The sequence below is a fragment of the Melanostigma gelatinosum genome (assembly GCF_949748355.1).
Source record: "Melanostigma gelatinosum genome assembly, chromosome: 18".
NCBI lineage: Eukaryota > Metazoa > Chordata > Actinopteri > Perciformes > Zoarcidae > Melanostigma > Melanostigma gelatinosum.
This window is the reverse complement of record NC_136651.1, coordinates 16,104,535-16,246,931: the sequence shown is the minus strand read 5'-3', so window position 1 is coordinate 16,246,931 and position 142,397 is coordinate 16,104,535. Positions and strand designations below refer to the sequence as shown.

At 43.4% G+C, this 142,397-nt stretch overlaps 6 protein-coding genes and 1 long non-coding RNA gene across 11 annotated transcripts; 4 read left to right on the top strand and 3 right to left on the bottom strand.

Moving 5' to 3' along the window:
* Nucleotides 1–4,691: 4,691 nt before the first annotated feature.
* On the top strand, nucleotides 4,692–8,719 carry LOC306792040 (glutamine synthetase-like; the record flags this gene model as incomplete). Its single annotated transcript, XM_079289027.1, has 6 exons — nucleotides 4,692–4,860; nucleotides 5,087–5,248; nucleotides 5,345–5,491; nucleotides 6,284–6,411; nucleotides 6,530–6,729; nucleotides 8,226–8,719. The coding sequence occupies 6 exons, from the start codon at nucleotides 4,692–4,694 to the stop codon at nucleotides 8,533–8,535; spliced, it is 1,116 nt and encodes a 371-aa protein (XP_079145153.1). The 3' UTR covers nucleotides 8,536–8,719.
* A 2,836-nt stretch (nucleotides 8,720–11,555) lies between these two features.
* On the top strand, nucleotides 11,556–44,635 carry arrdc1b (arrestin domain containing 1b). The gene is made up of 8 exons (XM_079289015.1): nucleotides 11,556–11,695; nucleotides 30,139–30,249; nucleotides 34,840–34,890; nucleotides 38,762–38,916; nucleotides 39,271–39,453; nucleotides 39,845–40,021; nucleotides 40,509–40,983; nucleotides 41,969–44,635. The coding sequence occupies exons 1-8, from the start codon at nucleotides 11,578–11,580 to the stop codon at nucleotides 42,031–42,033; spliced, it is 1,335 nt and encodes a 444-aa protein (XP_079145141.1). The 5' UTR covers nucleotides 11,556–11,577; the 3' UTR covers nucleotides 42,034–44,635.
* A 9,971-nt stretch (nucleotides 44,636–54,606) lies between these two features.
* On the top strand, nucleotides 54,607–59,821 carry slc31a2 (solute carrier family 31 member 2). Of its 3 annotated transcripts, none has more exons than XM_079289623.1 (4): nucleotides 54,607–54,751; nucleotides 56,669–56,735; nucleotides 57,503–57,731; nucleotides 58,301–59,821. In XM_079289623.1, the coding sequence occupies exons 1-4, from the start codon at nucleotides 54,743–54,745 to the stop codon at nucleotides 58,464–58,466; spliced, it is 471 nt and encodes a 156-aa protein (XP_079145749.1). In that variant the 5' UTR covers nucleotides 54,607–54,742; the 3' UTR covers nucleotides 58,467–59,821. The 3 variants fall into 3 exon arrangements, with proteins under 3 accessions (XP_079145749.1, XP_079145751.1, XP_079145750.1); XM_079289625.1 differs by having other exon boundaries at nucleotides 57,503–57,742; XM_079289624.1 differs by having other exon boundaries at nucleotides 54,607–54,755.
* Nucleotides 59,822–59,828: 7 nt separating this feature from the next.
* Nucleotides 59,829–86,369, bottom strand: niban2a (niban apoptosis regulator 2a). 2 transcript variants are annotated; one of them, XM_079289622.1, is made up of 14 exons: nucleotides 86,138–86,369; nucleotides 80,011–80,141; nucleotides 78,622–78,750; nucleotides 78,404–78,509; nucleotides 77,888–78,055; nucleotides 69,037–69,152; nucleotides 66,542–66,646; nucleotides 66,279–66,441; nucleotides 64,803–64,942; nucleotides 64,239–64,394; nucleotides 63,846–63,959; nucleotides 63,543–63,650; nucleotides 62,876–62,987; nucleotides 59,829–62,203 (listed from the first exon to the last, which is right to left on the bottom strand). In XM_079289622.1, the coding sequence occupies exons 1-14, from the start codon at nucleotides 86,190–86,192 to the stop codon at nucleotides 61,296–61,298; spliced, it is 2,511 nt and encodes an 836-aa protein (XP_079145748.1). In that variant the 5' UTR covers nucleotides 86,193–86,369; the 3' UTR covers nucleotides 59,829–61,295. The 2 variants fall into 2 exon arrangements, with proteins under 2 accessions (XP_079145748.1, XP_079145747.1); XM_079289621.1 differs by having other exon boundaries at nucleotides 59,831–62,203; nucleotides 64,755–64,942.
* Nucleotides 86,370–87,708: 1,339 nt separating this feature from the next.
* Nucleotides 87,709–128,281, top strand: stxbp1a (syntaxin binding protein 1a). Of its 2 annotated transcripts, XM_079289731.1 has the most exons (20): nucleotides 87,709–87,816; nucleotides 98,523–98,572; nucleotides 99,206–99,287; nucleotides 99,375–99,451; nucleotides 100,087–100,165; nucleotides 100,476–100,579; nucleotides 116,607–116,755; nucleotides 117,012–117,096; nucleotides 117,323–117,453; nucleotides 117,599–117,706; nucleotides 117,839–117,902; nucleotides 119,100–119,165; nucleotides 119,240–119,320; nucleotides 119,563–119,701; nucleotides 119,960–120,069; nucleotides 120,311–120,412; nucleotides 120,725–120,810; nucleotides 122,368–122,522; nucleotides 123,626–123,783; nucleotides 126,541–128,281. In XM_079289731.1, the coding sequence occupies exons 1-19, from the start codon at nucleotides 87,780–87,782 to the stop codon at nucleotides 123,733–123,735; spliced, it is 1,815 nt and encodes a 604-aa protein (XP_079145857.1). In that variant the 5' UTR covers nucleotides 87,709–87,779; the 3' UTR covers nucleotides 123,736–123,783; nucleotides 126,541–128,281. The 2 variants fall into 2 exon arrangements, with proteins under 2 accessions (XP_079145857.1, XP_079145858.1); XM_079289732.1 differs by lacking the exon at nucleotides 123,626–123,783.
* LOC306792530 lies at nucleotides 106,918–108,395 on the bottom strand. The gene is made up of 3 exons (XR_013772822.1): nucleotides 108,236–108,395; nucleotides 107,409–107,507; nucleotides 106,918–107,252 (listed from the first exon to the last, which is right to left on the bottom strand). It is a non-coding gene; the product is annotated as an uncharacterized lncRNA (long non-coding RNA).
* A 172-nt stretch (nucleotides 128,282–128,453) lies between the features above and the next one.
* akna (AT-hook transcription factor) lies at nucleotides 128,454–141,804 on the bottom strand. The gene is made up of 22 exons (XM_079289067.1): nucleotides 141,703–141,804; nucleotides 140,366–141,140; nucleotides 139,928–140,231; nucleotides 138,388–138,462; nucleotides 136,808–136,964; nucleotides 136,565–136,665; nucleotides 135,868–135,921; nucleotides 135,648–135,790; nucleotides 135,384–135,546; nucleotides 134,707–134,870; nucleotides 134,339–134,494; nucleotides 133,931–134,165; nucleotides 133,343–133,449; nucleotides 132,885–133,141; nucleotides 132,600–132,750; nucleotides 131,917–132,069; nucleotides 131,638–131,777; nucleotides 131,314–131,439; nucleotides 130,723–130,827; nucleotides 130,457–130,546; nucleotides 130,132–130,255; nucleotides 128,454–129,678 (listed from the first exon to the last, which is right to left on the bottom strand). Exons 2-22 carry the CDS (start codon nucleotides 141,103–141,105, stop codon nucleotides 129,456–129,458), a joined length of 3,768 nt encoding a protein of 1,255 aa, XP_079145193.1. The 5' UTR covers nucleotides 141,106–141,140; nucleotides 141,703–141,804; the 3' UTR covers nucleotides 128,454–129,455.
* Between the last annotated feature and the right edge of the window lie 593 nt (nucleotides 141,805–142,397).

The following is a 142,397-nucleotide window of genomic DNA, read 5'->3' as shown; positions in this document are numbered from 1 at the left end:
ACGAGCAGCTGGACCTCTGCTGCGCTCAAGGTGAGATGTGGGTGCGTGTACATGTGTGCGCGCACGCACGTGTGGCTGCGATTTAGATTTGGTTTTAATGAGAAGTAGAACATCTGGAAGTAGTTGATATGTTTTCATAAGTATGGAGGCACTGCTGAGGTCTTGATAGCTCTGTTAGGATTAGCTGAAAAACTGACACTGATTTAATAATACATGAATGTTTGGCGTGGTGTCACCAGATACCAATCCCAACAATCCCTTCCTTACTGAAAAACACATTAAAAAAATCCCAACAATAAATGTTTAATGTCATGTAACAAACCAAATTCCTCAAATAGGTCACTCTTACTGTTAGCTGTAACAGAACTTTGTCTAAATAAGACAGTCGTTTGAGCATTGAGGTTCATTCTTGATCTGATCACAAAGCTGTGATGAAAAGCTCAATACTCAAGGATCACTTACTCGTTTTTCTTCCAGTGCTTTCGACCGTATCTCATGTCTTAATGGGACTTTCTGGGTGTCGTCATCATATATGATCACCTGTTATCATGTGACCAAACTCACATGATGATGAGTACACCTGAGCAAGTTCTACTTGTTCCAGGAAAAACAAAAACAGTAAGTGAACCTTGAGTTTAGAATATTTTGTCCAAGAACTGAAATACTCAATTAGCAATTCCATTAAATATAATAAATTCCATTTAAATCAGGCGACGTCTGTTCGAAAGGAAAGTTAACGAGATCTGACTCAGCCTTTGGCTAAGTTTCTAGTTAATCAACTTTTAGCACTCCAAATGTTTTAAGGTTTAATACTCCATACATTTTAGTAATTTTTATTGAACAATCCATCAAACAATTTTTGGTTGTGGGAATTTTCTGGCTCCTTTACGCTCCTTTACGTTCCCAACACCGTCAATTATGAGACATTTGCTTTGATCTTTAATCACCTGTACCTCCTCCTCAGCGCCCAGGTGTGTCAGGGAGCATGGAGTACAAGCAACCAGTCTGTCAGGCCCGACAGAGGAGGGAGGGACCTGAGGAAGAGTGGCCGCATCGTGAGGAAAGTCTGATCAACAGAGGATCCAGACAAGGACGCTTGTTGGAGAGTAACCTGAATGGTGTTGAAGAAAATCATCATATAACTGTGAATTGAACTCGAATTGAACTGAACGCATCTGGACTCACACGTAAACAGTTACATAACGTGTTATTCTGGTTCTCGTCGCCCGGTTGACCCCGGAAGGGCAACCGGTTTTGACCGCATACGCTACACATTTAATGCATTGTGGGAAAGAGTGGCTTTCGTGTAAATTGTTTCCACGACGAGAATAAATGAGCTCATACAAAGGTCTCTGTGATGTGTCGAATGCACCACACCTCACAGGTAGTTTAGCCTGCAGCGAGCGCGTCAACCAGGCGAGTCTGAAGGGAGCAGCACCTCAGGAGCTTACAGCAACACGACTGGGCTTCTTTAACACCAAGGTTACCATCTTAGTTTAGCGTGTTAGCATAACATTGAAATAGCGATGAGCAAAAAACATGGTATGAAATATCAGAGGGTGTCCAGAATGATTACAGTTAATCCTGAAGGGGACGTGTGTTTGTGTGCCAACTTTCTTGGTGAAAAAAAAGGAATACCAATCCATCCAGTAGATTTAGGTATAATTCACAGGCACTGTAGGAAAAAGTCAGAGGATCACCAAAGTGCCATTGCCAACAATAACAATAGTTTGCCACCCTTCCTTGTAGTGCTGGGCGGTTTACCGGTTCAACCGGTACCGGTATATCGGTTTTAATTTCCTGTATGATAAGAATTTTTCACATGGCCGAAACAACTGCTGTCACTCTTCAACAGGCAGCAGCATATATTGTTCGCCGCCATATTGTGCCTGTTGGTTCCTATTGTTGATCAGACCGGAGATGCACCGATAGAGTCTGTGCCCAAGAGAGGAGCTGTGCCGTCGGATTCGAGGCAGTCAACCAGTAACGTTAGCGCGAGTGAAACGGTGACGCCAAAGGGTCAGACATCGCTTGAAGAGGCATTTGCTCGAGGCAGCATATGACAAGAAAAGCAAGCGGTGGAGCGACATTACGAATGCAATAACGACCCATCTATGCAAGGACATGGTCCCGCTACAGACAGTCGAGGAAGACGGGCTCAGAGCAATGATTAAAACAGTGGATTCAAGGTACGTCTTACAGGGCGACAATACTTCAGCCAAACTGCTATCCCAACATTATGCCAACAAACGAGCACACCCTCTAGTAAGCAAAGCCTTTATACATGATGACATTATGTTTTATATTCCATGTACTCCTGACAGGAGAGTAAGCCACTATGAACCAATATAAAAACCCAGTCAAGGAAAAAAAAATACCGTGATATACCGTGAAACCGGCAGAATCATAAAAAATCCCGTGATACACATTGACCATCATACCGCCCAGCACTACTTCCTTGCTGAAAAACACATCTAAAAAAATCAAAACAAATAAGAATAACTTACAAATTTAAAAGTCATGAAACAAACCAAATTCCTCAAATATATCAGTTGTATTGCTGTTAGCTGAACCAAAACATTGTCGAAATAAGATAATCGTTTGAACATTGAGGTTCATTCTTGATAAATTCAATACTCAAGGAGCACACAATCCGTGTCTTTGGCCGGCGCTGTCAACCACTCAAACACACGCCAACACATTGTGTCTCTAGATAGTAACCCCACAAAACGTGCTGCCCACCACCACACAGTCCCATGTGACCGGTCCTGTTTCTGTAGCTGTTGTTGAATTTCCGCCCTCTGATCTCAGGAAAGCTAACCTGACGGAAACTGAACATATGAGCAGCTTCTTGGCCTCTAATTGTGTTCACTGAGCTGCAAGACTCTCAGCTCAGCAAACAGCAGTCAGACACTATCAGCAGATGTCCTCTCTGGAGCAGGTGGGTGTTCATTATTTATCATGGGAGTTTGTGTCCGCCTCAGCTATACCTGTGCAATGATTTGTCTGATTTGTTTGTTTGTTGTACTATATAGAGGGCAGAGTGGGTTCATTAATATGTTTTGCACGTGCTGACGATACACAGTGTGGATTAATTTTATCACTTGGGTAGTTTGTTTTTTTTCTCCACAGAAGAGAGGAAGTAAGGTTTCCGTTTTGCTTGAAGTCAAATGCATCAAGGATCTGATTTGGTCTAATGGAAACATGTTGCATGTAATGAAAATAAAAAATCAGACGCATGCAAACGCATGCAAACACACACCTAGTGTAGTGTCATATTACACAAAGGGCACGTGAGCCTGCGTCATCATATCATCATATTTGCAGTGCAGTTAAATACCGTAAGCAGGTTTAGGCACAGCACACAAACCGAGTTGTCTTGAAATTCTCCCTCGACTACAACCTCAGTCACCTGTTGCACAGTAAGTCTAAATATTTGTCTGTGTGTGTTGTATTTAATATGCTTTGTTGAACATCGTTGTCTAATCTGATGAATACAACTCTCATTATTTTAAGTTCATTCATCAAATATCCAGCTTTTGGTTATTCTCTGTGATACAACTGTATACTTTAGAAGTATACAGTTAAATATGGTAATGTTTTTGTGTTAACAAAAATAGGAAGGATTAAAAAGAACACAAGTTATCTGAATTGTTTTTCCAAATATGTGGAACCTTAAAAAAGCATAATGTTAAAATATGATTTGATTTGATTCTTTATCCGCAACTAGATCAGTTATTAAATATGTTGTTCACACATTTTGTAAGATAAAATGAAATCACTCATGATTGATAAGGTGTAAATGGGAACTCCACAGTTGTGTGTTGATTTGTTCTTTTCAGTAAATAGTACAGTAGTAGTGTAATATGTTTGAACTACTCTCCCATTACTGACACCGAGTCAAATTTAATTCCCACATGTTCTGTGCAACTATAACACTATAACACTGTAACACTATAAAACGCAGATCGGCAGAGATCTTTTCCAGACGTGGTTTGTGTGCGAGTAATTGCAGAATTGCGGCAGTGTATGGTTGATTGCGTGCAGCGTAATGTCTCAGGGAGACATCGATTATTGTTTCAATGTATGTTTTAAATCTCCTTTACTTTTTACGACTGAATTTTATTTCTTACACTGTTTCTTTAATTGTTTTTAAATCTCCTTTTCTTTTGCCTTATGTTTTGATGCTTTTAATGGTTTTATGTGAAGCACTTTGAATTACCTTGTTGTTGAAATGTGCTATACAAATAAACTTGCCTTGCCTTGCCTTGCAACCAAGTAAAAGCAAAGATGGAGAGAGTCAGAGACCAAATGTAAAATTGTTGCGAACATTTTTTCTACTCTATTCTAATTATACTTACAGTAATTGTGCTTGACAAAGAAATCAGGAGGCAGATTTGGTCGCAGTCAATATTAGTGCGCAGTTGTACGGCTGCTCTCCGTGTTGAATCGGTTGTGAATCAGCTGTCGCTAAGATGTTTCTGTGTTTCGCTTCCTGTGAGTGGAATTGTTTCAAGCCCTCCAGGTCCCAAGCAAACATAAATCAGCTTAGTTGCTCCAGGGTGACAACGCAATGGTGAACCAGTTGTGAAGGAGGGATGGAAGGAAGGAAGGACTAATCCAGAGTATGAATGAATAGATAAACACCAGAGCTGACATGTCACATAATGGTTCTATGTTTAAAGGCGAGCATGGCTTCAGTTTCGCATAGCTCCCAGCTCAACAAGGCCGTGTGGCAGCAGTACATGAACCTGCCGCAGGGAGAGAAGTGCCAGGTCACCTACATCTGGATCGACGGCACCGGTAACGCTCTCCGCAACAAGACCCGAACCCTGGACAGCGAGCCAAAAAGCATAGACGGTAAACGCCCTATTTTTATGGTTTATTACTTTGGTGTGGTTGGCCTATAACTGCATATGTAACTTAACTATATGGAGTCATTGTTCGCCCTTTGATTCTAAACTGCTGAGACTTTTCACATTGAAGATAAAGGAAGTTAGTCTCTGTGACATAGTCAGCGAGCTGAACAGGTTTTACAGCTAAATTATATTTAGAAGAGAGGTTTCGGCTTTATTTGTCTTGGCAGATATTCCCGAGTGGAACTTTGATGGCTCGAGCACGTACCAGGCCGAAGGCTCCAACAGCGACATGTACCTCATCCCAGTCAGCATGTTCAGGGATCCGTTCACCCTCGACCCCAACAAACTGGTCCTCTGTGAGGTCCTCAAATACAACCGCTTACCTGCAGGTACATTTATCACATTTCCGTTAATGTTTTATCGTCGGAATCCTGTTCAGTAAGTTCAATTGTACTTACTGCTCACTCCTGTTCTGATCTGTCTAGAAACGAACCATCGAGCGAGCTGCAGCAAAGTGATGGAGGAGGTCAAAGAGCACTGCATATGGTTTGGCATGGAGCAGGAGTACACGCTGTTCGGAATGGACGGACATCCTTACGGTTGGCCCGTGAATGGATTCCCCGAACCCCAAGGTGAATCAGCCATCATTTTCTCTTCCTTTGTTCCCTTCATTCATAGGGAAAAATTAGGCAGACTTTATAAAGAATCTGCAAGTTGATAGTTGATAGACACACCAAACACTGGCTCTAGAGAGAGCTTTTACTGTGTTTACGTTAACTGAAGGCCACTGTAGATTTCTGACATTGTTGTGAAACTTAAGGAGCCGTAGGTTATGCACGCTGTCTTGGAAAGGGAGGAGTGAGTGGAGGGCTATTCAGTTGGTTGCAATCTGCAAGCACTCCGCTAGATGCCACCAAATCCCACACACTGGCCCTATAATGGAGCAGTGGCCTGATAAGTCAGGGCTGCAGTTACACGTGAAGGCTAAATATTTCAAATATGATAAATCAATTTTGATGTGGATGCTCTTCAGCCCATGATCGTGTTCATACACCATCATACACACGTTCATTGTCCTCACAAATAGATTATTACTCATCAGGTCTGGTGAAGAGCAAGGACAAGTAAATTATGCAGGACGACCCCAAGTTTTCTTTGTTATGTTTTTTACAAACTTGCAACACAAAGCTTCCATTCTAATGTCTTGATTATGATTAATAAGGCATTAGTATTTTTTAGTATTAACCAATAATAAAGCTATTAATTACAACTCATAATATGTCTTATTATAAAGAGCTACAAAAATAACACCTACACAAATTGGGAATGTCAATTAATGACATATATAATGTCTTCTTTTTTTTTACAACAGGTCTGTATTTATTTAGTCTTAACAAGCTTCCCATCATGTCTCCCACTTTAAGGACCCTTCTACTGCGGGGTGGGGGCCGACTGCGCTTATGGACGGGACATTGTGGAGTGCCACTACAAGGCCTGCCTCTATGCAGGGATCAATATCTTTGGCACTAATGCTGAAGTTATGCCATCTCAGGTAAGTGTCACCGTTATTCTGCAGTTGAGCAGTTGCTTTGTATGCCTGTTATTGTTCTCTGTTTATTGTTGTTGGACACAAGTTCTTTATTCTCTGCCTCTACTTCTCCTGACTTCAGTGGGAGTTCCAGGTGGGAACCTGCGAGGGTATTGAGATGGGCGACCAACTGTGGGTGGCGCGCTTCCTGCTGCATCGCGTGAGTGAAGACTTTGGTGTCGTTGCATCACTGGACCCCAAACCTATGAAGGGCAACTGGAACGGTGCCGGTTGCCACACGAACGTCAGCACCAAGCAGATGAGAGAAGCAGGAGGACTGCAGTGAGTAATGTCCTTTGAAAATTGTAATGCGAGTAACTCGTGCATCAGTTAACTTAGTAAAATGGTAACACCAGAAATAAATTAGAATGGAATTACTGTATCCCAACCATTGACATATTAACAACAATCCTCCTCACAAAATCGTCTTATAACTTTAATCCTAGTCTTCCAAAATTGAAGAAATAGAAAGCCCACCGTACATTTACAGTGAACACATTTTTACTTTTGCAGATGGAGGTTTTAAAGGATTTCGATGAATTATTTGAGCACCCTTTTTCAGACCAAAGTTGATCTAGAAAGATCAATGTTTGGGTAAAAAGTGTCACTCATAGTTGCCAAAACATGGCTTTAATTGTGTTTGTATGATCACAAATGAATTAATTCACTGGTTATTTTTTTAAATTTGAAATGGTTCAATAACATACTTTTTTTTGATTTAGTCTTAATCATTCCATAAAATCCTCTTAAAAGTAATTGTAATGTACATGCACTTTACTTTTCGTGTCCTTATTTTGACCATCATCGGTTCTTGCAATTTCATAAACACAAGACGCTCGCCAGCAACATTTTTCTCCAGATTAACATTTGACATTGACACACACATTGATATTTCTCTGCAGTTTCACACGATGGCTTTATTCTTTATATAATTACTGTCTTTAACATTCTTTCAAGACAAAGCTTAGGACGATATCACATTTTTTTACACACTCAAAAAGTCAAACTACTAATGAATTAGAATATAGGCTATGAGTCAAAGTGTTTTCTGTGACTTAAGTAAATTGAGTTTCCATAAAGTCAAAGCTTAACATTTTCACATCAACAATAGATCACATGTATGTGAAAGGTTTCGCTCCTCATGTCAAACCCAAAGTGAACTATCACTGTCAGACTCTACAGTTCCCCTCAGCTGTACGGAGCAACTTTCAGCTCACCGCTTTCGGTTTAATGGAACCCAATTTTACCGTTTTGGTTCAATCTCCTCCCTTTCATTGGCATCGTTTTTTGGTCTCGACAGGCAGCTATTTTTGACGAAAAAGCTTTACAAATCCACTGTATACTCCAACACCAATGGGCAGACAGACAAAGTAAGCAACCTGTGGGTGAACAAAGTGGAGAATTTAGCAGCTAAAGAGCATAATAATTCCTTCAGGAGGCGGAGGAGACCAAACACAGAGCTCAAAGAGAATGACTATTTGACTTACATTCTTCAGGCGCTGACCAAAAACATGACTCCAAGTGAATATCAATGTTGCTTTGATTGTTCTCCCTCGAACAGAGAAAAAAACAGGACTAAGCAGATTGTGCAGGGTTTTATTGACAGGAACAAAATGATGACAAGACACCGCTACAATTTATGTTTGCCACGATTGTGAAAATCCTCAGTCATATCATTCTGCATTTTCATTCCCTTATTGATGCATAAACCTCTCGTCTATGAAGTTCCGACAACAACCTTCCACATCTCAACTGTCCCTTTTTTCCTCCGATGACAGATACATCGAGCAGGCCATCGAGAAGCTGAGCAAAAAACACCCCGAGCACATCCAAGTGTACGACCTGCATGGAGGGAAGGACAACATTAGGCGTCTCACGGGTGCCTTTGAGACCTCCAGCATCAACGACTTCTCTGCCGGAGTGGCCAACCGGGGCGCCAGCATCCGCATCCCCCGCCAGGTGGGCCATGAGAAGAAAGGCTACTTCGAGGACCGTCGGCCTTCAGCAAACTGCGACCCGTACGCCGTGACGAAGGCCATCGCAACCACCTGCCTGCTTGATTCAGACGACGCAGAAGAGAGCAAGTAGAAGAAAGGTGCTCCAGAAATGTAGGATCACACATCTGCCTCTCAGTTCATCCGGGCGTTTTGTATTTACTTTTGTTTCTGTGTCATTTATCTAAGTTTAGATATATTTCCACGTGCACAGACAGCACCGTTAATTTCCGTAGGAATGAGAAATTGAAGAAATATTTTGTACAGCAGCTCTCTCAGAACAGGAAATGACACTTCTTTCTTTTTTTTCTGAGCCAACATGCATATTATGCTGCATTAATGTGAGTCGTCGCTTAAAACTTGTCTCACGAGTGTCAGTGAAATAAAGACACAGTGGTGCTACAAGTGTGTCCGTCTTGTTTGTTTGCAAAAATATCAGGTTAGAAAATAAAGCGTGAGTTCATTTATATAGCACTGTTCTGTTCAAAGCTTTGGCTTTACAAGTCAGCAGTTAACAGCCATAGGACATAATAAACAGTTAAAAGAACACATTCAAGTATAAGATTAAAGGAAGAGTGCATTTGATCAGCAGACAAAAAGCATCTGAGAGCAGTTGCAGTTTGGTCATCATATTCACACTATATATTATTCTGAAAGTGCTTTTAAAGCACCATTTGGGCTGCACACATATAATTACAGTATATATTGATTTTCAGATATTTATTATAAAATATCAAAAGATTTGAGTGTGTCAGTATCACACAGTTACTGTTTCCATCTTGTTATTGCATCTATAAGATAGTTATTTATCTGAATTCCAGCGAAATAACTTCATACAACAAATACACTGTTGCGCTACAGATGTAAATGACTTATGGCAATTGTCCACCAGGTGGAACCACTGGTTTAGTTTCGTCTAACTTTGCCTCACCATAACTACATTTAAACAAATTCACTTTAGGAATAATGAGTGATATGTGGTTTTAATTCAGCAATATACCACAAACATAAACCAAGATTTGAGGCAGAAAAGACAGGATTGAGGCTGTGTCGTCATCACTGGCATGGATGAACCTCCTCCTGATGCTCAGTGCATCTGACATATGGCATAAACATCTTATCCTGTTACCCCCTGACATACGAGCCTCTCGCTTTGAGCCTCGCGGTGGCAAAATGACTCATTATTCAAGCTGCTTTTGCAACGCGGGTAAACAAAAAAAAAGCTAAAAATTCTGTGGACCAGATCAGATGCCAAGGCATACCGGATTTCCATGGATACGGGCAGTAACTTGGCAACCGTGGTGTTTGTCTGTCGTCATGGAAACATGTCTCAGTGCAGTTACACATAAGCAGTCGGGTGACATGATGACACGATAAGAGAAAGCGAGATGAGACAATTAATGTCTCGTGTGTGTTTTTATGTATTTTCTTTTGCCTTCTGCTAAATGCAACATGTTGAACCTCCGTGATGGAAAATGTTTGCACATGTTTGGTCCTTCTCTGTGAGCTCTTCATGCAGCAAAGCCACCATAACTTTCAGCCGCCGATGCTGCACACTCAGACAGGAAGTACAGGCAGGGACAGGATACGCTTTCAGAGACAGGAAGTGTGTGCAGAGATGGGAAGGGTATGAGCCATGGGAAGTTCTGTGAGACATTGTTTAATGCTAATTCATATTCTGTTTTCACCAGTTCGTCTGTTACTTGAAGATGCCAGCATGCATTAGGCTACTGTGTGGTGTTCACGGATATTTTGTCCCACAATGCAACAATGCAAAATGGACATGAGTTAGTACTTTAGTTTGTATCTTGCATGTCTTTGTTCAAAAGAGAAAAGGGTTGATTAGCCTTCTGATCATTAGCTGATGACCTCATAGTTCCTTAGGTAATCAGGTCAGGAATCATTCAGTCAAAGGTTACACGATCAGATTCAGCATGATCAAACATCGGGGAAGTTAACATGATTACATTGTGCACGATCAGAGGAATTTCCCTTACAGTGCTTAGGTGTTGCATATTTAAAAGTCACTTTGTGTGAAATGAAATGACCCCACACAAATATGGGGCCAGGTAGTAGTAGCATAATTTTATTCAGGAAAGCCTTTCTGACCTAAATCACTGTCAGTTATTTATTTTGTGTTTCTGTTCATTCACTGGTTTTTATTTTATTATAGTTTTTTTAATGTTTTAACTATGCTCTTTACTATGTTTTTACTATGTACTGGCTCTGTGGCACTCTGAGATTAAAAAAAAAAAAAATGAAAAGTGCGTTACAAATAAAATACATTATTATTATTATATCGGCAAATAGTACAGAGATGTGTGCAGCAGGTTAATCCAGCCATGGGTACGATACTCATGTGGACTCATGTGGGCTGGAAATGCATCTGTAATGACAGGTCTGTGGAATATACCTAATGAACAACATTTCTTAGAAAGTGTGAAGTAACATTTTGGAACGTGCTGTGCAGAGACTGCACCTGCAGCACGTTAGATATTACAACTTTATAACCAATATTCAAGGATGATGTAAGCTAAGAATATTCATCACCAAGTCAAATTGATGATGATTCTTGATGATATGATTCTTGTCCCCCCCCCCCCCCAAAAAAATTAAATACTGTTTACAAAGTTTGAAAAATATTTTTTATAAAAAGTCAACGCACCTCTTTAGCCTCACCAACATTGTTTGATGGTGATTGGAGCTCTTTGTCGCTTTTTCATGCTCTTTATAAAAAATAGGATAAATAAAAGAGGGAACAGTCACACAAAAAACTAAATCACAAGCCTGCAGAATTAAATTCATTCAGAATATTGACAATTGTCTTTCTTTCTTTCTTTCTTTTGTTGTGTTGATTTTATTCATGATTTAATTTGAGGTCTGCAATAAAATGTTACAAAATAAGATCCTGTCGATTCATGAGAATTTTACCCAAAGTGCTCCTGCAACTGAATTACATAACACTTTCAGTGCATAAACCACAGCGCATCAGTTATCATCCCTCCCATCACTTTCAACGGGCTGCCAACGTGACGTCACTGGTCTCGGGGGGGGGCTCGCGGCAGCAGGTGAGAGCGCAGCATCGCCTCCTCGCTGCTTTCAGAGACGCAGAGCGGCGGAGTAGCGGAGCGGAGCCATGGGAAAGCTTCAAGAATTTGATATCACTTTTGCCAACAACAAGGTGGTTTACGGTCCGGGAGAGTCCATCGGCGGAACTGTGAAAATACGAACGGGCCACTCGCTGCAGTACAAAGGTAAGCTTTCCTTCAACATTGTATCCACACAGAAGGGGGAACAAATGTTGCCAGCGTGTCTTTCATCCACCGCCTGGCTCAGTGAAGCGCGCGGCTAAAGGCTCGATGTAAATAAACTTTTCTTCCGCGAGGCTGAACACGATGAAGCATAGAGGGGCTACATACCAGCCGCGCGGTAGCTTGTCAATGGCTCATTTTTTGTGACCGTGAACGTGTAAGAAGAACAAACTGTTGCGGACATGACGGATGCGTTATTTTATCCACCCGCCACCACATGCCACGAGCAGCCGCCGTGGACTCTGTTGTTGTGCAGTAGCTGGAGCTGCTCGGGAGTTCAAACCTCACATCCTGCTTGATAAAAAATGTTGCTTACATTGTTTCTTTTTTGACCAACCCTTGAATTAGTTGGGGATGTATTTCAGAACCTTTATTTCTTTTAAAGTGTCAGACACTTGTTCTGCTTTATTAAAACGTCTTTCTTCTCATGTTTTACGGTGTGAAAGGACCTTCAAAATGTATATTTGCCAACTTCTCAGACCAACTTGTGGGAGGAGCTGAGAATAAGGGCTCAAGTCGGTGAGCAAGGTGGAGGAACAGCTTTTGGAGTTGCCGCGGAGGTAGGCTACACAAAGAATCCATTGTGTGTCAGCGATCCCTGTTGGGATTATTGTCTGATAATAGAGGCTGCTATCTACTTTAACTAAAGGCTCTTTTTCAAAGGGAGTCTGGCACAGAGGTATGCTAATTCGCAAGGACAGTAAATAAAGAGGGCTCCTGGACAGTGCAATGAAGACTGCAACACATGTGACCGCTCTGGTGTATAAAATAGGAGAACAAAATAAATTTACTCAGCAAAAAAACTGTTTTCTGAACTAAAAATACATTTAATGGGTTACGCTTTTGTTGATTTAAGAAATTAAAAACACAATTTGACCTAAATTCCATATTTTGAACGAAATATCTTGGACAAATGTTGATTTTCTTGTGCGGCTATTCGGCAGCCATGTCCACCTGTATGTGGGCTGGTCAGGTACAGTGAGATTAATTTTCCATCATGCACAGGCCGACCTGAGGCAGATGGCTTACAGCAGAGGTCAGAGCTCCCGCTGAGCTGTGTTACACTGTGAGGTCACGCTGTGAGGTCACACTGCGAGACACCACCTGACACCAGGCGTCGTTTCCCGAGTTAAACGCTGCAGAGGGGGCTGCTGTGCTGGACGCGGGCCGTCCGTCCTTGGAGCGTACAGACGGCAAGGAGAGCTTCTCCGAGTGAAGTGGACAGCTCGATGCAAGTCTTCTTTTTTTTTTAGGATGCTGAAAGGAGCACGTGATGCTGGCTGAGTTCGCACCAGCCACACGGACACGCATAGTGTCTGTTGCATTCACTGGTGGTCGGTACTCCCAGTTTCATTTCTCTGTAATTCTGATTTCACACCACCACGCCTGCAGCACAGTGTGAACAACCACAGTGCGCTTTCAGTGCTCTGACAGATGCTGAGATAAAAATACTGATGCTGAATCCATCACTTCAAAAAAAGTGTTTTCAAATTTGTATGAAGATAAAGTCAAATTAACATAAAAAAAAACCAAAATCAAAACACAATTTAAGAGAAATTGTAGGTTCTCTATTACATTTTTAGAGCAGTAATATGGCAGCAAACAACTATTTGTCACTCTCTCTTGGTGTGTGGTAGAGCTTCTATGTGCTTTGTTCACATAATCAGGCTTGTTAGTGCATGTGATAGTGTTCGGTACCATATCCTGCCTAAATATCTCGACACCGATACTGAAACCAAACCACTGCCAAAACCTAAAAGTCAGGAAATTGAATGGACTAACGCGACATAACATGGAATTCTTTTTTCAATGAATTCAAAATTATAAATGTTAAAAAATATGTACATGGTATGCAGTAATCTGATACCCCCCTATACGTAAGTTTTTTTTTTTAGAGTTGACTTGAAAGGGCACTAAAGCTTTGCCTGTGAAAGTGTGTTTTAAGAGGTGATGTACGAGGCGGTGTTGTTTTTGCCCTCGGTGAGAGTCCTCCACTCACTTTCCTGGGCGAAGGACTTGTTGGGCTGCATCAGGAGCTTTCAGCCTGCCCGTTAATGTGCCATAAATGCAGAGGCTGCATTATGTTCAGTGACATCACCCCTCTCAGCCGCGAGCGCCGATGATTCCATCAGTCAGACGGCTTGAATCATGCTGAAGCAGGGAAATGTGTGAGTGTCTGCTTTGTGCGAGAGTGAGAATTTCCTGTTTTTATGTCTTGAGGAGAGAACGCGGAGAAGTTGCGGGTTTGTTGATGTAAATCCGGTTCCGCATCGAATCCATTTTTTTGCATTTAGTTGGCGACGACGTCTCATTCAGTCAGATCCATCCTGATCCTTCAATCCAGCAGAGTAGTGAATTCTCCTGGTTTGACGGTTTGCTTTGTTGTGATGATTTTGCCCTAAGGTTCCGAATGAAATGAGAATATATTCTGTTGTTCTTATTAAGTATTTAATTCACACAGGAGCATACAAAAACAACCATGTGGTTATTTCGTACAAGCTATTTATTGATTCAATTATCAGAAAACAAGCTATATCGTGATATTTATCTTATTTAAATATGAAATGGCCTATATTGTGATAGAATGGGCCATATGGCCCGGCCCTACCTTCCCATTTCGCTTCCGTTCAGAGGTCTATAGTCCACAACGCAGTCGGATTTAAAAGCGTCTATTTCCTGCCAATATTTTACCAAAGAATAGAGAGCAGCACTTTGTAGGGCAGGGCCGTCTTTAAGGTATCAAAGTGGACTGTAAAGTTTAGCTTTTACATCCTTTGAGTGTGTGTTTGTGTCTGGGCTGATGAGACACACAGTCTACGTTACATAGAAGCTGGCACCATATGAGCTGTATGGGTCCGTTTTTTGTTTGGTGCTTTTATTTACATAGCATTGCGAGTCAGGTGTGTAACCAAGTCGTATGATGCGATAAAGTACAGAGGGATGGTAAACAGATACAAGTTCTCCGAGACGCTGAACTCGCCGCCTCACTGTATTATTGATGATGGAGACCATTAGAAAGCATTTCTATCGATTAGCTTCCTCACAAAGACGGCCGTTAAAGCCGAGTCAGGGACGCATGAATGAAAGTGCGTGAATGATCCACTTATACACATTACTTACTAGTGGTGTCACGGATCACGGACCGATCCGTGATCCGTTCGGATCAGCCCTCACGGTTCGGATCACTTGTGAACCGCGGATCAATCGAGTATTTTTTTTTTTTTTACAGCTTAATCATCATAGTGTGTAATAAAGTTCTACTGCTGCTGTTCCTTTTCAAGTAACAAGTCCCCGAATATCAATGCAGAGTGTCAGTGAACAGATATAAAGCAGTAGTGTGTTCACGTGACCGGAGCAGCTTAGAAGCATTTAACGGTGACGTCATGGCGAGCGGAGGAACGTCAGAAGCCGCGGCGTCATTTCAGTCGCAAGTTTGGGAACATTTTGTCTTCCCTGTAACGTATGATGACGGATGAGGGTGGTGGACGAAACCGTTACGGTATGTCGGCGTTATTTAAAGAGAGACACACGACAACGGCAAAACATCGGCATGTCCACACATATGAAGAGACGCCATCCCGTCTGTCAGCGACGGGGACACTCCGGTGTAGAAAACAACGGATTTCTAAATCTGGTTAAAATGCTTGAGCCACGCTACGAAATCCACTCACGCACCCACTTCAGTGTGAAGCTGTTCCAGACCTCTATGAGAAGGAAAAGACTGTAGAGACTGCTTTCTCCACGGCGGAGTGATTCTTAGTCCGGCGCTGTAGACACGCCCCCTATGTGAGCGTCACACAGACACACACCTGGTTCAGGTGCTGACAGAAGTATCAGAGTGAAGCTCGACAGGCCCAATAATATTCCAGTCACCACAGAAAGGTCGACCCTCTCCCCAGACAATGGAGATACTCTCATCTTTTTGAAAAGAATGTCACAGTAATGGTAAACATTATTGTGTATTTGAATGACCTGACAGGAAGTAAACAGACCCAAGTTGTTGCTGAGCAGTTCAGTTCAGTGTAAACAGTGGAAGCTCACTGGCTGTTTCTTTCTTTCAATATTGATGAAAGGACGAGGATATCAGAATTGAGTATTCTTGAATGTTTTATTTTTATTTATGTATTTCATTTTGTTTCAAATTGGACATCTTCAATATTTTTGTTTTCATGTAAGACTATAGCCCAAAGTTCTTTGCTTAAAGTGTTCTTGAAGTTCTTTAATTAACAAATGGAAAGCAAAGTTATATTTGCCTCCTCCCCTTTTCTTTGTTGATCCGAAAAATGATCCGAACCGTGACTCCTGAACCGTGATCCGAACCGAACCGTGAGGTTTGTGATCCGTGACACCCCTATTACTTACACATGATGTAGGACATGCAGTACAACATAGTTCATACCTCTTATTCTGTTCATATAACATGATTCTGCAGCACGTGGTTTACCATCCATGTAAATACTTTGTCCTAAAAAGCCAGGGTGGCGGGGTGAACGGGTGTATGTATTGCGTCTGACTTTCATGTTGGAAACTATTATTGTCTGTTCAGCCATATCAGCGGCATTGCTCTGTGGATGGCACCACTCCAGACTAAAATATCTTAACTATTGGAGGGATTGCTGAAATTAGATGTGGGACACGCATCCATGGTTCCCAGATGGTGAAGCCGACTGACTTTGGTGATCCTCTGATTTTTGCATCTAGCGCCACCGCGAGGTCGGCATTTGTGGTTTTGAGTGAAATGTCTCGACAACTATTGGACTTCCTGAAATTTGCTCTGCACATTCTTTTCCCCGCTCAGGATGAATTGTGAAATGTTTTTTCTCTACCAGCTAGATTTCCTGCAGTTGATTTTGTGGGGTATTGACAGACAGCAGCAGGGGATCCCTCCGTGTTAATGGTGAGTTGTAGATCTGAGGTTGTGGGCGTAGCCGGCCTGTCTGTTCGGTTTAGTCTCCTCTTGTGTCTTGGCCGGCCTCCCTGCACTTAGCAGCATGTATAGTAACCTGATACACGAGATGCTGCCACTTTGACTCAGTCTCAGCTTGTGCGGACATTTTCTAGGACATGCCTGTACAGTGTAGGGGCTCCAACACTCAAAATACTGAAATGTACAGACCCGGTGGCTGCATACAAGTACGCTTTGGAGCGGCGAATTTAACAGGAAATTAATCACCTCAAGCGAAAGTCCACTAGATCTGACTTCCTGCCCGTCTGTAGTCTCATTTGTTTTTATTTTGAATCTCCGCTGTGCAGACTTATAAATGGCGTCGGGTGTAAACGAGACCTTAAAGGTGTGTAGTTATTTTGTATCTCAGATGACAGTAGTGGAGCCTCGCTAAGCTGTCAGCAAAGCAGAAACACCAACATTCACTGTAACCCAATCATCATCTGTGGTGATACGAACCACCGGCTTTATGTAAACAAGAGTAGACGTCCGCCTCGGCTTCACACGAAACTGGCCACAGGCATGCGTACACACACACACACACGCACACACACACTTACACTTGTGGTTTGTGAATCACATGGTAAGAGTCACGTTTTTTCAAGGTGATACTTTGGTACGTAGTGAGAGAATCACGTACCCATCCTGTTTCTCCCTGTTTCAGTCAAAATGTCACTCGAATGAACAACTTTCGGTGTTCTTCCATGGCTGTGGGTTAAAGCACATTGTTTGTTCCATCCTGGGCAAGTTAGCACCTGTTCACACAGCAGCAATCAGTTCAACAAAGAATCTATTAAGGACAGCTTATCGTGGGACAACCACGGGGTGTGTGATCAATGTTCAGTGGGTGTCGGTAATCTCAGCCTCCGTTACTTTGGGTTTTTGACCATTATTGTTTTTCATATGGCTCTAGCAAGTCCCCCAATTTTTATGTATGTGCAATTCTAAATCACTGGAGCACTTCTGTAACTATCTACAGTGTATTGGTGACACTTCAGGAAAACCAAACCGGATTTAGGAAAGACAGCATTTACTGTTATTACAGTGGTGTCACCTAAATAAAACACCTGATCCTTTGTGTAACTTACAGAACCTGTATCTATACGGGTCTATAATTCTGTTATGTCGATAACGTCCTCATCATCCTCTCACTGTGACTGCTGTTGTTACAGAATGTTAGTCGAGGGAGTGACAGTGGGGATGTTGGGTTGACACAGCAAGAGAAATGTATTCTCAGTTATCAAGCAGTTTGAAGTTGTTTATTGGCCTCTAACACTGTGAGGCAGGAGCATGCACGTGTGTTCAGTGCACGCTCAAGCAGGTTTAGATCGAAACAGACAGACAATAAGAAACAAAAATGAAGGTGTTCAGAGACTGGATTTATGCCGCTTTAGCAGTTCGTTCATCACTGTTTTGGCTCCCTCAAGGAAAAATACTCAAAGAAAACTGAAAGTGACATGAAATAAATCAACGAATCCAGTGTGACCTGGCTCATGAGGACGTCCCTGCTGGCCGGGGCTTCTGTGTGACCATCTAGACTCAGAGGCCTGAGTGTATCGTGACATCACTGCCCCGAGGGCGACTAATGGAGACGTGTCTGCACTGAGACATCCTGAGGACACATCAGCCTTTAAGTAGATGTTAGAGTTAATGGGATGAATAATGTGTCAGAAATCAATTTTTCTACCACTACCTCTACTACTACTACTAATACTACGACAACTGCTACCACAACTAGCACTATGTGCTGCTACTACTGTGGCTATTGGACTACTACTGTTAGTACTACTACTTCTACCACTACTACAACACTACTGGTGCAACCCCTACTGCAAGTGCAACTATTTCTGCCACTACAAGTACTACCGTAATATTACTACGAGTAGTACTACCACTACTCCCACTGCAACTACTACTGCTACTCCTTCTGCTACGAATGCTGGTAGTACTGGTGGTTGTGCCACTAATGATAACACGACTAATAATAGTTCACTAGCTTAGGCCCCCACCTCGGCCGGAGCGAGCCTTCGTTGGTTGTTTGGAGTGTGAGGAATGGTTGATGGAGATTTGGCCTGGTGCGGTTTGGGGGAGGCTTAGCTGAGGATCCACTGCGGCTCCCCGGCCTTGCAGAACCCCCGATCTCCATGGGATAGGAGCACGATGACTATGGGGGGAGATAACCATTAACAAGAGGGAGGGAGGGTGGGGTGCAGAAAACTTGAGTGTGTCTTATTTTAATGTTTTAATGAATGTTCTTAATTGTTTTTAAATCTCCTTTTCTTTTGCCTTATGTTTTGATGTTTTTAATGGTTTTATGTGAAGCACTTTGAATTACCTTGTTGTTGAAATGTGCTATACAAATAAACTTGCCTTGCCTTGTGCCGAGGCTTAGAGTGGGTAGGTATTCATAGGAGCGTGGCCGGAAGTGGGCGAGTGGCTGAGGTGTGGTCCTGCTCCTGAAATTCAGCTAAGTTTTATCTCCAATAATAAGAATAGTACATTTTATTTAAAAACATTTAAATTGGTAATTCAATTCAAAAGGTACATTGAAAACAAAAGAGGCAAAGCATGAAGTCTGTTTGTGTTTATGTTTTAGTTGGTTTGAAAGCCTTCCCCTTTGGCATACTTTGTTGTGTTTTGGGATTAATACTTCTAAATCCGATTCTTGCGGGTAATTGTTTTCTGCCTTGTGTTTTATTAATGTCCTTTGAGACCTGCTAACTATAAAGGTGCATAAATAATCTTGAACTGGAGGGTTTTATTCCCTCTCGACGTTGGAGTCTTTTGTCCAGAGCGTGACATATGATGACTCAGCGTGATCAACGGTGACTCCATTCTCTCTGCTTCCCTTCTGTGTGGGCGGGTGGCATCGATCCCCATGTACAGTACTTCATCAGTGGGAGTACTGCGCCCATAGAAGTGGTGCTGCCTGTCAGCTGGAAGTCTTGGCACCAGCTGCTCCCTCTGCCCCATGGACTTATAGTCCTGTTAATAATAAGCATCCTTTGACCCCATAACCAACCGCGGCTAACCCCACGGCTGGTTATTTAGGTCTATCATAAGAGGATTCTGTCTCATTCCCCCTGATAAGTACAGACACAACCCCCCCCCCTCCCTGCAGATCACTCCCCCTCTTCCTCTTCCTCTCTAAAAGCTGTCCCACTTCCTCTCTTTGTAAAACGAGTTTGCAGAGAGGATGTCACTCTTTGTGTGGAAGTAGAACAAAACAATGATTAGCTCTGCCAAAGAAACTAAAGATAGAAGTGTCAACTGGGAGATAAGAAGTTGCTTCTGCGCTTGTGCTGGTGTGTTGGGAAATGTCACGTGATGTGGTCGTGCTGGCCCACATGCCGAGCGAATAATCTCAATCCAACCGTAACGTAAAGATGCATCGATCAGTATTTTCATACAACTACTCGTCACTCGCTGGCAGATGAACCCTGAAGCCTGTAGCCTTTCTTCTCATAGTTTTTTGGTTTTAAGATGCATTTTTTGTGATTTATCTCTTATTAACAGCAACTTTAGCATCTGTTTTTAGCAAACAGTCTCTCATGAACACACTGTACTACTACCTGCTCAGCACCAAACAGCCGACATATAGCCGCTGAAGAGCCAGATATGTTTCATGCCAGTTGTGGATTATTCTGACCCAAGAGGCCAAACATATATGAGTGCAGCATTTCTAAAAACAAAAAAGAGGTCATGTTAAATACAGCAGAGAAGCAGTATGTGGTATTTACTAAGAGGGCTGGGACGTTTTGGTCGATGTGAAGTGAGACACCACATTGAATGACCCACTGCAGGACACACAGATCAAGTCTTTTGTAGCCCATATTTACAGGTGAACCTGTGTGTGTGTGTGTGTGTGTGTGTGTGTGTGTTTGGTTCAGCTTTTGGGGAGCCATGAGAGGTTTCAATCATCGTTTTTATCTTCTTCCCGCATGCTGCTAATCCTCTATCGACCTCTCCCTCCTCACCTACATTTGTACTCATCCTTTGTCACAGCTGAGAATTATTCCACTGTGGGACACGTGCTTGTGTTTGGCCCATTCACAGAGCTGTAGGGTCGGAAGAAAGTTGGTGATGATTGGAAAGGTTGGTCTGGTTGGAACAAAGGGATGAGCGTCAACAGATCAGCCCCGTCATCTGAACTATGTCAAGGTGCCCTTGAGCAAGGCACATAACCTCCACTGGCTTCAGTGTCCAGCTGTTGTGTGGCCAACAACCACCCACATACATACTGCACATATACTGTATGTATCTATATGTATTATTATTGTCATGTTCAATTCAGCACATTAGTTAGTTCCACAAAGTTTCTGCTTTCTTTTGTTTCTGCTTCCATTTTTCTCGTCAGTCGTGGAACATAGTGTGTGTGTGTGTGTGTGTGTGTGTGTGTGTGTGTGTGTGTGTGTGTGTGTGTGTGTGTGTGTGTGTGTGTGTGTGTGTGTGTGTGTGTGTGTGTGTGTGTGTGTGTGTGTGTGGAAGGCTGGAAGAAGCAGAAGATAATACATTGAATATGTTTGCCTCTTCTTTCTTGTCAGTGTCTTTAGCACTGGCTCATTGGAGACTGTCGCACTAACGTCAGGTCTCATGCAGCTTTGTCTTAAATTTCTCTTGATCTTTTGTTCTTCTTAACCATCCAAATCTGCTCTTATCCAGCTGTGCTGAATGATAAAACCCACTTGATCATTGATATTAGAGTAGATAAACTGTGCACGGCAGCTGGATGCTCAGGATTACATATCACACAAAAGTCCATCTCGTGAGGCTTCAAATAATCCGTTTGCAATCGGTGTCCTGTGAGGAGCTACCGGCTGCTAGGTGTGTGAGGGGCGAAGCGTTCGTTCTTAACAACTATGACGGCTCCTGAAGAAGTTAGGGTGGCTGCTGCCATAGCAACAAAATGAGAACAAATCTTGGATCAGAACAAAAATAAGAGGAAGTTTGCTTCACAACGCTTTCTGGGGCCCATAGTATTCTATAAGCCCCAAACCATCGGCAGCTGTTGTTGTTGAACCTATTACGCCTGTAAACAGGCGGTCCACCATGACACGTGAACATCTCTGTGTCAGCCTTCTCTAAACTTTAGCTCCTGATAATGGTTCATGTGTCCCTACTTGCCACTAATAGCACAACTAGCCGTTCTACACACCCACATCATAAAATCATTTGGGACGAGTGACGGTTACATCCAGAAGGTCTGAAGGTCGCTGTTGGGCGTCCGCTGATACTAAATGACGAATCACACGTTCAAAGCTGATTACTGCAGTTTGCACCAGAGTAAATATCTCTTTACTGCTGTTATGTAGCTGCATACAAAACACAGAGAAGATCAGTGTTTGCAACGAATGTAGCTGGAGTAGTATCAACACATAATGACCATGGATGAGAGAGTTGAATCGCAACGATTCATAGTTGATCTGGTGATCTTAGCTGTCATGATTACGAGTTTTGATTGTTTTTTTGCCAGTTTTCCTACTGATCTCAACATCTTGATCTTAAATCGATGTTTTTAGAGATGCACAGTGATTCAGGACAGGTCATTCATTCCCTCTCTGTGGGATAATGAGAAGAGGGTCATAATGTAGCTGCTAAACGTGTTGTCCTGAAACACTCACTGCAGAGAGAATACAGAGTGTGTGTGTGTCTTCCCCCAATCACGACATCTGTCTGGATTTGATGCTGATGAAATGTGGAAACTTGGTGGCGAGATGGGTAATGTGGGAGCGAGTGTGCAGAGTGCAGATTACACGTCTGCTGGTTGTTTCTGTGATGTAACTTCTGCACGGATAAGCCTCTTTGACATGCATGCAAACATAACCGGGGATTTGTGTGAATGTGTGTGTGTGTGCTGGACATGCAGATGTGTATATGCAAACTAAACTCAAACACACGCAAGCACAAACATCACTAACGGACCGAAATGTGCAAAGTGTTGAAGGTGGAGGAGAGTGCTGGTGGAGACCTGGAGACTGTGAAGCATATGATTGATATCATCAAACTCTTGTGGAACAATCTGCATTAATTTCCTCCACTCATTTATTGAGATCGTTCCTTTAATTTGTCACCAGTCTGCACGTTGTCAAGCTTACAGGTGTGTGATGCAGCAAAGGATGTTGGGTAGCCAAGTAAGCAGAGTTTACGACACATGGTCTGACCAGGGAAACTGAGGTGCATTACAGACAGTCTTTTGATTCATTGTTGATCGGCTGACAAGCTCCTCATTGAAATACGCTCCTGAGAGGAACTGGTGTAATGGGGTTTGCATTGTTAACATTAGTTGCCAGGTTTAACCTGAGCATGCTATAATTTAAACAGACTTCATTCAGACTGCAATAGTTATGTAATATGTAATAATATTAGGGCTAGGAAAATGTATATAATGTTACTGGAGAGGATAGCAGTTGTGTACTTAATTTCCTGAATAGTTGGAAACAGACACTTTACTTATTTCTTTCATTGTTTCAATGTGTATTTTATTTCACTATAAATAACCAGCACACTGCACTCAATTGTCTTTCAGGCCATTGTGATAATAATAATCTGAGAATGACCCATGAATTACCAAATATTTCAAAACTTGAATATTAGCGTTGGACCTATTTAGAGAATGTTTGTGATTGTTTATGACACGGTTAGTGTATATGCCCTTTACATGTCTGTACCCGGATATTCAACCACTGAGACATACGTTTGTTGGGTATTCGGTTTCCCATTTTGGGATTCGGATATTCGTTTTTGTTTTTTCACAGAGGGGTCTGTTGTCAATCGTGTTGTGTCCTCTCTCAACCCATGCCACACTCATTCTGTACGTCTCGTCTTCAACATCCGTTCAAACGCATCACAGTGGCACAACAGTAAGTTACAGAGAACAGCATGGTAACTCTGTCAAATCATGCAGACGTCCGTCTCAAACTGTCTATTGGACCAGATTGAACTCGTCACGCTTCTTCAATCGTCATGCACAAATGCACTAAAGGAACGTTGAGACTCTTGAGTGCAGTTCCTGAATTTGTGTCCCTGTTGCTTCTCAGTTGACGGTTGAAAAGCTGCGATCGAGGGCATGAAGCCGTGCATTCATATCTCTCTTTCGCTCACTGAAGCCTTTCAGCCTGTCGCTGATCACACAGAGCGGTAACTCAGTCAGCACATGTCTGAACGAAACAGCCCAGGCTCTATTCTGCTGCGGGGGGATTCCCTTACAGCCAGGAGTAATAGATCATGAGATCAGGTGGCTGCGTTTGATACGTCTCACTGAGAAGCATTAGAGATGAAAGGGAGATGTTGGAAAAGAGAGAGGGACTAATTGTTCGCAGCGCCTGAAGATTTAATGAAGGCAGTAAAGGTGGCGTCGGATTACTCTGCTGTCAAAGTGAAGGCTTTGAGCTCTGGGGTTTGTGGAAAAGATATTCTAGAATTTTCTTCTTGACAAAAGGTTTTAGAAACATTCAGGGAACAGAGGGTCAGTGGTTCCTGGTGCGTTTTGTTCCCTGTCCTTCACGGCTTTCTCAAAACTCTACCTGAAAACATCCTCTCTGTTTCAGGTCTGACCTCTCTGCGTGTGACTTGCAGAGACATGGCAAAACAAAATAGTCATTCATCGTCGTGCCGTATGATTCTGTTGGACTCTCTCTATGAATACAGCAAGCACAGGCCGGTGTGTCCTTCAACGCTACACGAGCAGCGTCTGACATACACATGCACATGTTTTGTAACCTAAATACAAACATATGAATGCCTTCTTTGCTGAGAGGTACTGTGTGTTTAGGAGCAGCCCGTTTTCATATGTGGACCCCTCACTTATAATTAAACCCGTCAGGCTAATTTATCTGAGTTTTTCCAGCATCATCCATCCAAATGATGTCCAATGCCGACTGAACTGCTGCCTCTCCCTGCAGGTTTTCTACTTTCGACAGGAGCTTCTTTTAGACCGATCCAGTCTTATCACACAGACACAGCTTTGGGAGTTTCCGTACCTCATTATGCTGGAATGTCTACGTGACGTCCGAGGAGCCTTTTGGTGTTATCTGAGGAATGCCGATCAATTCAAGTTATCCAGGCTGGAATCCTCCTGGTCGGGGTTGTTCTCTGGTGTGTTGCGTCTGAGAGGGTTAGGGGGTTTCCTCATTCAGGCTTTGTTCCCTGTAAAGTTCAGACCTTAAACAAACGGAGCCTCCTTTGTGCCATTAGCTAAAGCTGGACTCGGCGTAATCGGTGTAAATAAGGAACTGACGTTATCAGCCCAGCTTCCCTGCAAGCCCCCCCCCCCTCTCGTTGGTGAATCTGACCTAAACATGGGTTAAACTGACAACATACTCATTTTTTGGAGAAAATGTTTTTTTTTGCCAATGATAATTGACCATTGTAAATGTAGGATTACATAAATGTAGGATTAATCGAACCTAAATACTGTTTTTGGTTCCTGACCAAAATGTATCGATTGCAACAAAAGCTGGCATGAATGTCTTTAACATTTATTAAAAGGTTTGTTAACTGGAGCAAAAAATAGTTTATTTATTTTACGAAGTAGCATTTTGGTGTCGGACTCACTCAGTACAACGTCTGCTCCGCTCCTCTGATGCCAACCTCATGTCCCTTCCACTTAGGTCCAAGCACCGGACATGGGGTGACAGAGCCTGCATATCTGCCAAGGTTCAATACTGGGGCCTCTTCTGTTCAACATCTACATGCTTCCACTAGCTCAGATTATGGAAAACAACAAAGTGTGTTATCATAATTATGCAGACGACACACAAATCTACATAACTATGTCACCAGGGGACTATAATCCCATACAAGGGCTGGGTAACTGCATTGAACAAATCAACAACTGGATGTGCCAGAATTTTCTTCAATTAAACAAAGATAAAACAGAAGTAATTGTTTTCGGTACCAAGGACGAACAATTGAAAATCACCGCTCAGCTTCAGTCACTGATGTTAAAACCCACAAACCAAGCCAGAAATCTAGGTGTAGTTATGGATTCAGATCTCAACCTGAACAGCCATATCAAGACAATTACAAAATCAGCCTACTATCACCTGAAGAATATATCAAGGATTAGAGGACTTATGTCTCAAAAGGATTTGGAAAAACTTGTCCACGCATTTATCTTCAGCAGACTGGACTACTGTAACGGTGTGTTTACAGGTCTCTGTAAAAAGTCTGTCAGAAAGCTGCAGCTGATTCAGAACGCTGCAGCTCGAGTCCTCACTAAGACCAGGAGGGTGGATCATATCACCCCAGTTCTAATGTCTTTGCACTGGCTTCCTGTCCAACAAAGAATTTACTTTAAAATCCTGCTGTTGGTTTACAAAGCACTGAATGGTTTAGGGCCAAAATACATCTCTGATCTGCTGCTACCTTATGAACCATCCCGACCCCTCAGGTCGTCTGGGACCGGTCTACTATCTGTTCCCAGAGTCAGAACTAAACATGGAGAAGCAGCGTTCAGTTTTTCTGCTCCACATATCTGGAACAAAGTCCCAGAAAGCTGCAGGTCTGCTGAGACCCTCAGCTCCTTTAAATCAAGATTGAAGACTTTTCTGTTTGCTGCTGCCTTTAATTGAACCACATTCAATTCATATATTAATCAATTTCCTGCATTTCTGCATTTTACTACTGCATTTTATTTCTTACACTGTTTTTTTTAATGTTTTAATGAATGTTCTTAATTGTTTTTAAATCTCCTTTTCTTTTGCCTTATGTTTTGATGCTTTTAATGGTTTTATGTGAAGCACTTTGAATTACCTTGTTGTTGAAATGTGCTATACAAATAAACTTGCCTTGCCTTGCCCCTTCTAACCCACATCACAGACCCATTTGATACAATGTAACACAGCGGTCATGTCTAGGCAGCCAGATCTTGAAACTCCACGGATTCTATCTTCTCTCCTGGATCGCATAGACTGCCCACGCGGTCTAGTTCGTAAAGTCCTAATGAGTAGTAGCACCGGGATCATCTCCGCCTACGGGGCCACTCTCATTGAACCGTGGAGAGGACCTGGACGGACTCCAGCGAGCTGGCAATGAATCCCGGCAGCAGCTGAGTCAGAGATGTGCTGCTGGCTTCCCTCTTACTACCGAGTGTCAGTCTCCCTCAGGCTGTGGTTCAGTCTGTGGAGAGCTGGCTCCTGGCAAGGATTCCTGTGCTGGCAGCAGCACGGTGTGATCCATAGCTACTGGTGTGTGGATGAGTCGGAGCCTGTCGGCTTCACGCAACCAAACAGAATCTCGTAAATTGAGTTTCACTGCACTATTTCTGGACTACTCGAGCTGGGCCTCGTAGATCGCAATTTTAGCATGAATCTGTTAGTGCTAGATTAATCTCCTCAATTTTCACCAAGAAATTCTGTCAGACTTGTTATCTTGCACTTTTTCATCCACCTGTTTTTATGCACATGGTCAATATACATGGCCCATATGTGTGAACACATTTAAAAAAAAGAAAGCACTTCTTATTGACAATGCATTTCACGCTTGGCTGTCCGAGCTTGAAAAGAAAGAAATGTAATATATGGCATCTGCTTTGGTGTCTTCTAGCGTCGATACACCGCCCATGTGTTGGTGCGATTCGCTGTTACAATCCTCCACCCCACCAGTAAGCCCACTATGTAAGGAATAAATACAACAGGCCAGCTAGCCTGATGGTCTAGGTGGCATAGCCTGCTAAATAACCTCAATATCCCTGCTTCGAGTCGTAATTTATTCCTTAAAAAGACATTTTATTCCAAATTCAAAAATACATATTTCTCTCTTACCTGTAGGGCTATTTACCAGTCCAGCGCTGTCACAAGCACGAGCCTCTCTTTGATGCATTGTTATTGTTGCTCTTAAGTCTCAATCCCCTAACATTAGAGGTGGATGGACGTACATGTGTAACTAATGAAGTAATTCTCCCTAAAGTCTCCATAATTGTTTGCCCCTGAGGGACAAAGGGAAAGTCTTCCACGTTCACACAAGAGAAAGAACAGCAGTGATCTATGCCAATGTGAAAAATATCTTGAGGTTAAACTAGAACAAGGCAGAAGACTCGAGTCTAAGTTTCTACTGAAACATGAGGATATATCGTTTCTATGTCTAGATTTGCGCCTCATCAGACACATCATTACTACTCCCGGTCCATCCGGCCCATTATTCAGCCGCAGACAGCCGGTCTATCTGCCAAAGCAGCCCATCTCTTATGACACAACTATTCACTATTCAGCTGCTGCTGGGGATATTAACAGATTACCCCTGCGCTGACCCTTCGTGGGCTGAGCTCTCCTCTTTTCCACAACAGACAGCTGTAAACAATAGCAGTAATGACTCCCTTTCCTGTCGCATTTGTGTACTTTTACACCTCTCCTGTTGCCTCTGTGAAGTGTGAGGACTCCAGAAAGCTCACGGTGTGTGTGGATGTGGAGTATAAAGGCATTATTCTCTAACAAGAATGAGGCAGATGGCTGCAGGAGCAGATTGCAGGGTTTAGTTTATGACCAGATAAATGTGCGTTAGTCGGTTGAAGGGCAACACTCTGTTTTGTGTCGTGTGATTTGGTTCTTGTTTTTACCGGCAGAGGTTCCTCCCTCTTCCACCGAACCGTGCCAAGAGTGGTGCCGGTGTGGAGAGCCCAGCCATCTGCCACTTTGAGCGAGAGTGTGTGTGTGTGTGTTTGTGTGTGTGTGTGTGCGTGTGTGTGTGTGTGTGTGTGTGTGTGTGTGTGTGTGTGTGTGTGTGTGTGTGTGTGTGCGTGTGTGTGTGAGCTGTACAGGATCCTGCGTTGATGTGCGATCATGTGATCGGTCAAACACAGTGGTCTGAGGCATGAGTTTTTAATTAAGGGTTTTTGACTTCACATGTTCTTATCACACCAGGATTTTAGTGACCAAAGCATGTCTGCAGCATTCATTGCCATGAACGTTTGGACGTATATCCATGGTGACCAGAGGATAAAGACTTGATCCCCTGACTTTTCTTCTAGCGCCACCAACAGGTCAAATTTCAATACTTTGCTCGTTGTCCAAATACTTGCAAAAGTAATGACGTTCCCATCAGCCTCAGATGTGCCTTGTGTTTTGGTTTTAGTGCTAAACAAGAAAGGAAAGGAATTCAGACTGTGTTGTTCTGACATTTCGAACAATACTTGGCCATATCTGTCTGGCTGCTTATCAGAATACTGAGATCATACTGAGGCTGGGACTGTTTAATCCTCTGGCTTCTGTCACAATGTGTGTGTGTGTGTGTGTGTGCGTGCGCATTATCAGAGAGATTTTATTTCCTCACAGATAGATCAACAAGAGGGATAGAGAGAGGAGGAGTGATCCACAGAGAGAGAGAGGCTGTGTTACCACCCTGCAGAGCCGGGCCCTCTACTACCAAGCAGGGTTTTGGGTCAGCGAGGTAACTTCAGGGCTCACCGTGGGTTTTCAGTCCCATGGCGGTGATCCACTTCTTATCGGGGTAGATCGCCATGGTAGCTTCCACTGCACACGTAACCTGTGCCGGATCGACTTGTACAAAAGCTCTGCCTACTCATTCAAATAATATTACACAAATACTAAAAACTTCAACCAGGTAAGCCAGGCGAAAACAAATTTGCCAAATGCAAAAAGGACAGCTGGCAAACAAATCACAGACTGTGTGAATGAATAAGCTTACAGCCTAATATCACATCCCCATCGAGAGCACAATGGATCTGACTATCAATGTGTGCATTGCGTATCAAATAAACCTATTTGCATTCGTTCACACATCCATCTGTACTCTCAGTAATCTCGATGTGACCTCTTTATCTCACCTGTTGCCTCATCATCGCCATCGTCAAACGCAGGTCTAGCGTGACTGCGTTTGACGAACAGTCGGTACTGTGATTCATGACCTCTTTAGTTTCCCAACAGCTCCCTGATGAAGTTACTCCTCCTCCATCTGTTGACAGAAACTCCATTCACAGCCCGTTGTGATTATTAACCACAGCAAAATGCACATGACCAGCACCACAGGGCCCATAATGATTAAGTGAGGCGTCCCTCCTTGCGAGTCATTCTCATGCTAATCAGTGTTTATTGTGCTGGTGGTGCCCAAACTGAGTGGGCTTACATGAGACAACCTTCCTCTTTCTGAAGACAATGAATGTGAATGATGATTGTCATGGAAGTTTTTAGGTCACATGCTCAAGAGTGGAAATAACAAAGAATCTGAATCAGAATCAGAACCGTTTATTGCCACGCAAGTTTTCACCTGCAAGGAATTTGTCGTGGCGGAAGGTGCATAACATTCAACAATAAACAAACAAAGCTGTTAAGATCAAGACTTCGACACAGGAAACAGCTTGACAAATGAATCAGAGTGACAATTTCCCAAAAGGGTGTTAACATGAAGCATTTTTGTTGGTCAGACAAAACAAGAGCGGTAAACATTCAGCCAGTAGTTTGACTCCTTTTCTCTCCTCTCTCCACAGCCATCAAGGTGAACTGTCAGGGCTCATGTGGCGTCTCCAACAAAATGAACGACGCCTCTTGGACTCTGGAGGAGCAGTACTTCAACAGCACGTTGTCGGTGGCCGACAAAGGTGATGACAGTGAAAGCATGATGCTTTTATTAGCTTTTTCTGCCGGTTGCCCTCATACAAACGCATAGGCGCATCAATGGTGACCATAATGTTCAGGCTTTACATTTGTTTTATTCGATGATCACACCACGTTTTGCCGATTCCAGGCAGCTGTTGATCTTCATTCATATTTGTGCACACTATGAAGAGACCTGAAGACTATCTGATGTGCACTACAGTGAGTGGAAACCAATGGTTGCGTAGAAGTTCAGTAAAACTGTTCTAAACATTAACTGTCCTCTAACAGCAAAGCACATCACCATCAGCTTACGTCCTATATGTCATAACGACGCTGTATGACGCGACTGAAGCCTCCTGCCTTTTGCCTCATTTTATGGGACGTCTGCTGCAACAGGCTTAATCTCACAAAGGCAGCAGCAGGTTTTTAGCAGCCGCGTAGTGAGGAATTAAAGCCTCAATCAGTCCGAGTAGCAATCCGCTGTAGTCACGCTCCGGCCGTCCTCTCCGCCATGCCGCCTCCCTGAGGTTAGACGTGGTCTCATACATGCACCACAGCGGACGGGTTTCATTTTTCCGGTCCCCGGTCTCTGGGTTCCATCTCGCCCTGAAGCACTGATGCCCGAGAGCTCGCACAACCGTTTGTTGTGGGGGTTGTCTTCCATCTTTTGTATCGGTTGCCGATACCGCCCGCAGCCAGAAGCTGAAATGTGCCATGCATGCATGAAATGTGTTGTACATGCAAATCGCACTGAGGGACTTAATGGCGGTCATTGGAGCGCGTAATACATGCTGGTGGAAACACCAAGAAGCACGCCAGTGTTTAACACTCAGGACTGTGTGCTTCAACATGTGGTATACACCAGACCAGTCTATATATATATATATATATATATATTTCACATATATATATAGACACAACAGCAGGGCTGGAAATCACACCTCAACACTTGTTTTTCATACAGACCTAAATGTGTTCAGGGTATTAAGAGCTGTCCAGTGAAAGCAGGCGGAGTCAGTCTGGTCAGATTTGTTGTCTTGTTATACTTATTCTTTGATCAGAAGTTCCACATTAAAATTGAATTATTTTGCCAGTATTTTGTTTTGGTAAAGCTCTTGAACAGCTGTTTGTTTTTAGACAAGAATTTTGCTTTCTTTAAATAAAAATGAAAAAAACAAAAACCTAATTCATTCCTTTATGTTAGTCAAAGTTAATTATTTTGGTATTGCCACTGAAACTCTGGTATTTTTTCAATGTTGGTCTCTACAATTGTAAAGTGAACCAAACTGCAAAAAAATACTTATTATGTTAGACATTGGGCGGCAAAAACTTTGTAGGAATTCATCTGAGAAATTTTAAAAAATGAAACGGAATAAATACCACCATGTTTAGCACATTTGCAGTATCTTTGAGGACAAACTACATTCTATATTTCAGTACACACATGCACACACAGTGTACACTGTAAAACACCAGGCACACCACACTCCAAACGGAGGAGGACATAAATAATTCATCACACACCCTCCCTCTGCACTCCCCTTTATCTCTGACATTTTTTCCACATCCCATTCTCTTCAGAAAATGGGCCGCTCTGCCCCCAAGGCACATGGGTGACAGAAGACCACCACACACACACACACACACACACTCTTACACAAAGCAAGCGACGCTCACTTTGGCTGACTGATAATGTGGTATGCCACAGATGCTTGGCGGTTGGAGGACTGAAGACCAGTGATGTCAGCGTCCATTCTTCATCCTGTCACTGTTCAATAAGGATCTGAACACTGCTGCAGCGTGTTCCTGGTTACAAACTGACAGCTTTACATTTAGACTATGCTGGACACGTTTCCCTTTATTGCCATGTCATCTTATTCGATTTATGGATGTTGTACTTCGACACCACAAGGCCAAAAATACAAACCAAGGAGAGAAAGTGTATCGAGGGTCGAAGGTCTCTTTTACTCAACTCAATCGCCCATTTAGGATTTCTATCATCGGTCTTCTGTGTTTATTGTAACTATTCTAAGAGAAGTGAGTTATCTACCACAACATTAAGAATTCGGACATCTTAGAAAACTTTCATTTGTTGACATTCAAAGAACGGCACTGTACACGAGTTACATCGTCGTAGCTGTTGGTTCTTTCCCTCTCCGTGATATTTTGAGTTAAATTGAGTTAACAACACAGCATAGTGTTGATAAATATTATGTTTTAGCAAAGTTTTCTTTATGATTTGCATCATTACAAGAGTTGATATCATTTGTAATCTCTTATTTCTGAGACAGAACCTGTAAGTTACTGTCGGTCTTTAAATTCACCTATTTTCATCTGCATTTTAATTTGCATATTTAAAAAAACTGAGCGGAAACAGAGAAAATTCAAAACATTTTTAAATATTGCAAAAAAGTTGTTACGCTTGGCTGAGGTGTAAAGCGATAAAAGCACAATGTGACACAGTGCGATGGGAGCAGATGTGATGTAACCGTCCTCACACAAAAACAGGAAACGAACAGAAATGTCACATTTCCATCCAGGTTTCTACTTTGGTTTTCACCGTTTGAGGCCCGACTGTCACTCTTTTTAATGACGTCATCTTGTTGCGCCCTCCTCTTCTGCAGTGACCTGACTGGAGAGTTGTCGACCACCTACTGCTTATCTTGATGATCCAGCTCCAGATAATCACATAACCACAATGGATGGAAACAAGCATTCGGATTTTCTAGAAATCAGGTTAAAATGTGCGATACATTTGGAGGGAAAACTGGCTGGTAGTAACGCCAATATCAATAACTGTGTTAGAAGCATGTTGTCCTCATGATGGCACCAGATTAAAGGTGATGATTAAAGTCATCACACATCGTCACCCTGTCCGTCCAGTGTACTAGTCTTCTGCTAGAGTAGTTATTAGTGGTGTAGGTAAGATAGATATTAGATTAGATGGATACTCAAACATGGTGAGAAAGCTGTGGTTAAGAACATCTAACAGCTTGCTCTTGAGCCTATCTGCTCCTCCTTTCATGATTTCCTTCGTCTTTTCTGGCCAGTCTTAGCAATGTCTCAACAGTTGAGTATATAAAGTGGCTGCACCTGCACAGCGCTGGTTTTGAGCACAACTGCTTCCTCAAGCAGTAAACATGATGCAAATGAACACACACACACACAGTCTGGGCACTTCCCCTCAGTAAACTGAGGCTAACAGGGGAAAAGCCGAGTTGTGCCCGTCCCTAATGAGATGTTGATGTCTGGAAGAATTGAATTGGTCTGTCAGATCATCTAGAGAATTCATAAGCCGACTCTCTCAAGGTGCTCCCAGTGTGACAGAGATGGAAAGGCTCTTATTGGTGCCTCATGCTCTTCTTATCAATTTAGGTGCGCTTGTGAAATAAAGTATAAAACAGTATGTAGTAGTTAACGCGATACTTAACAGAGTTTGTTGTATTACAAAACACCTCTTCATCCTTCAGAGCACTTCCTGTTTACATCCTCAGAATGACACATGTGCCTCTGAAAACACAGCGAGGTCTGCCTTTGTTTACCCCGTGACGTCTGATAAGATCAGGAGTACAAAGTTCTCGTACTGCTGCACTTCAGCAACTTCTCTTTTTCTTCTGCGCTGCTGCTCTACCCTGATGTGTAAAAATACATTTGTTTTGTTTCTATAGTGTTCATTTTCTCAGCGTGAGATTCTGAAGGCATTCATGACAACATCTATAAAGGAAAAGGCTGGAGACGGTGTTTATTTTTCTTATCGCGAACGAAACTCATGAAAAGATAACCTAGAATGAGCTGATGCCATCGAGCCTGGTCTGTATATCCAGAGCCTGGTACATCTTAATCCTCTGTGCCACAGAGCTCCATTGTTGTCAATGAGCCCCACTGTCACACTAGATGACATGTTCTTTCATCACCATGAACACATACACCTGCTGCTGTAAATACTCACTACATCCCCGGGTGTGTATTATTCCGCAGCTGAAAATAGTCCCCAACAAATTCACAATTTACCCCTGTTTGAGTAACATTTGTGAAAGCTACAGTGCCCCGCTGTTTGGGGAAATACTTTGACCTTCTTCTTCAATGGGAATCAATGGCCTCCTTGGTAGAGATGGAGTAGACAGGATTTTTTGACAATGAGAGAAATCTAGAATTAAACCAGGCTTGTTCTTTAATCCCAGTGATGCTGACCTGCAGAGGTTTCAGCTGAGCAGAAGAATGCACTCGGTCTTGGGTCGATCGCTGCTTTCCCCCACGGTGCCACTCTGCTTATAAATCATTGATTAGCTTTGCTGAGAAGTGCTCCAAGTTTGCCAGCTACACGTGTTGCCGCTTCCTCCGACACCGGCTGATTGGTTTCAGTTGCTAGTTTCGTTCGCTACAGAAGACTCGGCTCAGCTGTCTTTGAACAATGACGCTGCTTTGTCTCAGAAACTCCATCCCTCTGGGAAAGTAGGTGATCCTCACAGGACTCATAATGTATACTGGGGGGTATGGGAAGTCAAAATATACACAATCACACACAGACCCTGATCTGTATTTGCAACCATTCATGTAATTTACATTTAACTGAGAGACTTCCTCTTTTACAGGAACCCTGGCGGCAGGCGAGCACAGTTTCCCCTTCCAGTTTCTCATTCCAGGTGAGTGTGGGATTGACCCAGGTGACCCGTTCCACTTCATTGCTCCACGTCGGAGGCACGCCTTACGGTCTCGTAATAGTTTTCCAGGTCTGCGATAACATCTGATAGCATGGAACTTTTTCCTGTTAGTGTACTTACAACGTGCTCAGCCCTAAGCCCTTTGTCTCCCACACAAAGCAGACGCACACAGATCTGCGATACCGATGCCGTGTGAAGGATCCTTACCGAGTTAATGTTTAAGAGATTTGGGGAGGACCATGCCGATTGTGACGTGACTCAGCGTGATAAATAATCTGTATTCCACATGCCACTTCACATACACGGCTACGTAGAGTTTTTTTCCGAAGGCTGACGAGTAAAATAAATGACATCATACTCACGCACATGACACGGAGATCAGCCGAACATGCTTGGCACCTGCGAGGTTCACACACAGTGCAGTGTCTGTCTGGTATCTTGCACTCTCTCAGGCGTGGGCTGCAGCACGGGGGGGTGGAGATTGGGTTATTTTTAGTTCCCTCTCCTGTTGTGCAGTCACTGTTTAATTGGTCTTCATGCCCCCCCCCCCCCCCCTCTCAGACCCTCTGACTTGAGAGCATCAGCACAGGGCATGTTAACTGTCATGTAGTGATGAGGAGAGACAAACCCACATTATGACATATTTAATAAGATATTGCATAATTTGCATGTTTAAACATACATGTTTAGAGTGCTTGTAATCTGAAATAGAATGCCTTAATGTGAGTAATCAGGTGGGAAAGTTCCGTGGTGATACCTATTAGTTAAACATGTTCACCCTATTCATGTGGGTTGTCTCTCCAGAAGTGGCTCATGGAGAATAAAGTGTCTCGTACGCCCCCTGCTGGTACAGCACAGTCTGATTTGGTCTGTTGTTAAAATAGACTTGCAGCAAATAAAGTCTTTGGGTAGAATGACCTGACTTTTAACACTGGGTTCCAATAGGTGATGGTGATAATGAGTTTTGTATCCTCTTAATGAAATGTTCATGTGTAGATATGAAAACATCTCAGCATCAAAACACAGAATAAACACATACAACCATAGAGAATGATGATGTGCAACATCTAAATAAAGAATGAATGAATGAAGTGTGTTAGTTCATAAAATAAACGCAGTGTCATCTGGTAGAGGTTGCACTATCTTGGAAGGAAAATACTATGTATTGTTGTACAAAAGTATGTCAATAAAGTTGAATGGAATTGAAGAAACATTTAAAAACAAAATCCTCTAAAAATAAAAACTCTATAATCTGTTCCTGATCAGGGTCCACGCCAATGAACGCTGATCAGTTCCTACTCAAAGACAGACACGGAGACCTTGAAGCTTGTTTAAATGTGTGATGAAGCGTGACAGTTAATGGTTCAAAGTTCTTTTCAAATGAAGTAAAAAGTTAATAATACACTTAAGCCCACCGACTCAGCTGTGGCAGGTACAGCAGGTCGTTGATTATCACGTCGTTGATGTTTCACCTTCGAACTCTGTCAGAGAAACACTGGGACCCAGTTTGCTCTCGATGTGTGCTGGGATGGATGTGAGGGTGCTGTGAAGTGGGATAACGGTGCTACATGAATGCAGTCAGTGCGAGAGGTTTGAATCTTCACTGGCCTCACGATTCAGCTGTTCAACGATTCTCGAGGAACCGCTATAAAACAAGCATTTATCTGGAGTCGAGGCATCAGATGGTGTTCTGGTCTGATTCATTTTTTTCAACGAGGGAACAAAGAATTCAAAGAGACGGGGGAAGGCGTAGGCCGAGATAGATTCAGTGCAGAGACACTCAGGGGATAAATAGGGTTGGATGAAATGGTGGATGACCTCATTCCAAAAGGACATGAGATACACGTTGAGGATGAGAAAAATAAACGAGACGAAAAAGTGATACACTTTGATGGAGTGCTAGAACCTTTTATCCTTATCGCGCAAGAATCCTTGTTTTCATACAAATTAACTGAATAAACTAATAACCAGTGAGCAGCTGATGATCACAGCAGAAGACGAGGACAGCCTTAACATGCCCAAACATTCCCTATCTTACTGTTGATTTCTGAAGTTAAACTGTCAACCGTGACACATTTCAAAACACCAACACTGAGCTGGGAATCAGGGAGCACGCTGTGAGACAAAATATGTGTGGATGAAATACGTGCTTTTGAAATCAAATCAAAAGAGTTCCCTCCAAACAGGATTCCTTCTCACGAGCAATGTTTATCAGATGAAACCTTCTCTACTTGATCTGAACACGAAAGTAATTCTTGACTTGGTGATTGGCAGGTTTAAAAGCCAAGCTTTAAACGGGGCTAAATTTGGATGAAGAACCATTTTTAGGTGTCTAGGTTACATATTACACCATTTTACTGACTACAGTTCAACTTGTAACAGGAACGGATGCCATATTGAAATATAGTCACTGACATGCAGTTGAAATGATGTTAACATGGAACTCAGACATCCGAACAAGCGTCTTCAAAGCTCGTTAGCTTTGCCTGTATTTAGTCAAAGCAAGGTATTGGACAAATTGAAATTTGGACTCTGATGATGGCACTGATTGAAAAGTCAAGGGGTCACCAAAGAGATGACAGCACATCCTGAGGGCAACAGTAATATCTGAACCAAATTCCATGGCAATCCATCTTAGAGTTTGACAACCCTCACGGTGGCACCAGAGGAAAATTCAATGGGATTCATCCACTGGGGACCATGAATGACTGTAACCTTTACCACAACTGTGGCCCAGTTTCAACGTAGGTGGCAATTTCTTTTCAAGATCTTTTGACCTGCAAATCAACAAAGTGCTCACTTGGTTCCTTGGTTGTCCAAGTCGTGATGTCAGGGGGGCTGCCTCTTGAAATGAAGTTAGCAAGTTCAACTGCAGCTCAAGGCAAAAAGGCCGATTTCGCAACCCTCAGCCACATTTCAGCAGCCACAGGCAGCCTCAGCCTGGTGCTTCAGTCTGTCCTTTGTCAGTCCGTCCACAGCTCTGTCCTGGCTCCCAAGCTGTCTGAAACAAAACACAACAACAACCCACATCTCCTGCTTGATTCTTATTGACAGCAGCAGCATCAGCAGACTTGTCCCTGGAGCAGCCGCCCGCTTCGCTGACATTAGCATCTGAATGAGGATCAGTGAGAAACGGAACGCTTCAAGATAGTGAGAGGGGCTCAGCTTTTGTTTTGACAACACATAAATCACATTTTTGTAGATGGTGTTTGGCAATGTACAGGCAGATTGTTTGTACGGCTCACACTTCTAGAAGAGCTTTTTTTTTCTTCCTGTCCTCTGGCTCTGAACATCTCTCTCCTGCTGTCTGTCTGGCTGCTTTCTCCCCAGATAGGTTTTTTTATCTGCCTCTCCTTAAATTGCCTTCCCTCCAGCCTTGTGCCTCCCTGTTTCCTGCTCTTCACTGCCCTTTCCTCGAGTCACAAGAACAATCAGTGTCCTTTTATCCACTCTGGACAAATGTGCAGGAATCAGTCTGAAAAGCTCCTTCCCTCTTGTGACAGCTCTGATAGAGGCCTACGTGGATAAGGACACAATTTCAGCTCTGTCCTCCCCCTACTGCTAACTCTAAAAGAAAATCTTTAAAATCTGAAAAATTTGTCTCAATAAAAAAAGAATAGTCTGTACTATGCACATGAAAGTAACTGTAACGACATCTGTCTATGTTAGTAGTGTCTAACAATTTAATTCTGAGCAGCATTTTGTATTTTTACTGGTTATCAAAGATGCAAAATACCTTTTTTCAAACCTTTTGATTGAAAAATCAAACGTATGGGCTTTAGCGGTCCTTTCGCCCCCAAAATATCAGCAACTGTTCTCAGTGTCAAAGTAACGTCTGCAATCCTCTCTTCAGTCGCTGTTCCGACGTCTTTTGAGGGGCCCTTTGGGAAGATTATTTACCGCGTGAGGGCAGCTATCGACACGCCCCGCTTCTCTAAGGACTACAAAGCCCAGAGGCCCTTCTACCTGCTCAACCTGCTCAACCTAAATGAGGTGCCTGCCATTGAAGTAAGTGTTCGCAGCACAAGTGTCCCTACTTTTTGATAATCTCTCTGCTCGTTGTATTGCTGAACAAACCTGAATGCTGCTCTTCTGTTCTTTTTCGAAATAGTTGCAGAAACAGGAGGAGATCAGCGCGTGTCTCGGTCGAGGCTTATTTGATTTGATGGCAGAGCAGGATCTAATTCATTTTCTCCCCAACCTTCCCTCCTTTACTCACTTACCATTCACTCTCTTCCCGACATGACTGTCGGAGTTTCCTGATACTCTGGAACTAAGCCGGGATAGATAATCAGCACAGCATCAGCTAATTTAGGCTTCTTTATCGCCGCACTAACAAACGTTTATCCTGCGACTCCACAGCATCCGAGTTACGCTGTGACCACGAAGAAGTTCAGCTACCTCCTGGTGAAGACGGGGACCCTGATGCTGAAAGCTCGCAGTGACCTGAGGGGTTACATCCCCGGGCAGGTCATCAAGTTAGCCACTGAGATCCACAACAAGTCTGGGAAGGACACAGGGTGTGTGCTGGCCAGTCTCATACAGGTAGATCAGTGAATATTATCAGTAATAATTATGTTTGTTTTTGTACCACCATAACTTCTTGCTGCAGTGAGTCATCTTTGGAAATATTGTCTCGCAAATGCTTTCAGGTGTTAAGCGCAGAACAGGTGCACTGAGTCTGAAAAATGAGAAGCATAATCTGTGTCGCCCTTATTATGAGAACAGCCGCCCCCCCCCCCCGGAATTATCCTTTTTAAGGAATTAATTATCATTCATAGAACTACAACCTCCCTGTGGGAGCGCATGAAATCTCTCTACAATAATAGAGGTTTTCTTACTCCCTTTTGGAAGGAGCCGCTTTTCCTTCCAATAAGCTAGAGGCGGGTGAATCGGTTTGAAGTCACCATCGCATCTTTTTGTGTCCGCGCACCAGAAAGTGACCTACAAGACCAAGCGGCCTGTGTTCGACCTGCGGACCATCGCAGAGGTGGAGGGAGCCGGAGTGAAAGCAGGAAAACATGCAGAGTGGAGAGAGCAGATCATCGTCCCTCCTCTTCCTCAGTCAGCACTGGCCCGCTGCAGCCTCATAGACATTGACTATTTCATTCAGGTCAGTGTGTGTGTGTGTGTGTGTGTGTGTGTGTGTGTGTGTGTGTGTGTGTGTGCGTGTGTTTAGATGTGCATAATATTATTTTAAAAGACTTATCCTCTGAGCTTCCAAAGTTCATTCTCTTCCAAATTTGTGGAGCGTACTTAAAGGGCAACACTGTTTTTTAATGTTTGTTGTTTTTGTGTTCCTGCTGGCGCCTGCACACATTCAGAATATTTTAGATTTCAGAGCTTGTTGTCACTGTAAACACAGCAGCTAGATATACTGTACGTTTTCACCTATTCTGGTGTATTTTATTGCAGCCGGATGAATAATAGCATCGTATACTGTATTATAGGGATATCATAGTAATTATTCTCTTGGATCAGTTGTAAATGTGTACCCAAATTTAACTAATAAATGTAATGAGCCTTAACTATATTGCAGTATAAAGTTCAAATCGCATTTGAGGCCTGTTCTCCTGTCACAAATGCTGTTTGTGTTTCAGGTGTCCCTAAAATCTCCAGACGCCGTCGTGACTCTGCCCATCTACATTGGGAACATCGTCGTGAACTTGTCTCCGTCGAGGCCCGTGCTCTCCCGTCCAGACCGCTGCGGCGCAACCGTCGCAACCGTCGCACCCGGTGCGGCGGGCGTGACTCCCAGTGCTCCACCGGCGGAGGAGGAGGAGCCAGAGGAGGGGATGTGTGCAGGCGGCGTGGCCAGTGAGGAGATTCCCACCAAGAGTCACTCTCAGCAGGATCCCTCAGGTCAGCCGGTCACCATGTCCCCCAGCGCCTTCAGCCACGCACCGGGTGCGGCCCTTCCTCCGGGCCACAGACAGCCCGACGCGTCCGCTCCCCTGTTCTGTGTGTCCACCGGGGCCACCATACCTTTCTTCACCGAGGGAAACGTGACTCCCATCCCCACTTCCTGTTCTCTCATCCTCCCTCCAGAGTACAGCAGCTGGGACTACCCTCATGGTTGGTTCTTCGACACCGGCACACTGACAAACACATATGCACACAGGGACACACAAGATAGCAGTTTGATTTAATGGCCAATTAAATGGTCATGTCACCCCTATCACAGTCAGTGCTTTGAAATGTCTTTTTTATGTTTTCACCTCAGTGAATTCAAGTGATGAATTGTCTGAAGTTCGATCTCTAAAGCCGGTTAAACCTGGCTGGTGTTGAGCCAAGAGTGGCCTCTTGCAGTCGCGTTGTCATATGTCCTTTTTATAGGTAAAGCTGAATGAGACAAACACAAGAACTCTCACAATCACGTGGCCCACATGTCACATATAAACAATCACACACTAACGTTTTATCGCTCAGCCACAAATCCTGCCAAATTCTGTCAGGCAGCTTTCCACTCATGCAGAGGTCCTGACTATTCCCAAACGTTGCCGTTTGAACAGCTCTCACAAGCTTCAACAAGCCCACAAAGTTAGTTTTTGTCTGAAACTGAAACTACAGTTCTGTTGAGCGACAATGCTAACCCCTTAAAACTCAGGGCACCAGCTGTGTATTCGTAATGCTGGAAACACCGTGGTACGGTAAGTGCTCTTGAACGCACCCTCGGGCCAGTTAGTGAAGACAGACACTTTTACATTTCACATGAAAACAAGTGAGGGATGACCGAACACTGCAGGTGCTTCTGAGTTAATTTAATGCGGTTGCTGAAGCATTCACACTTGAAGCTCAAGAGTCCTATAGCATGCAATCTATTCGTTAGATAATAACCACAGAGTAATGCCATGATTATTACAGAAACCCATGTTCACTCTGTCATGTCAAAGCTGGAACGTGTCAAAAGCACATTCAGAATCACATTTCAGATAGACTGATGCACCCTATATGACAAATCCACTGACTTACAGTGATACTTTAGTAGTTACTACAGAGCAGAGGCAGGACTTCAGCTCTATCACCGACTTTATTTTTCTTCTGCCTTTGTGTGTTACAGAGCCCCCACCCACTTACGAGGAAAGCTGCACTAGCGCTGACTCCAGTTTCAACAGTAGACAGTAGAGAAGAAGCAGGTGACGAAGCATCATCGCCCACTCTCGTCTGCATTCGACACTCTCGGCTAATCGAGGCAGAGACACCGCGGGTTACAGAGGATGGACGATAACTCCACCCCGAGAACACCCCAAAGATTGTTTCCTTGTCGTCGAATAAGTAAAAAAAGAAAAAAGGGATCATGTCTTATATTGAGTGGAAGTTTAATTTCTCGTGTCTCATCAGGTAGAGTCAGACCGAACGGGTGAACATCACTGTGCCTAAAAGAAGTATTTTGGATCATCACACAGCATTTCCAATAGTCAGTGATTGGACATGGAGACATGGAGTTAAATCTGTTTTGTTTTTCCAATCCATTTTTGCATCTGTGATGCCTTGAAAATGATTTCGGCCGACTGAAGGCTCATGTTTGACGAGATTCATCGCTGGCCTTTTCTTCTTTTTTTTTTAAGTCTTGTTCCAATTGTGCCCTTGTTATTGTGGTCCACCGCTGTCCTCAGCAGCAGCAGGGCAGAGATGTCTAAAGGAGAACTCATTACCAGAGGCTGTGGTTTGTCTAGTTTAACCAGTTAAAACACCAGTGTGTAGGGTCATCTGTGATTATAGCATCTTAATAATAATACCACTAGAAGAGTCCAGTCTGAATCCGACACATATTGGCTTTAAAGACAAATAGAGTCCCGGCAGCACCTCTCAGTTGTGTAACTTGAAACAGAGGGAGCAGTAAGAACATCAAAAATAACTTACTGTCGTGAGAATTTGTATATTTTCTAGCATTGCTTTTATCGACATGACCACCTGGAATATTTATAAAATAAAAAATGTTTAACTTAAATTTGCCTCAAGACAAGATATTTTATGTTGAGAGAAATGAAACACATAGAGTGCTCTGATCTCTTTTTGGAAAGATTGACTATCTTAGATTAATATATATATATATATATATTTATACATATACATACATACATGCATATCTCTGAACTGCCACCATGTGCTGTTGCCTCATACAGCTGAGAGGTTTCGCTTTGACACCAGTTTTGTATTCAGAGGACGGTTTCTCTGCAGATGAGGCTCATTTCTCCTGCAGCTGGATGTGTTGAAGACTCGGTCTATGTCCGCCCTCTCGTGGCCGTCACTGGTACAAATTTATCTCAAACTCCTCTTGAAAGTGGAGCTTAACATGATCAGCCATGCAAATGCTTCACTGAGTCCCTGCTTCTGTGATGCACCAAGTGAGGTCTGCTGTTTGAATTGTTTGTTGAGCAGAACGGACAAATTGAGGTTTTGAGATGCGTGTTGTGTTGAGATGTGATGCAGGTGTTTAGCGTCACTTTTTCAGTCTGAATGAGATTATACGTTGTGGTTTTTTCCCTCTCTGTTGCCTTCATGTTCTTTTAGTGTTACGTCCGTGAGATGAGAACGCTCTGAAACTTCAGCTGGTGCAGACGATAAACATACATGTGCACAACACAGCACTTTTTAGTATTTGCATGGGTTTCTGACTGTACGTCTTGTGTGTGTGTGTGTGTGTGTGTGTGTAAAACAGAACTTGTTTGGACAAGTTCACCTGAGGTCTGTTTTCCCTCAAACTCAACTATTTCAAATTGATTTGTGACTCAGCGCCTGTGTTAAATTACCGGTCGGAGACATTTTCGTTGCCTGTTACAAGGTCTGGGTGATAATTCCACACTTTTATCTTTCAGTCTGACCTTTAGATCTGATCTCATCATGTTATCACTCCCCTAATGCCTCCTGTCCAAATTAGCTCATCTTAACTCATCAGCCTTTATTTTAACTAACCAAGAGTTTGATCTCATGTCATTCATAAGAGTGGAACAGAGTTTATGTGGATTCTGTTATTTGACCACATTTTTAGTACAATCTCAAAGTCTATCCTGTGAATTCAGAAGACAAAAACATGTCGACTCCTCACCGCAGATCACGGTGCCAAGTGTTTTCCACAATTTGTATTTTATTTTGTGAGACACGTCCGCTCCGAGATTTTCCACAGACAAACTGCTGTTACTGTTGGAAACCTGACAGTCCCCCAAACTACGTTGTGTCCTGGCTCTACATCATTGTGAATGCATGCCTTAAACAATCTGGATTCCCACCACCTCTTTCAGGAGCTCGTGGTGGACTTCTCTTCTTCTCTGTCAGGGATGCGCAGCGCTTCCTTGGTTCTGTCTCCTGTGGACTGTGCTTAGTGCACCTGATGTATACAAATGTAGCTTTTTAAAGCAGCGAGGACACTGGACCTTAAACCTGTTTTTATTCTTGTTTTAGAAAATATGTGCAATTCCTCTCATCTCCTAAGAATGCTGCAGCACCGACTCCCTGAAGTCATTTCACGCTGCCTTTAGCGATCCTGGTTCTGTTTAATTCCTCTCCACCAAAAGGTACGATAGCTTTATGAAGCTCCAATTGTTCTGTGTTTGTTTTTTTCATTCTTTTCCCCTCACATATTGATGAGTGGCGTCTGGTTTTGTATTTTTCTACTTGTTAAACTGTTTACAGGTGCGTATGCAGACACTTGTAGTAGCACCTCAATCAGTAAATGTAATATTTCAGCATACAGTGAAGAATCAGTTGTACTGTACAGGATAACAATAAAGATATACAACGTGTTTTTGTTGCTTATGTCAGCAGAGTCGGCTTTGTTGTTCTGACATAGGAACATGCTTCCAAAACTAATTGTATTTTTATTTTTAAGAAACAGTGAGCATTATTGCACCTTTCAACAACAAGGCAGTTAAAAGTGCAAACATTTATATTTGTTTGGACAAATAACATAAGGACACCGCTGATCTACAGCTACATCTAAGTGTGATCTTTCTTGAAAATATGTGTATAACTGCAGGAATCCTGGTGAAAGGTTCTCAGTTGTTCTAAAAGCGGAACACAAAAAAGCAGTAGAAGCTGTTGCAATGGTGGCTAAAGTCAAAAGGACTCCGGGATGAAGATGTTTGCAGAGGATGAGATGACAGGCAGCTGCCACACAGCATTTTGATTTAAACTGCAGAGATGTATTTCAAATCAATAGATGAGAAATAGAATGATAAAGTGTTTTTGCAGTTTAAATGTAGGACATGAAATTGAAGTTAATAACCGTGTAGCCCTAGAACACAGCAACAGGTTAAGGCCTATGATGTGCTATGCATCTGTCAGGAGGTTGTACTGCTTCAGAACTCGGTAGCAACAGATTGGACAGTCCTTGCAAGATGAGCACTTTTTGTAAACCATCTCTGCCTCTTCAGCCTCATCTTCAGCATCCTCCGGCCCGGCTTCTGTTGTCTTGGTTGTGTACTCCTCAAATACTGATGCCTTCATCCCACTGTCGTGCCAGACGTTTGAGCTCGCTTTGTAACTCGCATAGTCAAATCGTAATTAACACAATGACAGCCACAAAGTCATAAGAACCAGTCACATATATTCATATGACAACAAAGCACATCAATCCAGCAGACCTGCAGCGGATCCACGCATTCCACCAGACAAGAGCACGAGCCATCAAATATTATTCATAAAAACGTTACTGCAGATGTAAAAAAACAAACGCAGTTGTCACTTACCAAATTCTTTGTTGACAAAGAATTTAATCCCAGTACATCGTTTCAGTTCCAGTAAGAAGTCCTCGATTCATGGACGCCGTGACAGTCGAGCCGCCCCTGTATTTCGCCGGTCTACCGCGGCCATTCGCACCTGCGCCGGCCCCGCCCCGACCGTCGCACCGGCACGAGCGCACGCCGCAGACCGCGGTTATGGAGAAAAGTTTTTAAAAGCACCGTAGTGTCCAGCCGTGCTATGGCGTCCTCGGATCGCGAGGAGTATAATGTCAGTTTATACTGTTGATACAGTTTTCACTGATTATTGACTTTCGGTATGAGAGTAAATTGAACGTGTTCTGTGAAGCATATAATTTAGTCGGGGCCGGCGATGTCAGAGACCGGCCCAAACCCCAAACCCAGATTCCTGCCCAATAAAAGTGTACGTACAGGAGACGATCTGCTCAGTACTAATATTTCTTTGTAACGTCTCTGTGTGTGTTTACTGTTTTCCTGCAGACGTCCAGCAGCTGTTGGAAACAGATGCTGATGGAGAGGACTGTGGAGGACCAGAACCAGGCAGGAACTCAGATCCAGATAGACATCAAGGACCAGATTCTGATGAGAAGACTGGAGACTCTTCTGACACTGATGACAGTGGTGATTGGAAGGAGACCAGAGAACCTCAGTCAGGTTTAAATTATGTGAAACCTGATGAAGTCCGTGTCAGTGATTCAAGACGTAGTGCTGGTGGGAAACTATTTACATGCTCTGAGTGTGAGAAAACATTTGGCAAGAGTGGAGATCTGAAGAGACACATGAGAATCCACACAGGAGAGAAACCTTACAGTTGCTCAGTCTGTAAGAACTCTTTTAGCCAGCACTCAACTTTAAAGACACACATGAGAACACACACAGGAGAGAAACCTTACAGCTGCTCAGTCTGTAAGAACTCTTTTAGCCAGAGTTCACATTTACACGGACACATGAGAACACACACAGGAGAGAAACCTTTCAGCTGCTCAGTGTGTGATAAAAGATTTCGGTGCAAGTCAGCTCTGAAGCTACACATAATTACTCATACAAGAGATAACCAGCTTTAGTGCTTCTGTTTGTATACAAAAGGTAATTCTGACACACCACACAACGCGGGGGGGTAAGAACAATTTTCTATAATTTCCACAATAACCTGCGTGTTCTGCAAATAAGGACTATATCAACTGTAAAATAAGACAATATGTTGTGCTGCATCTCTTTGTAGTCATGTTGAGTCTCTGTGATCATTTTGTTTCTCTTTGGACTTGTTTTAGTCTCTTTGTAGTTTTTTTGTGTCTCTTTGTAGTAATATTGTGTCTCTTTGTGGATGTGTTGCCCCTTTTTGTTCTAGTTTTGTGTTTCCTTCTCGGCACTTTGAGTCTCTTTAAATGACATTTTGTCGGTGAAGGCCAGAGGGTTCCCCTGACACTGACAGCGCCTGAACTTGTACATAATTGACGCATTCTTTGATGCGTCCATGATTGTAGCTTTGACAAATGTATGAACATTAACTTTGTGTTTGAAACAAAAATAAAAAAACAAATGTGTGGCCATACGTGCAGAGAAGCAGCTGTCAATGAGGAGCCATGTAGGTGTGACATGCAGGATGTTCATGCTATTCCCCCAGATCTTCCAACCAATTAGAATCTAGTGCAGGCATGGGCAAACTACGGCCGCGGGCCATACGGACAGTTGGGCTTTTTAATCCGGCCAATCGAATATTGGTACAAAATTGTCAAAATTAGAGTAAAGGCCGCATTCATTTTACCTTTTTCCTGCAATACCTGGTGTTTCAGTTGATCCCACTAGATCAGGGGTCGGCAACCTTTTCTACCAAAAGAGCTATTTTGTCCTATTTTTCACCAAATAAAATTTGTCTGGAGCCGCAAAAGCTATTTGATGTCACAGCTTATAAAGTTTTATATATATTTATATTATATGTACAAAAACTATAGTTTTGTTGTATTTATGAAAATATAGAACAAGAATAAAGACAACTCTTGACATTTTATTGCTATTTTACCTGTTCGAACAATATCAAACTCTTATGAAGAGGAGAGTTTGCTGCAGCAGTTGAGAAATCGCTCTTTTTCGCTCATCTCCAGCGTGACACTTCAGCAAATGCTGTGTGCTTGTTCTGGAAGCATTTCGCTAAAAGGGAACTCAATAAAGTATCTTACAGTAGCTTAAAGGCTATAACATGTTTTACCTCAGACAGACTGCCAGTCGCTGCTCTGGCTCAATAGGATGCTGGTATAGTTGGTCCTCTGCCTGCGTGAATCTGTTCAAACCTTTTAATTAAAAAGTGCTGCAACAGTCGCAAATACGCATCTCTGCTGGTGTTAATAGTTTCGTTCCAAACTATTCGCAGGCTCCTGTTAAGTCCATAATAGTGTATAGCCTGTTAGGTATTGAAACACAGCAGAGCTTTGAGCTAAATGCTAACATTAGCATGATTACATGCTCACAATGACAATGCTAAGATGGTGAACTTTAGCAGGTTTAATGTCTGTTTTTAATGACATTTGTTTTGCAGATGTTTGCTTGTAAACCAAACATTTAGACAAAGTGAAAATTTGACCTGAAGATGGTGCTCGAGGAAAAGTCAAGAGATTGCCAAAGTAGTTATGATTCATCCTTCGGGGAATATGAACATCTGTCTTCAATTTCATGACAATCCATTCAAAAATTGTGAAGATATTTCATTTTAAATCGCATACGTCAACCTCATGGTGGTGCTTAAAGGAAAAGTTGGAGGATCGACAAAATTAGTCATTTTTTCATTCATAAAGATTCTGTGGAATATGAACATCTGTACCAAATCTCATGGCAATCCATCCAGTGGTTGCTGAGATATACATAGTCACATGGATGCATTTAATTTGTGTCTCCACAATGAATTTGTCTCCTAATTGACTTTCCATTGGCATTAAAAAAAACAGACAAGTCGTGTCCCTGTAAACCAAACTAATAGATGTCAACATGTGACACTGGGCTGAACAGGATGTGAATTGGTCCTCTATTAGAAGACAACCTTGGTGTTCCCTGTACACACACACACACACACACAGACATGTATTGAAAAATACATCAAAACTTGCGGCCTGATCGGGAATCGTGTGCTATCTATTTTTTAGAGAAATTCGCCCCATAATTAGCTTAGCCATAGTTAGCTCCCATCATTTCCGAAGGCTTCTCAAACAAAGATGTACATGTCCAGCACAGAAATGACGGGAGCCATTTGTGGACTGTCCATCACGAATACAAGATTGAATCCAAGAGTATGAATCTAAAATGCAGAAAAGAGGAAAGCGATATCTCAATCGAACCTCAACGATACTACCGGTAACATTGGCGTGTGTATATATTGCGACGTCTTCGGGCAGTAGAAGCCAGACTGTCAAAATTTCTTGCGAAATTTTCTAGATGCATAAAAGAAGAAAATAATCTTGTGGAGGGGCTCTACCTAACCTTGTCAGCCCTAATGCCTCCTTCTACTATAGGCATTAAGTCCTAGTACAAGTGGATGAGAGGGAACAGATCCGTCTGCCAAAACCAACAGGGGGTACATGATCGGTTACAGGTGCACCAGTGAATGTTAATTTACACGAACTCAGTTGACTGCTCCCAAATCGCATGCTTATGAGCACATACATATTCAATAAGGGTTCTTTTAAGGTCAAAAAGGTACCGAAACGTTTCAAGAGCTGCTCATTCGTGCAGGTATTTAAATATCATTTTTTACAATAAATAAATATATTTTTGAAAATACGGTGTCAAATATGGTGTCATCCCAAATTAAATTATCTTTGCCGTGAACAGAAATTCTAAATTTAGACCATCATGTGACATTAAAGTGTCCACACTGAGCAGAAATAATGACGTGCCTGAAACCTGCATTCTCTCTAGTGTCCATCAGGGGGCGACTCCTCTGGTTGTATGGAAGTCTATGAGAAAATGACTCTACTTCTCTCTTGATTTATTACCTCAGTAAACATTGTAAACATGAGTTTATGGTCTCAATCTCTAGTTTCAAGTCTTCTTCAATACAGCATGATGTTCATTTCGTAAATGATGGTCCATTTAGAGTCAAACAGACCATAAAGCAGGGTATGCTTTAGGGCGGGGCTAGTGTGATTGACCGATCATTACCACTACCAGAGTATACGGCTTCTCTACGTCACTCATCCGCCGTCCAAATTAACTTCCGTTCATTGGTTGCAAAAAAAAGCAGATCAGATGCTAGGAATACACTGGAGAGCTTGGCAGAAACACACAAGACAATCTGTCAGGTACCAAGTGCAAGTGGACTGATGTAATACTGTTGATGATGCAACAGCTGTGATTATCAAGAAATATCAGAAGGGACTTTGTTGAGTTTGAACCGATGAAAATATAAATAAGAGCTTTTTCCCCCCAAAACGAAACTCAAATAAATTTACAAAATATAACAAGGAAGTGATCTGTCAGCTGGGTGAAGAAACAATCAATAACTCAATAGAAGTGAGAGGACAGACTCAGCTAAAGACACAAGCAGCATCTAAAGAGAAGAATGTGTGGAGTTGTTGAACATTACAAATGACTAAAGGCTTCTTATTGTCAGTTTACACCAGCAGGAGTCTCACCTGTGACAGATCCAGGATCAGCACTCTGGACAGCTGCTGTGATAAATAATAGGGATAGTCTGAAACAAACAAAGAAACAAACAGAAATATTCATTCAAATGGTAAATATTCTATGACAACATATTCTAATCTTTAAAGATGCTAACTACACTGGGTACAAGGAGGATGAAGACTCACCAAAAGCACCAGGACAGATCTTCATCATCACTGACTTCAGAGCTGAACACAGTGGGAATTGTTACTGTAAAGCCCAGAACAGAAGAGGATGTCGTAACTCAACTTTACATCTGACTGTTGAAGCAGGTACATAATGTGCGTTCACCTACATGAATCTCTTTACAACAGATTTGACTTGGTGTTGGCAGAAGCCCCTCACACATGTAGGGTGACCATATCCACAACACCAAAAAGGAGGACACCGCGGTATTTCGTGAAGCTGTGAATAATTGCAGAGGACTGTGGCGTGCTCCCCTCTACAATACAACTCTGTGTGATTGCTACATGATGTATGTGTAACAGAATATTACCTGTGATCAGCTGTCGGCCTCAGTGCGTAGATATGACGTAGCCAGCACCCTACACACATGCGTGTCTATTATTCCCCTCATCAATCGTCAGTATTTCCTGAGCAATTCTGTGGCACTATGATTGTGTTCGTTATTGCATCTAAAATATTGTCATCTGTTGCCTAAATCTAGCAGTTCATCCGTTCAGTGGCTTGCTGGGTTTATTAAATACTTGTTCGTGTGGTCAGTGTTTCTGTTAGCGTTGCTTGAACCAAATTACATAGAGGATAAATAATAAAAGGCTTTTTCCTTTCTTTATTATAATTTGGGTGAACTGATCCTTTAACTGCCACAATATATCAGCATGCTACAATACATAATGTGTGAATATTGAGAGGACAGAATACACTTCAAATACAGTCAACATTAGTGTTACATTTACCAAAATGTTTTTTATTCTCATGTGCTCAACAAGAAGCAATGAACATCGCACAAGCAAACACATTGTAATGATAAAATACTGCAGAAGTTAAAAATATTGGGAGCAAATATAAAATAATAAATATATTTGTATAATTGTGTATAATTATTTGTGGCAAGGCAAGTTTATTTGTCCAGCACATTTCAACAACAAGGTAATTCAAAGTGCTTCACATGAAACCATTAAAAGCATCAAAACACAAGGCAAAAGAAAAGGAGATTTCAAAAACAATTAAAAAACAGTGTAAGAAATAAAATACAGTAGTAAAATGCAGAAATGCAGGAAATTGATTAATATATTAATTGAACGTGGTTCAATTAAAGGCAGCAGCAAAAAGAAAGGTCTTCAATCTTGATTTAAATGAGCTGAGGGTCTCAGCAGACCTGCAGCTTTCTGGGACTTTGTTCCAGATATGTGGAGCAGAAAAACTGAACGCTGCTTCTCCATGTTTAGTTCTGACTCTGGGAACAGAAAGTAGACCGGTCCCAGACGACCTGAGGGGTCGGGATGGTTCATAAGGTAGCAGCAGATCAGAGATGTATTTTGGTCCTAAACCATTCAGTGCTTTATAAACCAACAGCAGGATTTTAAAGTCAATTCTTTGTTGGACAGGAAGCCAGTGCAAAGACATCAGAACTGGAGTGATATGATCCACCCTCCTGGTCTTAGTGAGGACTCGAGCTGCAGCGTTCTGAATCAGCTGCAGCTTTCTGACGGATTTTTTACAGAGACCTGTAAACACACCGTTACAGTAGTCCAGTCTGCTGAAGATAAATGCGTGGACAAGTTTTTCCAAATCCTGTTGAGACATAAGTCCTCTAATCCTTGATATATTCTTCAGGTGATAGTAGGCTGATTTTGTAATTGTCTTGATATGGCTGTTCAGGTTGAGATCTGAATCCATAACTACACCTAGATTTCTGGCTTGGTTTGTGGGTTTTAACATCAGTGATTGAAGCTGAGCGGTGATTTTCAATTGTTCGTCCTTGGTACCAAAAACAATTACTTCTGTTTTATCTTTGTTTAATTGAAGAAAATTCTGGCACATCCAGTTGTTGATTTGTTCAATGCAGTTACCCAGCCCTTGTATGGGATTATAGTCCCCTGGTGACATAGTTATGTAGATTTGTGTGTCGTCTGCATAATTATGATAACACACTTTGTTGTTTTCCATAATCTGAGCTAGTGGAAGCATGTAGATGTTGAACAGAAGAGGCCCCAGTATTGAACCTTGGGGAACACCACATGTCATTTTAGTCAGCTCTGATGTGTAATCAGCTACAGACACAAAGTATTCTCGGTCCTTCAAGTAGGATTCAAACCAGTTAAGTGCTGTGCCAGAGAGTCCCACCCAGATTTTTAGTCTTTCTAGGAGTATGGCATGGTCGACCGTGTCGAATGCAGCACTGAGATCTAGTAACACTAAGACTGAACTTCTGCCATTGTCTATGTTTAAGTAGATGTCGTTGAAAACCTTAACAAGAGCAGTTTCAGTGCTGTGGTGCTGTCGAAAGTCTGACTGGAAAACATCAAAGCAGTTATTCACGGCCAAGAAGTCGGTCAGCTGTTGGAAAACCGCTTTTTCAATTATTTTACTTAAAAATGGGAGGTTTGATATTGGCCTATAATTTTTCATTGTTGCGGAGTCTAAACTAGCTTTCTTTAGGAGCGATTTAATAACTGCAGTTTTTAGGGCTTGTGGGAAGACACCTGAGAGAAGGGATGTGTTTACAATTTGTAAAAGATCAGTGGTCATGCAGTTTGAAATATTTTTGAAAAAGTGTGTTGGTAGAATATCCAAGCAGCAGGAGGATGACTTCAGATGTAGTATAATGTCTTCTAGGCTTCTATGGTCGATTGAATGAAATTGTGTCATGATATTTGAATGGATGTTATTCAGAGATCGGGACAACACATATCCTGTGGTTGGTGTGGAGGCACTGACTGCTTGTCTAATTTTCTGAATTTTGTCAGTAAAAAAGGAGGCAAATTGATTGCATGCCCAGGTGGATTGGAGCTCAGCAGCTACCGACACTGGAGGGTTTGTTAGCCTGTCGACGGCAGCAAATAAGGTGCGTGTATTGTTCTTGTTTTTGGTTATGATGTCAGAGAAGAATGACTGCCTTGCATTTCTAAGTTCCAAATTATAATTGCGAAGTCTCTCTTTATAGATGTCACAGTGAACCTGGAGATTAGTTTTTCGCCACCTGCGCTCAGCTTTCCGACTCCAGCTCGTTTCTCTATTTTGACCAGCGTAGCATTTCTCCAAGGAGATCTTTGCTTACCCGAGACAACCTTCACTTTAGTGGGTGCAATGGCATCAATAATATTTTTAACTTTAAAATTGAAGCCATCTACAAGCTCATTGACTGAGAGGCAAGAGAGGGCTGGTGTAGAGGAGAACTTCTGAATAAATAGTTCACTGGTGTTTTCAGAGATGTAACGCTTTGTCACAACCTTGGTTTGGACATTTGTGTGCAAGGAGATTGCACTCTCAAAGAAAACACAGAAATGATCAGAGAGTGCAACATCAGTCACAGCAACCTTGGAAACCTTGTTGCAAGACAGGAATTGAAGCGGCTAGCTGCATACAGGGCCCCGACTTTTCCTGGAGAGAGTCATTGGTGTCATTAGCCTTGCAGCCTGGACCCAGAAGATATCAATTATTTCCTCCATCAGGTAGGGGAGACAGAGGACGGTTGTAGAGCCCTCGGGGAGTGTGAAGAGGTGTGTGTTTGGTTCCAGCAGTGTGGGGACGTTCTAATCTCCCAGGCTCCCTGAAGTACTCATTGAGACTAAGGGCTCTCTGTCAAACGCAACATTACAAAGTACAACAATAAACAATATTGTATGTGAAAGATCTCCCAAATGTAAATATTGTGGATTAAGATTTGCCATACTAATGAGATGTTTTGTTTGTTGACATCATTTTCTGAATTAAAAATATCATTTGTCGTCATCGCTCTCAAGTAACAATCATCCTCCTTCCAGAAACACGGTGTACGGTGCTAGTTTTACAACGAGTAGCCGAAAAGCAACGAATGCTTTCGGCTTCCTCCGTCCATCACGTGATCCAAGTAATTGTGTGGAGTAAACAACGGAAGATTCGATGTGCGCATGCGTAGCATTTCGAGCATCTCTATCGACTAAATCCACAATGTGAGCTAAACATTGGTTATAATGCAAATGTATGGTCAGTTGTACCCGCCCTGCTCGATGTGGACGATACTATTTCAGTTTCCGAGCGACTTTAATCACCGTTTCGACTGTGTAGTAGGTGCTTCGTCCCAAGTCGCTTAAAAACTCAACTACCCGTCAGCCCTCGGGGTTATTGTCAGTCAGGAGGCAGCCTCGGTCCGCTGCACTGACGGAGTAGCTCTGCTACTGTGGGACATTTGAGACATGGCTCGCACTTGACTGCACTTGAGCAGCAACTCTACCCGGGGCGTGGGTCGTCAGCGATGGGAAACCTGCAGTGAATAACCGCTGAAACTGCGGCGTTAGCCTGCGCTCACCGAGTTCACCATGATGTCCGTAAGTGGGTCTTTGTAGTTTGTCACATTTTGAATTGGAGATATTTCTCTACATGATAAAGTGTGTCGTTGAGTCAGTCGTGTGTGTCATGTGGGGACATGTGATGTGGACTCCAGGGAGCAGCCCATAGTAGACCTAGGGGATCATGTTGAATATGTCTAAGTTGTTGGCCCACATGGAGAGTTTGTGAGGAGTTTACGGTAAAGTTATCTGTCACTGCTCGAAAACATCGATGACGCCTTCAGGCTAAGGCTGGCAGTCTGTCCGAAAACACTCTGGTATCACACACAACAACAACCTTAATAACATATCGTGTTGTTTCTACTGCTACTACTACTATTTGATTTGACTCTTTCAGCTGGACATCAAATATTGTGAAACTATAACTTGGCATGATCACATCATCAAGTTATTTACCAGCTGTCATCTCAGCTCTACTGAGTTATGGTTGGAATGACAATTTCATTGAACCGTTTCTATGTCAAGCAAACTTAAAAACTCGCTTTGCAAGTTGGATCGCATTTGCTAGTATTGACATTTGCTAGTAGTGACATGAACAATGAACAACGTGAATGTGGCACATTGGAGACAACAAGTCATGGTGTGATCTTTGGAAAACGCTGCACATGAATGTAAAGTACATGTGGGCCACAGCATGCAAAAAGTATCCGTGCTGTCATTGGAAAAAGTGCACTGAGAGTGTTTTGCAGTAGAAACATTGTCTTCTCTGTGGGCAATCTAGACAAATAGTCTATCTGGTTCTCTCAAGCGGTTTGGAAGATAAGCTCTCAATGATCACTGTGCCTGGCCTATAAAGTCGAATTGGTGACTCAAGTTATCTATATTTGACTTTCTCTCTAATGTTTCTTGCTGCCTCAAACACTTCTGTCCTCTCTCTATGACACTGCTTTGATTCTACATATTCGAATGGCAACCCAAGCGGATTGTTGGAAACATCCATCACAGTTTACAGGCCAACGTCCTGGTCCAATGCGGCATTCTTGCCATATCACTTGTGGTTTTATCTCCACATGAACTCAACAACCTGTCTGACCGACTCACTACTCTTTTTTTCCTGCCCAGTCATATTTAGTTGCAGTAATGACTTCTCAGATCGGCTATTTGTTTGGTTTATGCAAATTTAATCGTACATTCCTTTATTAGTCTATGACATTTTCAACCAGCACTCCAAAACCCCCAGATATACATTCTCGTGTAAAAGTTTAGTCCAGAAAGAGGAAAAACAAGCAGCAAATCCTCACACTGAGGAGCTCAAACCAAATATTAATATTAGCGTGACGACCGATTTGATTTGGGACATGGAGGTTGCAGGTTCCGTGTAGACCTGCATCGGTGTGCAGCTGGTGAGAGACGGTCCTGCTCGGACCGATGGTGAATTAGCAGGGGAGAGGAGGAAAGAGCCCGGCAGGGGCCGTGCATGCAGACTCGCTAACAGACGCACTCACAGAGTGCATTCCTGTTGTCAGTCACAGGTCCACCGGAGCAGAGCAGAACAGAGCAGGCTTCTGTTGGACAGTACATCCTGTAATTGTTGGGCAAGACCTGCTGAATTTGTTCGGAACAGTTTAAATTACATTTTCTTCTCTCATTAGTAAAAGGAATCCCAAAAATGACATGTATAACAGAGGGGGGGGGGGGGGGGGTTGGAGCGAGAGAGAGAGATATTGCAGCAGCAGGAGGAGAGAGGGCTGATCTCAGAGCAGTGCAGTAGCTCTCAGTCTCACATGAGTGGTCTTGGTGTGGAAAGAGGCTGAGGTCAGCAGCTTTGTAACGCCTGGTCCCTGCGTTAATTATGTTTCTCAGAATTGGACCGTTTCTTTTTTAAACGTAATCGTAGCCAGTGAAGCCCACACAGCCTTGTAGAGTCTTTAATATGTTTCTCATGTCTTCCTTCAGATGACCTTTGGGGTGTCGAGCAGCGTGACGCTGCTGTTTGACTGCTGGGATGTGCACGGGCCTGCAGGTAAGATGCAAATGTGAAACAACATCTTCACTGTTGCGCTGTGTCAACAGACATCAGGAGACGTGTGTATTTTGTTTGTATATGCGTGTATTTTGAACAGGAATGTCTGGAAACCTATCGTTCAAAACAATAAGCCTGAAAAGTCCGTAATGATTTTCCTTGAGGAGCGCAGCAGCAGACACCAGCTACAGTGGGTTCAAACGTTGACCTGGTTTCATTGTCAAATATTAACCAGAACATTGATAGAGACTTCAAACCACTGATATATATATATATATATATATATATATATATATATATATATATATATATATATATATATATATATATATATATATATATATATATATATATATATATATATATATATAATATATATATATATATTGTGTGTTCAGTATTAGAACCCGACCAATGGTGGGATTTTGAAATAGACAATATAAATACTTCAGTTAAAAAAAGAAATAATCTAAATTTTTTATTCTAAGCATCTCTCACATGTCGTTATCAAAGGTGCAGTTCCTCAGTTTTTCTTCTTGTTATTTCCGTGTTTGATCTCGATAACGTTTTTAGACCGGTGCGTTGACCCAGTTCCTGCACAAGTTTTGTTCTGTCCTTTTTCCCTCTGACTTTATACAATATGTATAACGCATTGTTTGCAAGATGTATTAAAGAAGGTGTTCTTCTTATTCAACCTGTCCAGGGAGCACATTTACAAAATGTTGAGTTATTCCTTTAAAGTCTAAATTGTGTGTGTTTGTCTCCAGGGATGCTGCTGTCGGTGCTCGTGGTCTTTCTGCTGACGGTCTTCTTCGAGTTGCTCAAGGTGTGGAAGGTGTGGTTGGGGAGTAGCTCTAAGCTGGCTCAGCCCCGGCGTCTGTACGCGGCCCCTCAATCCTTAAGCAGCGACAGCATCCTGGCGCAGGAGAGCAGCCCCTCTGTGTCCTCGCTGACCCCCATGGAGCCGCCCCCTCCCGCTCCGAACACCACAAACCGGTCAGGTCCAAGTAAACATACAAAATCAAACTCATCTCTCTCTTATTGTCTTTCATGGTGGTCGTGGACCTCCGTAGACAGTCGACCTGAAATTGTGTAAAATGCAAAAAGCAGTTCTAATCGTTCTGCTTCCTCGAGTCTGATCCAGTTTGTTTTCTGTGAAATGAAACGTGGAGTTCAGTGAGTGTTTAAGGGTACGTCGTTTGGCTGCACCATTGCAGTCATTCCCGAGCTTCATCATTCCCCTGCTTCCTGTCGTAGCTGTGTGTGTGGTCTGCTTTGTGAGTTTGAGTTTATCTGTGCACCTCCACACACACTGAGCTCCTTATGCCTCACACACGACATGGACGTGAAACTGAACATTGACCTCCTTCTCTGTTCAATGGTTCAAGTTTCGCATCGTCTGTTACAATGATTGAACCCAAAAACAACATGTAGCCTAAATCACTGACTACCAAGACCCATAGCATCTTGAGCTGTCTTACTATTCTACCGAAGTATTTCAGGTAGTGATCCTCTCATACAGCTCTACTTGGTGTAACTCATGTGTTCCTCTCTTCCCTCTGCAGCTGGCTGCTGCATGGTATCCAGGCAGTGCTCCACATGCTGCAGGTGTCTCTGGGCTACATGCTGATGCTGTGCGTCATGTCCTACAACACCTGGATCTTCATCGGTGTCATCGTGGGCTCTCTCCTCGGTTATTTCATCTCATTCCCTCTCCTGGGTCAAATCTGATGGTACGGACCGTTCACAGGATGTTTATTTTCCATTTCTTCCCCCCTGAGTTACATGCTCTGGATACTAAATGGGGAAACTACTTGATTGAGGAGAGGGGGGGGGGCATGAAAGGGGAGTTCCTTGTATGCTAATGAATAAGTTGCACAATACTAACGCACACTACTGTCGCATAGAACTCCTCTAGATGTGCGAACGGAAATGTTGGTGCACAGAATCATTCCGATTGTCCGTCTTCTGTCTCTTTGGTTTGTGACCGTGGGACACTTGTTAAAGGGACTCTATATGATATATAGCAAAAAAACAACTACTTGCTATGTGAATATAGTGAATTGAGCAGAGAAGGAAGTTCCTCTCCCCGCTGTCTGTGTTGTAATCCAATATTCTCTGGGCCGGGCCGGCCTTGCGTGCACGTTAGTGCAGGTGAGCGCCCCCCCCACTGGCTAGCTCATGGCCGCCGTTCTGCATTGCACTCTTACTGCGGTTTATTTATCCTAAAATGCATTGGAGTCGTCCACAGAGGTACAGCCCACATCAGTGATGGGGGTCATACATGGCTCGTGGCATATTACTGTTTTTTGTCTTTTCTTGGTCAACCTTGACAGACTTTTTAAACTACTACAGTGTTTTTACTAACTGGCTGACTAACAATTAAAGGTGTTACGACACTACGGATGATTTTTTAAATGAGATTTTCATGAAGATTGTTCTGCCTTTTGCGGCGTGTGAAACCTTAAAGCAGACTCTCTGTTGGAGCTGAGATTTACAGTCAGACATCATAAGACAGGGCTCAGATGGAGGACGTGAATCATGTGCTAACTTCTCTAATGTGTCATCTTGGTTCATTGACAGTCATTCTCAAACGTGTGTCATATACGATCATGTGGTTCTGTGGCAATCATTGACAAACCACGAGCCTGAGAAGAAAAGGAACCTTGAGGCTTACATCTCGGGTGTTTTCTGTTCAGCTATGAAGGTGACAATGTTCCTCCATTGGAAGTACTGGGTCTTAGGTATGAATCTAAATGCAGCAAAATCAAAATGTGCCTTGGATACAGCGTCAATGGGCAGCGTCACAACAGGACACTTGCCTTTATAACATTGAGAGAAAGAGGAATCGCAACTCTTCTCAGCAATGCACATCAGATTGCAGCTTGCTCTTTTGACTACAGACGGTTGAAAAGTAAAAGTGACGCTGACACTAAAAGATGTAGGAACACTTGTACAGCTTCATAGTTTCCTTTCATTTTCTGGAAAGAAACTGATATGTAACTACAAATTCAATAAAAAAGACACCTGGAAAGAACAATGGCATTTGATACTTTGGTTCTAATAAAAAATGAAGATGTAAAGAAGATGTTTGTACTTTTATTTATTTACATACTTTAATTCCACTTCTGGTCCACTGTACTTTCAGTGTTTCATGTCGATTTGTCCTGGAATAGTTTTCTCCTTTCATTTCCAGTATTTTTTTATTTTTTATTGCTGGAGATGTAGATACAAATACAGTATCCAAAAGCAACACGTATCTCCATGTTTCATATTATCAAAAGAACACAACAGACAGGACAGACCCCCGTCCACCCGAGGAGCATCGTAAAATAACATGTCTCATCCGATACATCCTGTTATTCTTGTGGAGTTTTACCATTTTTGAACCTTGAGATTTACAGTCACCCAACACTATTTCCTTAACGTGAACAATGTCCTCCACAAGATAAGTATCGCTGATACAATCTCTTATATTTTCATTTTAGAACCCAAACAAGGATATAAAAGTCTTGTAAAAGCCACGTCATCCAAACATTAATATTAAAAAAAAACATGACCCAGATTTACAGTTTGAATTCAATTAGAAAAGTTCGGATTCAAATCGGAAGTTGTCACTGTTGCGTTTGATTTAATGTACTTTACCATGAAGTTAAAAACTATCCGTGGGAAATGTGCGCAACAAGTTGACATTACGAATCTCCCTCATAATCAAGCACAGAGAGCTCCGTCTGGTTACAAGTTGCATCAAACTCCTACAAGTTAAAGACTCCTTATTTACTGTATCCTGGTCATCTGCACCCACAAGCAAAGTGACGAGAACCGATGAATTTTGGTTGTTTCGTTGTCGAAAAGATTTTAAAAAACAACCAACTTATCATATCACAGTGGAAGAGCAAATCATTCCTGACAGATTGTACTAAATATCTGGTGTTGAAACATAAAGGCCATTTGCGAATACAGGAAAAGCTTTCAAAGAACAGACAACGTCGGAAAATTACATTTTCAAAAATAGATGCTGGTATTTAAAAAAAATAGCTGTAAAACAAAATCCCCTTCCAACATCTAAAGGCTGATTATAGCACCCCCTGCTGCCCAGGTAGAGGTGGTGATTATTCATTTGATACATCAAGCAAAAAAAAAAAGGTAGGCCTGATTTACAGATGTAACTGATGTAAGCAAACCTTTAGCACAACTTGAAAACATTAATAACTTAGATGTAGTTGTTTAAAGTTTACAAAAAAATGGATTTCCACTTTAACAATCCCCGATCCTTGTGATGGACCTGTCAACATAGCGTAAAGGAGCAGATATGAAAGCCGTGTCAAACCTAAAAAATATGGCAAAACTTTGCATGAAATCCACGAAGCTGCATAGAAAGGAACCAATCACCAAATGAAAAACAAGTCGAGGGGAGGCTGGGAGTGTGCAATATCAACGATACGCTTTGACTTAACCCTTTAAATGCAGTCCGTTGCTTCTCTCCCTTTACATGTGATGCACACTTTTTCTTTTCTCCGAGCCTTCCAATTTTAGAGTTATGTTCGGAGAATTGTCTTCCTACACCAAAACCACTTCCACTTCAACCGGGTCGATTACTTTGTCCTCTCCGTCCAGACCGTTTGTGATTGGCTGAGGCTCAGCTTCATCCAGCCCCACATCGGTCGGTGACTGGAAGCCACTGTCGTTGTGCGAGCTGGAGTCTGAAGCCAGTGGTGGCGCTGGCGACGACTCGTGATCTGATTCTGCCGCGGAGTCCTCGGCAATCCTTTCGCTGTCCTCTTCCTGCACCGCTATCTCGATTTCTTCGATGGTGTTCTTGATGGCTGCTTCGTCCTGATGCTCCTCATCGGCTTCCTGCTTCTTGCTTCTGATCAGCTGCTGGACCATTGTCTGCGTGGACGTCTTGTCTCGCAGAGATTTCCTGGGGACGTGGTCCACCATGGTGGTGACTTGTGTCACATCCTCCTGCACCCCGTCCTCCGAGGTGACGGTGCCCGTGGTCGGCTCCGTCCCGTTGGTCATGTTGCTCTGGCTCTCCTCTGACACGGGAGGCGCCAACTTCACCACTGGATTAATCAGGTCTCTGATTTCAGTCACGCTGTCAGGAGACATGGGTTCCTCAAGCGGGCCTAGGTCCTCCTCATCGTCCTCCTCTACGCCCTCAGACTCCTCGGTATCCTCCTCGGGGATAAGATCCACACCTGGGACCTCCAGGCAGGACTCGAAGGGCAGAGGGACCCCGTCGAGCTGGATCATGGACACCACCTGCCTGCGTCGGCTCCCAGAACCCCCTCCTTCAGATACGCCGCCATCAACGGAGCCCTCCGGCTCTTCGCCCCCAAATTTAGTAGCCCAGTCCACCTGAGGGGTTTCTTCGAGCAGGTGCAGGTTGGGGTCGCTGTTGGTCAGAATGATGCTGTCCCTGTAAAGATTGTGCCTCCTCTGGACGGCTGCCTCCTTCACAGCTGGATAACAAAAGCAAACAAGAAAATCAGTCACTGTGTTCACAAGCAGGTGAGTGTTGGGAAAATTCGAATGACTAATTATTTCTGCGTTTAATGATTAAGGAACATTGTACGTTTACAAAAGCTTATGTCCTCCAATGGTGGTTGTGTGAACCTTCTGTGACACTCGTCTCAGCGGCTGTTTAGTCTATTAAGAAGCACTTGACGGCCGAAAGAACACTTCAAGCTGTTTACCCTAAGTAAGAGATAATAAACCTGAAGAGATGTCGATACTTACGCAGAACTGATTTGCAACCATGACTTCATGATTTCGATAAAGTGACCCTGAGACTGGAACAAATTGTTCAAGCGATGTTCCAGGCCTTGTGATAATTACGCTGTGTGAACGCAAAATGTGTGCGCGTTATCCTTTGCGACGAAGACCTTATTGTAAACAACCCTGTGCCTGTGTGTGTGTGTTTTCAAGTATATCGAAGAGTCAGAACTCTGAGCAGCCTTGATGCATCAACTTGTTTGTGTTTCAACTCTGTTCCTTCTTGCAAGAGTAAATGTCCCGTGATTAATGATTTTTACAATGGCTCGAGGGAATAACAGTGAGATAACTTGATGGAATAACATTTGGAACTATCACTACTGTTGCCATACTATTTCTAAATAGTGTGTGTCCCTCACCCATCATTATGTCCTTGGAGACACACTGCAGTACCACCTCCTCAAACATGTTTTCCACCAGCAGGAAACGGGCGAAGTCTTCGAAGATCAGCTCTTTGAAGCGAGGCAGCTCCTGGTGGGAGGAGGGGGGGGGGGGGGGGGGGGGGGGCAAGGATGAGCTTCCAGCAGCCAATGCATTGCTCAAATACGACCGATTGCATTTCTGATCTTTTCAGTCGGCATGCAACCCTGTGTTACTATGTATTACTATGTGTATATGCACATGTTGCATCCACACTTTGTTTTGTGAGTTTAAAGTTAAAAGAAGTCAGAAGCCGAGTTCTTTATATTTCCTTTGCAGTTGGATTGATTGCATTGGAGAGTGTAATGTCAATTTATGGCAGAAAACACAAAACAAAAAGTCTTGGGACTGCAATTTAGAAAAAAAGAGAGGTTTTAAAGAAGTGCTCAGCTGTTTTTATTTGTTATGGGAATTTCTAATTATGAGCTTCTGGACCTAAATACACATCAAAACAGTGGGGCTGAAATTCAGAGCACAGTGGGAGCACCAGGTGGAAAGAGTCACAATCCCGTCAGGACATAGTGTATACTGTAAAGCATGCAATTTGAAGAGGGTCAAAGCATTAAAAAAGAAGGAGGATTTGAGGCTAGTTTGCATGATACTCACAGGTGAGCAGGATGGCGAGAGCTGCTTCAGCATGTACGGGATGATGATCTGCAGCAGAGCCTCTCTGAAGAACTTCTTGCGCACCGTGCTGCTGTCATGATCGTATTTCTGACCGGGAAAGACAAGAAAAACTAGTCGGTAACATGATAGCCTTTCTAATCGTTGCACTTATCATATTCACATCTTCGTTCAGAGTCCCTCTGGAGATTATTGGAATAGACAACATATCCATGTACTGTAGGAAATTAGAAAAATACGTCCATCTACGATACCACTTCTCTGTTTTTCATTTTCCTGCTTTACCTTGAGAACCCTGTCCTGGCATCGCTGCATGGTCTTGCACATGTCATCTCCTCCCTGGGTCTCCATAGACTGGTTGAGCAGCTGCTCAAATGTGTAAACGGCATTGTCCATTTGCTGTCCAAAACAAAACAAAAAAGAAGTTTTAAGTGAGACAGTAGAATAAGAAACCGATTGATGCTGGTAGTGGCAGTAAACCACAGCTCACTGTCCATCTTCACAAACTGTTGTACTCTTTTTGTCCAGCAGGTGTAAGTAGAGACTTCACCACAAGCAGGACAGGCTGCGTCTTGTCTTACAAGGAATTAGGGAGTGCTTTCAGGCCTGCACACGCTGCGTCGAGGCATTCTGATTCAATGTGTCATATCAGAGAAAACTGCTGCCGTAGCGTCTTACCTCCCTCATGAGGATCTGAGTCCTGCTGACGAACACCGAGGGGTTGGCGACGTCGAACCTCTGCTGCAGCCCCTCCAGGTTGAGGTGCTCCACCTTCTCATAGCTGCTCTGCATCTTCACCGGGTGGAAGGCGAGCATGGACAGCCTCTCCATTTGCTGAGGGGGGCGGGGGGGGGGGGGGGCGGAGATAGGGAGGTGAGAATTATATGAGCGGAACCGAGAAAGAGGTTGAGTTGACTGGTAAAGTCCTTCGAGGGGCGGCTGAGGAGACTCCATGACTACTATGTTTAATGTGAATGAGGGTCATAGTGACAAACCCACAGAGAAGTATTGCAGCTTTAAGCTCCTCAAACCAAAGGACAGAGACAACACCCTCCTTCGACATCACCGTGGTTATCAAACAACTCCTGTATGCTTGTGAAGTCGGGTACTATGAACCGTGTTAACACTTCCTCACAATAATTCATGCACAGAAACAAAAAAGGGAAAGAAATATTTGCAGTCAGCTGAACTCACGTCTCCCAGTACGTCTTTCCCCCCTCCGTTGAGCGAGTTCTTGCTGACCTGCACCAGCTCCCCGAAGAAAACCTCCCTGACCTCGGAGAAACCCCGGCTGGTGGGCTCCATCAGGGCCTCCAGGATGGAGCTGATGTAGGGCTGGACGTTCGTCCGCAGGAGCTGCTCCGCCTTGGCCAACACCAGAGCTGCATGCCAGCAGCGACCCACAGAGGACGGAAGCAAAGATCACGCTCATGGTTAGCTGCTGCAGCTTGTAAACACACTACGGTCAGGAACTCTGCAAATGAGTCGTCCCAATATACAGCGTGTCGAAAGGAGCCAACCAAATGAAAGTCACGGCTTGGATTACCACTCTCAAACCTCTGCGTTCCCCTCGTGTAACGTGAACCAGCAGGACTTTGCTCAGCTGACTCATAGGTTTGAGTCATATTCGTGGGATAAAGTCAGAAAAGTGATGGAATGCAGTTCTGCCGCTTCAGCTCAATAGCAAACGGTACACATGAAAGATATGAGCAGCCTGTGCCAACACAATGGAACAAAGAGCCGACAGGCTCTCCGCTCAAAGGGTGGGTGCTCCGGTGCGGAGTGAGTGACGGAGGGAAATACTTAAGTACAAAGCTTGAGCTGAGAGGAGAAAGTGCAGAGAGAGCAAGAGCAGGAAAATGTCAGATATTTGTGCCAAATGTCGGGAACTTGAGGAGTGTGGCGTTATTCACTGACTAATAATCGCTGAGGCAAGAATCCCCGAACCAGAGAAAACAGCAAACAGTGAAAGTGGACAATGAAACGACCACTTGAGGTCGGGAAGATCATGTTACACGGCACCACGAGCGACGAGTGAACCATGGTGGGCATGTGTAAGTGAGCAAATGTAAGGTGGTGTTCAGTTAACAGTAGATTCAAATATGCAACCAAAAGTTAAACATATCTCTCTGTCAGCGCTTCTTCCTGTCTTTTGTTTAATCCGTCGCTCCTTTACACCACCATTGCTCTAATTGTTTCCCTGGGTCTTATTGTGTTTCATTAATAAATCTATGTTAGACTGGAGTCCTTATATGACTGTACTGTACATAAATATCAATGTTTTAGTTGGTTTTTAACAGTGCACAACGTCCCAGTTTGCATGGTTTTGGATATTTACAGGTAAAACGTAGCGTCTGGGTTACATTTGTCTGAGACTAGCATTTCAATGACGATATATCAATGTGTAGTTAGGACGTGCTTTGAATGCTTTCGGCATGATGGTTATGCAATGTGCACCAATAAACTTTAGAACCACATTTCACCCCTTTAGCCGAATATTGTTCAGCCAAAACACATATAGTTGTGCACCTGTGACAACAGAATATTTATGTCTACCTAATGGTGGAAGCTATTTTCTGACCGCAAACTGCTGGACAATGCAAAAGGTACGTCAGCATCACTGTCTGTGGTGTGTGGCCCGAACATATTCAACATATAGAGCAAGATGCAGCGTGAAACATGATTCATTTTGACTGTAGCATGTAGATCTTTCGTCACCTCGCATCTTGCCGCTGACGTGCTCTTTGGACGCGATGATCTGGTCCATGTCGGTTCGCAGTCTGGCGTCCAGCGGAGCTGTCTGGGCCTCACAGGCTTCGACCAGTGCTTCATACTGGCCGGTGGTCTGAGACAGCACCTGCTTGTACAGCGCATCGGAGATCTGGATGGAGGGAGTAGTTCAAAGACATGAATTGGTTTGGGACTCTCCTGTGTTTGTGCGGCATGTCTGCCGTGCACTGTACAGTGTGCTTGGAACTCACCAGCATCCAATGCCGCTGCCTCTGCTGCATCTTCCCCCTCAGGCGAGGTGCAATAACGCTTCTCAGCTCCGGGTGGAGGGTCTCCATCACCAGATTAGCAAGAATCTGTGCACACCCACACACACACAATATATTTCTGTATTTACACACTTTCAGCAATTCATTTTATATTCTGTGGAGTGTTTTTAATTTCTCAATGAATTAAAATAAAGAAAATTCCTTAGGTTGTAATAAATGTGACTTCAGTGTATTGGAGTGATTTCCACCTAATGGTCCTATTAGTTCATACTGTGAGCTGCAAGGTCAGTCCCGCCTTTTTATCATTTACAACTGTAGTTATTTTGGGCCAACTGGACATTTTCACAATAGAGGTGCTGTCAAAAAAACAACCAATATCCTGCACCCAAAGAAAAACACAAATAAACCTTAAAAAAGAGGAGCCTCTTTCCCTGGTGGTTGCATGGAAACAGTGGGGCGATTGATACACAGCTGGATACGGAGAGGCAGGAAAGTTAGCTGTCGTGGCACTGTCCTCACAACCCACACACACACATGGAGCTAGGCTCACCTCCATGACGTTGTAACGGAACTAAAATAATATTTGGGTATTTGGCTGCTGCCCAGTACTGACCGGCTGAGACAAAAGCAGTGTTTTCCACACAAAAGAACAGCCAAGCTTGACAAACAACGGGTTTATTGTACTGTGTTTGCCTAAAGGCTTGTTTGTCTGGAAACACTACATGAAATACTATTGTTGCATTGGTGGCTGTGACTTGTGTTACCTTGTTCTAATGATGCTTCAATTTAGTCTGTGTCATTTTTAACATCTATCTGGACACCATCAACACAGTAAGGCCATAAAAACTGAGCTTTTGTGAAAAGTATACTTTTTGTTTCCTTTTTATTAGCATCCCTTAATGCCTACACTGGATAGCTTATTGTGACACATTGTATCTGTATCAGCGATACATTTTGTTTTCCAGTCAAAGTTTAGCCTGAAAACAGCACGCTGTAAAATGCTCGACCACGCTACATGTCACAGCAGAGTGAACACAGGTGGAATTGATAGACATTAATGAGGTCCCATTCTATTTAGTGTGTCACAGCCGTTCCAGTGAGCCCACATGCACATGCACAAAACCAGGGCCCTGGCCCACCTAAATGGAACAGGGCCATAATTAATGTTATTTATCACACCAGTGTTTACCCTGCAGTGACATGTCAAAATGGCTGCTGTGAAAAGGGCCTGTTTAACACACTTTTCTTAAAAATGCAGGCTTTTTAAACCACCCACTGGATCCATTTATCTACGGTTGAAAAAGCTGTGCTTTCAAACACATTATGATACCTTCACCGTCGTTAATGTAGCATTTCAGAGCCAACAGCAGGACTCTTTTGTGGAAGGAATCTTTGTGTCAGAGCCTGGTTCATCTGTTGGTTGTTTCACCTGTTGGCCATGAGCAACGCTAGCACCTGGAGTCTTCCTGTCCTCCGCTTGAGACTAAGGCGACTGCGCTTCACAATCGCATCACGAAGGTAAGTGTTGTCCAATGCTACCTGTGTTGTCCTACAGAATGTTGCCACTAAACTGTTTGTAAGTTGGTGCTTGTTGTGTCAGTCATCTGTGAGGCTAATGTGCCTTTTTCACAGCAGACATTTTGACTTGTCAAAGTAGTGTGTGACCCCACAAAACCAGCACCCTGAAACTAAAACGGCAAAATGAAATTCAGCCATTACTTATTCCATAATTTACACCTGTGAGTTTCCTACATGTGATACAAAAGGCTTGTTATCAACTGGCTGTTATGGTGTGATCCCATTGCTGCAAGATGGTCTCTTAATTGTTCTCCCTGTTGTTTTGTGGGTGCACTTTGATGCCTTCATGCTCTGTTTAGTGTGTGAAAGAGACTCATTCAGAGGGGAGACTCCAATCAGCAGTGTGTGTCCATGTGAGCACTGGTATGTTGAGGGGTGGGGTCTTGTTGCTCTGTTTGAAGGTCTTCTGTAGGTGCAGTCTTGTACTTCAGTGTGTTTATAAAGCCGATGGAATGTTTTTTTCCTGAGCTTTATTCATTGAGAGAAGACTTTTCTCTGGAAGGCAGCCCAGCTTATTTTCTCTACCAGTGCATGTCATCCATCATTGTGGCCTCTCAAGAGGTTGAACTACGGCCCTGTACTCGCAGTGACTGTGTCGTAGTTCTTCCTGAATACCTCTTTTAACAGTCTCCTGCAGCACGCTATTTGGGGCATAATATCGTCAGTGCCAATTTTTATCACAGTGCTGTAACCTCTGAAGGATGTAGCCCACTAATAGGGTTTTTTCTGAGACTGTCCTGGAAGTTGGCATCAACCAACAATGTGTACATACTGTGCCAGTGGGGAACAATGGGGAAAGACCTTATGGACCTGTTTATCTTTTTCTTTTGAAAATGCAGACTTTATGGGATCTAACCTCATAGCGGAGACAGAGTTGTATTGTGATCTGAGATCCTGACCTGTGGAGGCGCTCCACACATCATGTCCCAGGTCCCGTAGTGTCCCTTGGCTTGTCTGTGAAGTCTCACTGAGTCGGTGAAGGCTGGCGTCTGAACAGTGCTGTCCTCTGACAGACCTGTTTGGGGCAGAGAAGAGCAGAGGCTTGGTAACAACACAGAGAGAAGACCCCCTCTTTATGAAGAAGATGCCCTTGACTGAGGAATGATTTTAAGATTGGGGGCCGCTTTTTTCTTTTTTTTTTTAAGTGCACGACTTTGTATTAAAGTAAGGTCTCAAAATCCTGTGCAACGACTAAAAGGGTGTTTTCTTGACGTGAGATTAACAAATGCTCGGAAATTTCATTTGTTTCTGGAGATTCCCACACTAACAACCGTTTCCATAACATCTGAGTCATTTCTGTGTGACGGTCTGAGTGTCTCGTTTTTAATCCAGCGGTATATTCTGTAACAGTCGCTGCAGTGCAGGACGTGACGCATGCACGTTCGGCCCCCGCATCGCACACACAGTTGTGTCATCGCCCAAAACGGGAAGATGCCGGGCTTGTTGGACAGATTTCATGTGGTTGCCCCGGGTTACCGCCACACCCAGCTGACTGGACAACAGCAGCGGCTCACAAAGCGCCCGGCAACATGCGTGTGTTTTTAGGAAGTTTGCTTCTATCATGTGGTTGTGTTAAGTGATGACAATACAGCTGCCTCTCTCAAGGCAAAGTTAAACATCCCTCACCAGAGAGTATGAGCAGGTGTGTGTGTGTGTGTGTGTGGAAGAACACATCCCTATAATTACCAGTTTGTTCTTCCTTAAAATAAAAGGGACCAACGCTTCAGTTGTTTTACTCGTGTGGCAACAACAACAGTCAGTCCTGATGGAGACATGTGTAATTAAAGGATTTGTTTTCTGTTTGCCAAACTAGCCCTGATTGAAATGTTGGTTACTGTCATTTATGATCATCAATAATTTAACACACCAACAATAGCAGCAATACTTGTACAATTTCCACTGAAGTAGTTTCCTTATAGCAGTGGTGGATGAAATATTTAGACATCTTACTTAATATATAGCACAAGTACCACAGTGATACCGATTTTTCTAATGAAATGACCAGCCCCAAAACAACCCATTACAGTAACATCAGGCTCATGTTTAGGATGACATGGCAAAAAAAAGTGGTTCTTCAAATATATATATTTTTAAATTGCATAGCCTGTTCGGGACAGTACAGCGTCCACTCTTGCAGATTCTTCTTCAAGTCCAAACAAATGAGGGATAAAAATTCAGTTTCCTAAACGGCACAATGGATGAATAGTTGGTTCACCAACAGAGTGATAATCTGTTTTGTTGTATGTGAAGTCTATTATGCACACGCATTCAATGTGTGTGTCCATCAAGTTGTTTTGTCTGTGCGTCAGTGACTCAGAGGAGGCTGACAAAGACAGGAAGTGACCAAGGAGGGAGAGGGCCAGAGCCAGACAGGAAGCTGTCTCTGCTCCCAGCCCACTAACTTTTTGCTGACTGGCTGTGAAGGCATGTGTGTTTTGGCACGAGGTTCCATGGGAATTCACTGGATAAGGCTGCCACGTTGGCAGGTGACCAGACATCGTCTGGAGGTCAAATGCAGTGAAAAGTGTCTTGAGGGGTTAGGGTTTAAGATCCTTGAACCAAACATTTCATGACTCATAACTGATCATGTGTGCATGTGCATGTCAACAACAGCCACATGACCCTTTTGAAGTGTACTTGACAGTCAACCAACCAGTTTCTCCCCATGAATATAATTGATTTGGATGGATTGACATGGCTGAATTCTGTGTAGTCCACAGCTAACTCACAGACTCCATGGCAAGTAACATTATACTTCCTGTTTACATCCGTCTTACAGAAGTAACAAAGAATAGCAATAGGAATGACAGACCCAACTCCTCCTTTGGTCTCTAACTCTTGATGTTTTGGTGTTTTACTCATGTTAGCTAGCCAGCTGCAACGGTAATAGGAACCTGGTACATGCATACTGAGTAGCCGTGGGTGATGACGGACTGCTGACCTACTGTAGCTCAAAATCAGTATCCTGTTTTTGCGGGCGTGCCTGGAAGTTATGGGAAAGAAGCAAAAACAGACTGAGTAGAGCCCTAAAATAAATAGGAATAGTAAATGCGTATTATTAAGCGCTGTCATACTGTTCACATGGCCTGGCACTGGTCTGTGGCTGGGAGCCACCTTCGGTCTTTGTGTTTACTGTCATTTGAACACTTTCAGGACACAAACTACGGTCAGATCACCAATGTGAAATACCTGAAAAGCAAAGTCTTCTACATTCTTATCTTGTTGCTCACTTTTAGAGAATTTTCTTCTTGGTGCCAGGCCTGTAAACCACTACACATTCTCCATGTCTCAACCAAGCTAGATCAAGGAGCAGATTAGAGTTTCTCTGCTCTGTGTGTGTGTGTACTTTGTATAAATAGAACATGTGGCAGCACTTACCACCGTCTCTTTATGTGAGGCATTTCCCTCCCTGCCTTGCACACCACGCTGTGGTTGGTGGGATCTTGGCAGCAGCTGTGGATGAGTTCCCAGGCCTTCACATCTACAAATGTGTTCGCGTGTTTTCCCGGAGTTAAATGTATTTGACGTTTTTAAAAACTCACTAAGCATTTGACTGTCAAATATTGTCTGAATAGACTTCGGCTTCAGGGCACCTGCCTTCATGAGATCAAAGCAGGTTGTAAACGCTTCATTCGAACCCTCACACTGCTGCGGCTCCCACCCACATGCACGAGTAGCATTTCCCCATATGGTGCAGCCCTATGGAACCAGCCAAACCCACAGTACAATAAATACTCACTGAAATGTACCATCAACCGCAGACATCACAAACACATGACTGATGAATACGTCCTAAAATGCAATTTTAGCAAATCCTTACCTCCAGCAGCAACTGAGAGAATGCTGGACAACCTGTCTTGGTTTATTTAGTATTTTAGTGCTCTAATATATTGTCTGGACGTGACGCCATAGAGTACAAAAATGTCAGCATTTTGAATTGTACAGCATGCCGAAAAGCACACTGCTCTGCGACTAACAAGCCACACACCTGGCTTGAAATGTACTTTTATTGTCCGTTTTGAATGCACGTCTCTTCTTGCGGAGTGGAATTGGTGTGAGGTCTGTGGATCAGAGCAGGGGGCTGGTGGTGGTTTTAGAGGCTGTGGGGGTGGAGACCTGTCTCTGATTGATGGTTCTCTAGTGGCCCAGCAGCAGCTTTGGCGCAGTCTTTGACTGATAATGTGATGCAGCCTCAGCCTGGCTGCTGGACTGCTGCACAAGGGCTAAAGCTAATGATTATTTTGTATGATCAATTCATTTTTTTTTTCATTTTTTTTTTAAATTGATGAATCTTAAAAATTCGACATGTATTGAAAGCCCAAGATGATGTCCTCATTTTGTTTCTTTTGCTTGACCCCCAATTCAAAAGCAAAAACTAAATTATGAAGGATATGAAACCAAAGGGAACAAATCCTCACATTTCAGAAGCTGGAACTAACAAATGTTTGCCAATTTCGATAAAAAGTGCTGTTAAAGCTACTACGAGGAACTTTGGTTCTGTGTTGATTTTGGGCGGTCCCTGTGGACAAAAGCGGTAATGTTTCCCTCCAGAAAGCCCCTCATTTACTGCAGCAGGGTCGGACAGTCTGCCCTGCGCTGTCCTGGTTCTGGTTATCCCGTCCCTCTCTTCCCTGCAGCGGGCCCAGCAACATGGCCTGTGTTGCCAGCAGTGTTGTGGCGGCTCCCAGAGAGGACCGGCGGAGCAGCGAGGCAAAGCTCTGCTCCTGGCTGTAAGGAGCAGACACTTCTGCGAATAATACTGCGATGAAGTCACCTGTTAACTGAGCTCACTATCGGGATGCTTTGCAAATCATCCTGTTAAGACGATGCAAAGCAGCGGCCGCTCATTTTACTGGAGAGCTATTGAGGATAAAACGACAAGAGCTTTAGTGAATTACGAATAGACCTTTAGTGTGTCCATGTTTTATATTTGACTTGTGGTTTTTACTTATCAAACCCAGCTGAATAGTGTCAGTGATCAGCTGAGGAACTGCTTTGCCTAAAGCTTCTGTGCGCCGAGAAGTTTATTCTTCATGTACACTGAAGTATTTTCTTTACCATTACTGACATACTCTGTGAGAATCAGAAGTGGTAAATGCACTGGTCATTTCTCACTTGAATGTATGAAATTTATCACTCCCAGGAAAAGTCTTTTCCGGTTCTGGTTTTCCTCAAAACACAGGTGGGCCTGGGCGTGTCAACACAGGCCAAACGCATGAATGCCAAATCCACACTGACAGCCGCCACGGCGACAGTAAAACAGCAACACGCTCTTCCCTGTTCCTTACAACGTATCCCCGGAGCCCAGCCGCACAGCTGGAATGTACGGCAGGGACTCTGGCGTTCACTGAGCGTGCCCGAACTGGTAGTGTTGGAGAACTAACGGGTGAGCTTGACTGGATACAGACAAGAGGCAGACTTGTGTCAGAACATGTGTGCGCTAATGTTGGTGTTTGCCTTCTTAATTCTATTTGCCCATTGGCTGTGTGGTTAGGGATAAGGCTTTGAACTCATGCAACTCAGTTGGCTTGATAGTTGGCTGAGTGCAAAATCAGGTTGGGCAACTTTGTTCTCGATACGAGATTGTTTGGGCCTCAACTTACAGTGGAAACATTTAGAAAAACTAACTTGCTTGCTTGCGTGCATCTTTCTGTAGGTGCTGAGTGATTTGATGCAGCTCACTTGATTACAAAGATGTGATGACTCATGCTGACAATGACTTGGAGCACTACTGCAGATAATTCAGCCATACATAAGCTTTCATATGAGGAAAGCTGTTGTAGCCTTCGAGCTCAAACTGCATTATACTCGCGTGTACACGCCCACAGGCAGGTACTGTAAAACCACACACTTGTGTGCTTGAAAATTAGGGTCAGCTAAGGTAAAGTCTTTTCTTTGTGCATCGAAACTGCCATGTACTAAAGAAAGTGGATGTCAGCAATATGTTGCCAAAATGTTAGTATGTATTGTTCCCCAAAGTTAAATATAAAATGGCTTTAGTGTGGGTACTATTTACTACAGGTAAATAGGTTAAACAAATGAACTAATGTCACCACAACCCCTCCCCGGTTGATTTTCTGCAGATGAGACATTCTATTTTTTTAGTATTGAGCAAATAGACAAAGTAGTAAAGTAAAGACTTAAATATGTATTTTGGTTGTTTTATTGCCACTAGTTTACATGTGTATGGGAATAAAACAGGCCAACATCTCAGTGCATTACAGTCAATGTTTTTGCCTGTAGTGTCTCGCCTTAGTATCGTTGAAGTAATAACACTAGAAGTACCATATAAAAGGTGTATTCAGGTGCCATTATGTAAAGATGTTAAGTATCGTCTGTTGCAAATGGATTTATTAATCTAATATCTGATTTTTGTATCTTAGATTCAAAGGTTGCTGTAATAGGAATAACTGGCAAGTGAATATAGCCGGTCATCTTCAGCTTTTTAATAATTAAATACTTTATAGATATGGTCTTGAGTTCATAATTTGTATAAGAACCTTCATGAATAAGCTACGCTCGATCTACGATCTCTGTCCTCGCCACCTTTCTCTGCAGCCAGCAAGATCCAAGCAAGCCCAATCACGTTCACAGCAGCAGCCATTTGTTTATCTCCGAATCGCTGTTTTGTATATCTCAACTTCCTCATTCGGATTCTCCCTGTCTCCAGTCTAAATAGAGCACACTGAATGAGAGATCACACACGCCCACAACCACAAAAATGGCCTTGACTCATCTTAAATGAAGGCAGCGAATGTACTCCCTACTTATTGCTGCAAAATTGAAATAGACTTGCTAATTGTTGGAATGCTGTTAAGCATTCCAACTATTGTTATCCTGTTTATTTATTGTTGGAATGCTGTTAAGCATTCCAACTATTGTTATTCTGTTTATTTATTGTTGGAATGCTGTTAAGCATTCCAACTATTGTTATCCTGTTTCTTTATTCAACTTCTTCTATTTCTTCCGTCGCAACGCTTCTCCTCCATTTTTTTAAGCGACAGAAACCGTTCAACTGTTAAAATGTTCAGCTCTTTCACCAGAGGGGTGCTATGACTTTTTTACATTTCTAACCTTTAAACTTTTTGAATTAGTAAGCTTTTTATTTTTTCCAATAGGATCTCTATGGAGAATATTTTCAAATGGCTTCAGGCACACAGGTGTTTGCGATTGAGCCAATTAGTGATGTTGATAAACTCACAGACTCGCAGACACACGTGCACATACACTCCTCTCTCTGTCTCTCTCTCTGTGTCTCTCTAATACAGTCATTCAGGTCTTAGGGATCTTCAGAGGTCTTTCCCCCCTCCTCCACCCCCCCCCCCCACACACATGCCATTTTAAAATAAAAGCCCCACAGAATGAATCCTAACTGAAATGCTTGTGATGAGGCTGTCATTTAATAACCGGTTTGTGTTTATCTAACATTATGATTCTGTCTCCTCTCCCCTTCTCCCCCACACCCCACACCCCATTTCAAAATAAAAGCCCCCAGAGTGTGAATTCTAACTGAACTGCTTGTGATGAAGCCTGTCATTTAATAACCTCTGTTTATGTGTCAAACATGATGATTATGGCTCCTCTCCCCCTCCCTCCCCCACCCAGTCCCATCCTTTCAAAATAAAAGCCTCATGGATTAACTGTATTTAAACGTTTCGCTCAAAATTTGGCTTTTTTGTTGAAATAATGAATGCTCTTACTAATACTGCGACAACTACTACTACTGCTAATATTTCTAGTATTACCACTACTACTACAACTTTTGCTGTTGCTACTATTACTGCTACTGCTACTGCTATTACTGCTACCATAAATATTATTATTACTACCACTACTGCTATTACTACCACTACTATTATTACTGATACCACAACTGCTAATACTGCTATTCCTGCTACTACCAGTACTAATAACCAGTACTAATACGACTACAGCTATTAGTACGACTGCTGATACTACTACTTCTACTACTTCTTCTAATTACAAATACTTCGACAACTTCTACTACTACTGCTACTACAAATATCACTACTGCTACAACTAGTACTTATTCAAATGCTACTCATACTTATACTGCGAAGAATACTTCTACTACTACTACAACAAATATCACTACTGCTGGAATTCTTTTAAACTACAGAAACCATTCGAATATCAAAATGTTCAGCTCTTTCAGGAGAGGGGTGATATAACTTCATATTTGTAATCTTTCAACTTTTTGAATTCAGCTTTTTGCAATTTTTTTTTAAATTGGATGTCTATTTTCAGCAATGTTTTTGAGATTCATTTCAGCATTCCAACGCATTTTCAGCAGGAAATGCATTTTCTAGTTACATTTAATTCTTAATAGTGTGTAATTTGAGTCAACATGCCACAAGGTTTGGAAGCGGGCCACTCATTCCTACCACTTTAGTTTCTTCTACACAAAGCCCAAAGGTGCCATTCGAAGTTGTCTTGCCAAGCCGAGATATGACAACATGAGAATAAAATGGATTGCCTTATGTTTGAACGTGCTCCAGCATGTCTCTGCCGCCTGTGTCTCAACACAATGTCACATGAGTCATGCCATCACAAAAGCAATCCTTAATAGCAGATCAAGAGTAGTTCTCCACCCAGATAAAACAAACACCTATTTTGCAACCAAATGCAAAATGCACCGCAGTATCCTGCAAATACCATCAATGCACGAACAGTAGCCAACATTCAAATAATGATCAAACAAAGAAGGCCGGGTGAACCGACCTGTACACTTTAAAAAGTCTCATGGAAAAGTAGCTCGTCGTTGCAACAACATTCTTCAAGCTTTTGATAAATATGTCGGCTTACGATGCATTTAGCTAGATTTTATTTTTTAGAAATTGTTTAAACGTAGTTTGTCGCAGTTCCCTCTGATATTTTAATTTTTAAATGTTTTTATTTTTTTGGCCAATCGCCCCAATCCTGGAAGTAGCCATTCGTTGGGCCAGCACATCACTACACTGATGACATCAATGGTTAGAGTAGAGTCCGCGTTGCCGTTCTTTCATGATGCTAAAGTCAACAATTCCAATGTAAATGTTTCACAGTGAAAGCCTTTCAGGAAAGAGAAGGGATTAGGGCTATTCAGGACGACGATTACTCCGTCGACTATTGGTTTGATTAATTGGTTATTGGTTGTAAAAACACCCATCACAATTTCTCACAGCCTAAATCCACATCATCAAAAAACAAATGTAAAAACAAATGAAGGAAGAGTTGATTGTGAATTAACAGCTAATCAAAAACCAGTAATCTTCTCACTAAATACGCTAAGTTTAAAACTGGTTCTCTCCTCAGCTGAGTAAATAAAGTCCCTGCAGCAGTACTTGAGTGATTGTCTGTCTTGGCTGTAACATTTGGAGCTCTGATACAACGACATGTCTCACTGTAGCCAAGACTAATAAAATAAAACAAATACCCATCATTCCTGCTGCGTCTCACATTCAACCAGCTCACTCAGAAGGCATGTAAAGGCTTCACACACACACCTACACACACACACACACACACACACCCTCGTCTGAACCACCAACAACGGTAGACAGGCAGAGAGGCACAGAGAGAAAGACATGTACTGTAAGCACTGGTCAACTGAATTTAACAACTTATCTCTTGTGCTCATCGCAGTTCCCCATAAACACTCTGAATCACTGCCAGGGACCCTTTGAAGCCGCGTTACTTCCTTACTTCTCTACACGTGAAGTCGTTGTGCGCTTGTGTCTTTTTTCTTACCATTGTTAGTGTGTCTGACACAGTCTTGCAGCACTGCGTGCCACTTCGTCTGCTCCTTCTCCGTCATCACACAAAAGTAGTGGTGGCGGGCGTACGGGTGCCACAGGATGAGGGGGAACTCGGTCGCACACTTGATGAACGGATTACTGCCCACTTTGGCCTTGATACCTGCAACAGGTCACATGACGGAGCGAGAATGAGGAACTGCAAGATCTAGAGTTCTAGACGACGCTTTGCAGGCAATGAGGAAAATGCAAGCATTGGGGATTAAATGTGTAAAATATTTGGAAAATAAACAATTCCTCGTCATTTTTAATCCAGTTTACTTGAATTCATTAATTTGGAGTTTTTCAAAAATTATACTGATTTAATGCCCAGCTAAAAGAACAACAATGTATGTTCAAGTAAACAGACTATACGATACTATTTATCAACTGTTTCTTGCCATATCTTCTCATGTATATTGTCATATTTAGAGTGTATATATATTCATTATTTTCTTTGTCATTTTCTTACCTGGCAGGCTGGTATTAATCAGCTCCATGTATTCCACTATTGAGGTCAGGGCCTTGTACCCAGCGCAGTTGATAATTCCTCTCGCGTGAAGGCCTCGTTCGTGTGCCTGTTGGAGAGATCGGCCAAAAAAAAAAAATTAAACACTGCAAGCTGTTTTAACACAAATGCCCAAATCACCGAATCGGACAACCGTTCAGTCGAGTACAAAGTGCACTCACTGTTTTGCTCTCATAGAGGCTGATGTTGTAGCTGTTTGGCACAGATACAAAGCGACTCCTCCACTTCCGATTCTCCTCCAGATACTGAAACAGACTCCCTGAGAAGATGGACCGGCCTGCCAGAGGGTCCTGAAAAATCAGATTTTATGTATCATTGCAAAGCATATGCGTGTAATTTGGGTTTATTCAGAGAAGGGTTGAACTCTGCAAGAGACCTGAAGGTAAGGTGGTCTTTTTTGTTTTTGTGGGTTTACCCAAGGATACATACCACCCACTTTGTTTTCAGATTTCCTGTTTTAGATCAAGTAATACTGTAACTGAGATCGCTCAGAGAGGAAGGAAAGAACGAAGGGGACAGAAGTGAGTAGAAGAGCTGAAACATAAAGAGGCACTTGGGGTAGAGAACAGATTTGCTGCTGGAAACTGTTAAATTACTGTGTGTGTGTGTGTGTGTATACATACACACACGTGTGTGTTTGCAAAGCATTAATTCACATGTGCATCATTTTGCTCTTCTGTCGTAAGCACTCACAAGCAGCTGTCCTCCGCATGGTGAAGAGAGCAGAAAAACTACTATAATAGAACTTCAAACGGCATCTCCGTTCATGTGTGAAATGTGCTCCACTTCCCCCTCAGTGATTGAACATGTGAACAAAAGTGGGACCTACAGTACATTCGGCAACAGAGAAGATGAGAGGAAACAAAGTGGTCGAGCGGAGGCCTCGCTCGTGAGGTATTTACTGGCACATAGACCCCCAAGAAAGAGCTCATTCATGCCTCGTGTAGAACATCGAGCTCTGTTTGCCTGACAAAGCTCACATTGATGCAAGGTTGTGTTATGCTTACATCGTTGAGCTAAAAACAATAGTGTCAATTAATTTGACGGCTTGTAAGATGGAAGAAAGGAAGCTGGAGAGATTTCAGTTCGTTAATTTAGTAGCACATTTTCATCATTGGAACCAATTTTCCTTTAGGACAGGAAATCACTAACAGCCTGTTGTATGTTTGAGAAATGACAAAGGTGGAATCCACATATTTTTTTTTCTTTGTAGTTTGTCTTATCATTCTATCCATTATTAAGCAGGTTGAGGGCTGCACCCTCTTAGTCGTTTAGGTGACTAATCAGTCATTTCGGTCTTAAATCGACTAAGATTTCTTCAGGCGATTAATCGTTTTTCATGCTGACTGGCTTATTTCCAAGACATTAATGAGCGTTTATCTGGTAAACACAACATTTTATGTGGTGCTTTTGTGTGATTCTTTGTGAAGACACTCAGTTTTACAGATCAACTAATGGATTAGTCGACAAAACCGCAACAGTTTCTCTAGTCAAGGACAGCCCCGGTCAGGTTTAAACCTCTCTTTTGTAATAGATGCAATTGCACGTGCCTTCCTGTGAAGCAGCTGTGACTGCGTTCCTCCTCCGCCTTCTATCTCGTAGCGGACGCTGTTGAAGAGAGCGACTGCGTACTGCTGCTCGTACACGTCGCTGAACTCCTTCATCACAGCTCTGGTCCGAGCTACAGGAGGACACACAGACGGACACACAAGATCAGGAAACAGCCACGCTACACAGACAAGTGAAAAATCACATCTTAACGGTTAACAACAATAGATTGTGCTGAAAGGTACAAATATTTAAGTTTTAAAAACAAAGACCGTCCTGTAATGAAGAAAGCTTGAGTTAAATGGTAAAAGTTCATGTTTGGTTCCAATTTCCAACAAGAGAGACTTGACAAGGTCTTGCAACCTTATCAATGCTATTTTAGAAATTATTTTCAAAATGTATCGGTTGCAATTTAAGTGTCTTTGTTAAACATTGGCTGTGTTTATTTGGGGAGCTGCCATTCTCCTGCGTGGACGTGCTGTCTTAAATTGAGTCTCATCCTGTCAGAAAGGCCACAGCCTCCACCGCCGCTATCGGCTCTTTATGAAAGTTCCACAGATTAAAATTCAAAGTGGGCATGAAAACATAGTGACGCTTGTGCAGCACTCAACAAAGCGATACCAAACGTGTATTATCAGCACAGTTCACTTCATATCAAAGATGTCTGGGACAGTGCTGTAATTACATTTTTGAGACTGAAAGCTTTTGCATATAAAATACAACTCCAGTCAAAAGTCATTGTACACATACTTATATACTCAATATTTACCTATTTATTTTCTTTTATGGCTGCGCCATTCAATTAAATAGATGTCTTTTGGTCAGACAAAAAAGATAGTTTGAAGATGTCACCTGGGGAATTGTGACAAGTATTTTAAGATATATTAGAGTAATGATTGATCAATCTTGAAAATAATTGTTAGTTGCAGCCCTAGTTTGGAGCGAAAGTATGGAGTCTCCCTATGATCGATTCAGATGAATCAATGTTTTCCTGTATTGCATAGATCCTTTCCACAGCTTGACTCAGCATTTCTTTTCCACCACTGTCTGCGAGCAGCATCCTACTAAATAGTCCGAGAACCGTCTGGAGGGGACATGAGCTTTTCCCACATTCCAGTACTGGAAAATGAGTTAGTTTGCGAGTCGTTCGGTGTGTTTGGCTCAGTCAGCAGCAGACTAGAGTTGACTATGATGTTCATGGAAGGGACAACACAGGAAAGAAAGAGCCGGCATGCAGTGGGAGAGCAGGAAGGAAAGAGCTGACAGGACAGGATAGACAGGGAGAGAATGTGGAGGAGACGGGGACACACAAACTTGTTAAGAACTCTGCGTACCACGAGGAGATGCAAGGATAAGTTGGAGGACATTCTTGAGACGGCTAAAACAAAGACTCCTCCTAAATCCACTCGCTATTGAATTTTGATGCTTTTTTTATATTAAAAAGAGCCCTACGGTTTAGGAATGTCTTGTCCGTTTTGGTTCACTCACTCAAGTCAAATGCGGATAATTTGTCTCCCCTGAGGTCCCGAAAAGTAATTTTTATGTTATGCACAAGATATGGATCTTATCCATCTTATTTTGTTATTCTATAATGGTGGATATCTGATGTTCATATAAACTCTCTTTACAGTCGGTGAAGATTTCCACAAGATCAGTGCTGGCTAACGGGGCTTCCTGAGAGTTGGTACTTTCCACTGGTTGTCTTGCTGTGCCAAAGTCAGCAGACTGGATAATTGCACATGGGCAGTCTTTTGGGCAATTGGAATTTGGGAACAAAGGCCACATCATAAATCACATACTCAATCCTGTTTCAACCTGTGTAGGCATGCCAAAAAAGTTCTGTTATATCCATTCATACACCACATACAAGACTCATAGAGAAAACTGACCCTGTGTGTTATATGAATTAATTAACTGCAACACAGCCGTAGAGACCAGGAAACCATGATATCTAAGATAGAGTACATCTTGATATCATTTTCCATTTGTTGGCACTTATCCGGGGCCTGGTCATTGTGGCTAAGCAAGGTAGTTTAGACATTCCTCCTGGAAGATCCTGAGGCATTCCCATCTAGATGAGATGTATAATCTCCCTAGCATGTTGTGGTTCTACCTACCACTGAGTCTCCTACCAGTTTGACATGGCGAGAAAATCTCCAAAGGAAGGCCCCCTAACCCCACCTCGAGGGGTGAGTCCAGATACCCAACGTAGGAAAGTTATTTAGACTGCTTCTATCCGCAATGTCATGCTTTCGGCAACTACCTAAAGCTCATGACCATAGTTGAGGGTTGGAACGCAGATCAAGTGGTAAATTGAAAGCTTTCCCTTCCAGCGCTCTCTTCACATCTCGCTGCTGACACGGCACCAATCCGTCTTTTGATCCCATGCTCCAGTTTACCCTCACTCATGATCAAGACCAGAAGATACTTGAACTCCTTCACTTGAGGTAGCCACCGACTCCCAACCTGGAGGGAGCCGTCCACCGTTTTCTGCCAGAGAATCATGACCTCAGACTTAAAAGTGCTGACTCTCAGCTCGACCACCTCACATTTGACTGCTAACCTCCCCTTTGTGTGCTGAAGCCAACAGAACCACTTCATCTGCAAAGAGAAGAGAAGCTGATGTTCCCAAACTGGACACACTCCTCACCCTGGCTATGTCTTGAGATCCTATCCATGAAAATCACACACACACAATTGGTGACAAACTGACAACACCGGCAGAGCCCATCACCCACTGAAAACGTGTTTGACTTCCTGCTGACAATACCAGCACAGCTGTCACCGTAGTTGTATACTATCAGGGACGGATGGCTTGCTATAAGGTGATCTGTTTCACGCTTAAGAGTCAGATTTTTAAAAACCAACTTGGCTCAGTTTCAAAACAACTCCTCATCTCTTCTCTGACATGATTTTGACATCCGATAATTCGCTACACTACCAGAAGACTTAAGATACATGGCCGTAAGCCTTCTCTAAGTCCACAAAACACATGTAGACTGGATGAGCAAACACCCATGAACCCTTAAGTCCCATTTAAAAGAACAAATGGGAGCCAACACCACAGTCTGCCATTCCACAAGCAATGTTGCAAAAATGTAACATTGAAGAACAGCATCAGCCAAGACAGACCAACAATGTTCAGAGCTTTTTGCATCTCACCCACACCTGGCGCCAGGCTGCTGGTGAGCTTCTTAACTGCTTCTAGAGACCTCTGCCAGGGATATGGGTCAGGTTTTCCCCACATTTTCGAAAGCTGCCTTCCATGTGTTCGTTGAGTTCTGGAGTCCCTCAAAGTTCTCTTTCCACCCTTCGACCATATCCCCAACCACGGTGAGCGGCTCTCCTCCCCTGCTGAACACGGCCTGAAGCAATCCCTGCTTTTCCCTCCGTGAGAACTCCTTGACACCCATGTCTTTACCTCAGCTACCAGCGAAGCCGCAGCCCTTCTAGCCTCCTGGTACCTGTCTGCTGCTTCAGGAGGCCCCTGTGCTAACCAAGCCCAAAAGGTCTTCTTCTTAACCTTGATGACTTCTTTCTCAGTCGCCACCACGACATCCATCAGAAATTCTTCCGGGACCTCACGGACAGAGGCCTCAGCCAGATGTTCTCTCTCAGTTCACCCTCACTACACGTTTGGGTTCACCAGGTCTGTTCCTGACGGTCCTGACAGTATTCCCTGCCATCTGATCCAACTCACCACCAGGTTGGCCGCTGTGCTCATTTCTTGACCCAAGTGTACAATACATATGGCTGCAGATCTGAGGGGAGGTGGAGCGGTGCCAACTCCATAATATTGGGCTCACCTCTATGCATAGCAGTGGGACCAAACTCCAGGAAAGGGGCAGGACTCTCTTTCCTGAGCTGGTGTGGGAATACTGACAAGCCCCCAGCTGAGCTGTGTTGAAGTTTATCCCTGAGAACCAAAGGATCACCTCTATGCAGGTGATTGGGGCGGCTGTGGCTAAGCGGCTATGGTTTTGCATTAATTTTAAAGTCGCAGTCTTGTTCTGCGACACATATTTGAGAAACAACTGCAATATCTTCATTATGGATGGTCTTTATTATTTACCTAGCCTGTAGTCAAACAAGCAAATAACTGTCTCTTAAGTGCATATTGCGTCAGTGTTGTGTGGGCACACGAGGGAGATCATTTTGTGAGAATGTGCTTGGGCAGCGATGATTAAGGAATAACTTTGTCGGGAGGTGCACACTCCAAACAAGACTCCCAATGCCAAAATGCTGACACTCCCTCTCACTACTCACGCACATTCAAAGTACTTAAAAGGGCATGCTATTTGTTATGCTGTTATTGTGTACTTTACATGCTTGAATACATGCAAAGAAGAGTGCAAAGGACCTAGAGATAGATGGGTAGAGAGGACATGGATGGAGGCTGTGTGAGAGCCAGACAGCAGTTTCAGCTATTATTCTCGTGACATGTTCCTACCTGCTTTACCTCTGCGACTCACTCATTATGTTCTTCTCTCCCTCCTCCTCTGATTCATCTTTTTATGTGTATGTATTTCTCAGCCAGACTCGCAACATGAAAATATTGCTCTACTTTGGCTAATCTAGTTGAAATCCTGCAATGATGGTAGCTCTGTCAACAGTTGTTTCGATGTTCACGTTTTTAAATTAGTTTTTAACTTAGACCAACTTTTAGACACCTTTTGTCAGTTGAGCCAGTTCCTTCATTGATGAAGAATGTGAGGTGCAGTTAAGCTCCAGAAAAGCTACTAAGTGGACCTTTTGAGATGAGATTACTTCGTAACACAAACTGTTCCAAGGGTCGAGAGTAAACTTCTGAATCTGACAGGATGCAGATTTCTTGATTTGAAGAGACTTATAAGGATGCAGTCAGATATAGGGCATTGCATTATAGGGCTGCAAAATAAATGGATATATATTATATCTATGAATTCTATGCATTATTTTTTGAATAGTTGAGTTTAGAAAATATTGCAAAAGATGGATGCCTCAAATATTCCCCTCATCCCACAGTGACTTCTTCAAATAGCTTTCTTTTCTTTCATTATCAAATTTGTTCGTTTTTTTTTTATCGTTTCAGGAATACCACACCCACTCTCAGTCTCTTCAGATACGTCGTAATAAAACAGACCTTATGTAAACTGAGAAACCAGCTTCCATCAATGTTATTCTCACTACTGTGAACTATTTCTGAGTGTTTCTCTTTCTGGTTCATAAGAAACGGCAGCAACAAACACGCTGAGTGTCTGAAACCTCAAGAACATAGTCGTCGGTTTGCAGGAGTGGTTTCCTCATGCTAGTGTGCCTGTCTGCCAGCATAGACACAAGCACAATTACAATCCTGAAGGAACACCGTAACTGAAAATGATTCTGAAAGCAACAAAGTCTACACGGTAATAAAAAATGTAACCAAGCAAGTCTTTAGATATTCATGGAATCGTTCCTCTGCTTCCCTCTGCTCCCATTCCTTGTTGGAAAATAACCACACAGACCTTCACAGTGGGAGGCTGGAGCAATCTGAGACTTAAATAGCAGGCAGTCCCAAACTTATACAAACATGCTCTCCTTTGGGAAACCTACTTATTATCTCTGAGAAATAGGCCTGCAGCAGAGATCGGGGGAACAGTAGAGCAGGGCAACAAGACGCTGATATGAAAGAGAAGCTTTGTCCTAGAATGAAACGGGAAAGGGGACACTTGCTGAGGGAGACTTAAAAAGCTGGGTGTCTGCAGGCGTTAGAGTTCAATGTGATGTATTTTAACACCACAGTAATAAGAAATGTAAGGCAGATATTTTTGTGACAAATCATGCAGAGGATTGCCCTCCGCAGGTCAGTTTAAAGATTTGTTTTACAATAAAGCGTTCTCCAACACATAAGCACGAGTTTTCTGACAAATGAAGAAAGGAAATCTGATAATTTGTTGAAAATTGCACATTTGAAACTGTCAGACGACTTCTACGGCCCCTTATTTGGAAAATAGACATTTTAAGAGCTTTTATGATAAAAGTAAATTACGCTGTTATACATTTGTATCAGCATGTAAGTTTTGGATATGAATAAAAACACGTTTAAGTAACTTCAGTCTGTCTACATTCATCCTTCAGCTGCAGCTCAGCCACACCTCACTGCAGCCTTACCTGTTATCACCTCCCGCCTGCCCTCATCCAGGTGAGAGGAAACCACGTCCCCCATGGTTCTAGGAGAACCCCACACAACCCGTATCGGTGTATCCGAGTTGCTTACAGGTTGTACTTGAGGGGGAAATAAGTCTTGGTTATACTTCCAGTAATCTCAAATATCCGAGCAGATCCACTGGGGGAAAAAAATGCCTTTCCTCCAGAGAGGCGCACGGCTCTGGCGCTGACTGCGTGTCTTCTTTGGAGGAATGCGGCGAGGGAACGACTCCCCGCGGGTGAGGAGCAGGAGGAGGTGAACACTGGCCTGGTTCACAGCGGCAGGACACACCCTCTGGGAGTCATCACTGGTTCAACGTGTTTAGGTGGCCCTGCCAAGGGTGTGGCCAAAACCAGGAGCTTCAGCGTAGTAACAACATATTTAACATTTACTGTGAATGCGAGTGTGGTGTTTGTGAGCGTGCAGCCCGACTTTGTTTGGTGTTTAACTTCTAGCTTAATTTAAGAATAATTCATTTAAAACACAGACCAAATGCATTGTAGCCTATATAGTGATCAACCGTCAGCAAGGTGGCCTGTTGGAAATATATTTTTATGTCGTAAATTTAATTAATTGTAATCTACTCTTAACGCCCAATGCAATTTGAATACAAATAGAAGTTGTTCAGTCAGAAAACTCGTTTTTCCATGATCTCCAGTGTTTGCGCTTCATTGCAGAAAGATACATGCTGCCCCCTTGTGGACACTTGTGTTACTCGGCTATTTAAAATTGAGAGGGGCCTGTGTCCACTGTTAGGTTGCAACTGGAATTGTTGCAGATTAATTAAAATGTTGATCGATTTATAGCAAACTGGTCCAGCAGTGTGTCGATTATTGCTGTTATAGCCTACTGTATGGAGCGAACATTTGTTGCTTATTGAATGTACCTGACTCCAGGAAGAGCATCTGTTGGGGATCCACAAACATTATAGAGCAATAAGCAGTGCTTATTATAAGGAATGTAGTGACTCTTTGGATTTTGGGCTTTATTGTTTTTATGAATTTCATTTATCAAGCAAAATGTTAATTTCAACTCCTCAAATGTGAGTTTTTGCTGCCTCTCTTTCCCATCACTGTAAACTAACGAATATATGTTGTCTTTTGTGTTTGAGGACATCACATTACTCAATGTAATCAAGAATAATACATTGTAGGCCGACAATTCCCATTTAAACAATATCACCATTTAAACCAAACACTGTGAAATGATTATATCAGAACCCATGACATCGATCATTTTAGTGACGCTTTTTAATCTCCTCTGGTTTTTAATATGAACACATAATAGATTTACGAATACATGACAATATGTCTAATTGAATGGCATGTTTCTGGATAGGAGGCTGTAAAATATATGTCGCGATGTCAGAATAATATAAGGATGTATCACGGACTCCAGAACAAACCAGGCTGTATAGCAAGTAGCTAATAAGTCGCAGTTGCAGCCAAGCATCGTATATAAACGTCCAGCATCCCCAATGAGGGATGGTGCGTAAGGATACGCAGTGACGTTTCCAACTGGAGGCTACTCCGCAGCGATGTGAGGTGAACAGAGAGGAGGGAGACAGAGAGAGGGAGAACACTCAGTCCAACACTTGGCAGCATCATGGCACCTATCGGATTAAAGGCGGTGGTCGGCGAAAGTAAGATTATTTTATTATTAGCCTATTTTGCGCCGACGCTCGTGAGATGCGCTGTGCGAGCGAATGCGGTGGTCTGTGTGTGTGTTTTTGCGGGATGCGGATGTCAGCTAGTGCATCTGGAGGAGGATGATGGTGACTACGGTGGTGCTCTTGGTGTTCCATTGTATCCTATAGCGAACCACAGCAGTGCAGTTAGGGAGTTGTGGATGACCTGCAGAGCCTGGTTTGTCTCACAAGGCTGCTGCGGTGCGGATGCGCAATTGTATTCCAAGCGCGGGGAGACGTGAAATGGATAACTAGCGGTGATTAGCCCGCTCATGAACGCAGCCATCCTGCCCCAGAAGGATGCAGAAAGCCTGGAGGCAAACGTAGCCCACGTACGCCCTTTTTAGCCTCACTCAGCGTTTATTTTTTAGGAATGATCTGCACTGCATAGGTTAACTGTGGTTTTGCGTGAATATTTTACAAGACATCGCAGACACTTGCCTCACGTGCCTTTTTTTATAGTTAATCCGAATCCGTGGGATTCCCTGATCTCAATGGTGCCTCACCCTTCTGATGCAGCATGGACCGGTTGCGTAAAACACCCTTTCTGCAGCCGGAGCGCTTCAGAGCTAAATCAAGCTGCTGTCAGCCCCGCAACGGAATAATGGCGGATTATGTCCAAGACGAGAAAGTTGCTCTTACAACGTCGCTCCGCAAATAAATTCCGCATTATCTGCGGGCCTACACGCTCTCCCGTCCAGTAACACTCAGCGAATGTCCTTTCATCACCGCCATGCCCTTTGCTGGCAGTGCGCCACCTGTGTAATCCTGCATCATTATGGCTGTAGACTCGACTGTCCAGCGCTGATTTAGTCATTTAGACGAATTAATTCCCGCTGATGCTCGGCTGTAGCGGCGGAGTGTGCGGTGCTGATGCGGGCCTGAACACGGAGGCGCAGCTCTATTCTGCTCAGCTGGGTGCAAGTGTTGGTGGTCGTGGTTATGTCAGACAGGCCTGCGTAGTGACTTAAACACTGACGGAGACCACTTAATGTGAAGCCAGGTGGCATCTACATCACTAATGTTCTCCGGTCATTCCCCAGCTGCGCGCGCTCTCTATTTTTAACGTGCCCTGCCCGTGGTGCAGGATTTGCCTCTTTTGGTGATATCTGTTGTTTTCATCTTATTGGTTCAGTTTCACATGTCACTACAGAAATCGCACGCGCTCGCTCCGCAGTAATGGTTTGCTCTCTGGCAATAAAATCGCTGAATCTCCAAATGTCTTAAATCGTGTCAGGATCATTGGCACATGTGCTGCAAATTCTCAGGCCTCCACACACACGCGCACCCACACGCACACTCTTACTGCATTTTTCTGCTGTATGATGGAGGGTGAAATAGTTTGTGCTTTGGCTGGGAATCAGACCTCCCACATGAAGCTGAGAGTCTGAACCACCAACAGTTACGAACCACAAAATGCAAACCCGCTTTCAAGCTGAGAATATTGTATTGTGTAAAGATATGATCTGATTGGTGGTATGTAACGCGGTGAATGTTTAGTGTCTCAACCCACAACCTTTTCGACCCATTTAGTTTGACTTGCTTGCTTGGAATCTCTGATATTAACAATGCCATCAGGTAAATCACTGAGATGATATGATCATGAATAAAATCCAACTGATAATACTACATGGCCAGTCCCACTGTGGAGTTGGAGCAGATTTTTAACAGTACTTTTTTATCCTAGTGCTATAATACTGTGGTTTTATATTTTACGGCCTGCAAGATTTTTTTTTTTGTAATATGGCAGATTTATTTTTCAGAAATTATATAAAATGCACACCTACAACATTACACAATACATCTTCACATGCATGTTATCCCTGCATGTTCTGCATTGCTTCTTTATTCGGCCTTGTAACTGGTAATTCCATAAACCAGCAGCCTCTGTGTCGAGTGAATCGTCTTTTCCAGACCAATGTAAACACTGCGTGTTTCCCAGTAAAGGCAGGGACAGCAGGCAACACCTGCTTTCTGTTTGGCTGAGGTGAAGCCGGGATGGGATTGGTGGAGGTGGTGGGGGCAGAGAGATGGGGGGGGGGGGGGGTGGGGGCACACCATCATGGGTCTTCTCTGCAGCAGTGGATGTAGCAGGAGGAAGGAGGGGGATGGGCAGCGAGCAGAGCTCTCACCCTCCCCTTCCGTGACTGTATATGAGTGTCAGTCCCAGAGAGCAACAGACGGAAGATAGAGCTGAATGATGAGGATCTCAGCTGCCGGCTACAACCTGAGATGGTAGATTGATTCAAATCAATGCGCTCAGGTTGATGAAACTGAGGCAGCACGGTGGTTCTGTTTTTTGTAAATTACAACCCTGTCATTAAAAAGAAACAATATTCAGTTTTTACATTCAGGAGGTGAACACTTTCCAAAGCAATGCCTATGCGCCTGGTGCTTTGGATGTCGTTATGTTGTGCAGGTGTTCATGTGAAGGGCTCCTGTGCCTTTTCTTTATGCTCACCCAGACACCAGTCTGCAATGACTTGGTCACCGTCTTACACTCATTCAACTCAGATTCCTCTCTGAACATCTCTCCTTGTGGCATTTTGATCACTTTATTCACATCAGTCAGCTGATCAGAGTGACAGTCAAAAGGCACATCACACCTGCAACACTAAAAATCACTTCAGTTGTTTCTGTTCTTGTGTGTTGAGGGCAAGAATGCAGAGGTAGAAATAAACTAAGCATCTACTATCTTTTGTTCTGCCAAACTGTCAATTTGTTCCAATTCCATATAAGTATACACTGTTACTATGGAATACTATGCCATATATACCATCTACTGTTGCTATATCTTCAAAGTGTAATAGTTTTGGACAGTATAATACTGTTTGGTGTTGTAACAACCGGAAACTATGCGAGGCTTGTGCTGAAAGTTGCCACTCGAGTTGTGAGTGTTACTGGGCGTTGAACTGTATTTGTCACCATTCATGTTGTCTTGTCACTTTAAAAACATTCAAGTACTAATTTGACATTTTAGGAAACACACTCATTTGCTGTCTTATTGAGGATGAGATAAGGAATTTGACACCCCTGTAGCAGGAGTAGGACGTGGCTAGCCTAGCTTAGCATATAGGGTGGAAGTAGGGGGGAAATGTATAGCCTGGCTCTGGCCAAAGTTCAATTTCTTGGCAAACAGAAGCCAGGCGCAGTGACTAGGCAGCTTCCCAGAGTCTTGACGTCACAGTGAGGTGACCAGGTTTGGTTGTTCCTGTACAGAGAGACAAATCTGAATCTGTGATTACCAATCGTATCACGGGGCCTGTGCTGTAGCTGGAGACGCTGCGCAGGAGTACTGAGCAGATAAATGAACTCAATAGCTCCAACATTTAACTCCCTCTGTAACCATACATTGTTGCTTTTGCATTCCACTTTATGTGCGGAATAAAGAAATGAGATTCAGCGTGTTGATCAGTGACTTTTAGAAGTATTGGTATGGTTTATTTGGATAGAGCCAGGCTAGCGGTTACCCCCTTTGTCCAGGCACTCTAGTGTAGGTACTTCACACAGATATGAAACTGACATGGAGCTTCTCTTGAAAAGGAAGAACATACCTGTAAGTATCTGATTGGTTGTGATGACTCTGTTGACTCTGACTTGGAAGTATCTGGAAGCAGGCTGGTGTGTATTTGCTCCTCTCTGTGTAGGGTTTTGAAGAAGAGGGGGAAGGTGATACAGAGAAGGACACATGCATGCACATCGCTGCGCACACACACACACACACACACACACACACACACACACAGCTTTCATCTGACCTTGGAAGCATCACTGAACCAGAGCATCACACACTCGTCTGGGTTCAGAGTCTGACGCAGTGCCTGCAGCCCCTGGGCCTTCGTAACACGCACACGCACACACACACACACACACACAACAAATACTCTTGCACCCTGCAAACGCACACAGTCCCAAATAAATCGATGCTGAAATGTCATGTCGCTGTGGTTACAGAGCATGAAGGGCCGGCTGTAATAGAGCGCTCTAATTCAGGGTTGCAGTGGCTCATAATGTTGATGAATTCTCTTTCACTGAGGAAGAGTGCTGTGTCAGAGCTGGCAGACCTCCTCCTCCTCACCTCCTCCTCCTAGCATGATGTAATAATGTGTCGAGCTGTTTTCACCATAAGAGGATTTTATATAAAATGATGTTGATGTGGCCCTTCATGATGTACATTACCCAGTACAGCTGAGCTGGAGGAGACCTCGGAGCTTCAGACAGAGCTTCTCCTCCAGCCAGGTTGTTGCCGTCGGCGGCATCATAGTGGATCGCTTGCTTTACAGTCTATATACTGTCTGCTATTTTTAGCACCCTGGGCCTCTGAGTTGTTTCCCAGCTTCATTTAAATCCCTCTCTGGTTAGTTTCTTTATGGTGCTAATAGAAACGTAGACGTCGCTTGAATTTCATCTTGAATTTCTTCACCACGTGTCTGCCCTTGTATTTCTGTTAGAGCGGAAACAATAATCCGTTTCATCAGTTTGATAAATAGATGTATCGGTGACCATTTTGAATTAGGAATCCATGTTTAAAATCACAGTGAAACAGTCGGCTTTCTTAATGTGTTGTATTTCTAATCAAAGTGGAATATTTGGGGTATAAATAAAGAGGGGTTTGATTAAATCATTCAGGGGTTGTAATTGAGTGCTCATTATGTGTGTGCTGTAGTGAGTGTGAGTGAGTCTTGTGAATAACCATGAAGAGAACTGTTTGCCTCCAGCCACACCTTTCTCACCTGCATTATTAGATCAGCAATAGGACAAAAGATACATGAATGAATTAAGCTGCAACCACATTCTCCTGGAAATATAAACCGTTTTAACCATGTGACATCCAAACACACGCCTCCAGAGGCACCAAAGCGCTACGAGCTGAGACAAGCTAACAAAGTCAAGTTAGGTTTGATTGAATCAATTCTACACGGTGCAGGATGAGTCATACAAATGTTTATTTTCGGTTTGAAATACAAAGTTGTACATTTGAAATATATCACGAAATAACAAACATTAATGCAGGATAAGAATGTATTTAACTGTCTATAATTCATGTCTTAACATATCTACATTTATCTATTTATTTTGTTTGATATTTTAAATGTCATGCCTCCAGCTTTTGTTTTTTGACAAAGTAACTTACTACTTCTCAATTAGTATGTATGCTTTGAGTATAGCCATCACCATGGAAACAGAGAGCCTGGTCATGGCGCCCTGAGAAATAAGAGCTCTTGAATAGATCTGACTGAAATAGATCTGCCCTCATAGTATCAAATGTGTTGAAAATAAAAAAAGATGTCTTCTCATCTGAAAAAAAGGTTAGATTACATCATACCAGTAGGAGTTTTATAAGATCAGGTTTTGCAGTGTAGTCATCGATTGGTGAACTTGTTATTGTTTTCATAATGAGAATTTTGCATGTGAAATACACACTGTATTTAAATGAACTGTTCGAGTTGTGCAATTGTACAGACTGAAGAAAGATATAAATATGTACAAGCATCAACAAATAAACTGCTGTTTATCTGGCTAACAATGCTGAGAATGAGCAGCTGGCTACTGTACACATCAGCCACTGGTAGAAGTAAAACACACCCTGAAGACCACACACAGCCTGCAGCATTCATGTTGTTGAATGAGTTGTTCCACTCTGAGTTTCCTGTCACAGAAGCTCCTTGCTGTCATGTGAATACGGGTGGCTGACAGCTCCATGTGGTGTGCAAAGTGTTGGCAGACCACTCGGCCAAAGGGTCTAATTTGTCATGTATGTTATTACAGAATATCTTAATGCCTTTCCACACATTTTGTTTTAAAAAGCGTTGTGATATGTTGATCGTTGCTATGCTCTACTGCCAACGTTGTTGCGTGATGCCTCTACAGTAGTGGCCCTTTGAAAATATAAAGGGTTGACCCACGCTGTTGTCACATGTGCTCCTGTGTCCTCTTATACGTTGATGTAAACTGCATGAGTATGAGTTGACACACTGCAAACACAGTAACTAGAGATTCAGTCCATTGCCATGAATATACAGTACAGATATACAGACCCGCTGGCTTTTCTCTGCTCCCGTACGTCTTCATATACCATCACCCATCGGAAAGGGTCCTCCATCACTCCATTTCCTGTTTTACCAGGGTGACCTGCGCCTCTCCTCAACCCGCATGACCTCTGAAGAGAGGCTTCAAACTCCTGATCCTCTTTTGCATTTCTCACAACCATCTTGTGCTGGTTATGTAACTGCAGACCAGGCTGCAGACTAATGTCCGGTCATGAAAGCCGACCAGCTCTGGGTTTTTTTATTGTCACGCAAACATTTATGTCTCGTCAATATTTTAGATTTTTTTTTGTTTAGTAGGTTGCGTAAGATACATTGAACTAAAGAGAAGCAGAGTAACTGTTTCATGCTACATTACCCTTTAAGTCTCACTGATGAAATGAACCTCATGAGTGAAACAAATATAAAACAAATGGATCAGCAAGGGATGAAACTAACATCAAATCATGTTAATTGTTATTTTTGTCAATTGACATATCTTGTTAAAAATTGTCAAGAGCTCAAAGTGATGTCTTAAACTGACTGTGTTGCTCAAGTTTTAGTTTTAAGTTTATTGTCGTATACATTTACACAAATACGAAATTTGTCCTCTGCATTTAACCCATCAGCTTATTGGGAGCAGTGGGCAGCTGAGAGGTGCCCGGGGAGCAGTTAGGGGTTCAGTGTCTTGCTCAGGGACACTTCGGCATCGGACACGTAGCAGCCAAGTATCGAACCGCCGACCTTGCGGTTGCCGGACGACCCTCTCTACCCAGTGAGCCACGGCTGCCCCCCAACCGTTCAAAAAAGCTTAACGTAATCAATTACAATGGAGTGTAACAGAGGAGAGCGAGTTTATTTACTACATTTACCAGAAGTTAAAACTAGAAAATGTTGACATGACTATTACAATCTATTTTCAAAGATATCACACATTAATTCATTACCGGTAATCATTTCAGCTCCAAAGTATCCCATTTAGGAAATAATGGACTTCATGGTAAAATCCCGTTACAATATCTTCTATATTGCTGGAACACCTGATCATAAATCATCACTTATATATGGCATAGTTTTACTGATGGATGAAGATGGAGATTACGTTTTATTTGCAAAGTGCAGCTGTTTTTTTTGACGTACACAATTAAAAAATGTCTCTGAAGGCTGTCGTATTTCAGAGCGAGCCGCGCTGAAACGTCTGCGTGTCTCTTTAAGATCAGCCTCGTCAGATTCTCTTGGGAGTGATGCTGCTGTGAAGCTGAGAGCCGGAGGGAAAAATGGGTCATGCACTCAGAGGAGAAAGTCCCCGAAGGAGGCGGGGGGGGGGGGAGAGAACTACGACGCAAAGGGAGGAACTGTCAGCACTTCACTGCTGCATAATGTGTAGAGTCAGAGCTGGGTGTACATTGACATGTCGAACAACAACATCACACTGGTTCTTATTGTGGCACGGTGATGTTGTTTGGGTGAAATGCTCACACTGTGTGGCCAGTATGTCTGGTTTGTCAAAAAGAAAAACGGATAATGTGTGTGTGTGTGTATATGTGTGTATATATATGTGTGTGTGTGTGTGTATATGTATGTGTATATATATGTGTGTGTGTGTGTGTATATGTATATGTATGTGTATATATATGTGTGTGTGTGTGTGCGTGTATATATGCTATTAATTAGTTTCTTTGTTGAAGTGTGAAAAATGTTGTACCTTTTGTGTTGTCTTTGTTCTTCTTTTGCTTTGCCATGAGGACGTGTATCCTGTGGATGTGAGAGATTATGAGACGTCTGAGGAGTGTGTGTGTGTGTGTGTTTGCCACTCTGCCTGTTCGGTTGACACAGCTGTTGCGCCGTGTTGTTTCAGGTCCCTTCCCCTCTGAGGACTGTTACGTTCCTGTATTATTGTGCCTCGATCAGGAGGTCAGAAAGGAAGAATCCACAGTGCCGTCCCTCCCTGACGTGGTTTTGATCTTCATTCTCAGTCATGAGTGTGTGCAGCCAGAATTGTTCTATCCAATTCCCCTTAAAAACCTTCTCAAGCAAAACCAAAAAGCGTCATGCCAAAAACATTACATGTTGGCAAATGTTTACACAACCAGCTGACATGGAGCAGCATTGGCATTCCTTCTGATTTGATGATGTAATTCCATGAGTCACTCTGTTTTTAGCTCTGGTTTGGTCTCCACCAGCTGCTGAGAAAACAAACATCTGTCTCTTTAATTGCTAAATGCTCCACTTTCTTAACCAGTTAGTCGCCAACTTTTTCTGTTGGTGTACAGTGAATTCTCATATACAATATTGCTTTGAGCTTTTTTCTGAACTGTATGTCTTTATTGACCCACATGGATTGCAAATGTGTTGTTTCTCCACAGTTCACCCTTAGAAGAGGATTGAATACAGTATGCAGTGTGAAAGTTACATTTCATATGTTTCAAACTCTTAGAAGTGTGACATCTTGAAACATAAATCTCGAGACAACTCTAGTTTATACAATATAGTTTATTTATATATAGCAGTCCAGTGACTGGAGCTGCTTTTACCAGAAAAATGCTGCAGTACATAACGAGAGGAAACGCATCGGCTGCAGCAGAGGAAAAGGGAAAACGAGTGACGGATTTCCCCGCCGCTTCTTTGTGTCTCATCCTGTAGCCTGGAGCCACTGCTGGATGAAAGACATGTTGACTTTCTAGGTATTAAAGTGAACCAGCTTAAATTGTATAACTCTTACATTGAGCATTTAGCACGGAGTCACCAACTGCGACAAAGTCAAAGCACTCTGTCCTTGTGAAACTAAAAGCCCATGTGCTGTAAAGTTTTTGTTTGCATTGATTTTTCTGCTGTTTTTGCTGACACAGCAGCTTACAGAACAGGACAAAGAAGAGTCTGGAAATACACTGGAGCTGAGTTGGGGAGTCTCATGTCATTTAGAGAGTAATATTCATACTTACCAAGATAATCTGTCCCAAAGGAGGGTCAATTACAGTTCCTCTGACTCAGGAGGTGAAGGCTGGTGCCTGTCAGTGTTTCTGGATACACTGGAGATATTAATATCCTCGTGACTGTACTGAAGGTGTTCTATCATGTCTGTGTGTTATAACTTTTCATGGCATACTACAGCAGGATTGTTTTCCTTTTTGTTGTTGTAGCACACAATACTATGGCTTCTTTCCTCAGGTGACATGGTGCTGCAGCGGTTAGCACTGTTGTCTCACAACAAGAACGTACTGTTCCGTTATTTTTTCAATCACTTTCATGACATTTCCATACCATAATATGGTATGGTTTTTTTTAATGAGGTTTTTATACTATAATATTACTATTATAGTATATAATAATAAAAACCTGAGGCATTTGAGGCTTTCTATGTGGAGTTTGGATGTTCTCTGGTTCCAAACACGTAGGACATACAATCCTATTTCTTTGAAGACTCCTTCCTTCCTTCCATCCTATCGACTGTCTTTCATTCCTCATTACCACTGCCTTCAGCTCGCCCCTCTCTTCGTGAAAAGAACGAAGCTGGTGTCTTTACCTGGAAGAAGAAACACATACCTGATTATTTGATGTGTGCTCTGTAATCTTTTTTTTCTACGAGTCCTTTTTAATCTGTGATAATCCATCAGTATCTGTGTGGTCTCAGTGTTATGCCGGGGCCGACGGGTTTAGCGGTTTATATTCACAGCGATCCGGTATGATGTTAAACAGTAATTCACCCTAAATGGATTTATCCTAACAAGGCTGGCAGACGGTTGGCACTGTGAGCAGGTCAACATCAATATTGTGGCATAAACATGGCCGTCGTGTCATGAGCTCATGGTGGACAGGATTATTTTTCCTCTGTGGATCTTTGAGATCTCTGAGAAACAAAGCAACACAACAGTCTCTGTTTTTATTCACCGCTCATCCAGATGATTTATTCCACTGCTGTAGATCTGTCGCCATTGACTTTGCTGGAGGCTATATTTGACTTTCGTATACGTTATTGTTCTACAGTGTAGGAATTGCATCATGGGATTTGAGAATCTATACCAGTAGGACAGCGCTGGATGAGGTTGATTGTTTCAAACATAGTTTTTATTTGTTGACTAGTTGGATTTTAGTCCGGTGAGCTCATACAACCTGAACAAAACATGAATACAAGCAGCTGGTGTTAGACTCAATTCTCTGTACTGCTGCTATAAGGTACATGTTATAGCAGTACGTTATAGTTGTACTATAAGTAATGCTTAAAGGACAGTTTTGGCAGAAATTGACGAGTTTTACTCCTTATATTTAACAAATGCAGATGGTTATCATACCATTATTAAAACTTGAAACATATAAATCTAGTATTAAAAGTAAATATTGGCTGCATTTTTTTGACTTTTTCCCAGAGTGAGTGTGCCCCAAACTCAAAGCATGTTTAGAATTATCAGCATGCAGTTCGGACATAAAGGTTTGCCTCAATGACTGAGGCCGTTTGTCAAGGGTTGAAAGATGCCTGAACAACCAAACAAAGGTTGTTACATTCTCCTCCGTGTGGGTGTGTGTGTGTGTTTTTGTGCGTGCACGTGCCTCTTTATTAATGTCCCCTTCTTACAAAATGCCTTAGAATGTGTGATGTGTACCCATCAGAGTCCTGATTATCTTTCTTCTCTTTTGCAGAGATTATGAATGATGTAATCAAGAAGGTGAAGAAGAAGGGAGAATGGAAGGTAAGCAGTCCACAGTAAATTACACATTCAACATTTGGGGGAACACATTGTGCATCACTTTATATTTTTAGGGTACAAATGACTAAATTGTAAGAAGAAACAAATGATAATTCACATAGAGGGGTGGCTGTTAGTTTACTACAAGGTCGGTGGTTTGATCGCCGGCTCCTGCTGTCCATATTTCAGTGTGTCCTTGGGCGACATTTTCCAAACAATCACAAAGTTAAGTTGAAACAGGGAAAAAATAGAAGATAAAGCAAACTGAACTACATTCAGTAGCATCATGTGCCAAACATGAATCTCATGAGAGTACGTGTTTCAGTAAGGCAGGTGGAAAACAAGAGTCACAGCTGTGATTTAAAGGGCGTGACTGAGCCTGAATCTGAAGCTAGTAAATGCAGTAATGGCAGAGAGTAACACTTGATTTACTGACTGATATCAGACAAAAGCATGAGCAGGCTAAAAGTATTTCTGATTCCCAAAATGATCAGCAGGGAACATCAGGTAAAACACAGTTCACAAAACATCACTTTTATTTCAATGAGACGATTACGATGAGTTCCATTACTAGCACCATGTAAGGTGTGTGGTGACCAGTGTTTGTACAGTAAATGTCTAACTTCCTGTTGCCAGGCACTGATCGTGGACCAGCTGAGCATGAGGATGTTGTCGTCCTGCTGCAAGATGACAGACATCATGACGGAGGGCATCACCAGTAAGACGCGATGGTCACGTTCTCTGTGCTGTTGTTCGTTTGTTTGTGTGTGTTCCTCTGTACATATGACTGTTTCTGCTTCTCCAGTCGTGGAGGACATCATGAAGCGACGAGAGCCTCTTCCAAGCCTGGAGGCCATTTACCTGATTACACCCACAGAGAAGGTACACGATCTCTTCCTCCCCTCCATAGTTTATATTCAGAGGTGTGTCCATGTCAGCAGGTCTGTGATTCTAGGGGAGAAGTCGCTGAAGTCCAAACACAGGGCTGTTTACTCAGCCGTGGAAAACCCACACATTAACACTTCTTTGTTTCTGCCGTCCCCATCTCTCGCTCTTTCAATTCAAACTAGCTTCATTGGCAATGCCACAATTAAGGTTGTAGAAGAAGAACAATGTACCTTTATATATGATACATGCGTAATACAGATTGACATAAATGTCTTGCACATTGCTACATAGTATACTATAATGACAGAAAAATAAATAATATCAAACTAATGCTGAGAAAATGCACACACAGCATGTTAAGAAGAGGTGAAGTTCAACGGTTTAATGTATTGGCGATAGAAGAAAAGAGATAAAAAGAGGCCGTCAGCACCGTGTGTTTTCAGGTGTTGGTTTCCCATATTTTTTTATAAGGTCACGTCTTTATGTTAAAGCTTTCGCAACATAATTTGGATGCAGACGTCATGGCAATAAAGCTTCAATGAACTGAATTCTACCCGCTGACACTGTTGTCAACACGCTCTCTTGAACTCGACAGTCGGAGCCCTGATTGCCTGTTTCTCTCTCCTCAGTCTGTCCACACCCTCATCGGAGACTTCAAAGACCCTCATTCAGCCAAATACAAGGCAGCCCATGTTTTCTTCACTGACTGTGAGTAGATCCGTGAAGACTTGTTTTGTGGGTTGGTGTTCACATGAGAATCTGCTCCCACATCCTGCCAACATGATGGATTAGTGTTGATGATCATAATATCATAACCAAGTCTGACAAAAAGGTTACTAGATGAATGTTTGGCGAAAATGCTGACCTGCACTTTCTCAAACTATCTTTACAGGTCAATGCAATATGTTGAAAACTAATATTTGAAGATGTTATTGGGCCCAATGAATCACAATCCCTTTGTGCATAAAGCCGCCTGCTATCAATTATAATTCAGTTTTCATCAATTTGACCTTTCTAGCCTGCCCTGATCCTCTCTTCAACGAGCTGGTGAAGAGCCGCGCTTCCAAAACCATCAAGACTCTGACGGAGATCAACATCGCCTTCTTGCCCTACGAGTCTCAGGTAAATATCCAGCTGAAATAAGTCACCAGCGGAGACTTGTGATTGGTTTTCTCGCTCGCGCCACACAAAAAATGTCGTCTGTCAGCAGTGCCGGTGTTTCCCCTGACATGTTATCAAGTCTTGAGGTGGGAAATTGGCGGTGCAGATTTCCCTGAATGTCGATTCATGCTCCCATTCACACATGACCCCATGCAGGAAATGTTTCTGAACATTCCAGGGAAAGGAAGCGTGTGTGACGGGGACCTCAGAGAACCTCTGGTGTGTGTGTGCCCAGATGTACAATGATTCATAACAAAAATGAGAGAGAGAGAGACCTCCCCCCCCCCCCACCTGCTTCTCTTGCTATATTTCCAAATAGCTGCTTCCATCATGTTTATCTATGTCCCTCCCTCTGTTTTCTTGTTTGTCCCGCTATTCCTCCATCCCTGCCTTTGCACGTCGCTTGCACTCTCTCTGCTCTCCATCAAGCTTTTTATTTTTTCTTCATATTTCTATTTATTCTTTCATTTATTTATTTATCTCCGACATCTCTCCTTCATTCCACCATTCTGTCTCACACTATCTGAGGCTTGGCCCACAATGCTTTGCTCCTCTCCTGTCTACTCTGATTAGTTCAGAGTCGGTGGTTTTCTGCTTCTGGCAAAGTGCTGCATCACAGCCCAAACCGCCCAAACGCTGACGCTCTCGCCCTGATGGGTGAGTCAGAATCCAAACAGGCCAATGGTAGCCGGGCTAACATAGGAACAGTTCTACAGAGCAGAAGCGTGCTCATGTGACTGGAGACAGATGGAGTGGGAGGAGGGAGTGGTAGTGAGTGATGCAAGAGAGGAGAAGAAAGAGAGAAAGAAGGACAGAAAAGTGGAGGACAGGAAACAAACAATTGATGGATGAGAGGAAAGTAGAGAAGTAGAAAAAATGAGAAGACCGAGAGGATGGCAGACGACAAGAACAGCACAATTAAACGGGAGAGGAGGTGAGATGAGTGGACAAAAAGAGATTGGAGGGGTTGTAGTGGCTAGCACTGACCCTCACAGCAAGAGGGGCCCCGGCTGGCCGGCCCTTCTGTGCGGAGTTGGCATTTTCTCCGCCGGGTTTTCTCCAACAGTCCAAAGACATGCAGTTTAGGGTTAACTGATGACTCTAAAATGCCCTTAAGGTGAGTGTGAATGGTTGTTTGTGTCTGTCAGCTGTGCGATAGCCTGCCGACCCGTCCTGAGTGTATCTTGCTATCGTCAGCTGGGATTGCCTCCAGCCACCATGAAGAATGACAGGCATTTACAGATGATGGATGGATGGAAGAATGAGGCATTTGTCTGATTGTTGTTGATCGACGCAGTAATGTAGGACTTTCTGGCAGATTCCATGTTGTCGTTAGGACGGTAGAGCGCATTTTTATCGATCTCAAAAGCAACTTGTAATTGCTTGTTCTCCACTTCGATTCAGCTCTCCGGCATCTCTTTGCCATCATTACTTTTTCACTGCTTCTCCAAGATGCTTTGATGCTTTGACAGGAGCAACATGATCAATGATCTCAGACAAAACATTTCAGAAATTGTCCACCATGGCATCACATGATGACAAGCTGGGTAATGTAAAATTCATCATTTCATATTTTAGCTGTATTAAAATATTACATCTAACGACATGTAACAATCGTCGTAAATTGCAACATCTACAACAGCTGTTATTGTCACGCGAAGACGTTTGGAAGCGTATGACCCTTGTGTGACCTGTGAAGGTATGACCTTGTGGCATATTGTTTGAAATGAAATGATTCTTGTAAGTTGATGAATTGATTTGTATCTGAGTCGTTGCTCTCATCGACATGCATATTGAATACATCGCCAATGATAATACGGTTAAAATCAAATATGATTTGGGATAAAAGCTGACCACATTCTTCCAGAACAGCCTGTCTCAGTTTAGGCAAGGCAAGGCAAGTTTATTTGTACAGCACATTTCAACAACAAGGTAATTCAAAGTGCTTCACATAAAATCATTAAAAGCATCAAAACATAAGGCAAAAGAAAAGGAGATTTAAAAACAATTAAAAAGGAGGATGGAGGATGACAGACAAAATAAGTACAACAGGAGATATGGAATTAATAACTCTAGAAATAAATCAAAACTCAGGTAATTGCCAACAAAACAAATAGCTAAAATGATCATTGTATACAACAGAAACTCCCTGCCCTTCCTATTTGTGAGTTATTGATGTTTCAGTCAGTTCCTTATTACCAGTTTGATCGAGCCAGTGCAAGTTTTAGAGTGAAGTACAAGCAGGGACAGACTCTAGCAAATCTCTGGGATTTCCTTACTTGTTTATTCATGGTCTGTTGTTAATTACTTCAATAGAAGATATCATTGTGGGACTCACAGTATGTCACAGCATTTGCTGGTGTTAAACACACTGTGTATGAGGCATTGTTGGGCTCTCACCATATGGCTTCAAAATGTGCTGTGGACAAAGAAATCAGGCCTTCACTTTGTCAAGCAAAGGTCTCATCCTGATTTGTAGTTTGAGGAGAGCAAAGGGATTTCACACTCAGGTGTGAATTCCCCCCCCCAAATAACCATGGTAACCGCGGCAATCTCATTGGCCGAGAGCCAAGAGACCCGAGGACCCCTGTGGTTCGGCCACTGTTCTATAAAACTCTCTGCTGCCCCCACCTCATAGCTTTTTCCAACTCTCCCTCCGGGGTAACAGGAGGCACACAAGGCTCTTCGCTCGGACACCCCCGTCCAGGCCACAGAAGAACCAGCTTTCCCCCCACGAGGGAGCCCCTCGAACCCTCATCAAACCCTGTCAGGTCACGAGCCATTTCGCTGGACGAAACAGCCCGCGATAACGAATCTGCATCAGCATTCGTTCAGTGCTTTCTGCTTCTTTTTATTTTGTGCACAAACCGGCACAGAGGAGCCGACGAAGCCTCGCTCCTCTCCTGACCGATGATTACCGGGAGACCTACGGACCACGTCGTCTCAGCCGAAGTTAAACTGTCCTCCCTGCAGCGAGGATAGTTCACGTCTGCGTTTGCTCCAGAGCCATTCCACGACGGACCGAAACAGCGCCAGCTCAACGCCGCGCGACACACAGCGCCCGCTGCAAAGCCGCGCCGACCCGCAAGCTCCCCCCCTGTCCCCCTTCCCGACGAGGAAAACGGACAGCTTTGCCACGGACACTTCCACGTTGCAACGAAGCATCTACAAGTAAGGTTCTTGGCATTTGGGCATAGCTTAGCTTAAATTAACTTAAGTTTAATTCAGGCCATTCATTTATATGTTGATATCCCCGTGTTTTTGTGTGTTTAAATTACTGTCGCGTGATATCGAGATATTACGCAATCATTACGGCGCAGAGAAGCGCCGCTGTATTTGTGTATCAACTATGACTGTTTCTTTGGGATTACTTTCATTCATTGTCTTCCCCTCCGGGTGGAAGTTCTCTTTTCATTAACTCGACTCGGTGAGTGAGCTGAGGTGCGTGGCTTATCACGGCATAAGTTACCGGCAGTTCCAAGACGACAGCGGTATATTTATGCATGATAGAGCCAGCAATCAGGCTCCCTACCACATCGCACGCCGAAGCGTGATTCACTTCGAGTTCTCGCTCCCTTTTTCTCTTTCCTCCTTTCACGAAACACACACACACACACACAGCTCCTAATTCTACCCCTGGGGAACCTCGTTCAAACGAGCGCCTCACATCACGTGCTGCCCAGGCAAACGTGAATTACGTACAGCAGCCCCATTCTGCCATTTTGTCCGGGTCCCTCGACTCCGCCATCTTTGTAGTTTCTAGCTGTAGTTCTTAAGGCCCCTCCCCTTTGGCCAGCGTCACTCGACGCCGCCATCTTTGTAGTCTTTAGCGTAGCTGTAAGACTCCTTCCTGTTCACCCACAGACCCACACACACACACATACACGTACACACACAGACATACACCCTCATCCATTTTATTCATTCTTTAGTTTAGGCATATAAAATCGTATGATAACGTTTGTTGGTTGCAATATTAATTGATTTGATCCTTTATTATTTTGATTCAATAAACTCTGTTATACTTTCAGGAGCAGTCGTCTGTGATTACTTGTGCATATGTATTTGATAAGACTGTATGTAGTAGCCTGTGCTCGAACTTAAAACCTTCACTGTCACTGAATGTATAGTCATACGCAGACTATTGACATTATGAGTGACTACTAATTATGAGACTTAGTTTTATCGTTTGGTTATTGGTCCCTGTTCGCAGGGTGGTGCCCCGTTTATATTAATAATCATTAATAATTGTTACATACATCAATAATTCTATTGATGTCAAGAATTCAGTTTCTTAAATGCTGATAACCCAAACACGCTCCTTTAGATCCCAACATAATGGTGCCCCGTGTGAGGCTACGTTATTCCAGTTTTGTTACAGTATATATGCACATTAATCCATAATTATTTTTGAATAATTAATTTCCCAAAAAATATTTTTTTCGAAAAATTATTTTTTTTCTTCTTTTGAATGATCCAAATTCCTGAAACTTATTTCCCAAAATAGGTAGGCTTTGATCTTCAAAATCTTGTCTTATTGTAATTAAATTTTTGATTTTAAATTTTGATTTTTAATCTTAATCTTTAATTCCCTTCTCGAAATTTTATTTTGTTTCCCTTCCAGGTTTAATGATTCGTTTCATTTCTTAAACTAACAGCCAGCTGTGTAGTAGATTTGATCGTTATTTGTAATACCTTGCTTGTTTTCTTAAATCCCTCCAAAGAAGTTACACACAGCTGTCACAGGCCCAAAGTGCTAAACCACATTAGCATTTTCGCACCTCTGGCTGCAAAGCAGTAGTGATACCTCAGAGCAGCAACAGTAGAAACGTAAGTCACAGAGCTAGACATTTCACTGTGCGCCTGCATGAACCGTAACACTAACAGTAATTAACATCTAACAGTAGAAATCCTAAGTTACAGAACTAGACATTTCACTGAGAACCGTAAACACTAACAGTTTCCGTTCTAATGCTGCGTTCACACCGGTCGCGTTGATTTTTTGACGCACTGCAAAAAAGCGTCCAACGCACTGCAAAAAAGCGTCCAACGCGCCGCGGGTTGTGTTCACACCGCTCGCCGCAAAATCTCGTAGCGCCGGAGAGGGGGCGTGGTTTATCGTCCTGGAAGCCTCCATCTGGCCGCCATTGTTTTCCGCCGTCAACCATGACAGGAATAAGGACAATTGCTGCTCTGTACGTGTTGTGGAAGTCCCTCAAACGTCGGAATGCCAAACGCAGTCGTCTCTGGGTCCATAACAGCATCCGTAGACGAACACAGCTCGGTGAATTTCACAGACTTCTCCAGGAACTACGTCTGGATGACTACCGCTTCCAGCGCTACATGCGGCTAACCATTAGCCAGTTTGATGACCTGTTGGCTCGGGTCGGTCCCAGGATTTGTCGACTGGACACCTACTACAGGCGTTCCATCTCAGCTGCGGAGCGCCTGTCCGTCTGTCTCCGGTGAGTGGCAGTTCCATAAAATGAATTAATGAAAGAATGAAATAAGTTCAGGCTTTGTCGGTCCACAACAGGGCAAGGAAGCCACTTTAACATAGTTTTTCTGAATGGAGTTTGGATCCATGATGGATCCGAAGTCCGACAATACTCAAAATAACGTAATCTTACGAAAATCACCAGCATTTAAGATGTTTATTATTCATGACAGCAGCTGTGCAGTCATATCAATAAAAACGACTTCTATTAGCAGCTACAGTATGTTCAATAACTCTGTTAAATTGAATGTTCTTCTGTGCTGCAGATATCTTGCTACTGGTGACTCCTTTAGGACCATCGCAAACAGCTTCCGTGTCGGGGTCTCCACTGTCTCCGGTATTGTCCCAGATGTTGCCACAGCTATTTGGGACTGCCTTGTGGAGGAGTTCATGGCTGTGCTCACCACAGAGGAGTGGAGATCAATTGCTGTGCAGTTTGAGGAGCGGTGGAATTTTCCTCTCTGCTGTGGAGCACTGGATGGAAAGCATGTTGTCCTCAAAGCCCCTGCTAATTCCAGATCTTCCCATGGCAAGACACCGTGTTCAAGCACATCCAAAACAGCTCTTTTAAGAGCCACCCACACATTACTACTGAGCAAACTTCCTGCAATGTTACTTAATATATGTTGTAGCAGTGTGTCCTTCACTATATATATATATATATATATATATATATAGTTGTATCCTTAAGTTTTCTTGTAAAACTACAATAAAGAACATGGACAAAGTAACATGAAATGAAGTGCATTGATTTATTGAAAATGTATAGAAAAACATATACAAAAAACAAACTAATTTTTACAAAATACAAACTAATTGTTTTTTTTAAATTCCTGGTTCGTTCCCTGGAAAGATTGTCCCCCAGATGTCTAATCCAAATGTTCCAAATTCAGCACCACAGTGCTGGCATCATAAATTAATTTGTGAAATTGCAATTTTATATATTCCTTTTGCTGGCGTGGCAATCTTTCCAGGGAAGGAACCAGGCTCCTCATGAAGAGTTCATCCTCAGATTGTGGTGGAGCTGGTGGAGCTGGTGGAGCAGGGGGGTGTCTCTCTCCAATGCCTGCAGAAGGCGCTTCTCTATCTCCTGCTGCTTCTCGATCCCTGTTGGCCTTTTTGGGGCCCTTCTTTTTCCTGTATGACATGGAAACAACATATTTCGTGAAACTATTGCATCCCATCACTACAATAGCTTGTAAAGTAAATATTTGTAATTGTGAAAAACATACCATGAATGCATAAATTGTATTCATACAAAAAAATGCAATCCAACTTTTGTGATGTACATACCCATGGGTGGAGCAGGAGCGGGAGGAGCAGCAGGAGGAGGAGCAGCAGCAGCACCTTGAGGTTCTTCCTCACCGTCCTCTGATGACCAAGCTGTTTCATCTTTGAACATGAACAATAAAACAATTTTATGACTCAAAAGTGCTGCTTTAATTGAATAGTAATTTGCCTTCAAAGCTATGACAGTATAGTGGTTTAAGATCTGGAGCCCAGGGTTCAAAGCTCCTTTATTATAACTTATTTTTGCTCATGAAACATTTTTTTTAATAAGTATGAAGACTATACAGAACCAGGCTTTGCCAAATGAAAAAAACAAACCTCTTGCACTGATTTGGCCTGTCGTTACTACTTCAGCTGTAGTAATATTTTCTGTATGACTTAACTATGCTGTGCTTTTGTGTCTTCACTTCAACAAACCTCTCCTGTCAATCTCAGATGGCCCTGTTGCTGCCTCTGACATGTCGTCCTGGTCTGGTCCTGCATCTGTGAAGTACTCTGCGGTACTGTCTCCCTCGACCCTCCCCATGTTACCGCTACTCTCCCTGGGAGTCACGAAGGGGTTGAGGAAAGACATAACCGCAGAGTACTTCCACTTCTTTGATGGCCCTGCTCCTGAGCCACTCTTTCTCTCTGTCTCCTCTTTCTCAAATACGTGTCCCTGAGAGTCTTCCACTTCCGTCGGCAAATCTCATCTGACAAGGAACGCATAACGTATTTAGTGTGAAAGCCGGTGGTTGGGCTAGCTTTCATGCTAACATGGTTCATATAGCTAGTTAGTAAATTACAACCGATAGCTAGAATCAAGTAACAAAGACATAATAATAACTTACCAGGTTGTCCGACGTCCTCACCTACTTTCCTCCATGCCATATCCTTTTTAGTTCGGTCGCGGTAGAGATACGACGACGTATCGTAGAGCTCGGGGAAGCCACAAAACCGCCACTATTAATTTGTCCTCCATTGTTTACGATTCAGCACCGCAGGAGCTACGGCACTGATGACGGGGGCAGCAACTCAACGCTGATAGGCTATCGCGCCACAGCGTCACCCGATTATGTCGCTGAAGTTGAAAAATTTCAACTCGCGCGTTGGCGATTTTGCGGCGTCCAACGCGTCCACCGCACTGCAATAACGCGTCCAACGCGCGGCGCCATCGCAAAATCGAGGCGCGCCAGTCTCATCGCGTCTGTGCATAGACTTTGTATGTAATCTCGACGCGCGTCAAAAAATCAGCGCGACCGGTGTGAACGCACCATAACACTAGGGAATTAACAACTACTGGGAGTCGTGCTCATTAGAGAGAATGAGCGACGAGAAATTCCCCATTCCTGGAGCTGTAGCTCCAGAAGACACCGCATTACGAGATGCGGTGGCTGATGTCCTCGGACTCACAGCAAAGGAAAGAGAGTACTTTGCAAAATACACTGCTGTCCTATGCGACGAGCAATTAGAGCAGCTGGTGGCTTATGTAAATAACCCAGCAGGTAACAGAGAGCGCCTGATTCAGGACGTAATCGGCGAAATACTGCTCATCTACCATCAGAAAATGCAGCTGCAAGCTGCCCGAACCCGGGCACAGAGCGACGAGCAGCAACGCGAGATCTGGACACTCCGAACAGAGGTTCAGGAGTTGTCACGTGACTGTAGAGCCCTACAGTCAGAAAATAGTAGCCTGCGCAGTGACCTCAGAGAGGTCAACCTAGAACTCTCTAAAGCAGGGGTACTCAACTTCGGAGGCCAAGAGGGCCACATTTAAACCACAACAGGTGCAAAGGGCCACAAATTATTATTAACATATATTTGTACCATTTTATTCACTGTATTTACTACTGCTGTTTAATATGCTGTCTTGCTAGTCATTTTTAATGCATTCCAAAGCATCATGGAATATTTAACAAATATTCTCAATTTCAGTAACAAATGTAGTGTAGCGACTGCGTTTCCAAGGATGACAAGTGTTGGTCAAGCTGATGTTTTATTAACACTGGAGTGAATAGCTTTGCATTGATGACATTGATAAAGTTTGCAATTGCTACTTTTCCTATTGAGAGCTCTGAGTCTGCATTTCACAAATATTAATAACAATAACAATATAACAAACAACTGTTTACTTATTCCTAGTGAGAGCTCTGAGTCTGCATTCTTTTCACAAGTCCTTTCAGATCTGGTTGTTGCTCAGTTGTAGCTGCTCTGAGATAGTCTGCCAAATGTCTGTCAGTTAGACGGGAACGCTGCTTTGATTTTATTATTCCCATGGCAGAGAAGGAGCTTTCACACACATAAGTAGATCCAAAGCAGGTCAGGATTTTCTGAGCACACAGGATTAATGCAGGGTATGTGTTCCTCAGAACACAGCACGGGTTCCAAGGATTTAACGTCCGCGAACCGGGAGGAAAACTCCTCTTTCAATTCCATGAGGTAGGCGCAGTAAGGGGTGGGTGAAAATGAACCTGGTTGTGACACTTGGGCCTGTAGAACAGGAAAGTGTGTGAAATTTCCTACCTCAAGCTGCTGCGCAAACAGGCTCAGTTTGGTTTCAAATGCAGCCACATCATTCATCATCATCGGCAGAACCTTTTGTTTTCCTTGAAGCTTAAGATTGAGTGAATTCAAGTGACGCGTTATATCAGTCAGAAAAGCGGTGTTGTGCATGCATGTGTCATCTTCCAGGGGTGCCAGTAAATCACGTCGGCCCCTCGCTTCCAAAAATATGCGCACAGCTGGTAGCAGCTCCATGAAGCGATCGAGGACCTTTCCGCGACTAAGCCACCTGACCTCCGCATGCATCGCCAAGTCAGTGTATGCACTTTCAAACTCTTGGACCAAGGAACGGAACTGTCTGTGTTTCAATGCGTGTGCAAGAATAAAATTGACTGTTCGTGTCACAGAGTCCATTGTCACTTTGAGCTCTCCACCTCTCAGCTTGCTGCACAATTGCTCTTGATGCAAAATGCAGTGATATGAGAAGAAGTCCGGCGTTTCAGGATCTTTTCTGAGTAAAGCAATTAATCCTTTCTCCTTTCCGACCATGGAAGGAGCCCCATCAGTAGTCAGAGAAACCAGCTTTTTTAATTTAATGTTTTTGCCTGGTCCGTGAAAAAAGCTCATCATTGCAGAATAAATATGCTCTCCCCGTGTTTGCCCTGTTAGCGGTAGCAAAGCCAGCATTTCCTCGGCAAATGTGTCCCCTTTGAGAAAGCGCACCCAGACTATAAGCTGCGCGATGTCTGTGCGGTCGGTGGATTCTTTGAATGCTAGACTAAAGTACTCGGCACTGTCGTGGGCCACAAAATAAGGGTCCGCGGGCCGGATGCGGCCCGCGGGCCGCCTGTTGAGTAAGTCTGCTCTAAAGCATCAGAGAGTGATGACAAACTGAAAGCGCTTCAAGGTGTTCCAGCAACCCCGGTAGGTACTGCTACCCCCTACCGAGCCTTTCAGCCCAGTCATTTCTTGGTCTCGGCTCCTTCATTCCCCGAGACCCGAACCACCTTGCATTTCTTGAAAGCGACATCCCCAACCAGAAGGAGAGAGGACCAACACCAGGTCCTAGTCGGCCCAGGCGGCTTCAAAACCACCTCAGGCGAACGCAATCCTCCACGCAGTTCACGCGCGCGACAAGAACTGACCCCATCCCCCTCAGGGAGGGAGGATGATAGTCGTTACCACCATCGCGAGTATGGAGACTCAGATGACTCGGACGGCTTAGGCCCCATCAACCTTGGAGGCCTGCGTACTCGACAGATCGAGTCTCTGGCGAAAGACGTAGAGCGCTTCAATCCCGATAATCACGACTCAAGCATCGATGACTACCTAAGGGAGATCGATCGCTGCCTCCTCGACCTATCGCGCCCCTCATCGCGCGAAAAGCTAAAGCTAGTGTGGAAAACCACTGCGCGAAGCGTCCACGCTTTCATTGAAACGCTCCAGCCGAGCATCCGCGACCGCTATTCATCCCTTTGTCACGCCCTTAGGGAGGAGTACTCCCTGTACACCGACCCAGCTTCTGCCACCCTCGTCGCCTTTGCCATTTCCCAGGAAAGGCTAGAGTCTCCGAGAGACTACTTCAGGCGCTTGAGATCTGCGTACTTCCAAGGACGTAACGCCCCAGGTCTAGAAGACCATGCCTTCAAGTCGCTATTCTTGCACAATCTCCACGACAACGTGAGATACGATGTTACTATGCACTGCAGAACGAGTAACCTTACCATGCCAGAGATTAGGAAATACGCGCAACTTGCATGGGAGACACGCGGACGGCCGACAAATCGGTACGAAGACACCGCCATAGTCTTAGGCATCCAACAGTCGAGCGACTCCGACCTAGCGTTGGAAGACGACGAGAGGACTTGGCCTAGCGAGCCCTGGTCACCCCCGAGGAACAGACGACCCTGGCGGTCGAAAGACCAACGGAACCAGGGGGGTGAAAGACACCCTCAAGGGCAACCCATCAGGTAACGCTGACTCGCAGCCCACCTGACTCAGCCAAGTGACCTTTCCCCCTGCTGCCAAGTCGACGTGGTAGGGGGGGGGAAGAGAACTCAGCACACTTCCGGAAACGACCACTCCCATTTCGCACCTCGTTCTTCAACCTTCTTGGGCGACCTTGTTCGCAAAGGCAATGCCCGTCATGTATAAATCTATACATATTCTTCAGTCCTACTGGGGGGTCATAACACTCTTGCTCTACCCGACTCCGGGTCAGAAACGAGCCTCATGTGTTCCCCCACCTTTTCGCATACACCTCTAGGGTACCACAACCTTAGAGGCCCTTCGAGCACTCTTTCGAGCAGCTCGTAAGATCTTTCGTCAACTAAGCCTTGTTCTCCTGCTCTATCAGCATGAGCCACCTCCAGCTTGTTCAACGAAGCCACCGCCTTCTTTCAGCCGAGTCATCGGCCGGTTCTGTCAAGTCGCCAGTGCCGTAGGTAACCGAACTTGACCTGTGCGCCGGACCTGTCTCCATCTCTAATTAGGAGGGTGGGGGGAGGGAGATATCACCAGCCCGCCATGACACACTCCAGAGTGAAACTGTTCGCGACGTTTCCCTGAGTGCTGACGGTAACGTGGGGATATCCGCCCTCGCCACTTGAACAGCGCGAGGGGGGTGGGCTCTCTGACAACAGAAACTTAGAGAGATGCACTTCACAGGAAGTACACTCTAATCTCGCCAGTGCCGAAACCAACCGGCAGAATGGCAGCTTACTATTGACTACTAACGTTTAACTGCATGCTCCAACTCACCCTGTAGACATGCACTAACCGCCAACACATCCAACTCGAACCAGAACAGTTGCATGACCTGACAAACCATTGTGACTGTAAACTGATGCTCCACTCTCATAGAGAACCCTTTGCATGCTTTATGGACTCTACCAGAAGTAACCAAAGAGGACATAACCTCTGCCGTAGCAGTCAGATTTAACCCAGGACCTCATCCGAGAAGGCTCAGCTGTCAACAGCTGGAGCAGCGAGAGACCAGCCTAGCTAGTCACACTAGCCGTGCTAAGAAATCTGTAAATCTGCTACCTCTACTGTTATGCAACCCTCACAGGTACCTCTGGCCTATAGTCTTGGCAACGCAACTCCAATATCGATAGATTCTAAAACTTAGACACAGGACTCGCTCTAAATCTACCGATTAGAGAGAGGTAGACGCACATATCATGTACTAATAGATCCAGAAGCGACAGACTAACTGGATTCCCTCCTATTCAGAACACCACGTAGCCAACCTACGACTGCTCCGCCGACGGACTCCAGTCCTGTCTAGGAGTTGAACCAGTAACCACTGTTTGCCCCTCACCTGCTTCTTGTCTTTCTATTCTTTCCTTCTCTCTCTTTTGTGTTTTGTGTTTTGTTTTATTTGGGTTGTTACTTTCTTTGACACTGTGCCGCAATGCTAGATTATCACAACATCATAATAGCGATTGAATTATTTGGGAATAATGTTTTGCTCACCTATGATTTGAATTGTGTATGATAGTAGATGTAGGTAGAAGTAGTTAAAGTCATCTGCCCAGATGCCACCTTAGTCATCTGCCCAGATGCCAATGAACTCTGAACTTGAACACCATGAACTTGACCACTATGAACCTTGAACTCTATGAACAATGAACACTGCCTGTTTTAACCACTGCTTTTGGTCTCAGGAACACTTGGACTGTCTCACCTCTTCAGGTTTCCCCACCACATGGATGCACATGCCAGCCCTTGGTTTGCTCTAAAGACCGAAGCCAACACCTCGCTCTTCAGAACAAAGGGGGGATGTTGGGCTCTCACCATATGGCTTCAAAATGTGCTGTGGACAAAGAAATCAGGCCTTCACTTTGTCAAGCAAAGGTCTCATCCTGATTTGTAGTTTGAGGAGAGCAAAGGGATTTCACACTCAGGTGTGAATTCCCCCCCCCCAAATAACCATGGTAACCGCGGCAATCTCATTGGCCGAGAGCCAAGAGACCCGAGGACCCCTGTGGTTCGGCCACTGTTCTATAAAACTCTCTGCTGCCCCCACCTCATAGCTTTTTCCAACTCTCCCTCCGGGGTAACAGGAGGCACACAAGGCTCTTCGCTCGGACACCCCCGTCCAGGCCACAGAAGAACCAGCTTTCCCCCCACGAGGGAGCCCCTCGAACCCTCATCAAACCCTGTCAGGTCACGAGCCATTTCGCTGGACGAAACAGCCTGCGATAACGAATCTGCATCAGCATTCGTTCAGTGCTTTCTGCTTCTTTTTATTTTGTGCACAAACCGGCACAGAGGAGCCGACGAAGCCTCGCTCCTCTCCTGACCGATGATTACCGGGAGACCTACGGACCACGTCGTCTCAGCCGAAGTTAAACTGTCCTCCCTGCAGCGAGGATAGTTCACGTCTGCGTTTGCTCCAGAGCCATTCCACGACGGACCGAAACAGCGCCAGCTCAACGCCGCGCGACACACAGCGCCCGCTGCAAAGCCGCGCCGACCCGCAAGCTCCCCCCCTGTCCCCCTTCCCGACGAGGAAAACGGACAGCTTTGCCACGGACACTTCCACGTTGCAACGAAGCATCTACAAGTAAGGTTCTTGGCATTTGGGCATAGCTTAGCTTAAATTAACTTAAGTTTAATTCAGGCCATTCATTTATATGTTGATATCCCCGTGTTTTTGTGTGTTTAAATTACTGTCGCGTGATATCGAGATATTACGCAATCATTACGGCGCAGAGAAGCGCCGCTGTATTTGTGTATCAACTATGACTGTTTCTTTGGGATTACTTTCATTCATTGTCTTCCCCTCCGGGTGGAAGTTCTCTTTTCATTAACTCGACTCGGTGAGTGAGCTGAGGTGCGTGGCTTATCACGGCATAAGTTACCGGCAGTTCCAAGACGACAGCGGTATATTTATGCATGATAGAGGCAGCAATCAGGCTCCCTACCACATCGCACGCCGAAGCGTGATTCACTTCGAGTTCTCGCTCCCTTTTTCTCTTTCCTCCTTTCACGAAACACACACACACACACAGCTCCTAATTCTACCCCTGGGGAACCTCGTTCAAACGAGCGCCTCACATCACGTGCTGCCCAGGCAAACGTGAATTACGTACAGCAGCCCCATTCTGCCATTTTGTCCGGGTCCCTCGACTCCGCCATCTTTGTAGTTTCTAGCTGTAGTTCTTAAGGCCCCTCCCCTTTGGCCAGCGTCACTCGACGCCGCCATCTTTGTAGTCTTTAGCGTAGCTGTAAGACTCCTTCCTGTTCACCCACAGACCCACACACACACACATACACGTACACACACAGACATACACCCTCATCCATTTTATTCATTCTTTAGTTTAGGCATATAAAATCGTATGATAACGTTTGTTGGTTGCAATATTAATTGATTTGATCCTTTATTATTTTGATTCAATAAACTCTGTTATACTTTCAGGAGCAGTCGTCTGTGATTACTTGTGCATATGTATTTGATAAGACTGTATGTAGTAGCCTGTGCTCGAACTTAAAACCTTCACTGTCACTGAATGTATAGTCATACGCAGACTATTGACATTATGAGTGACTACTAATTATGAGACTTAGTTTTATCGTTTGGTTATTGGTCCCTGTTCGCAGGGTGGTGCCCCGTTTATATTAATAATCATTAATAATTGTTACATACATCAATAATTCTATTGATGTCAAGAATTCAGTTTCTTAAATGCTGATAACCCAAACACGCTCCTTTAGATCCCAACAGGCATCAAAAACAAATCCTCTATTAGCTTCTCCGACTGCTGCATCTGGAGGTCGTTGGTGTCCGCAGGTACCACAACAGTCCAGACAGACTGGTGGTGACGCAGCAGCTGCAGGGCGGAGGTGTTGATGTCCTTAATGAGAACACCTGGGTGGCGTGCGGTGCGGTGCAGCGCACGTGACGGGTTATGGAAGACCAAACGATAAGCATGGAGGGATAGTTTGTGGGATTGTACTCAACAACTGCCTGGACGTCCCAGGTTTAACACCGACAGACAAGCGAGGTGGAGGTCCCGACTGATAGCCGAGCGAGCCGCAGTATTGGCGTGTACCTCTTGACAGGCAGGCTGCCCATGTCTCATCCACGCGGTGTGACCGATGGCATGGAGGATTGGGACTGTTGACGTTCCTGCTCATGATCTCGATGGTGGGTTCCAGGGCTTGAGACTTGGTCTGAGCGTAGAGCAGCGAGGGCAGTGCTTAACTTGCGTCCTTCACAAAAGTCCACGGCTTTGCTCCAGAGGCTCCTCTCTCCTCAAATGTGATGGTGCAGCAGTGGGGCCGAATCACCTACTGCGAGAATGGACCCGGACCTGAGCACGAGATGCGCTAACCTGGGCAGAGGAGATTGTGGACGCATGCATGTTTTTGGATATCTGTGAGGAGACAGGCAGATATTGTCAACATGATGATCTCCTAGGATGGTTAAAAAAAAGAAGTCCTAGTATAGTGTGTTTATATCGCCTGCAATGAAACCAGAATGCACAGGGCAAAGGTCATTAACATCCGCCGTCGCATCATAATAACATAGCTGAGTGAAAGGTCAGTCGGTTTTTCTGAGCATCACAGTTGTCTTTGTTTAGTATGCGACAAAAAATCATGTAGTTTGTCAAACAAATCTTAGTATAGTAGATCAAAAAGGGGCGAAAAAAGTCAAAGTATTCATAGTAAGTAGTATTTTAAGCTGTGTCTATGTCTGTGTGTGTGCAGGTGTACTCTCTGGACAATCCAGATGCCTTCCACAGTTTCTACAGCCCCCATAAGACCCAGCTGAAGAACCAGGTGATGGAGAGGCTGGCTGAGCAGCTGGCCACGCTCTGTGCCACCCTGAAGGAGTACCCTGCTGTCAGATACCGAGGGTGAGCAGCAGGGCGCTTCAAGAAGTCTTGTTGTCAAACTGAAAACCTGTCTTCCTGTATTGCTGCAGCAAGACATGTGTAGATGTTTGTTTTTCTCAAAAAAAAAAGAAAATGGAAAATCTGAACATTTTTATTCAAGTATTTTTATCAAAATGCTTTAATTCCATTTTTCTTTTTCTTGTCTCTGTTTGCTTGGACATCTGTCTTTTCGTCTGTCCATCTCCTTGTCACATTCCACTTCCTTTCATTCTGTCAGCGAGTACAAGGACAACGCCACCCTGGCCCAGCTGGTTCAGGACAAACTGGACGCGTACAAGGCTGATGACCCCACTATGGGAGAGGTAAGGCCTTTTCTTCTTTAACCCCCCTGTATTCTTGCTTAATTAAGGATTTCTGTTTTCACCTGTTGTCTCATTCTTGTTGCAAAAATATTTGTCTTGGTAGGTAATGTAAAATTCTACATGACTAAGAATGTACTTTAAAGTAACCCTATGTAGAACATCATATCGGTGTGTTTATCTTCAGCACTCCTTTCATTCCTGTATCTGTGTGTCGTCCTCTCTGTAGGGTCCAGACAAGGCTCGCTCACAGCTGATCATCCTGGACCGGGCGTTTGACCCCGTCTCTCCTGTCCTGCATGAGCTCACCTTCCAGGCCATGGGCTACGACCTGCTGCCCATCGAAAACGACGTCTACAAGTACGGAAAAAACACAATTGACAAAAATGATTACCTGAGAGGTTCATTTTAATAAAGGTTAAAGCCGCAGCAGGCAGACTTTTTGTATATCATATTTTGCTTCAGTCACAAATTTGAACCTTAATTAGTGTCTTTCTTTCTTCAGGTATGAGACCAGTGGCATCGGAGATTCTCGTGAGAAGGAGGTTCTGCTGCATGAAGACGATGACCTGTGGGTGAGCCTGAGACACAAACACATAGCTGAGGTTTCCCAGTGAGTACCTTCTTCTTATTCTTTATATATCTCTTTGTTCACTCTCTGGATACTGACTCACGCTATATAATAATAATAACCTTTCTGTCTTGTGTCACTGCTTCCCCTTGCCTGTTTGTGTTTCGTCATTAGGGAAGTGACCCGTCAGCTGAAGGACTTTTCTGCCAGCAAGAGGATGAACACTTCTGGGGAGAAGGTAGAGATGAAGCTGCTGCAGGAAATGTTGAGATATACAGTCTGAACATGCAGTATTGCCAAGTTATTGGTGTTACAGTGTGACTTAGCATGGCGGATCACTTCTTTTAATTCTTCAAAAACTAAAATGAAATGCATTGTGTGTGTGTTTGGTAAATATAGGGGATTTTTACAGCAATGGTTCTCTTGTCAAGGACCGCCCTACATTAATACAGATTAGGTCACAGATCCCCATTCGATAAGATTTTGCTTCAGGGACCGTCGTCTGAAAAGACTTTGGTGAAACATGATTAAGACCAGAATTACAGTTTTCAACTACAGTTGAGGAGATGACGGTGGAGAAAGTGAAACCTATGATCAGAATAGTCACTCTTGTGTAAACGTTGGTCTCATTTCAAAAGTGAAATAAATCGTGAAAATAAACTATTCCCCATTTTTCTGGGAACCCTGGAACTCACTCAAGTAGCCCTGGTTCAGAGCCAGTGTACGATGACATGTACAACATTTCAATCATGTCTTTTCCAAGGAACCTTTTCTAACTATTTCATGGCAGATTCTGACATAAACTCTGACAAAAGTAATGGCATGCTATACTATGACTTTTTACTTTGTTGACATACTATATTGTGAATTTTTATAATTTTTTATGACATACTAATATATGACTTGTTATGGCATACTTCATTATGAAACTATTAATGGCATTTTTGTGACACTTAGATTTTTTTATGAAATGCTGTACTGTGACTTTATTCATAACTTTTAATTACATTGTTATGTCATACTATATTATAACTTTTAATGCTATATTTTTGACATTTTTAAAGGATATTTAGAGTTTGATAGGAATATTGAAATACCACTCGTATGACAAGCTTATCATAAAAAATGTAAACAGCTAGCCTGGTAAGACCACAACTTGTTGTTTTTTCAATGACTTTTTTTGTACTAAATGAGAAAACACTGCTATTGGGCAGATTTAGTTACCTTTGGACAGAACCGAACTGTTTATCCTGTTTCCACTGTGTGCCGTGTAAAGATGCTGCTCGTTTTAAATTATATTTATGCATTTGTTTCGCTTGGTAGCAAAAATGTAGTGAGTCCAACATAAATATGGTCTGTTATCAATAATGTAGTTGTCTTTTTTTTATATCCTGCCCTGATGTTGACGTCGTCACTCTTTTGCTTGTTTCCACAGACCACTATGAGGGATCTGTCCCAGATGCTGAAGAAGATGCCTCAGTACCAAAAGGAGCTCAGCAAGGTGTGTGTGTGTGTGTGTTTTCCTGCGTGTGTAAATATGTGTCTGCTGACCCTTGTATGTTTTGTGTTTTTCAGTACTCCACCCATCTGCAGCTGGCTGAGGACTGCATGAAGCATTACCAGGGAACAGTGGACAAGCTGTGCCGTGTGGAACAGGTGAGAGCAGAGATGAGAAGCAAGGAGAGGAGATGAAACAAGAAGATGACGAGGGGGGAAACCAATTCAAGAAGACATTATTGCTAAAGGAGGACATTATCAAAATAAAAAAAATAAAATGAAGATTTTGCATATGAATAAATGACAATGATTTCTGAAATAGTAAATGTGTATTTGAGGGTTTTAAATGACCATTCTAAGGGACAAACATGATGCGATACCTGAGTTCTCTGTTGTTGCAGGATCTGGCCATGGGCACGGACGCTGAGGGAGAGAAGATCAAAGACCCCATGAGGGCTATCGTGCCCATCCTACTGGACGCCAACGTCACCACGTACGACAAGATCCGCATCATCCTGCTCTACATTTTCCTCAAGAATGGTGAGGAGGAGATGGCAGGCAACATAGAGAAATCAAATCTGAAGTCTGACAGTTCTACACAGCTATATTAAGCTGTTATGTTTAAGCAGTATACAGGAAGTATATACTGTTGACTTTGAGTTTTAATAAAATAATTTTATTTTTGCACTCCAGTTACAAAAACATGAATTCCCTTTCACCCCAGAACAAGCTGAACATATTAAATGTAAACGCACGCACAGTTCATATCTCATAACAAACACTCGTGTGTGTTTTCAGGCATTACGGAGGAGAACCTGAACAAGCTGATCCAACACGCTCAGATTCCCCCTGAGGACAGTGAGATCATCACCAACATGGCTCACCTGGGCGTGCCCATCGTCACAGACGTAAGATCCTCACAGGCTGTTTTTTTTTTTCTTTTCTTCTTCTTCTTCTCTCCTCTGCTTTTTCTGTCAGTCAACCGTTGTCTACTTTCCATCATCTCCCAATACAATATATGGACCAAACGGTGTGAATGGAATATTTCTAGACTAACACACGAGGCATCGAGTGATTCTGGTCCTCATTTCTTTTGTTCTTTTCCCACTTTATCTCATTCACGTCCTGGTCTCTTCTTTCCCTCATTAGTCCACCCTCCGCCGAGGAAAGAAGCTGGACAGGAAGGAGCGTGTGAGCGAGCAGACCTATCAGCTGTCCCGCTGGACACCACTGGTCAAGGACATCATGGAGGTGTGTCCGAAGGGCTTAAATCACTGTTTGACAATTCTCTACAGACAGATTCTGCAAACCTTCTCCAAAAACAACAATATTCATTCAAGCACATTTACTTTTCAGTTGACGTACACCCGAAACAACCAAACAGCCTGGTTGTGACTATATTTAGCCTGTTATTTGTGCAAAGCCAATTCTCCAATGGACCACTCTGATGGAGCCACACATGGTTGCTAAGAGACGTGACACAACTGTGAAGCCCCTATTGAAGTGTTTGAAGCAGACTATATTGCTGACAAAGATCTGTTTTGTCTTTTTGTCCCCCTGCAGGATGCTATTGAGGATAAGCTGGACACCAAGCACTACCCCTACATCTCTACCCGCTCCTCTGCCTCCTTCAGCACCACTGCAGTCAGGTGCACAGACGCATATACACGTACAGACTCGCACGTATGCACGTCTCGTTGCATCGTAAATTCTGAAGACAGAAATGGAGGTGGATCGATTGTAATTTGGGAAGGGAGACGAGTCTAACGGATCAATACTGGAGAAACATTGAGAGCAGGGAGGCGATGCTGATGACTGTCGGGTTCGTGAGCCGTGTGCAAAGAAAGGAGGCATGACGAGAGCTCAGACATGCTGCAAAGCTTCATTCATAACGTTTACAATCAAATCCTAAATCAACATTTCAACGTAGCGCAGCTTTTTCTTTTTGTAGGTCTATTGATTCTGTTTGAGCTCGGCGACACTCATGTTTTTAGTATTTTACTATTTGTAGAATTTGTTTCCAGTAGTGGCTGCGCAGGATTGTTTTTGAAGGCCGAAAATGAATTACAAAAAAAAGATGGATTTGAACCTTTCCAAAATTCCAAGTTTTTTTGGCATTTAACCTTTTAAAAATAATTTTTTTTTGCTGCGCTCAACAGTTTGCTCTCCCACAAAGGGAGGCAATATTCATTGAAGAAAGTTGTATTTAATCCAATGAATCACTTTTTACAATTGAGGATTTTATTTGACCGACAGTTAAAGCTTCATTGGAAAAACTCAACAGACGCTTGTTGCGTATAATGCGTATAATGCATGTACGTTTTAACAAATAAGAACATCAATACAGGAGGTAACAACCCGGCATTTACCATATAAGTTTCCTCATTTTTAAACTGATTACTTTGCACCTTTTTTAATGATTGGAATCATTGAAATGATCTGCAGTCACAGGAGATGAAATGTCAGCAACATTTAAAAAAATGTATCTTGAGACATTTTCTATTCACGTTTTTCCTAAAAAATATATATCTTAAATAACACCCCTGGAAACTACAACCCAACATGTAAGCAAGCTGACCTGATCACAAATGATCAATATTTCCAACTCCAAATTGTCCAACTCTGTGAGTGAGTGTTTGTCTCTGAGAGGGAGTGATGAAGCCATGTTGAGCCCCACTGATCCTCACACTTCACTCTGCTGGTGTGTGCTGAGTCAGCGTCAAATCCTCTCCTGTTACAAACAGACCCGCCCTCACAGATGGTCACATTAGGATACATGTCAAAGGAAAGCTACGCAGATACAGATGACACCTCTGTTTGACTTCAACTCACCTTATATGGTTTCAGTCTCAAACTTTAAGTGGCGTCAATTAATGTTTTATACTTTGCTTCACACACAAGAGGCAAGTTTGCCAAGTCTGATAATCAAACAAAATAAACCCACAGAATGTCAATGAAAAGAATATTCACCTAAACATTGGTCAAAACCAAAATGGCTTAGGGACTGAGTTCATATTTAGTATTTCACTCAAACTATTCGATTTTGAAAAGTTTCTCTGTTGTCCCTTGATTGATGAACAAACACAGCACATCTTTGCGTCCATTGTCGTGAGAGACTTGGGTAAAAGACTATCAGGATGTCAAGATGAGGCAAAAACGAGCTGTGGAACTGTACTAACGTGAACCTGTTCTCTCTGCTCTGGCAGTGCTCGGTACGGCCACTGGCACAAGAATAAGACTCCTGGAGAGTACCGCACTGGGCCACGTGTCATGGTCTTCATCATCGGCGGAGCGTCCTTCAGCGAGATGCGCTGCGCTTATGAGGTCACGCAGGCCAATGGGAAGTGGGAGGCCGTCATTGGTGAGTAGTGCACCAGGAGGCGCCACTGAGCGCAGGCCAAGAGCAAGAAGAAGTGTTCATATCTGTAGGACGCAGCCTGGTGTTAAGTAACACACAGTGGACGTGTCTCGAAGTGGACCGTTGTTTTTTTATAGAAAGCGTGAACGCTGATAAAAGCTGCGTCCTAATTTAGAGGCCCAAGTCCTTTGAAGCATTGTCAGAGGACTGTGTGAGGTTTGACCAGCAGGTCCTCTGAGGGGCAGAAGGACAAAGCTTCTGAAATGGAGCAAACTCAAATAAAGATGGAGGGGAGGAGAGACATGACGGTAACCACGGGAAGTGAGGTGAATGGACAATCTAGTGCATAAAAAGAAAGACAAAGCTCTTAATGATGACACATTTGACCTCGTATGAGTCTGCTTGATTTCTCAAAGCATGGGGTGAAACAAATCAACTTTTTGTCACGGTAATGCCCGTTTTTAAGAATAACTTTCTGGGATTAAGTTATACTTTGGTGACACAAGCCGTACGGTCATTATAAGGAAGTTTAGTTTCTTACAGGATTAACTGTGGTCTATATGTATTCTGTCTGTCTGTCTACTATGAATATATAACTCGCCACCCACAACACAGCTCATGTAGGATGGCGTCATTTCCTTTTTGACTTCACCCTGATCACGAATCCCACAAACGAGCACAGCAACCTTGTGTAACGTATAGCTGCAGATAGTTTTTACAACCTGCCTATTGTGTTCTGTTCAGATAAGCCTTCATGTTATGCCCCTGTGTACTGTTTACTGTCTTAAAGCTTTGCCAGCCAGTCTGTTATAAATGGGAAAGTGTCTTGTTAGTTTTCGTTGTGCTCTGCTTCAGCTGTTGTCTTTAAAAACAACTGTTGTCTTTTAAATTGCAGCCACGCCATGTCTTTATCTGTGTGTTTCTTTGTGTTTGTGCAACATGGCAAGTGTGTGTGAACTGTGTGTGTGTGAACTGTGTGTGTGTGTGTGTGTTTGCTGTACGACAGTTTTTTCTTTTTGTAACCCTTTTGTTTTTGGAGCGAGTGGGGAAGGGGGCGTGGCATGTGCTGAGAGACGAGTGGTGAAGCCGCCTCTGTTCCTCCACAGGTGCCACCCACATACTCACCCCCACCAAATTCTTATCGGACCTGCAGCACCCCGACTTCCGAGAGTCCACTAGGGTGTCCTTTGAGGACGCAGAACCCACAGCCGAGTGAGGCAGAGAGAGATTGGGAGGGAGGGAGAGAGAAATCACACTGAAAAAAGTAAAGGCAGCCGCACAAAGAAGCCCTTTCTGAACCTTCGCAGCACAAGGGCTTCCTCCTTGTTCCTCTTTCTTTGAACACTCGGTACTGTTTTATGTAACTCCACCCGCCTCCCCCCCCGTGTCCCTCAGGGATGGGCAACCCCCGACCGTTCCTCAATGCATGGACCGCTCCATCAGGCTCTAGTCCCTGTACACACAGTTAGCTGGATTAGTGAACAGGATTCCTGCTATTCAGTCAGGTGCAGCCTGTCTGTTTTCCCGACAGGATGGCTGAATCCAAACGTCTGACCGCTTTCCAAATCCACAATCCACTGCGTTAGACTTCTAGAGCGAGCGCTTGGGGAGCAGACGTTACCTGCTGATCATGTAAAAAAACAACTATTTAACGATATGTTCGTTGGCCATATGTACTGAGGCCACTAGACTGCAAGGCTACGAGGGCCCAGTATGGAGGACCCTCGAGTCCAGAGGGTGGACATTTGGATTCAGCCCAAGTAAAGTCTGTGCTGAAGAGCGGCCATGTCCGAGGGGGTCGTGACCCCATCCCTGCTGCCTCCTCCCATCATCTCAGCTGGGTGGATTAAATCGCCCCTCGACAGCCACCCAAAGGCCCCTTGAGCCTGTTGAACACTCACTCCAGATTTAATCTACCCCCGAGATCCATCTTATCAGTTTTTACTGTCTGATTATTTTTCTAATCAACCCTTCGCAAAGACAGTCACCTTGATTTGTCACTGGTTTCTCCACATAAGGACGGGTCCTTGACTTGATGTTGGATTTCAAAGAAGGATCCTCTCCTCTTTCCCTTGTGGTTTTTTTTTCTTTTGACGACCAGTCCTCTTACGTCACTTTCTCACAGCCCACCATCACACGTTCACATGGCTCGTCCGCAGAGGGGTCATGATATCACCTTCAGGGCGCTGACACACGGGGCAACAGCCAGGAAACAATAATTGCGTCAGAAAAATTGAAGATGCCCAAAAGGTTGCTCTTTGTATCAGGGCCTATATGATGACTCTCTGCTGACAGTCTGCGAATGTAGCAATGTTCCACCTGATATGCTTTAGCAACCAAATACAAAGGTAAAGATGCAGCTAATCCACCCCTCCCCTAATATAGGAGACTCTTCATTTCTTCCAAAAGTCATTGTTTACACCAGTCACTAGCAGACTGTTCGTTTTACTTTGATACATTCTAAAGAACCTGTTTAACTAAAACACGCTCTAAGAGCACATACCCAAATTAGCTGTTTTTAACAATTCAATATGTTTTTAATCTGCAATCTACATTCAGATGGATGCATTGTTCAGCTTTGGCCATTGTAATTAGCGATGCTATTTCTGAACACTTATTCGACCATGAAAGATTGCACAGTGTAGTTCTGCGTATCCATCTCATGCCTAACTAATCTGCTAAAGCGATATCGTTAACAAACCAACGTTTGGTTTTGTGGTTTCCTCAGTAAGCAGCTCTCACCATAAGCAGTATGGCCGCCCCCCCCTCATACTACTAAAACAAGTCTTTGTTTTTGTTATGCTGTTTTGGTCTTAGCGTAGCCATGTACAATAGTTTAGTGGCGGTGTTGTGTTTCTGGGGCAAAAAGGCTCACGGAGCTGTGTGTTTGGGGAACAGCAGAGAAGCAGGCGAGGCCGGTCCGACGTTGACCTCCGTGTCCCACACGAAACCTCTCACCCACGACCCCCGGTTCACCATAACGACCACACTCCAGACGGGCTTGCCTCCTCCTCTTCTGTTTTTAAATACCGCCAGTTCCTATTCTAAGTTATCGTATCAGTGTTATTTACTGTAGGTGAACGTCTTTCAGGTAACCAAACATGCAGCTTTGCAACAGAAACAAACCAATGTAGGTCAAACACTGTTGCATAAGGAGTAAATCAAATGTTTTGTCTTATTCATGATAAAGAAAGTTTGAAAAAATTTTATTTGGCAAAGCAACAAATTTGACAGTTTGCTTTACTCCAGTCTAGCACTGCTAAAGATTCACAATGTCTGAAATGTGTCTTCAGCTGTCACAACAGTTCATCTGTGTTAGTAGACTTACTGAGTTTGACATTTTCATTCATATAAGACGCGATGCTGGTTTGGGATTTCATGACAATCACTGATCTGTGTACTTCCATATTGTTCAGCTGCATGTAGTTTAACACGGCTTCATATGTTTGTAGAGTGAAGTACTCGAGAGTATTAGTCAGAGGTGGGGGATGTTTACATGGTACTTAAAGACAAATCAGGAAGAAAACATTTCAAATATATGGACAATTGAAGTAAAACAGCAAAACTAGCATAAGTCATGCTAGTTTTGGCGACATGTTTGTTTACAGGCTGACAAGTCTATTTTTTAAGTCTTTAGGAGAATCAAAACTATTCATATTTTGACCAAACAACCTACAGTGAGAAGCTACTCTTCTGTTACAGCAGCTCTAAGAGGAATGTAGTGAAAAGAATTCCTCTGAAATAAAAAGTCTGATTGGAAATACTCAAAGTACTTGGTTAACTCCCACCTTTTAAAATATATATTTTTTAAACCGTTATCCATTTTAACTTGCTGGCTAATTGGTTGTGATTTCATGACTTTGGGTTGCTCAGCGCTTCTATCTGTGCTTTCAACATTACGTGGGCGTGTGCTCATCTAGAGTAGGCATTCATGGCAAGAGCTGAAAACACATTTTTCATCCGTTTCCCTCCAGACGTGCAGATCTAACGCTCTGTGTGTGTTTTATGAATGTGTCTCCAGGATCGACCCACATCTTCACCCCCACCAGCCTGCTGGAGCAGCTCAAGGCCATGAACAAACCAGACGAGGAAGTTGCAAGCTAAAATCCTCCAATCGCATCTCTCTCCTCTTTACATTAACCCGTCTACCCATCCTACCTCTGTATCCTTCCCTACATTGTGTATGCATCCTGCTTGAGAAGAAAAAGACCTCTAAGATGATAAAAAATAATAATATGATGTATCAAAGAATAACATTGTTACAAGTATTCCCACGTTTTACAATGGATGAAAGTAAATTAACTAATTTAAACAGGTTTAAATATCTGAACAGAAGGCCATTTAAAGTACCAACATGTGATATTGTATGCTGTGACACCTGTGCAAAAAAAGTAGACATTTTCTCTTGTTTGTTGCTTTGGGTTTCCTACTTGTTTGAGAGGTTGATCTTGTAAAATATATCATATCGGTCAACATGCAATACATATAAAAATATATTCATCAGAGAGGAGTTCCCCCTGCCCGTTTGAGATGTTCGTATACAGTAGCATGCTTGGACTTGTGTGGACTGTTGATGTGTTTGTATCCATTGTGGATGTTCTGGAAGCCGCAGGGTTTAGCACTTAGCTTTTTCCCTAAGATGTTGAGCTTGAATACTTCACCCAAAACCTTTGTTTTGGGCATCGCTTTGAAAACCACTCCTGACGCGTTATTCACTACTCAACGGTGCATCCGTAAACGCCGCTGCCTGCTCATTCGGTAAAACTATAGCGATGTAAATCTAATGCATTCTACTCATTAATACTTAGTCTAATGTAACATATAGAAATAGGGTGGATAGAATATTAACAGTTCATAATATTCTATTACAAATATCCCTGCTGGGGAGTGGTTAAGATACTTAATTGAAAAAAAGTTTGCTAATGAGCAAGCGACGCACGTTGACGTTGGGTGTCCCGTACTCAAAGCATACATTGTTGTTGAAGTATTTGTGTAAAACGACGCTTGGTGGAGCATTGGGCAGAGAAACCGCTCTGTAAAAAGCCAGAACATCCCTCCTCTGCCTGCCGGGACTAAAGTATTTACTTGCCACAACAGTTTCCTTTCTCCGGAGAAACTTCATGTTTTAATGTCGAAATGCTTGCTGATATTTAATGAATCTTAAAAAGGGCCAGTTGTATTTCAGTATTGTATCCTGTCAGATTAAGTCTTATCATCGGTTAGTGATGTTTCATTGGGCCATGCACTGAGTCGTGTTGTGTATTTGTCATATGTTGCTGTTTTAGCGTCTCACTGTTGACTGATGTGAAACTTTTCCTTTAAAACATGTCGATGTGAAGCCGCCGTGTTTGACGTTTTAGCTGTTAGTGGTCAACTGGGAAAATAATGAATATCTATACTTTCTTTGCCTGTTTCCTCCTCTGGTGCAATGTAAACTCTTCAATTGTGAATGGCTTTGCAAAGAATAACTTACATCCACCCTTTTACTTCCTCCCTTTCCTGGCCAGAGTTGTATATTGCACTATAATGCGTTTTCTGTGATGCAAATGCTTGACTGTGTTCATTTTTTAAACATTATAATTTTCTGTTTTAGAGTTTACTGTCTAATCAACTGATTTATATGAAAATTATTTATCAGAGGAAACAATATTGATGCATTAGTCTGTCCTAAAACTGTTTAACTTATTGGGATTGTATGTTTGCGAGTGTTGAAGCACAAACGATACTTCCATGTGTACTAAGGCTGTCTAATAAATTGGCTTCCATTACATTTTACTCTTTATTTTTCATCACCTGAACAGTGAAGTACAGCAGAAACAAGTGGTTTTTTTTTTGCTTTTTTGTTTCTTTAGGGTCAACAAGATTCCCTGCAAAATATTAGAAAAGACCAACTGTTAAAAAAACGACAAAAAAACAGAATTCACTTAACGTCTACAGTTCTGAGGTATATTTCTACCAAATACAATTCATTAATTATCTGTAAAAATAGTGCAATCATCCTCTTGTTGGCATTTCCACATATATCAGGTACAGTACACTTGTTTGGCTCAGAGTTACAATTACAAGCATGTGATAAAACACTGTACAAAAGCTCAGGATAAAAACAGTTTAAAATGTATAGAATACAAAATAGCTAACAGAAGCAGCCGATATCCAGCATCTCGGGTCCACACGACAACCAGCTTCCACCATTTACAAAATAGATCCGTGATGGTCTCCTGCAAGACCATCCAAAACTAACTCAATCACAACAGCAAGTGCATTTTATCTACAGCACAATATGCTGCTGTATCAACAAGGAGACACACAGTTTAGGCAGCAACTAATACAACACGGAAATCCTGAACTTATTTCTACAAACTAGAAAATATATATTTTTTTAAAACCACATTGAGCTATTTATTGATCATGTGACCGACTAGTATTAACTCACAAGGGCCATTTCAAAACAGCTGTAACTTCTCACAGAAGAGACTAATTACTTTCATTCGATCAACAATCAAAAATCATGTTGACAAAATGGATCTACAGTACTCCATATTTTAGAATGTATGCCAGCACATCTTTTGAAATCATTAATATGACTGCTGGTGTTTGGCGATGACGCCATTACCAGGAGTAGCCACCGTTAGCCACTAGCTAGCCAGTAGGGCAAACCCACTGGGACATGCATCTGTGGCCGGACCGCTACGTGACTTCATTCTCCACTGAGGAAGAAGTTACAAATTGTTTCTTTACATAGAAAAATGTCGCTTGCTGCCATGTTAATGTCCTGAATGTCATATAGGGAACCGTTTAAAAAATGCAGTATCCCAACGAAAAGTTACAAAGAAGACATTTGATTTACCTGGTCCGACGCTCTCTCCCTTCAGCGCCCGTTGCCAGCCTCGGGCTGCTCTAGCTCAGTCCATGCTGCCTGTGAGGTGAGTGAGCAGACTAGTAGCTGCAGGACTGAGTCAGCACCTCCTGGTATTGCACTCCAGTAGCCAGAGAGCGAGCCATGTGTCCAGAGGTATGTTTCATGTGCCGAGCTGCTCTGATGGCTCTGTTCAGTGAGGTGTCCACGGAGTGCTGCTGGTCAGGGGACTGGAAGCGTCTTGTCCTGACCCCTGAAGGCGTGCTGTGGCTAGGAGACACGTAGCGGGGCGATGAGTAAAACCTGAACAGGGTAAGATTGACAAAAAAAAATAATAAGTTGTACACAATAAACAAGTACAACAAACAAATTCAGTTATCTTTGTACTGATGGAAATGACAATATGTTGGCTAAAATATGTGAAAGTGTCACAGAAACATTCCAACTCTTCTATGTCCTTATTATTAGACAGTCATCAGTGCGTACACGGACTTCATTTTGCTGTGTTTGTAGTATGTACTGTAAGAGGGCCTCAGCTTCTGCATATATTAAAAAGGATCATTTGGATTTTACCTCATGGAAACAAAAAAAATAAATCAGAACTATCCGTCAACTGCAGGTGACTTTCTGCAAAAAGCTTATGGTCTGATTTTCTTTTTACAATAATCATCTGTTTCAGAGGCCAGTGGCTGAAATCAGCCTAATGGACACTTCATCATGTGTCTGGTGTGTGTGTGTGTGTGTAAGGTTGCTCACAGAAGTGGTGGCGGGAACACTGGCATGCACTGCATCAGTGCAGGAGGAGCTGCAGCTGCAAAGTGTCTGCTCCTCACAGCTCTATCCAGGGGACACGGGTGGCAGCTTGTGTGTGTGTGTGAGTCTGTGAATCACAGGTCAAGTCAGCAGCTCCACCAACACTTCACATAATTAAACAGATTTAATTTCCTGCAGACTGAACTGATGTGTATCCTGAGCCCAGTGACTGTACAGAACTTTGTGCTGCTTGTACTGAACAACAAACTCATCATGTGTTATATCATGCACTTAAAAGCACCACGGCTCTGATGAAATGGTCTCCAACCTGGCTCAGTGCTTCTGGAGGGTTCAGGGCGTCCACAGAGAGGACGGCAACAGCAGCAATAGGAGTGGACCGGCTCTCTATCGCCACCGACTGGCACGGAGAGAAAAAAGACACACGAGCAGCACAATGAGTGAGGACAAAACGGCAACGCTGGTGTCAAATGATTAAAAAACAAAAAAGTAGATTTCACTCTCTTTGTTTTGACTCGACTTTCTTTGCATTCAGACAAACACGTAGAAGGAAAGACAAAAGAAAAATGTGCTTACTTTCAGATCGCCCTTGGTGATGTGACAAACACTGAGGACAAAGAGGAGCCCGACGCCCTCTGCTGTCAGGTTCATCTGCTGGTTCAGACACATCAAGAAGCTGCCCTGCAACACACATGCAGAAACACTGTTGTGGCAGATGTGCATCTATAACACATCGAAATAATAATAATAACTTTGGGATAGTATTTGGAAGCTGGTGACGGCAGGAGAGACACTGAAGTAAGCTATAAAAGGCTTGTAATGACAAAAGCTCTGTGCGTAGAGCACTTTGCATGGTTAGGACATTCTACAGGGGCTGTACTGTCTGTGGCAATTACAAAAGAGAAGCCTCTGCATCACAATGAAGTCAAACAAATGCTTCGATGTTTTGTTTTCAATCACAAGTCTGGCTGTTCTGAGCTGCAGACACAGGGCACTGGGTTGCACTGACTACATGCTCTTCAAATCCTGTAACGTCGTCACTGTCAACACATCTGAGCAAGACACGACACTTTAATTTGCTCAGTCACAAAAGGTTGATCTGGATTGGACTATCGGCTATTAAAGTAGCCATTAAAAGGTCTGCAGCAGAGGGGTGCATGTTCTTACTGGGGTGTGTTCTGCTGCGGACAGTACTTGTGTGTGAACAGTAGCTGTCTGGTGCTGCGGTGGATGTTTGAGTACACCTGGACACCAGAGGCTGAGGATTGGGTGAAGAGGGCTCTGAACCTGTCACTGAATACAAAAACATTACATACATTTAATCAGAATTTGCCATTTTGTTTTCTATGCAACTTAATCGTACACATTTAGATGGGTTCTTGTGCGTTATTCTCTCCTGAGTATGACTAAATGTAATGCATTACAATTTAGGGTGCATGTCTGCATGATAGTAGAGTTTAAGGATCAAAGTGTAAATTCAGGTCAATTTACAGATGTCCAGTTGTGGTTTCTGTCTGTGTGCAGAAGGAGGTCTCTTCCTCATTGTTCGTCTCAGTGTAGCCTCCTCAACCTCATCAACCGGCCGTCTGTCTCTTCTTCCACTGCCGACGTCATCCCATTGCTCCCCAGACCTAAGCAATGAGAGAAGACTAAATGACGTACACGTAGAAACATTTTAAGTAAACAGTATGGGTTCTGTCTATGTGCACATACAAGGCTAGCTATAAGCTGTAGACGGTGTGTGGTTACACCCGGCAGATAAAAACAAACCTGAAGCGAGGTGGAGAGCTGTTGTGGTGAGTGTAGCTCTCCTGAGCTGAAGCAGCTGCTCTCACAGAGCTCAGAGGCGTCGTACTTCTCACACAGCTTTCGAGTCTCTCCCTCAGTCTGGTCACCTCGGCCTGCAGCCTCTGGATCGCATCACTAGAAAACACAAAAGATGTGCAAAACAATCACATGAGACAATCTCGCTGCAGGTCATGTTTGCATTTATTATGATTAGTTATTTTCACCACCACAGGTCTCCAAAGTCATGTGACCACTGAAGTGCTGCATTGTGAAAATAAAAAAAATAAAAATTGCCAGCGAGTATCTATCAGGTGTCAGTCCAAACGTGTATGTGTACACACACACACACACACACACACACACACACACACAATAGAGTCATGCAACACCACACCATGCAGGGATCAATACAGAGTACCTCCTAATATGCAACCACATTCAATAGCAGCCGATTCTGTAATCAAATACATGAAAGAATATGACAGAAAAATGATGTTTAATGATGTTGCTGGGTAAACTTACAGGAGATTGAAAATACATTTCAGGAAATAAGCGACACTATTTTCATTCGTGGGGAATCATTTCTCTGCAGGGAGACACACACACACACACCGGGCCATGTTTGCACAGCTATCGCCATAGCAGCCGCTGCTACACACACTTACTTGTGATTCGCCGCCTGACTGGAGCTCAGTGCTCCGAGCGAATCGTCATGGTGATGCCTTCCAGCGGGGGAAGAGCTCGGGCTGGAGTTGTGGAGGGAATTGATAGATTCTGTGTACTCGTCCTTCTGTCTGTCTTCAGACACGGTGTGGGCTGCAGAGGAGGACGGCACGTTAAATGCACAACGAAAGAAAAGGCCAATGAATAAGAGTAAGAACATAGCAGGAGAATAACGGGACCACATTAGTACAACAATCTCAGCTGAAGGACAGAACTTTGAGACTCACATCTGTCACTTTCCAACCCAAACTCACTGGTCCCACTGTCAGCCCTGGTTTGTTCTGTGTGACGGACGCAGCGCTGTGGAGAGCAGGAGAAAGTGCGTCTCCTCTGCCCTTGTCTGGTTCTCCTCTGCTGGTCACGGTCGAGCTGAGAGTCACTTCTGGGCTCCATCGCCGCGTGACTGTGTGACGAAGCAGGAGCAGGAGCTGAGACTGGGCCTGTGTGAGGATTACCCGGGTTCGCCTCCTGAGGCCCTGAAACACTGTCGCAGAATAAAAGAATATTCAAACATGCTGAAAACACAAACAAATATAAAATAAATCAAATAAGAGCCTCAGGGGCTGTAGAGTTGTCGGGTCAAACATCAGTATGCTGTGTGCGTATAACATGGGTGGGGGATGGCACGGGAGGGAAAATTCGTTGCGCAGTAAATTGGTGTGGAGGCAGTGATGGACTTTCTCACCTCTCTGACGCCCTCTGGTGGAGAGGACTGGAAGCTGCTGCAGGAGTCAGCCAGCTGCTCTCTGAACAGACAAAGCCACTGTCCGTCTCCGGAGAGATGATCCCATCCTGGTCAACACAACACAGAACAAAGACGATGCACCGTGTAGCTCTACACAGTCTAGATGTAGCCGCGTCATGTTTGAAGGCAAACATAAGGTTTTATGCATCACCGGTGATCTTTATTTTGATTCATATGGCTTTTTTTTTTATAAAAGCAACAAAAAGAGAGGCTGTTACACTGGTTTCAAGAAGCAATTGCTAAGCATATATCAGTGCATGTCAACTGATTGTCCAGTAGCTTCAAGGTACTTTGGAGTTCAGCGCTTTGGCTTTTAAAACAACTCGTAGTTTGGAAGCACTAGAACACACAAAGCAAAGAAATGAGGAGAAAATCTTTCAACATTTTAAAAGCCGAAAGTAAAATCTTCTGAGGCTTCAACGCTCCACATCATCAAATGTTAAGCACTGCCTCATCTAACCACGCCACATGTGTGACTAAACTCAATGTAATATCAATCACAGACTCAGTTTGCAATATAAAACTGACCTGCAAAAGCACTCCGCTGCTCCCAGTTTGGAGTTTGGAGTTCCTCTTTCCCAAGGCTGTAATCTCTCCCAGACTGCTGCTGTGGGACTTCCCCACCTCTAACCTCCTTCTGCTGCTGAGAGGATGGAGTGTGGTGGACTGGCTAGAGGCCCTGCGTGAAGAAGAACTGGACCTGCTGGCCGGCTGTTTGACGGTGCGAACAGGAGCCGAGTCCAGATGGTCCGATTCGTCTTTCCTGTCAACAGAGAAGTGCAGCGAATTCAGTCCAGCGACTTAAACTCGCTTCCCCTTGAAAATAGGTCGGTAATATTTTACCATTCAAAATAAAAAGAATTACATTTAGACAGGAAAAGTACTGTGCTGCTGATGAAACTACCGCTCATTCTGTCTACTTCTCTGAAGACTGACCTCGGTGGAAGACTTTTCTGGACTTCCAGGTCTCCAGCTCTGTGACTCCGTCGTTCTTTCTCCTCGTCCGAAGGCTGCGTGTCACTTCTTAAGGCAGCAGAAGAGGAAGCTCCTTCCCTCTGGCTCTGGTCTAAAAGTTTGGGAAGCTCCTTGAAGCTTTGGTAGCGAAACAGAGGAAGGAAAACGTTCAGGGCGCAAGAATGAGTCCAGCCTGCAGGCTGCGCTCCTCACCTTCCATACATCCTTCTGACAGTGAGGAAAAGAACCGCAAGTATTTGGATATCTCCGAACAGTTATTAAAAGTCTTCCACGGCACAAGACACAGATGGTCACCATTCATTAAAAAAAACACAAAGATTCCCACTCACTGATCCATTAGTGTGGCAAAGTCTTGTTCAACGTGTCTTTGTTTGCCATTCAGAGGTTTGAGGTAGAGAGAATCAAGAGTGTCCTCGTCTTCATCGCTCTCTTCACTGGCTGAGCTCACCGCCGCTGCCTCTCCGGGATCAACCAGCAAAGGCACAGGTGGACTCTGGAAAGAGATGAAGTTAGATCATATTATATACACACACATATATATATAAATAAAATATGCTACAACATCCTGTCATGTCATAGCAGGAGTGTGTTCTCCATTCACCGAAGAAGGTCAAATGTCTGACAGCTACTATTTGTTGAGTTCATTAAGCTGCTTTAACACGAGGGAACTATTTTCTTTAGCACAACATTATCTTTCAGTGAAAAAATGTCTTCAACTAACAATTATTTTTATTATTTTTTATTTGCCAATTACTTTTGGATGTAGCATAATTGTTTGGTCTATAAAATATAAGAAAATAGAGAATCCCAATAGAAAGGGACGTCCCTGGAGCTAGATCTCTCTGTTCCGATATTCAGTTTACAATGACACAAACAGAACATCCTCTCATTTGAGAAGCTACAACCATCACATGGTCAGAATGTTGCGTGATATGTTGTTAAATGATTGGATATTCTGTACTGTTGTACAGAGGGCATTAATACAGACACAGCTGTTGAACGGTACCTGTGGGTGAGTCAGCGTTTCTCCTCCCTCAGATGAAGGGGAGGGGTGAGGAGGTGGAGAGGGAGGAGCCACACAGGTGGGCTGTTCTTGTTGCATCTGTTCCACCTGCTCCTTCAGCCCATCCATACGCAGCCCGCACTGAAAGATCAGCCCCTCCAGCTCCCTGACACATGCACATGCACACACAAACACAATAAAAACCGAGTGCACGTGTGTGAAGAATATAAAATGGAATCTATGACGTATTTATCTCGGGGCGCTCACCGCTCAGAGTCGAAGTGGCTGATTTGTGCCCCATGCTGCTGCAGGACGTTGTGTTCATCCCTCGCTAACAGGTAGCCCCTTTCTAAAGAGCCGAGGCCCTCGGCAAGCTGCGAGAGACCCTGAGAGAGCGCGACTTCATTGGTCTGGATTTGAGGTCATTGAGGTCTATTAGAAGTCATTCGTCTGAACGATTTAAACGGAGAGTTGTTGTTGTTCTTACCTTCATCTGGTCAAAAGCCCCGAGTTGTTTTAGGAGATCCTCAAAAGTCTGCAGCTGAAGGAAGAACATTAAAACCTTGATCTCTTTATCACATCGTCTCATAAATCTGTCAGGATTTACATGACTGATGATCGGGGGTGTGAATCTCTCGGTATCTCACAATTCGATTTTGATTCTTGGGGTCACAATATAATTCAAAAACAATTCCCGATTCAAATAGTTTCTCGATTTAGTACATAGAAGTGCTGATTTCAGGATCTAGTGCAGTCCACTGTGCGCTAATATGGCAAATTATGGCATGAAAGCAGCAAAAGAGAATACGATTATGGAGGTGTTATATTTGGAAAAGGTTAAATCAACCAATTGCAACAATATAAACATTCAAGAATAAACCAAAGGCAATATTCATTTATGCAAAAGTTACACAGAAAAAGATTATTTTACTAAAAAGCCTCAAGAATAACCAAATCAAGTTATACAAAAAATAAAAAATGCCGCCTGATACATGAATCCAATCAACAGGCTTTGTACAAAACAATAACACTGTAAACTGGTATTTGGTGGGTTTTACAGCAAATTACACAATAATGCTCGACTATACTATGACTTTGTGTGCATGATTACATTCCACCAGTAGCAACATCGAGGTGCTTTTGTGGAAAACCCTTCCTGTTGATAGATAGAACAGGTCATTTACCTGCTGGAGGAACTTGACGGCCTGATTGCAGAGAATCTTGGCCAGCTGCTGTCCCACCTGAGGGTCCGGGCTTCTTGTGGAAGGACAGGAAGATGAACTTCCTGTTCATTTCACAGACGGGTGCAGAGGCAAGAGTTACATGATGCAAGTTGCAGAGAATGATGTCCGTAGAGCAGGGAGACTCGTTTATATGAAGCGATGAATTTGACATGAAGCAGTAAATATTGAATAGGATGAACATACTCTGATGATTGCCGTGTCCGGTTTGGTGAGGAGATGCAGAGTTAAACTCTGCTCGCTGAGCCGGAGGGAAATCCAGCATCATGAACTTTGAAGTGTCCCGGTTCGGTCCTGACAGCACCAAGTGGCCGGGCTTCGGAGGGTCCGAGTACAGGTTCACCTGGTGGAGATATGAATCATAAGTCTGGTGGGATATTGGAGCAACTCTCCCTTTGCTTTTCCTGGTGACATAAGTGACGAACTACTGAGCAACAGCACATTTGGTTCTGGTGACAAAGACACTTTACGGAACATTTTAAGACTTTTTTGCTGCATAAAGTGTTCAAACTGAGCATTTTTGTAGAAATAATCAAATCAAACAACAAACAATAGAGATGATCAAAATCAGCTGCATTTGCTCAGCAACCTAGTATCATCTGGTGTTGTGTTGTCACAATTTTAATCAGACAACAAATGTCAGCGTAAAGAGGCTCCTCCCACTCTGCCAGTGTGACGTGAGCTAGCAGTGGGAGACAGATGGTGGTTCAGTGTTGTGGAGATGGAGATGGAGGGGAGGCCGAGAGCCCAGTAAGCTGATTTTAATTTAAAACTAAGTGCAGATTGTGGAGTGCTGCTGCTCCAACAGAAATGATTTAAAGGAGCTACTTCACTACACTCATCCCGTCTCTACTCCTCTTTCATTTCCTTCCTATCCTACTTTTTTCTTCTGACATAATGCTCCGTCTGTGATGTCCTGACAATGTCTGGGCTGTTGGATCTCTATAGGTCTGTCCTGTAGAAATAAAGACACAACAAGCTAATAAACAGTTGAATAAACATCTGAAATTTAAAAAAAAAATGTTTATTTTCATAAACCTCCCTTTGAGCACTCTGGAACATTTAATTTCTGTATTGTTGCTTTTTTAAACTCAAATTCTGGCTTCTGTTGTGCAGCTTGATTTTTTTCATACAAATGTATGATACTCATTAATATCTTCATGCTAGAATCCTTTAAATAAGGCAATCATATCCCCTTTTTATTCCTGTCCTTGGTGGAGGCAGGTACAGGCCACAACAACACTCAATCAAATCATCGTTGGGCAATTTAAAAAGCACAAAATGAAGGAAACGCACAATACTAGTCTGTGCATTCAACAACGTGACTGAATGCTGAAATAGTACTGACCACGTGCAGAAAATACACACAAAAGGGAGTACTGCCATTGGCTAAGAGAGCGTACAGGGTTTTAAAAATGAGACCAAAAATAAACTTTCTGGCACCGTCATGTAATGTTTTTTAAAACCCTGAAGACTTTACCGTTTGCTGCTGCCTTTAATTGAACCACATTCAATTAATATATTAATCAATTTTCTGCATTTTACTACTGTATTTTATTTCTTTTTTTTATGTTTTAATGCAATGAATGTTCTTAATTGTTTTTAAATCTCCTTTTCTTTTGCCTTATGTTTTGATGCTTTTAATGGTTTTATGTGAAGCACTTTGAATTACCTTGTTGTTGAAATGTGCTATACAAATAAACTTGCCTTACTACTGCAGACCATTAAATAGTGATACATTATAACCTGATTTCTATATTAACTACCTTGGCTGCGAGGCGCAGGCGATCAATGGTGTTCTCCGCCTCGGCGTACTTAGTCAGCAGTCTGTTGTAGTCCTCCTGCAGCGAGAGAGGAAACGAGCAAGCAAGAGGAAGGGAAGAAAATAGAGAGAAGAAGCATGAGAGGATGGAAACGAGCGAGGAATGACAAAAAGGAAGAGGGCAAAGTTGGGCAAAAAAGTGGAGGCAAGGAATGAGGGGGCAGAGAGAAGGAAGCAGGATTTACGTATCGTTAAGTTATTTGTCACAGTTAAAAACATATTTGTACAACCTGGGGCTGGTTTTCACCGTTTTGGCCCCTTTGTTTCAATGAAGAAATGTCTTAATACAGATAACTATCATTTTTCAGACAATAGTGCGCTTCAAACTTTGTGTCAAAAAAGAACAGAGCAGTAGTGGACTGTAATTTTAGAATAACATTTATAGAAAAAGCCACTCTGAAGAGCAAGGATTAGGGGTGTTGGAAGGCTAATTCATTGTTGCTACACGACAGTATAACTGAGGAAAACGTAGTCAGTGATCTGCAGACCGTATTCCATTTCAATCAACATCTCTGTAGTGTGAAGACAAGTCACAAGCCCAAGCTTTGTAACTGCCTCGGTGCTGCAGACGGACTGCGAAACAAAGCATTAAGGATGTACTCTTGAAATACACAAGGGCAGGGTTATATTGATAACTTGTTTGAGAACAGAAAGGATATTACCATTTCTGACTGATGTCGCCTCTTAAAATGTCTAGAAAAGAATGAAGAAGGTCTCATCTTCATTGTTCTTTTTGGTACCACATAGGCCAGTAATTTAAATCTCTCCAGTGTACTCAATATATACCAAACTTTGAAGTTTAATTTCCCTGATGTATGCCTTCCCTGCTCAGTACATGAAGTCTCGTTGCTTGACTTCAGCGTTGAACTGCAGAATAAGAGAGGATGTAAAGAGGGTGCCTCTGGGAACGAGCAAAGATGGCGGCGAAGTGGTGGCAATTTACTTTAGATTTCCCTTCGGACATTTAAGGAAATTGGGGGGGAAACCCTTTCGTTTTTCATCACTGGTAGATGTTTCCAGAGGTGTGATGCAGTTGTCACCGAGTTGTCTTGGCTGTCATTACACCTTGAGCTGGTCCCCAGACAAAAGTGGGAGGAAAGATCTTGAAGTCATGAAAGCGTTTCTGCTCTTTAACAATCAAACACTAAACATGCGTAACCATTGCTTTATCAAATAATGTTGCTCTGGGCCAAAGTCAAGACAATACCAGTGTTCTGATGTGAAAAAGCCAGAGTATGCCAAATCTCACAGTGACTCATAAGCTCATCCTCAAATGTATAGGCAGCATCATTTAATTGTTTTTTATGCTACATCCACACCAAGCGGACTACTTTTAGTCAGCATTTTTTGTTTCTGTTGTCAGAAAACTGACGACCATAAAAGAGTGATTTGATCTTGGCAGTCGTTCCTGCACTGTAGTGCCAACGCATTGCGTTTGTATTGAGGCAGCTCAGTGTGGACGTACGCCCAGTCTCTACCAGTACCTCCAGTTGGTCGAGCAGTGTGGTGGCCTGCTGGCGGGATCTGAACTCTTGAGGCACAGGGGAGCTGGGGGCGCTGGTTGGTGGTTTGTATGAGTCTGATGAGGCAGGAGCTCCAGCGGTGGTGTTCAGTAGGACTTCTTTCGCATTGTCAGCGGGGGATTTAAACACGAAGGGGGGCTCAGGTGATGAGGACTTCCTCTTGGAAGAGGGTCTGCTCTTGGGGGGGTTGTAACCATCTTTGGGGAAATGGACCTTGGGTTCCACCTTGGAGAAGTCTGGTGTGCGGTAACTCAGAGGCCCTTTTCTGGAAATACAATTACATACATGGTTAGTGCTTTATATGAAAAAAAAACTGCAATCATGATGTATGAAAACGGAAAGAAGAGAGGATACAACAGCTACAACATGAGAACTAATTGCTATGGGAATGTGGCTGACCTGGATTCATCCCCTTCAGCAGCATTAGTCCCGGCTCTTGGTGTCTGCTGCCCTTTGTCAGGACTTGCCGTCCGATGTTGGAGTTTCAAAGAGTCTGCTTTGGCTTTGCTGAGGGAACGATGACTTGAATAAGTAGATTGAGGAGAGGGCTGCCTCACCTTCCTTGGTGAGGGAGTGGGCTGTTTCCGAGGCTTGCCCGACTTATCCGACGCCTTTAGAGGTCCATTGTTTACTCCGCTGTGATGATTTGACACACCTTCTTGAGAAAACACGGCTGCTCCTGGCTGAAGAGGATCCCCGAGCGTCACCTCAGCACAACGAGGACTGGACTTCAGGCTTACGTGGCTCCTGTGTGATTCTGGAGGACTTTCTGTGAAGCTCATCTCTGGGAGGGTTTCGGCGTCAATCCCCGGAGCAGCTAGTTCCTCAGCAGTGAAGTGGCAAAGGTGGGGAAAAGAGAGGGCTGTGACAGGTGAGGCAGGCCGGGATATTGGGCAGTGATGATTGGAGACTGTAGCAGGTCCCATGGTTAACCGGTGATATAGTGTAGGGCTGATCTCCTCCATCTCTCTTTTGGAAACAGAGCGCTCAGCCAATCCCTTCGTGGTTCCAAGCTCTCTTGATGTGCTAGGGTGTCGATTTTTCTTCCTCTTCCTGTCACTGCTAGTCCCCGCTTCCTCTCCATCTCTCTCCTCCTCTGTCATGTCCAAGTATTCGTCCCACTGAGGGACGCACTCCATCCCCTGCTCTTCTGCTCTATCCAGCAAGTCCTCAACTGCCAAAAACAAGGAGAGACGGGGAAATGGGACGACAGGTTTCAACAGTATAGGAATAAAGCGGCTCCCACAGCAAAGGCAGGGAGCTCGCCGAGCTTCTAATAACTCCAGAGCGTTGTCCAAAAGTCAAAATCTATTGACAAAAGGATGTTAACATTTTCAAAATGCATGTTTTCAACTGTTGAAATGTTCCGTTTCAATCCATATTTGCCTTTTAAAATCAATTGTGATGAAAAAACGTTTTGCTCTCCTGTCATATTCATTCAACAAAGTCTATTTAATCAAACTCATTTAATCTGATGAATCAATATACTCAAAGCGAGGATTTTGTTTGAGGAATTTTATATTTCTTTTGGGGAAATGACGTTTGAAGATTCATTGGAAACCTCAATGTAAGCTTAGACTGTCACTCAGTGATGTAAAGTACAGACAATTTGTAGCTAATGAGCTCAAACGTGAAAAAACAGTGGAATGGTCCTTTACGCATATTAGTACAGGAACTAGAACATCAAAACGTGCAAAGAAATACTTTAGTCAAGGTAAAAGAAATGAAAGGCTCACATGGTGATCGTATTTGTACATCCACTCCCTGGGATTCGTTATGGGACCAATGCTGACTCCGGTTGTAACTCAGCTCCTCAGGTGTATCCCTCTCAGGCCCACGAGGGGCAGCCTCCTGTAGGGGGAGGGGTCCAGGGTACAAGTTTGGATTACTTTCTGCATCTGAATCACAACAAGATGCCCACAACTCCAAATCCTCCAGCACTTCCGACAGTCCAATGATGCCATTCTCATCCATCTGGCGTACAAAGTCCTCATCCTCAGATATCACAGAGCTGGTGGGTGAGGTGCGAACCGGGGCGGGGGTCCAGAAGAGAACCCCTGCTGAGGTGTTCTTTCTCGTCTCCATTCACCTATCGGGCCACGTCGGCCCTCCTCGGGTCTCAGCTCTGACCTCGGTTACTGCGTCAGCCAGGCACAGGAATGCCTTGAATCTTTCCTCGTTGATCGGGCTCTGCAGTGAGCTCCACTTTTAAAGTCATGGCTACAGAATGTCACCGACTGCAGGTTCGTGTCAGCAAGCGGGGAAAAAGTCCAGAGGCGGAACCAAGGACGACTGGTTGGTCAGTCTTCAGTCTCGGGGAAGAGGAGATCTCTTTGGATGCAGTTCCTGAAACACAAAATAGTATCAACTCCTCAGTCTCTACAATCATTGAGCACGACACTCTCAAGCAGAGGTATCCAAAGGAGATCAA

Bases quoted from the DNA above. Each gene is read 5' to 3' on its own strand.
- slc31a2 (XM_079289623.1), top strand. The intron at 56,736-57,502 runs GTAAGATGCAAA...GTTTGTCTCCAG, and splicing joins GGATGTGCACGGGCCTGCAG to GGATGCTGCTGTCGGTGCTC. The intron at 57,732-58,300 runs GTCAGGTCCAAG...TTCCCTCTGCAG, and splicing joins GCTCCGAACACCACAAACCG to CTGGCTGCTGCATGGTATCC.
- niban2a (XM_079289621.1), bottom strand. From the start codon at position 86,192: ATGGGGGACGTGGTTTCCTCTCACCTGGATGAGGGCAGGCGGGAGGTG. The intron at 78,510-78,621 runs GTGAGTGCACTT...TCTCTCCAACAG, and splicing joins GCCTCTATGAGAGCAAAACA to GCACACGAACGAGGCCTTCA. The intron at 64,943-66,278 runs GTGACGAAAGAT...GCTGGCATGCAG, and splicing joins CGTCAGCGGCAAGATGCGAG to CTCTGGTGTTGGCCAAGGCG.
- akna (XM_079289067.1), bottom strand. From the start codon at position 141,105: ATGGAGTGCGTCCCTCAGTGGGACGAATACTTGGACATGACAGAGGAG. The intron at 135,791-135,867 runs GTAAGAACAACA...CCTCAAATCCAG, and splicing joins GGGCTTTTGACCAGATGAAG to ACCAATGAAGTCGCGCTCTC. The intron at 130,256-130,456 runs GTTGGAGACCAT...TGTGATTCACAG, and splicing joins CTCCAGAAGCACTGAGCCAG to ACTCACACACACACACAAGC.
- stxbp1a (XM_079289731.1), top strand. From the start codon at position 87,780: ATGGCACCTATCGGATTAAAGGCGGTGGTCGGCGAAA. The intron at 117,097-117,322 runs GTAAGGCCTTTT...TCCTCTCTGTAG, and splicing joins ATGACCCCACTATGGGAGAG to GGTCCAGACAAGGCTCGCTC. The intron at 120,413-120,724 runs GTGTGTCCGAAG...GTCCCCCTGCAG, and splicing joins TGGTCAAGGACATCATGGAG to GATGCTATTGAGGATAAGCT.
- arrdc1b (XM_079289015.1), top strand. From the start codon at position 11,578: ATGGGAAAGCTTCAAGAATTTGATATCACTTTTGCCAACAACAAGGTG. The intron at 34,891-38,761 runs GTGAGTGTGGGA...TCCTCTCTTCAG, and splicing joins CTTCCAGTTTCTCATTCCAG to TCGCTGTTCCGACGTCTTTT. The intron at 38,917-39,270 runs GTAAGTGTTCGC...GCGACTCCACAG, and splicing joins ATGAGGTGCCTGCCATTGAA to CATCCGAGTTACGCTGTGAC.